Below are 123,494 nucleotides of genomic sequence, written 5' to 3' on the forward strand. Positions count from 1 at the left end.
ATTGGATGACTTCAAAGTTTAAATATACAGGAATGTATAAGGCTACAGGAATGTGTAACATTATCATCATCAGCACTGCAGTGAACCGAAGAGAGTACAAGCCATAATCCACCACGCAGGCCAAGTCTGGGTTAGCAGATGTCACATGTCGCGAACTTTTGATTCTTCGACATGTCGGCTTCCCCACGATTTTTTCCTTCGCCACTTCGAGCAATTTTCAAATTATATATCCATACTAAAAACACTAAAAAATATTATGTTAAATGCATTAATCGCATTTGTTTTCTGTATATTTTCCAGTCTAGGTGAATAACATGAAATGTCCGTATTAAAATCTCAGGTTTGTGATGTATAACAACATGTACTACGTCCCTTTATCATTCCACAGAGCACTGTGTATTCTGCAAACTGCTGTTGAGTAATTGTGTGTGCTTCATACAGCCACAATGGCACTCAGATTTCGTATTGCACACGAAACTTAGATGCACAATAACATTGATTTATCACGGTGGTACTTATTATTGCACACGAAACTTAGATGCAAAATAACATTGATTTATCACGGTGGTACATATTGTTGCACACCAAACTTAGATGCAAAATAACATTGATTCATCACACATTTCGGTCAAACTGATGACTTCCCATATTCGAGATTGATCGGCTCCATGTCCTAAATTCACGCCGTTGTTGTTATCCCCCTGTAATAGGATGAATTTTGATTGAATCGCTCAATCATTACATCCTGCTGTTCGGGAAAATTTGATTTAATTTCATACGTATGGATTATGTGACTCAATCTATTTTTATACTGATATTATTATAAGATATTACGAGCAACATTTGCAGAAGTCAAATAAAAGCCCTGATTTGCGGAACGCATCTTCCAGATAAAGGATCAGGAAAACTTCAATAAAAATGGAAATCGTTTATAATCATATTGCCTCATTGATGTTTAGCAATGTAAATTCCATTAACATGTGATTCAAATTGTAGATTGCTGCATTGATTGCGTTACAAAACGTGTCAGACGTCATCCCTGACAATATTCTTCACGAAACTGCACTAGCAAAGGTGAAGCATCTGCTGGAGAAAAATGTGAATGATGTCAAAATAATCAATCTGGTACTCGGAGTCTTTGAAAAAATACTTCCACGACTGCACAGCCCGAGCGTTAGTAAATACGTTCTACCAACGATGCTGTCAATGAGACTCAACAACCCGGACGTGATCAACAGAGTAGTCAGTAAGTATATTCATAGCATTGCTTTGTACCCCTTTATTATCCTTCTCATTGATATACATTTATATTATTAATTTATCTTTAATTTGTATGTTAGGTTCTTTTTTATTTTATATGTAATTTATCTATTATTAAATGTATTGCGCTGCGAATTTCAGATTTCTTGCACGCTCCGCGACTGTATAAGCACAATTTAATATTGCGAACTTAATATCATAATGTTTTACATCATGTAAATCTTCCAGGGCTATATAAGGCTATACTCACTGAAGAACAATATGGTCTGTCATGCAACGTTATGGCCTGTGAGTTGATACCATCATTGGTGCCGCAAACCGTTAACATCAATTTAAATGTTGATCAATTCAATAACCTCATTGAGGTAAATTAAATTCTTATCTTCTTATCTAGAAACATAAGTTGTTTATCATATAATGGAATTTTTACCTTCCACGAACTCCCTTAGATAATTTTATAAAATTTATTCAAAACAGATACTTTATGATATGCTGGATAGTATTGAGGTATACCAGCGGGATAGATTGAAGGCCGAAGGTGCATCGGCTCCAGGTAGCAACCGCCGCATGATCCGACAGCAGAAATATAATCCGAATGTGCCTGCGCCGCCATTTAATATCCCCAACTTACGCGTGGAACACCGCAAGACATCCAGCGCAGAAGATATGGCACGAAGACATTCGGCTGCTACAGCCTCTCAGCCGCCTAGTGTCACAGGCAGTGTTAACGCAATAAGGACCAGTAAGTGGTTATGGAAAAAAGCTTTTTCTCTTCATACCTTGACTTTAGTCAGACAAACTTTATAATGTACATAAACACTATTTATTTACTACATGGTGATAAATAATAATTTACTAATTATTATATTTAGGACTCGGCCAATGGATATTCGGATCAAATAATTCTACTAACAACGATGGTAACTTCCTGCGAGTAACAAGTATTTTACCAAACCGTCGTTTATCTGATAATACCTTAATGACACCAAAGATACGTATTGCACCATCTTGCGCTTCTTCCCCTGGTGGAACCCCTGGAGGCACAGCAGGTCTTCCAAGTCGTCGACATTCCAGCATTGGACCCCAAGAACGGCGGTTATCCACTGCTAATCTTTCGCCACCAACCGTAAGTCCTAAATGTTAAGACAGCTATGTATTAAGTACACCTACAAAACATAACGCTACTAATCATCTTTAATTAATACAAAACACTTCACATACAAACATCTTACATAATGTTATTAGAAAATACTAATAACATTCATCACTCGAAGTAACGTATAGGTTCATATAATATTCTTCTCAAATTTTAGCATAACCGACAGCCAAGAGGTCGAGGTTCAGGATCGAGTCTATCTGTACCTTCGACTTCGCGAGTTGGCGTAAGTTGTACTATTCCGAACATACCTATGTGGTCCTGAATATTTGAGTGTCGAACGGCTTAAAATTGATGTGGTCTGTCCTTCTGTGGCTCTGATTCCCACTTGGACTGGGTCCTATCATAATCTCATCACCATCAAATATCACTGCACGTTCCTCGTTGACGTCATCACGTGTATCTGTCCCACTCACTTCCATTGATACATGCCATCTCTTCTAATCCTACGTGAAGATCGATATAACTAACAAAATATGTGATGCATGTTAAAGTTAGGACAGGATCGTGATGCATGTTGCTGCACCGCGTTGTTCATCTATGTTACTGGGAGTGTAGTCACTCCGTCACACGCTAACCTCTACCAGCGACAAAATTATCGGTGATCAACATTCAATTTGGCTATAAGTACAATTGGCATTTCAAAAATAAAAGTTAAAAATTATTCCAAATTCAAAATTATTAATCCTGGCACGTTATCGACACACAGCAGGCTCTTATCTGCTCGAAGCTCGTCAACGAGGAGGGATGAAGCGACACCTTGCTGCAAGGTAGACTTCGCAGAATACGTTTTATTGCCTTCGCAAAAGACACAATAATTTATGCCCTTGTATGTTATTGATACATAGCACGGTTCAAACTGTCACAGAACATACAGTACTAACTATTCAACAAACTTAGTTTATTATTATTTTTTTTTAATTTACCTACGTAATTAACTTAGTTTCGTGTGTAGGTCTTATGGTTTTTTTTTTAATAAGCGTAATTAGTCTGCTGCGAATTCTACCTTATAAAATGATGATCAGGTGAAAATTTACTCGAAAACCAATTGGCAAAAAAAATGTATCGCTGTCTCATTTACTGTTGCTATCTGTTCTTCCGCGCAGCTTGCACGGAGCATGATCGTGAGTATCATTCCTCTTTTGGATTATTTATTGGCAAAACGACATTTCCTTACGTTTTCAGCAATTCACGAGATATACTGTTCACTCATAGATTAGTAAAAGAAATAAGTTTATTTTCCCAGATCACAATTATTGATCATGGTAACATATTCGTGAGTAGTAACGTAGTTTAGTTTATTTTCAATTGTAAATATTATGTATGAATGATATATGCTTTATATGCCAATACCTATTACAACATGAGCATGAAATGCATTATCCTTTTCCTGTGACCTAACATTCAAGAATCATTAATTGTTAACATTATGCACATATCATTGAGCTTTAGTTGTCTAATTTATTCTTAACTAGCTTTCCACCCGCGGCATCGCCCGCGCAGTCAAAGAAAAACCCGCATAGTTCCCGTTCCCGTGGGATTTCCAGGATAAAACCTATCCTATGTCCTTTCTCGGGTATCAAAATATCTCTATACTAAATTTCATGCAAATTGGTTCAGTAGTTAAGGCGTGATTGAGTAACAGACAGACAGACAGAGTTACTTTCGTATTTATAATATTAGTATGGATTGTTGTGTTTTTAAAGACAGTACCTATATGAAACATCCAAAAAGTATTTTTCATTTGGTACCCAATACCACAAATAACTTAAACAGTAAAGTAGAATAAGTCCAAGTTTTATAATCCTTGTTTAAATTAAATAAGAATAATGAACATGCTTAGAAAAAAAGAATGAAGATTTCATTAAATTTTAAGCGTGCTCTACGAAATTGTCTTTGCTTAATAGTCGAGTGCTAGCGTGTATACAACCTTAGTTTACAAGAATTTGGCCAATTTTTTGACGCGCTTTTTAATGTTCATTTAAATTTGCAATATAATTATATCTATCTACGGAGAAGTTCGTAGTACCCTTAAAATGCAATAGTTTAAATAAAACTAAATTAAATATTCCTTTTCATTTATGTAATCTCATTAATATCTAATTTAAATTAACGCACAATTCAATTTAGATTATAATAAAGAATTAAGATGATCATATTAAAGCAACATTTGATTGCGATGTCTATATTGTTACCGACGGAGTAAATCTGGAAGACATACATGCACTAAAATAATTTTTATGTTCAGGGTGGATCGATGCCGAATACGTCGTCTAGCGTCCCATTTCTCTCGGCGACGATTGGCTCGCGAAGAACGTCAGCGCAGGGGGCAGGTTCCCAGGGCTCCGGCCTCCTCGCCCACGTGGTAAGAATTTTTCCCCACTCCGCGGGTAACAGCCCCCGTCGCACCCGCAACCGCTGGTACCAACACCCCGGTAGAAGTCCCACCAGAGTAGTCCGCGACACGACCGATCTCATTGTCAGGAAGTGTCCGTCTCTCAATGTATTCTTCTTACGTTACTACTCGTAAATCATCATCGTTTTTCGCGCGTCGAGTCTATTTCTTGCAACTGTCACACGTAGGCTGTTTGTCATCTAACAAACCTATTTATTTTTATCTACTTGCCTCTTTCTCTTTTGTATATTCCTTTTTATATTTTCCAACTTCCATTACAGCCTGTTTCTCCATTGATCTGTTAAATGTTTTCGAAAGCCTATGGTGTAATTCAACATTGCAATCAGAAAGATCAGGCGCTATACGTGTTGCGAAAAGTAGACTGGATGTAAATGCTTGTACAATTTAAAATGCACAAGAATAATTAGTTTTCCTCGAAATTTTCCTGTGCGTTTTAAATTCATTTTTGTGAATCACGCCATCCTGGCGACCTCTATCATAACATTCATTAGTAGTCTCAACTCTCAACTGTCATTTTCGATGTTATTTATCCTTAAATTGTTTGCATTTATCTTCTATTCTATGCAAAATTATTTAATCATTTGAGTTTCATTGACAACGAATTAGATTTCCTTTATTTTAGTTTAAAATGACCAGCTAACCACTTTAATTTTTAATGATTTTGGTCGAATCAGTTGGGTAAAGGAAGAGTTGGATTGGTTTTATTTCTGGAGTAAAATCAATCTATAAAGAACTGCAAACATTATGACAGGAATCTAATAATATTACTTTGGGTATGTAGTATTATTAGAGTAATAATGTGAGGATCTGTGATAGGGTAGTTATGATTATGATGTATACGTTCGTTATCGTTTTGTTTTGTTTTCAATAACTTTAAGAAAGTGGAACTGAGGAGACGAAAGGGCCAATTGTTTTATAGAATGCTGAAAGCTACAACCAAATTAGTCTGGCTTATAAGGGCGGGGTGAAAAGGTCTCTTCATTTGATAGTAGCGTATGTACATGCACGCGCTGAGAAGATTAAAAGGGGTGTAAAAGTAAATTGTGAAATTTAATAAGCGGCCCTTAACATGTTACCGTAATTGGACACTTTCTTTTAGTCATATTTTTTTTAGAAAGTCAATCTTTATGAAACTTAAGTTTTAATTAATACCATATTATTCAAGATCCCGTTGCTGCATGCCATTTCTAAACTTCAATATATTCCGATTTGAGTCAGAACATATTGTATTATCTATGACGAGAACTACCTAGCAATATTATGACTTTTCTTCGCCCCGCCCTAAATTGTTAAAAGCTGGACATAAAACACTGCATTACGATGTGTTATAACTTTCTAAAAGTTATTAATATTGTTATACATTCATATCTTTGCAAATTTTAGGTCTTATTTTCATATATTAACAAGAATTGTCAAAACATAAGAAGGAACTAACGAATAACTGCAGTTGTTAACGATCCTTCAAGATTTACATGTTTTAAAGCGAATATTATTTCATTGTTGTTATAAGTTAGGTCAGTTTTAACAACATCATATGCAGCATCATATTTAAATTGTTTGACGAAGATTTGTTTATTTACCTAACAATGTTTTATTTATTTATTCTATCTAACTTACTTTACATTCCAGCTTTCAAGTAAGTGTGTAGTAGTCGTGCATAATTATATAAAATAGTAGAAGTAGTTAGAAATTAGATACGTGACGTGCGGCCCTCTGTGTTTCGTAATATTATAATGTCAACTGTACAGACGTACGTAGATCTTAAGTATTCATTTCCAAATTAGAGTCCAATAAGTTTAGGAAAAACAAATTAAGTACCTTGTGTTTCTAAATTGATCACATTTCAAAGTACGTTTCCTTTCCAAATTTTTAGACTAAATGCTTGTTTCCCCTTACCGCCTGCAGTTTTTAATAGAAAATTTGTGGTTAATTCCAGCAACAACTATTTACGGGCAGATCGTAAACCGTTGGATAAAAATTAAAGCGAAGATCAATTCATAGGAGCGCGACAACTACGCACCATTCTCAACTTACATTTTTTCTCTGAACCCATCTACTAAACTATTATTATATAACATTACCATATAACAGTCGCATAGATGCATTTTATATACTAACAATGGTAAATTGCGTGCATGGTATTATATATTACTTTATGATATATTTGTATTCATTGTTTCTTTTCATTTAATCATATATTATATACCTAATCATTTCAGACTAAGTTTCAGTTTTCCTCATTCATTTTAAAAATACAAATCAAAACCTGATTTTATTTATTATATTAAATCTTGAGGGAATCGTAGATGGAAATGTATATAAATGAATATATATAAAATTATTAAAAAAAATAAACTCATGTAAGAAACGAAAGGGTAATAAAAATATAACGCTCCAGCGGTATTTTTACTAGAAGAGGTTATAGATAGATGAATATTGTATTGACAGATGTTATTATATTTTATTATATATTTACTACAAAGTCATTAGTTAGAAGAAAAATCTTTATAGTATCCAATTTAATCAACTTCTGAAAGGAGAACTTCAAAAGCGATTTATAAAATGACCACTTTATTTTTGACGTCTTTGGACTTTAAAAAAATGTGTATACTTATTTTTTATTTGAGTTTAGATTGCAAAATAAAATACTGTATTTCATTTAGTTACTATACTTATTTTTATTTGTTGCTGAATTCGTAAATAAATTGAACTACTTCAGGGTCGATTACGTTTCAGGACTCCCATGGTCATGAAACGTAATGGGCCCCGACTTTTTCCTCTTTACTGCATGTTGTGGGTCTTATAAGTCGCATAATATGTAGTGGTGATGAAAATTTTATCGTACTTCATGTGAAAAATGCTCTTCCCTGCGGCTGATCTCTCCTGGTCTTGCCCGGAATATGGACCTTTGAGAGTAGAGAGAGAGAAAGAGATATTATTTCACAAATTATAATTAAAAATAACAAAAAAAAATCATAAAAAGCACAAAAACTACAAAAAATATAAAAATACAGAAAAAATACAAAAAAAAATAAAAAAAGAGCAAAAAAAGACAAAAAAATGCGACTCTTCTTAATCCTCTCACATGGCATGGACACTGGACAGTACTGTAACTGTAACATTGAAAAACTTACTCTGTGACATGTTTATATCGCACCCGCAACATGCAGTAGAATATATAAAATATCACATTTAATACAAAAGTACTTCCCTGCTACCAGAGCAGTCCCACTATAGTACAACAGAAAAGAAAAAAACAGAAAAGAAGTGAGAATACCTACGTACCATCTGGTAAGTAGGTACTCTTGATGACCTACCTTACTACCTTGGTCGGCATGATGTATCAATGCCGGTCACATTATGGCTCCATAATATATTATATTTTATTGGTTTGATGGCAAATAAAATTATGTAAGTTCATTAGTAATTTCTTTTGCAATCTTATATCGGTCTTTTTGTTGAACATTTAAAATGATATAACAATCGGATTGATACATAGGATGTACAATTGTACAGTGTAAATGAAATTTAAGAGAAAAACTAGTATATTTATCTCAATTTTTATATATTGTATAGTGAATCGGCGTGGTCGATTTACTTAACATACGACGAGAGCTTTATATTTCTTATGGTATATATTTGTGTTTATATATGTTTTCTTTTTTTAACTTAACTGTTTATTTTTAAAAGCGCATAATTGACTATGTACTCTAAATGTGCCAAATTGTGACTCGACGCGTACCATGCCATCACCCAGGACAAAAAGTTGGTCCAGCTATTTGACAATTGCCAACTTTGACAATTTTATTGAAACTATAAGAGTCAGGTCACATCCAGAATAGAGTTTTTAAAGGAAGCAGGAACTCAGATGTCTATTAGGTGCAAAGCAAAGGTATTTATTATTTGGAAGAGTTTATATTAAGGATAGGTACCTAATAAGAATGTCCAGAAAGTGAGAATAGGATTTAAGCTCATATTATATCAATGTTTAAAATTTATTGTCATATTATCTTGCGCTATGTGTGCTATGAATGCGGTGTGTTAATATTGTTAGATACATTTCACTTTGGGGATATGATGTGATTGTGAATTCGACCTAGATGCAGATGAGATCATCATGAGATCTTAAACAACTGTGTCTTTCTCTTACTCATACATATTCAAGTGAAAGTTTTGCGATTGTGTCACCTGGTAGCAAAAATTCCAATTCATCTTGCAATCACGCGAATCCCCAAAGGTGTTTTTTTTTTATTATAATTTTTGTACTTTATGCTATTCTGTTTCATGTATTACTGCTAAGGCCTTTGGTTTGCCAAAAAAATGTCTACCTTTCCTTCTAATTACCTCCTATAGTATGACCAATTAGCCTTTCCACTATAGCCTGCATCCAGCAGTTCCCTAAGAAGAGTCTCATACCCGTCACGGGCACAGAACATATATGTTCTGTGCCCGTGACCCATGGTCCATTCAAAATCTGCTTCACCGGCCATTGAGAGTAGCGGTACGCCGTACGGCAATCCTTAAGCTTCTGTTAAGGGCTCCACCAAACAGACCACTCTCAATTCAATATAACTGAATTCAATGCAACTAGTTGCGCTATTATGATTTTATATCTTAAGGAGACTAAAACTGCTGAAATTTTCCCTTTTCTTTGAGCCACAAAGCCACGAACGAGATCCTGGGTTTCAAGGTACGTTTATTCTCGAAACTCTGACCTCAAGCTTTCAGTTAGTTTATACTCATTCTTTTTTTGTGTATAATGATATTTATTTGGACGACCAGTAAAGCATCCTCCCACCTTCTTATAATTATTGCAAATCCGAAATAATTAAATTATTATTATTATTTCGAATAAAGCTTTCGTTTGTTCGCTAATAATTTTGTAACATCAGAAAGTAAATTTATGAGGTTGTAATTGTTTCTTAAATTATAACTAATAGTATTAACACACAGTATATAAATGTATACTCTTATTACTATGTAGTTTGTAAATTCGATGTTGTGAGTATTTCTTGATACATTTTGCCTTTTTTTGGTATATATCATAGCTATATATTATATATATTTATATATCTATAAGATATTATTATCTCCTATTGTGATGAAATATGTTATTATATTTATATAATTATCCCCTTTCTAAGTATATATTATCTTTAATATACTATCTACTCTTGTGCCTATTATTATAAAATATACAATTATAAAACCTTTCCGATAAATTTATCAAAAAAAATGTTATCTATCTCTCTTAAGGTTGTGGCATATCCTCTGAGTAACCTTTTATTATATTATATTTTATAGAACGTACCTATATATTTTGTCCTTTTACATGTTTATCTAGTTTTGAGCTAAATATTCATATTTATTGTTAAATTTATTAGTAAACAATTCCTACATGATGATATTCATTGTTCGTAGAAATGTATACCTACGACGTTCTAATATTTATTATACTTACTGTACATTATTTTATTATAGTACTGATACCTACTCACTAATTTTATTTCATTTATTAATTCATGTTTGAGTTTGTGGTGTTTTAAAAAAAATATATCGTTTAAACATTTTTCGATAAGGCCACACGTTTCTTATTTTTTTCATAAGAACTAAAGGGTATATGGTATCGTGCGTACATTGTTTAAATGTGCATTGTGCATATCATTCATAAGCGCGTCACACACGGTGAAGATACTATAATATTTTATGTTAAGATACTCTAATATAAAACGTTATAGTATCTTAAGGTATCCGGTATCAGCGTTCTGACCATCATTTTTCTTTTTGTCATTGAGTACTAAGACCCCTGAAGAACCGCCATCCTGTTACAAATGACTCGAAATTTTGTGTCAGTGTGTCATTATTTTATCTTGGCCTGGGGGCAAATTTTCGGTACCAGGTGTAAAAGTTATTATCTACGTAAAAAAGTTACTCACTTTTTTGTGAGTGCTGATTTTACGTAAGTTTTGCAAAATGTACTTGAAAATTCTTAATTGTCCCACAGAGAATTAGTAAAGAGGGGCTGCTGGGGGATCTTAGGTACTTTACAAACGAAATTATCGTTTTTCTGAAATTCTGTCAAAAGTTTTGCAGTTTGTGGTTATAACTTATTTTCAGATAATTGCTAATTTAAGTTAATAATATTTAAGGGTCAATGACATCAGACATGTAAAATTGTTTACTAATGAACATGTAGCTATATTATATTCATATCTACATTTTTAACTATCTATTCTATGTGTATATACCCTGCAACAACTCTGTCTCTAAGATTGATAAGACAATACGTTTTGTATACTTTTCAATTTGGACGAACTTTATCTATTACTTTTATATTAAGCAATTTGTATGTACTTTTTTTTTTTTTTTTATTTATTAATATAAAACAAAATTTCACATTTCTTTCAAATACAATTTTGCGATGCGAAACCTTACGAGGTTTGTGGCAACGCTCACAGTCGCTCACAGAAGTAACTAGGTACATAAACCGGTTCCTCAACCGGTTCAACTTCGAAGGTTTATCTGATTTTAATACTTCATCGAAATTGTATACTTATTATATTATTTTGTAAAACACCCTCTTCTTTGTAATTTCTATTTCGATGTATCTTCATTTCTCGACGTTGGTATTTTTATAAATATTATATTATAGGGGCAGTAAAACATCATTTAACTTGAGCGTTACTGCACACGATTTTTAAATATGGTCCTCTTCTGTTATACTCCTGAAAACAGGTAAGAACATGATTTTTGTATGAAAAGGACATTTACCATCTCAGCTAGCCGAAAGACGTGAGGGAGCTCTAACGTAATGAATCGTCAAATGGTGTTTTACGCTCGCGGAATAAATTCCACAGATCCTTTATCTAGCGGGAATATTATAATCAATTTGGTGTCATCAAAATAATTATTGTCATAACAGAAAACTATAGCACGGAGGCCTGTCATTAAAAAATGGGAATTGTCTGGGAAATTCCTGTTTGTGTATTGTCAACGCATACCTCATGAACATGACCTTCGTGAAATAGTTGTCATACAGTAGATTGAAAATCATTTGTGTTCGATGTATTGTAGATTTGATGTTAAATCACTATATTTAACCGATTGAGCACTAAATATTATAAATGTTTAAATCAATAGAATCAGAAAATTTTATGTTGGTTATGACCATAATGTGTAGCTTTTGTAAAAAATACATTGGGAAAAATAATTGTTTTTTTATTTTTCTTTTAGCCCCCCCCCCCCCCCAAAATACTTGGTATAAAAGATTTTATAGTCTTTGTGTAGATATTTCACATTTTTAAATAGAATGAAGATTCTTACTTTAAAATATGATGTATTTGCTTTATAACAACACTAAGAAAATATTATATACCATATTTGCATTAATTAAAAGTTAAAATCACGAGATCACAACAACATTTTTCATTCAGAAAGTTATCAAGACAACAAGTTTGTTTCAGCTAATCTCCGAAACGTCTGGACCGATTTTAAATGAGATTTTCACACCCTTTTGACGTAAAGTGGGACTTAATAAGTAATAGATGCTACTTACTACCAAGAATTGCTTATTATTTTGAAAAGGGTCGATTAACTTATGAATAAAATATATTGACATTATATCTTCGTTTTCATAAAAAATAATTATTTTGTTACAATATCTTCAACCTAATTAGTAATTAACATTTACTAATGACTCGTAGGTATATATTGTATACCTAGTGACTCATTATTTCTTTATCAATTTTGTCCAAAATAAATCCAAAAGGAACATTTATCTCTGCCTTTGTGAATACGACTATGAAACATATAAGTACATATAAAAATATTATACAGCTGAAGATTTCGTTTGATTTTTTTGCTTTCTCTCAGGAACTATGAGGCCGATTTGAAAAATTATGTCACTGTTAAGATAGCTCATTTATCTAGATAGGAGTGGAGCAATGCGGGTAAAACCGGACACAGCTAATCCATACTAATATTATAAATGCGAAAGTAACTCTGTCGGTCTGTCTGTTACTCAATCACGCCTAAACTACTGAACCAATTTTCATGAAATTTGGTATGGAGATATTTTGATACCCGAGACCTTTCTCGGGCATGAGCCTATGTCCTTATATGGGCTACTTTTTATCTCGGGAAAATGACGCAATCCCGAAAATCCCACGGGAACGGGAACAATGCGGGTTTTTCGTTGACTGCGCTGGCGAAGCCGCGGGCGGAAACCTAGTATAATATGTTTCAAGTACCTAAGTATTCAAAAGTATAAATAAATTAAATCCACATCTGGTCAAACTAATGATTACTTAATCCCAGAAAATTGGATTTGCAAAGAACAAACACAAACTTTTGACATGTTAGGTCTTCACTAAATTATAAGGGTAATGTTTTGGTTTCGTTCATGACGCTTGCGTGGGAATTATAATTATTTTTCATTTATAAAATCACTAGCGACCCGAAATTGCGTTGCTTTTATTTCATAAGACACCTATGTATTACGTACTAGCTGCGTTCCTTGCAATTCCCGTCAAAATCGGATAATTCGTTCCAGAGAGAAGTGGGAAAAAACAGTCAGACAGACAAAATTTGTAAGAAATTGTATAATAATTAGGTAGGTACCATATAATAATATTACGTATACTCAATTTTCATTTCATTTTGAATATCCCACAATTATGTTGCCAAATTTGAAACGTGTCCTGCTCATTGATATAAAATTATTAATGAAGTGTATCTACTATTTAACAAAGGTACTGAAAGAAAATTGTAAGATATACAGGGTGTAATCGTTAAGTGTGCACAGGCGATTATTCCGTAACTATTACAGATATCAAAAAACTTTAAACTGATATCGAAAGTATTTAAACTAATGAGTAAAATGGCCATAATAAATTTTTAAAAATAAAACGAGAAATATCTAAAAAATTAACTTGAAACCCTCCCATACATTTAGTATGAGATACGAATATCCCATGTACATGGGTTGATCCAAAAGTAATGATAATCAATATTAAACAAGGTCATTACGGTAATAATAATTATGTAGTTCTCTAGATAGTCTTATAACTAGAAAATATACTTCAGTATTTATTTTCTAAAACTTAAAAAAAAAAACTTTGACTTCATCCACAAAAACCCCTCCACGCGGCCATCACATCGCTGTCGTCTTAATAATGTATTGCTAAGAAAGTGTTTCTTGTGCCGAGGAAAGAGATAAAAGTAAATAGGAGCTAGATCTAAAAAATAGGGTAGGTATTCAAGCATTTGGAAGGCCGATTTTTGAATGGCAGCCATCGCAACTGACGCTTTGTGATCTGGTGCGTTGTCTTGGTGAAACAGCGTTCAGGTCCGCAGTTTGCCATGTCTCTTTTCCTTACTAACCTACCGCAACCTTTTAATTTGGTCTGTTTAGTAAGAGCCCAATAAAGTGGCTACCTTTTTAAAATATTCCACCATAAATTATTCCTTCAGCGTCCCAAAAAACTACCGCTTTAATCTAACCTACTGATTTTCACTTTGAATTTCTTCATCGTCACTTTGGAAGATCGCATCCAGGACATTGATTGTTTTTTGGTTTCAGCATAAACATGGTGAACTCGGGTAACGTCCATGATCACAAAACGTGACAAAAAATTATCCTGATATCATTAAAAATTTAGAAATTTACCCTCTAGGTACATGTCGAATCGTTGTTTCTTCTTTTCGTCGGGAAACATTCTGGCACGCACGGTTCACATTCAAATTAATGTAAATAATTGGAAACGTGGCCTGTTGATATGATTTTTTTGTGATTCTTAATACTTAGTGAATACATGAGCAAGCAAAAAACATTTATTTTATATTTTTATGTGCACAGGAAATACCCAATTATTATTACTTTTGGATCAACCTAGTACATTTAATATGAAAGATTTTAGCTTTTTCTTTCTTTTTTTGGTTTTCTCCTTTAATTACTTCGCAAATTTGAAGGGAAGTTCATTTAGAAACTGAAAATAGAGCTCCTCATTGTATTGCACAATGAGGACATCACTTCGAAAATCTGCTATGAATACAAAATGTATGGGAAATCAAATGTATGGGAGCGTTTAATGTAACATTTTTGGCTATTTCTCGTTTTATTTTTAAAAATTTATTATGGCCATTTTACTCATTAGGTTAAGTACTTTCGATATCAGTTTAAAGTTTTTTGGTATCTGCAATAGTTACGGAATAATCGCTTGTGCACACTTAACGATTACACCCTGTATAGACCATATTAAATAGATACCTGAATCTAAAATATGTTGTATAATCTGTGGTCGTTGGTCGAAATAGAGCACAGAATTGTATGAAATTATGTCAATTCCAACAAATACCAGCAGCCCCATAATAAAAGCGACTAGAAGAAATACAGTGGGGTTTTAGTCGGTGATGGAATTCGACATAACCAACGACTCTTTACAGGGCCGTGGATTAAATCTATGCAAGATTTGAAAACAAAAGAAAGGCCGCATTCGAAACATAATTATTGTAGGTTTAATGTACTGTATGAGGATATGGCCGATTTAACAGTCTAACAGGCTCATTCTACATACTTTTTACTTTTTACTTTAGCGTCACAACTCAAAATCGATAGAAACTGGAGAGGAACATTAGGAGACACAAATATTTTAAGTAGGGAAAATCGTTTCAAAATTCATTTCTCTATTTTTAAGGTCATCAAACGAAGCTTTCTTTCCTTGGGTCTATTTAATTATAGTGGACACTGGACAGTCTCATTGTTATGAAATTAGGTTTTCATGGTCTCCAAATAGTAGGTATTTATAATAATTAATTACTAAAATGGTAGGTATGTACCTAGTGATTGTACCCAGAGATATTCTAGAGAGAGGAGAGAATACCTATCCGTAATATTCATTTTAAATATTTGAACGCAAATCCTGGGGCAGTTAAACAGGTTACTATGTAACGAATGTATTGTCTATGTAACACGTAAAGATAAAGGAAGGTCTAATTAGAAAAGAAATGATAATTACGTAAATTGCTAACTAAATTTCGCCAAACTTTTAAAATACGTACCTAACTAGGTACGATACGAATAAATGCTGATTTAAGCTACTCCGTGTCGCCGTGTCCTGTCTGGGGTTCGATCAAAGATTATTCTATACTTTTTTTGAAAAGTTTTTCATGCCTGAACCTATATAAATTTTAGTACAGTGATAGTAAAAATATGCTTCGCAACATACTTGCATACTTTTTTTTTCTTATATACGATAGGCAGACATTTGAATTTTGACATTTGACATTAATTATCCCACGTGATGGAAAGCGGTGACGCAGTCTAAGGTGGTAAGTCATGTCTACCCATATTGTAGTTCTCTGGAGAGATAGACGCCGGCAGGGAATACCACTCCGTGGCCGTTCGCACTAAGAAGGCGACGCAAAGCGTCGAGCGAGCAGTCGGCATTTCCACCAAGTCGTCATGGTACCTGCAGCTGCGTCTTGCAGTGCGCCTGGACGGAATAATTTAAGGAATAAAATATAAATGCAGAGATTAGTAACTAGTATGATAATGTAATAGTAATATATTGTTTTTACCATATTCGCAGGATAAGCAAAGGGTTGTTGACTGTTGAGTTTCTACTAGAAACCTACTGCGCGTTCAAATTATTAAAATTATTTTCTGGAAACAATATTTATCTGCGCTTCTGAGAAGTGACGTTTATCAGAATTGGCAACCCTACAAGACTTCTCAATAAGCTTTCAGAGAATTCAATCACTTAGACTTTAGTAAATAAAATATGTACTTCTCTCTAATAGTTTAACGTGGGATTTGGTACAGGGGCTCCTCTTAATAAAAGGATCCTAACATTACAGTCCTAATAGTTCAGGATCCATCGCCCATTTTTGCAAGTGATTACTATCAAGCAAATTTTCCGTGAGTAGGTAGGTAGCTTTATTTTGATGAGACGACCAATAATTTCCTGTACGAAACTCTCGATTGCGGTAGCTAACAGAGGTAACAAGGATAAATTTTTTGATTTGATGGTTCTCAAATATTTATTACGCAATTTGTAGGACAATATGTCTGTTGAATTACCTATGTAAATATTAACTAAGTGACAAGAAAATCAGCTAGTTAGTAATCATTTATGATGACCTCGTATCGATACACATTGGAAAGAGGGGACTCTTTGATCAAACAATAGATTTTGTAGGACAAATATTTTTTCGAATAAATTCTAAAAAAATAATAATAAGATCTTGAGATTGAACAAAAAAAATTCAGTTAGTAATAAATATTTGAGAACTATCAAATCAAAAAATTGTATCCTTGTTACCTCTGTTAGCTACCACAATCGAGAGTTTCGTATAGGAAATTATTGGGCGTCTCTTCAAAATAAAGCTACTCACGAGTCACGGAAAATTAGCTTGATAGTAATCACTTGCAAAAATGGGCGATGGATCCTGAACTATAATAAAAATTTAAAGAACTATTTCATTTTTTACGAGTCAGTGGAGCATTCTGTCTAATAATGTTTTGGGTTTTTTTAATATTATAATTCCGATAGTCGGTTCATATCTATACTAATATTATAAAGGTGAAGAGTTTGTTTGTTTGTTTGAACGCGCTAATCTCAGGAACTACTGGTCTGATTTGAAAATCTTTCGGTATTAGGTAGATAGCTCATTTATCTAGGAAAGATAATATATAGGCTATATGTTATCACGCTGACCAACAGGAGCGGAGCAATGCGGGTGAAACCGTGGAGCACTGCTAGTTAGATTATATAATATATTACCTTTTTCTCTGCATTTGTACATAAACGACTTCTTTGTGATTTTGACCTACTTTAAGAGGACAATAATTATTTTAATTCAAACTTAATCAAGGGTCGATGACAACACAAATTAATAAATATATTGTAAGTATTAATAAAACAAAACCATATTAAATTCTCTCGGAAATTAATGCGAAAGGCGATAAGTAGATAGCGGTTAGTTACATTATTTTTACACACACTTTTTCCCTTATAACTTTCCCCCTAACAAATATTTTTTTCATTTCATTTCATAACACTTTTCGATCTTCGAAGGTAATTTATTTTCCTCTCATTTCTGTTATATTCACTTCCATTTCTAATACCTTTTCTACTTTTTTTTGGACTGATCGATAATACCTGCACAGTGCATAGATAGGTAGTAACAGTTAGATAGAAAAGGGTAGAAATATCATTATTTTATTTCAAAATAATATCTTTAATATAATAAGCGCCATCTATACGTTTTTGCTAAATTCATTATAAATATTTGTCACGAACGCCCTAAACTATGGAGGGTAGAGGTTCATATGTGTACATAAAGGTGCGAGTCAAAATGCGTTAAATTAGTGTGGGGTGGCGCCACCGTATCTATAGCAAGCACAGATAGGCGATAGCAAGGAAGATAGCAAGCTACTACCTGTGCTACTACATAATATATAGTTACTAGCGGTTCGCCCCGGCTTCGCCCGTGGTACCTACATGTTTACGTTTTTTTTTCATAAAAACTATCCTATCTCTCAAGTTGGATCGAACTGCACATGGTGTGCGAATTTTATTATAATCGGTAAAGTGGTTTAGGAGTCCATTGAGGACAAACATTGTGACACGAGATTTATATATATTAAGATATATAAGAATTAGGGTCAACTCACACCAAAAGAGCGTCGAAGCGCGGCGAAGTAAGTTAGTTGCTAAAATGACGATTTTGTTGCACAAATCAATCCACTCAAACAATCGTGATGTATCAACTTTGTGTATTGAAATATTAAAAAAAAACAACTTTGCAAAAATTGGTTTTCATGGAGAAAATGAAACAAACACAGTATTTTTATTCTTTATTTTTCACTACTTCACATTTTCAACAAAACACCCAGTCGCACAGGCGCGACAAATCTCTTACATAATATCCTTAAGGTTAAAATTACTAAATAACGTTTAAATTCTCTATATATAAAAAGAAGCCGATACAGAAATATAAAAAAAAATATATAAAGCCAAAAAGACAGCGCCGTACAAAGCATGACAACCTACTCTTGTATTTTTCCATTCCGCAAATTAAATACTACACAATAAATTGCAAGCGAATGGAATGCGAATGAACTTAACTAAATTTTAAACAACCCATTTAAGTATGCAGACACACACCTCTAACATAATTAAAAATACAATTTAAAACAATATGAAACAAGAGACACTTAAAACGGCTCACAAAATTACTAACATAATTTACATAGAGTCGTGTGCCTTAAAAACAATTTAAAACTAGTTAACCTCTTAAGGTTTGTTGCTAATATAAATAAGATTTGTCTTTGAACACACACCATAGCTGTGTGTACGAAGAAACACAAATGTATAAACAAATATAGTGTTATATATAGCAACGTCGAAATAAATGTGGAACACCCAAACTATGCACTATATTATGTGTAGTACCATGTACAGCCTATACACAAAATATCAACACTTAATATTTTTTTAAACCATAGATAGATTCACCATAGATAGTATTTATATTCATATTGATTTTACCATGCATTAAAATCAATACGACTTTATTTCAAGGCCCATATTTTACTATCGTACGTGATTATTTTACAGAAATTATTATTATATGTATATATTAGCGTATTCTATACAACAACCACGAGGATGAGACAGAAAAACGAGGCCTGAAGGTGCATGTTTATAAAACGGTACTCAACGTGGAGTGGTCGTTAGAGGCGTTTAATCAACAAGCAGTCAAAATCGAGTATCGTTTTACATGCAGAGAAACTTGTGTTAAATTTCCCCGTCTAGGAGCTACTTAATTAATAATTAGGATAAATAGGTACCTATGTATTTTTTGTATTTATGTAAAACATCATAAGTACATACAATGTGCAAATCCGGGTTGTACATATACAATGTGCAATTTGTAGAGATATATGCTACCATGCTTGAAAATCACGGTATCAGATACCAAGAATCACACTAATATTAACATGTCCTATCAGCCTATAATTTAGGCAAGTCAATCGCTGTCCCTTAGGCATGAATGACCTGCACTGTAGAAACCTTTTCCTTAAGATTGTCGAAAATCTTATACTAGTCAAAGCCGTGTTAACGTAGAATCCGTGGGGGCATCGTTTATTTTGTAAATGGTCCAATTGAAGATTCCAGTTTCGCCAAACTGTACTTATTTTCTAAACAACAAAATGTGAGATAGAAAGTACTGTTTATATGTAATGCCCGCTTGTCTGTTAAGTTGGTTACGCGGGCCAGTCGCCGAGTATCTAGTGAGAAAGTAAATCTTAAATATGATTAATTTACTCAATAGGCTATTTGACAAGGTTTTGATAACTGTCTCAAATTATTAAGATACGTTTATAGAACACACAAAACACATGTTTCTTAATTTTTTGTAGTTATTCATTGAGAAAATGGAAAATAAAAACATGATATTCAAATATGCCGCCAAAACACAATTTTGAAGAATATGGCGGCTCGCGACCATGGTGACGTCACAGCGGCGTAAACAACAACTTGTTCCTAGTACTTATTGTTCGTATTTGTTTTAATTATAGTATAATTAAGTTAATCTGTTTAAAAACCAGAAAATGAGTACTTATTGGTGTGTAGTTCCTGGATGCAGAAATACAACTATTAAAACCCCTGACAAACTAGGTATTTATATGTGCTCCAAAAGATATAAAAATGCGTAGAAAGTGGTTGCAGTTAGCTCGCAGAAATCCAAGTGATATTAGATATTATATCAATTAAAACAGTTATATTTTTTTGAGAAGACCACTTCGATGCAAGTATGGTGTTGAATACCTAGTAGGCAGTTTATTTTATTTGCAATACATAGTATCGTCTCATTACTTACCTGCTTGAGGTAATATAATGATAATATATATAAATTGATGATGACGTGTTTGTATTGTTATTGAAAATAATCAATACAAGCATGTCAATCCTATAAACTGGATGGCTGAAATGAAAAACAAAGAAACCTAAAAAATGTATACTTCATAATTATTGTGCTATTGTCATTCATGTTTGTAGGTACATTTAACTAAAAAGGTGAATGACGATTGAAATATTAACTTACGTAGCTGTTTTCACATTTTTCAATTATTGAGGAGCGTAAAAATCTGGGTTGTTTTTAAAGAACATGCCAACCATTATAGCGTCCACTTTAGGTAAGTAGATTTCGACTGTCTGCTTTTTCGAAATTAGGTTCCATGACAAACAAAAAAAACACATAAAGAACAAAACTGATTACAGACACCTTGAATCACAAGAAATAAGTTATACAAGAAACAAAACCAAAAGCGAAATTCAGCAATTACGTGAATAAACGTTGGGATCATTTGTTATTTACGCCGCTGTGACGTCATGGCAGATGCAGCCAATCATTGATGTTTTCGGTCACGTGGTAATTTTAAAAAATATGATGTTTTTTCTCGACGATTTATAAATAAATAAGTTATTATTTATATCATTTATTAATTTAAATCGCTTCAAAAACCTTATATATATATGGATTACACAAAAAAGTAATTTATTTTTTATACTGTCAAATAGCCTATTTAAATCGTCGATTTTATAGTAATGTTATTAAACTCTCTCCGTTGATGATTACTTAGTTTGAGCAATGCAAAAATAACTTGTAATATTCCATATTAATATATTTTCATGTCTGGTTTTTTATGTTATTTTAGGGACTATTTTGAACCTTAGAACCTCAAAGTGAAGGATCTCCTTATCGGATCGGAAGGATCGTCTCCGGAGGAGACGCCTTAATATGCACGTTATTTTTCGAGAAAGAAGTTGGGACAGATAATCCCATCACGCTGGTCTAGTGCATTTTGGGTGCGCATAAAGCCTACTAATTCTTCCAGTGAGCGCCACCGTTGGTGCCCTGAAGGCACTCCTCCGCTACCGCTCTAAGTGAACACCATGCGCTGATGTCACTTCACCCACTAGACCTGGACGAGATACCACGCAGTCCTAGTAAGCTATTACACTTGAATAATCAAAGTTTAATGTCTTATTTCCGAGATTCAGCAGCAGAAGTAAAAAAGTCAAGTTCACAATATTCTAAGGTACATTAGCTCACTAGATATCTACGAATAGCCCACCAGCCAAACTTAGCAGGTTTGCGGGCATAAGGTAGATTGCCGACTTTAAAAGGTGAAGAATATAGGGAATAGAGAGAATGAAGGATGACAAGGAAGGAAAACAGTCCTTTCGAGGGTAATAAAGGAAAGGATTGGGGAGGGTAAGGAAAAGGTATTTCGAGTCAAATCCCACATTTTGCCCTTTAAAGTATAAGTAGGGACTGGCAGCACTGGATCATACGACACTTGGACCATAACGGCAAAATAAAAATGTCTAACATGTCATATCCGGGAAGAGTGTTAAAACACAATGTCATATCCAGTTTTTCCTTACAAACTAATAATAGTGATTTTTTGGATTCCTGTCTTACACCGGTTAGACGCTTACAGACCCCCTGAATTATCGGAGTGTTCTGGAAGCGCCGGGCCTTCATCCGATGGGCTGTCCCTGGAAATGAAAAAATATTTGAATTAACTTATTTATACGTGATATGGAGAAAAACCAGTCTTCGAATATTTTCCATGTATACTTTAAACTCAGCATATCCGTATTTTGATTTCAATATTTCAATGACTTCCGCAAAATTCTCATAGCACTTACAAATAAAAAGGTCAGACTGACACCAATTATTAAAATGCAATTACTCCTTTAAAATAGTATTTTAAAAAGTTGTGAGATAAGTTTTATAGATGTTAAAATAGACTTACCCACGCGCCATTTCTTCAACCGCGGGGTAACGCCTAGCGTTATAGTCCAGCGATTGTTCAGCCCTGGAGCGGGCCATGTCTCGGATGGCCACGTGGAATATCGCACGTACTCGTTCGTCCTCGGCGGCGGGCAGTCTAACGACAGCCGTTTCCAAACTCTCTGCGAGTATTGTACGTATGAGACAATGCGATAACTAGCCACTATGGACTTCTAGCCTCAAGGTCGTTTGACAAAGGTACGTTTATTTCTAAATTCTGCCTTACACTAAACATTGTACATATTAAAGTCAAATTTTGTGCGACACAGATTTGTGCTTCGTGAAATTTATTGGACAAAAGTGTACTTTAATATTTGAATATACATTCGCTTAGTTATATGTTATATGAATGTAAATTGTCATTTTTCAGTTTCTTAGAAAAATATAAATGAAACATTACTATGTGGAAACATACTACGATTCGTGATATTATAAATTTCGTAAATAACTTTGTACTTATTTCCTTTATATAATATCACTAAGAGCCGATTTTTCAATCCTTGGTTAAAATTTATCCGTCCAATAAAGTATTACACGAACATATTAAAATGTCACCTGTAAACTGTCAAATACGGACAATTACAATACATTTTTGAAATGGAAGTTTAATACGTTATTCGATGAATAAGTTTTAACCAAGGATTGAAAAATCAGCCCTAAATTTAGTTACAGTTTGTAAGAATTGTAAAATAATCTATTTGTTATGCCTTATCAAAAACAGAAAAGACGAGACCGTCTACACGATTTGCTTAAACACCATACATAAAACATTTTCTAAATAAGTCGTACTAAAGCCAATTTTTTTTCCAAATATTTTTTATCATCTAGAATGGTGAAAAAAAGTTTATATTAAAATGGTTATTGGTAAGAGAAGATGAACAATGAACATATACGTTTTTGAGGAATTGTACGTAACGATTCGTCAAAAACAGACGGACAGGTCTTTAATATATTAATAGGCAAAAATTCTGTATCCTAACCAAGACATAAATCAATTCGTCGGATGCAATTTTAACTTTTTTTATTACAAGCTTTATGAAAATTAATAACAGTACCTTTGTCAAATACTTAAAATCTCAAAGTCTTAATAATAATTAACTTTAGAAACAACTCAATTGTACTACGATTTTTTAATAAAGCTAGAATATCCAATAAAAAAACCGCACAACATATAGTTCAGAAAATATATCATGAATACTGTCACACTGTACCATCGTTGCTTGATCTCTAATGAAATGTATGCAACTTATTAATTATTTATTATATGACTAGCAAACCGGGCGAACTCCGTTTCGCCACCAGAGACACCTTTTCTTTGCTATAAACCTCACGGAGCCCGAGACCTTTCCAACGAATGCAAAACCGTGGAAATCGGTTCGTGCATTCTGGAGTTATAGCATCAGGAAAGAAAACCCGACTTATTTTTATATAATAGATAAAAGATATATATATTTTTTCCAAATAAATGTTAATAAACAAAATCTTCACTTATTACGTGAATCTTCATTTGTGTTTCCCCAGCTTTCTTTAGTTCAATGTAACTTTTGAAGTTAGTATAACTTTTTAAAAATGTGACAGGATTCAATTCATATTTGAAGAACCATAAAAACAAATCTGAACATTCCAAAACAGTGGAATAACATAGACCATAGTTAACGTTAAACATACGAATATTTTTTACCAATAAATATAAAATTACATTACTAAAATACACCATAGTTTGTTAGTTTAAACTGCTCCTAATGAAGCGTTTTAATCTCCTAGAGAATAAATAAGAAAAAAAAAATTCGAAGCTAATAATATGAAAAGCTTTATTTTATAGCATGAAAATGCAAAGCAAGTTGGTTAAGTACTTAGTGATGTTTATAATACTATTAGCTTCCACTAAACTGTAGACTATACTAGATTATAATGAATATAAAGATAATTAATAAAATTCGTATGTTTCCGTTCCAAGCGTTGGATAAATTAAAAAAGGGTGAATTTGAAATCAAACAAAATAAAGAATAAGAAGCATTTAAAGTAACATATGCCCATAGACGAAAATAATGCGCCACCAATATCACTTGTATGTATGAATAAAGATTTTTCCATATCTCTGTACTGGTTTCGAAGTTATGTTAGTCATAATTATATGAATCAGCATAATCAATTTATTTTTTCGATTTCCCGATAACCAATGAAACGAATTGACAAAATTTAGAAAGAAAGAATAGGTTGAGAAGATAATAAATAGAACAGTCACATATACATTCCAATTTTAATTATTTTTTCCCAGTCCCATTTAATTAATAGATTTATAATTTTAGTTCATTATTTAAATGTATATTTTTTTTTTATTTATACATTTTTGCATAAGATGTGAATTGACCAACTTAAAAATTTTATTTTTAGTATTTTTTAAAATAAATGTTTATATTCTCTTCAGTTTTTTGCTTTGCATATACAATATCTAATATAATCTAGATTTTTTTTTTCATAATATTACATGACTAAAATTAAATAATATTACATGAAAAAATTTTTGATATAAAGTTTTCATCACATTTTCTAAAATGATAAATCAATTCTCATACTTATTTTGAAGTAACAAAATTATTAAAACAATAGAACCTTATATCCCCAGGAATATAATATATACATATCGTGATAAAAAAAATTGTTTTTTTTTTTTACAAAATTCAAAAGGCATAGAAAGTCCCTCCTTTTTCTACTTACAATTCAGTAAAAATTACGTTGAATTTTCATGAAACGCGTAGACAAACTTCTCAATTAGTACAGAAATATGGTAGTCACTCACCGGGGTATGTTACTCTAAGCAAGCCAATTCTTGAATCGAGGCGTTTTGTTTTGGAACATTATTCGGGTATCGAACATTTGAAACATTAACAAAATATCATTTTATTTTAGTCGTGTTAGTCGGTAGGTACACAGGGATTAGGGCGCATTTTGTCGTGTTTTGAGGCAAACTGGATTTACTGTGGTCATAATTAAAGCTCATTTTTGTGTGTAAGATCAGCAACGAAAGTCGAGTTGTACTTTAGCCACGGCTAATTTATTTTCCTTGAACAGTTACCAAAGTAACAACCTAAAGTAAAGAAGCCGTTTTATGTAATCGAGAAGTAAAGAAGGAATAAATATATAAAATTTAAAACCTAATTAGCGACGTGTCAATTAAGAAATTACCCTATTTATATAGAATACACAAAATGTTATACTATATTGTTAATTTCTTGTATTCTATGGGTAAATTGAAACATTCTGTACTGCAGCATTCACTTAATTCAGAATATATATTTTTCAAGAATTGAATGAAAGTCAATCATAATAATTAATAATCGTCGATAAAAAGCTTAGATGAATTATTATGTGTGGAAAACTAACAAAAAAAAAACAAAGTACGTTTGAATTGTGATAAATAGAGTTAGTAGAATCCAAAATATAGCGCCGTGATATATGAAAAATGTGAATATTGATAAAAGAGTAAAGCTGATCCCACTTACGACCGAATATAATATGCATCCTTTAGCTTCAATATCGAATATAAAATAGATAGTTATAATAAATGAAACCATTATAATTATTTGAAAATATCTCTCTATATACATTTTAATGCTAGAAAACTTTTCTTTAAATTTAAACGAATGAAAGGTAAGTAATAAAATGCTCGTCTTTTTTTAGATCCATGACATTTTGGCTTTGGTTTATTATAAACTCCGGTCGTAATGGGCGTATTGATGTAATTTTGGTTAATAGTGTATTTGTTCATCGACTTTCCTTGCTATTTATATACAGATGGGAATCTATGATGCAATTCTATAGATATTCATAAAAGTTATTACTAAATACACGGCACAAAAGGAACATATTTAAGAAATAATTACAAAAAAAAAGAAAAAAAGAAAAAGCAAGGCGTATTGTGCAGTTTACTGCATTCCTTGCTAGAGTCCCGAAATATACCCATGCAACTACGATCAATTTAAACGTTTCGAAATTTAACACTATAAATAAATATAATAAAAAATTAAAAATACTATCAAAATATGTAAACTATTATGTAAAGAAGAGAATAATTAAAAATAATATTGTATAATAAGTATATAGATTCCTATATGCATATAGCACAAGCTTTGTTTTACAAAAACATAGATACACCATGGCGACTGTTTTTTTTTCTTTCTGTCTAGAACATTTAGATTTCTTTTTCTATTAGATTCATGTCTATGAACAATATGTTTTGCACACAAACAATAAAGGAATATTTCAATGTTGGAACATTGAGATACTATTACTACGTATAGAGAAGACACCGCCTATATAACTTACGTTCAGCTCAACTGAGGTCAACCGGCCACACTGCACTCAGTCGCTTTAGCGCAATGGTCACGTTCATGTCTTGTTTGTTTTAAATCAAAAAACATAAAACGCATCAAATATGCCCTCGAGTGTGTTACGATATTGCACTTATAATTCAAGTAATGCGGCAAAGTGCAAAGGAATAACTTTTCACCGGTAATTCACTAGATAATCATTTTTAAAACTTGGTTCGAGCAAAATCTTTGGCGGGGCATTTTGGGTCATTTGTGACTAAAAATTTAAGAAATGGCTTACTGTGAATATTATTTGATAAAATATTAATCATGAAAGATGAAAATCAATTACCTATGTATCAATATATTTGTTACATTGATCGGTTTTAATTGATAAGTAATAGGTATAATATAAACAAAGTGTCTCCTCTATAGCCGTGAGTCAATAACATCGCTTAATCTATGGACTCACTAGCCGCCTCGCGACGCCGCGCTTGCAGCACATATTTTGTTCGTGGTGTCTTCTCTATACGTAGTAATAATACTCAATGTGTTGGAAACATGTTAAAGTTGCCAATAGACAAAAATAATTTTATGAGCACTATCTTGGATCACTTTGATTTAAAAAATAGATTTAGTAATAACGGTATCATTTTAAGGAAAATGTTTTAACAAAATAATGTAGGACGCGAACGTCCGGAAATTTTGATGAAATATGAGTTGGTACTTTTCTTATACAAGAAAGTCGCTCTTAGTTGTGATATCTATATTTTTATAAATACATACAGCAAAAATGGCTTTAATTGTTATATATTGCAGAGAGTAATAAAAACAACGCAGTCCCTTTAATAAATTAGTAGATTAAATATAAATTATCTGTTTATACTGAAAATAAATATCGCAAGATATTAGCTATAATGAAGAGCAAGAAAATCTAAAAGTGTAAAGTTAATAGTAAAAGTTAATCAGCGAAACGAATTACACACTTCATTTATGTTTTTGCAAATTTTAAAACTGTTTTTCAAAATGTCAAAACTTCAGAATATCTCATAAAAATTCTAACTTTTTAATCAATCAATACCTATCATTAACAACTTAACAGTTCGATGGATCAAAAAAAAATCACACAACACATTAAACCGTTAAAATTTCGCCAAATCAACCCATGTGAAAACACAGAACAAATTCAAAATGCAATCAATTTTCAATGCAAGCTTGATCCACCGAACCGAGAGACTGGCCGCACGCAAAACGCAACAAACGCGCCGCAATACGCAACGTCCCTACCGCAGTGGCGTCGCGTCGCGATACATACCCTGTATGAAGCCGGTCAGTGTCGTGGGGGGGCGTGATTGGCGTACGCAACGACGCTTCTTAGATGGCATACCGGACATGTACGCGTCGCTGAGCGGCTCGTCGGCGCCGGCGTACGTGTCCGTGTCCTGCTCGCGCATCGTGTTCCGCGCACGCTCCTGCGCCTGCTCGTTGCACTGCACGTGCCGGTCGCGGCGGAACGTCGCCTCCCAATCCTGGCCCCAGTGCTCGATGATGCTATCCGGCGGCACCTTGGGTGTGTACATACATACATGTGGGATGATAAGATAAGATGAATTAATAATTTGTGTTTCTGAACGTGTGTAAGATTAATTTCTGAACGCTCATCATCGTTGAAAGAGCGATAGACTTTTAGTTAATGTGAAGCAGAGAGCGAATAAAGAAAAAAGAGAAAGATCATCTTTCTCATTTTTTTTTTGGGATCGTGGGTGAAGACGGCTGTTTCTCAATTATAAGTTATCTAAAAATTAAGATTTTGGTCTAAAAATAAATCTGAAGAAGTTCAAAAGTGTTTTTCATTAAGCCCCGATCCTACATACATTTATAGTAAAAGAAGAGAGATGTTAACTTCGAACAATGGTACATCGCGCCGTTTGTTACGCACGCACACCATGCCACTCGGTTGGCACTCTGGTAGCAGTCTAGTGCGGGCTGCGCCATTGCTGTCAGCGGTCGGTATTTATTTAAACAATTATATAAAATATATCAATGTGACAAGGAACAACCCTGCGCCTCGCAAGTTTAGGTACCGTGCCTACTTCTCTCTTTTTACTATGGTAGAGAGCTGTAGAATATGGCCGCACTATAAAGAACTAGACTCACAATGGTCCTTTAAGAGGCCGTCATAAAATGTCCGAGCCACGTTGTCCCAAACAAATGCATTGAATATAACACTTTATTTCGCTTGCCATACCAAATCAAATAAATTATGATAGGCTTGTAATATGTAATTTTCTCATCATAAATTTTACGTCAGTATTATACATATAGATTTATTCCAATATAGAAAAACTTCGTAAATCCGTTATATCTTTAATATCTATATGGATTTATAACGGCACTCACGAAATTCTCATCCACCGACGATGCAGAGTCCTCCGATATTGGCTGGTGGTTCAATCTCGGCGTCAGGTACATTCTGAAATGCATGCGTATAAACATGTAAATATAAAGTTCTCGTGACAGTATTAAAAAATTTTTTGAAAGAAAACTTGAGTTGTATTCTATATGTTAAATTAATTAAAGTATGAAAAACATCAATATGTGGCATAGATAATTATATGTTAGGCAACATTAAAGTAAATTAAAAAATATTTATTCAAAAATCAAGCATACAATCTCGCTGAACTTATGACAATAAGGCTGTTAACACAGTAAATAGAGTATACATTATTTGAACCAAGATATACTCGTGGCCTGTATTGTGGGCATCAATACAAAATATAACGCATTTCATTAAACATTTGATCAACATTGTTTACGATGAGCAAAAATGATGTACGTGATATACATGAAGATAACAAGAGCGTGTTATGCAAATGAATGAAGACAAATTTATTATTTTTGAAGTGTAACTTCTCTAAGCGCGTTGAGAGGAAAATTTAAAGGTCGCGTCATGGCAATACTGTCACGTCAAGTGTAAGGCGACGATTTGGTATCTTTGATTCTTGCCAAGAATTTTCACTTCTGACACACACGCTCTTTTTCTGTTTTTGGACAATTCAAAAACATAGTCTATTTATATTTTTTGGTTTTTATGGCATTCAAATGCTTTATAAATATAAATTTATAAAGAATAGAAACGAGTGGCTGAGTTGGTTAGGCATCCGCCCCGGAATGGTGCGAAGGATGCGGGTTCGAGTCCCGCCTCGTGATCGAATTTTTTCTATTCTTTATAAATTTATATTTATAAAGCATTTGAATGCCATAAAAACCAAAAAATATAAATTCAACAAAAGGTCGTGTTCCATCGTTACAATATTGTATTCACTGAAAAGTGCTTCATATTGGTTGAGATGGTTGTTAAATCATCTCAATAGATGGCGCGCGGTGTGTCCCTTAAAGACACATAAAACTGAAAGAATAGATTAAATTCGATTGCTCAGGCGGGTCACGAGTGGCTGAGTTGGTTAGGCATCCGCCCCGGAATGGCGCGAAGGATGCGGGTTCGAGTCCCGCCTCGTGATCGAATTTTTTCTATTCTTTATAAATTTAACATAGTCTATTTAAATAGACAAATATTTGAGTTTGAGTTTGAGTATACTTCCGTATTAAAATTACCTTCGGCTGCTTCCAGAGCTGCCCTCTTCGTCACTAGAGCTGCTGGTCGAAATGCACGGGGCCGAAAAGCGGCCCTTGCGCTCCTTGTGAGCGTCGCCATTGCTCGTCGGAGCCGCGTTTGCACTCGATGATGCGCTGAAATATATAATATACAAATACATGAATAAAACTTTATTAAACTTTTTGTATGCATTTAAGTGTATTGGCAATAAATACGTTAGCTATTTTTCTTTCAATTAATTAACAAGACATTTATTGATAGCAGAAACATAGCTCCGTGCCGGGATGAGTATCGTCTCTTGATTCGTCTTCTTGATTAAGCCTAAAAAATAAACAAATTGGTACTGAGCTGAAAGGTATGTTATCAAACGCGTTGATACAGGAACTCTATTCATCCATTGTGAAGTTTGTTTTTGTATATTTACTAGCGATGGGTGCTATTTTTTTTTTATTGGATAAATAGGACGAGATTTCAATCAAGGTCATCCTAAAGTTGTTTGACGGTGTAAATTTCTATGGGCGAATGAAAAATAAATCAACGGGGTTTCTTTAGTAATATATTATCTAAACTCACTGTCGATGCTGGAAGGAGCCCATGGTGCATCGTGGGACCGTTATCTCGTTATCTGACCCGTTAGCTTCCATGGGGACGTCGTCATCGCCCTGTTCAATAGATTCCTTTTTATAAGATACTTTTAAAATTACGTCATTTTACGTGCTATATTTTATAACAAAACTAACTTACCGCCCGCGGCTTCGCCCGCTTTCTCTAAAACGATTTGAGATATCTCTCAAGTTGGATCGAACTGCACATGGTGTGCGAATTTTATTATAATCGGTTAAGTGGTTTAGGAGTCCATTGAGGACAAACATTGTGACACGAGATTTATATATATTAAGATAAGCAATTAATCAAAACAGTGAAATTTTAACTGATGAAACAAAGCGTGGTAACAATTAATAAAGAATATATACCAATGTTAAGTCCACTTCGCCGTTAACGAAGGAATGCAATCGATCGCTTATCTGTCCGAACAGCCGGTCAACTAGCGGATGGTCCGAGAAGTCAACCCTTTCGGCTAGCTCTATCATAGTACCGCCAGCCGCGGGGCAGGGGAACTCTCCTCTGTTCGTAATCTGTTGTATTCTGCGTCTGTCTATCTGCGCACTAGTCTCCGCATTCGCCTGCTCCTCATTCTCTGCCAATGTCTCCCCAACTGTCTCCGCAATTGACTCCGAATCTGACTCCGCACATGCCGCCGCACACACTTGCGCACTTGCCTCCTCAATCACCTGCATAATAGACGGCGCACATTCCAGCGCACTCATCTGCGGCATCGTCTGCGCACTTTCCTGCGCGCACGTCTGTGATGTTGTCTGCGAACTGCTTTTAGGCCTCATCTGTGCGCTTGATTTATCTTTTGGCTGTGCGACTGTCCTTGCTTGCGCACTGTCCTGTGCACTCGTCTGCGCACTTGTCTGCGCACTCGCTTGTGCACTCGACTGCGCACTAGCCTGCGCCCTCGCCCGTGCTCTCGCCAGCGCTCTAGCCTCTGCGCGAGCGTACCCACGCATCTCTGCCTCATCGCTCGACTCGTCGCTCTGTGTGGTGGCGTCGGGCAACATCCTCACAAACTGCAGGTTGCGTACTGCGCAGTTTCGCACGCGGTTCAGGAAGCCGAATATGTTGTCCATGCATACGCTCATCAGCAAGTCCCTGACGGTTTCGTCCACGTTGGCGACGGCGTCAATCTGAAAAAGTGTTGAAATATAATATATAAGACAACAAAAATAGATTTATTTTTAAATAGCTTAATCTATCGTAACACAAAAGCGAAGATTAGACAGTAGCATATACAAAATAATAGTGTACTTTAATGTATTAAATACATAACAACATGACACTTCAAATCTATTACAAACTAGGTATATAATATCCATCAATACTCACAATAAAGGACCGATATATGACCCTGACCCCCTCGGTGCCTTCGGTGCAGCAGTGGGCCATGTAGCCGCACACCTCCAGGAACATCCTGGGGAAGACCAGGCGGAACCGGTCCATGAACTGCTCCGGGTTGGTGATTTTCACGCAGTTCATGACTTGGCCCATGAAGCGGCCGAGCACGACGCGCATCGTCTCCACTATGTCCACGTTCCGGCGGATCGACGTCATCTCCGGCTGATAAAAAACATTAGAATTATTGTCGAATTGTAATTTTCAGCGTTCTCTTTGTAATTATTATTTAATGTAATGCTCAATCATTGTAAAATGTTTCTCGTTTATAAAGAATTATTGACGCTACATCGTTCCGGGGCAGGGCCGTGTCTGAGCCGGGAAACAGATGAAACAATATCTATCGACCCCGTCCAAACACGGCCGAGCCAAGAACAGACATGAATCACACACAAAAGTATACAATAAGGTTTGATAGAGCCCCGACCGGGGCGGTCACAAAACGGTGTATCATCATCATAAAAAAACCAGTCCTACTAATATTATAAATGCGAAAGTTTGTGAGGATGGATGTTTGTGTGTGTGAACCGATTACAATGAAATTTAGCACACACATAGAGGGTAACTTGGATTAACACGTAGAATAGGTTTCAAGACAGGTTTAAAGCGGAAAGCTATGTCCATAATTAGCAACTCACCACTCGTCGCAGGAACCTCTCGTGCCTGCGGAATATAGCGTCCACGAACACCTCTCCGTCGCCGGTGATGAAGTCGTGGTTGAGCAGTTCACGCGCGTACGCGGCCAGCGGCAGGCGCAGCGGCACAAGGTCTCGGGGCGTGAGGAACCGCCCCGTTGTGAACGAGCTCGACTCGCGCTGTACACGAGATTTATGAACAAGTGATAACTGCGTTAAAAACAACCGACTTCAAACTTGCACTTGCAACATTTACAAATACAGACAAAAATGCTCATAAAATAAAAACTACTGGGCCTATCCGAATAAAATTTTTATGGGACCAATTCGACACCATCCCGCATCGAACAAAAAAGAATCACGTAAATCGGTTCAGAAACCTCGGAGTAATCGGTGGACATACATTTAAAAAAAAACATACCGGCCGAATTGATAACCTCCTCCTTTTTTTGAAGTCGGTTAAAAATGAATGGGACAGTAACGGTAGATCCCGCTGTTAATATACAAAGTATATCATTGGTGTTCTATTTAAACTGAATATTATATCGTATGTTATCACTACATAGTATAATACAAAGTCAGATGCTTAGATCTTTAAAATTGCTCCACAGTTTTTGTTGAGGAAGGTTTGAGTAAGTATATAATTTATAAGACTAGACATAGCGGGCGAAGCCGTGGGCGTAAAGCTAGTTTGATGTAGAATTAAAAATCACACAGTGCAGGCGCTATAAATGTGATATTAAATTGATTTTGCTGTTGAAAAATGAATGGGATAATCACGTTGGACTCCCACGATTAATATGCATATTTCGTTGTCATTTGTTGCACGCTAGTCCGTTAATATAAGCCTCATTTTATTGGGTTGTTGGTAAATAGGATAAGCATACACAAAATAAATTTACTTTATTCGTCGCAACCTGAAGGAAACGTGTATAATCTTTACACAAGTGTCATGTTTTACTAACCAATAACAGCGTCAGAGCAATCAGCAGCCGTGTGGACGGCGACTCGTTCCTTGAATAGTAGTTGTAGAGCATCTCCACGTTGTTCTGTGTACATCAAAATACACGTTATAAAACACGCAAATTATTATATATATAAATATTGCTAAAGCGTAAAACTCGAGAACGGCTCGAACAATTTGGCTAAATATGTCAAGACACAAGAAAGATTCTTGTAGAGAAAAAAAAAACATAAAAAGGGGCAATAAAGTAGAACAACGTGCGCAGGGGCAGCGAGTTCTTAATAAAACGTTATTCAATTCAATTTAATAGTGAAGAAATGATAGATTACCTGAATTTGTCCCATTGTGGATTCGGGCCTGTAGACTAGGCCCGGCTCGTGGCTTCTCGTGTGGCTAATAATAGAAGGACAGAGCAATACATTATTTCAGCCAGCAACAACAGTGGACGTGTTGTGAGCACTTAATAATTCTAAATATTTTTCTTTTAAAAATTTGCAACATACCAAGAAAACAGCGAAAATTAACATAAGGTTGATTTTCGCTGGTACATTTTATTGGTAAAAAAAGAGAAATAAACGCAAGCAGCCAGAGAAGTAATTTTCTATCAGACATCTAATAACATAATATTATATATTTAAATTCATCCAAGTGATTTGCAATAACTTCCTGAACTCATTACTAAACATATAAATCCCAATGGGAATTTCCTTTGTTCACCTCTCCACAAGGAAAATACTTCATGTGACCTAGAAATAGTTAAGACACTTACTAGTAAAGTTATTAGATACTTACTTGCTCAGCCGAGCCGCCTCACGGCCCATGAAGCTTGAGCACTGCAAGAAGCGGTCGTATATGACATTCTCCATGGGCACTGTGTAGTGGCGCGCGTACGAGTTGTGCAGGCGGCGGAACATGTCTGTACGGAAGGGTCTTAATCAGTGAAAAAAGACGTGTGGCGCTCGGGGACTGCCGCGGTAAAGCTATTGCATAGCATGCCTTCAAGCCACACCTCCGAGCCCGTCGGAGTGGGGAGCGTGAGGTTTTTTCGTTACGGAATTTCTCGATTCGGTCCCCGCGCTCAAGGACCGCGATAGAAGCTATGCAATGGCTTAAAATAGCTTAAAAGTTAATGATAATGGTCCACTAGTATAAAATTGGTCTAAAAGAGAATGCTTATTTGATTATTTTTTATTGAATGCTTAAATGATAACGATACTCAATCTTTTACACTGCTATATATAACACTGTGTCATAATCTTAATATTCTATCTTAGCAATACGAATATCCATGAGTTAAGACGTCAAGTTATAATTTCGTGCATGAGAAGCGGGAACCGAACGCGAAGCATCTACAACACAATATTATACAATATACATACTGTGATTGGCTCGACTCGCGAACCGCTGCCTGTGCACACGCCTGTTGGACCGTGGTGGAGCTTGATCTGGCTGATTGACATTATCACTCGCTCCCTGAGCCTGAGGTGTCTGGGCCTGACTTTCACTCTGTGTCGTGGACTGATTTCCGTTTTCAGTCTGATTTTGTGTCTCATTACCAGTCGGATTCTGGTTTTGGTTCGGTTGATCCTCCGCCTGATCATTTGCAGAATTTGCGGAGGCCGATCCGGAGCCTTGTCCCATGGTGGGTAGGTAGACGTGCATGACGTGAGCCTCGGGCGTGATGCCCGCTAGCCCTTGGCGTATTATAGAGCCCATTACGTGTTGTATGACATCAGCTGTCGATTGAGCTCCGTTCACATGGGTGACGAAGACTGCAAATATTTGTTACATTGAGCGCCAAGAAGCCGATTTGGAATTTGAGGAAAGATGGACGTCACTACTATACATCGAAATAGAGGAAAAAGGATCCGACTATCCAATTTTACAAACCCTAATAAGTAAACGTATATTTATTTTGTTCATAATTACTCTCCATAAACATACAGCGTAAGAGTGAGCTCTTTGTGTAAAAACCCAAGTTTTATGTAAAATTATAAATAAAAACCAATACTCAAAAATGTCCAAAATAATCTAAAGGTATATGTACCTAACCTTATAAGATCATTTGTATAATAAGCTTTTCGAGAACTTAGCCAAATCCAAGAAAACATGAAATACTTTCTTTTTTGCTCCGTAAAAATAGTCAGTAATTATATTATCTACAAGAAAAATCAAATATGAATTAGAATAACGATAAATACTTACTGCTATTGCCATCGTCCACATTTTGTTGATTTCCAGTATAATTTGACTGCGGCTCAGTTCCTCCAGTAACATTAGGTCCAGGAGTAGTACCGCCAGAGCCGTCATCCATATTAACAACGACCTCGAAACCTCCTAACTCACCTGCCCCTAAACCGTTAAACTGGAAATCTAAAACAAAATTTCACCGTAATCGAATCAACACTTACTTAAACCTCAAAACCAAGAATTTTATTTCATTTTCATTTTTCATTTAAATTACAATTACTAAACATATTCTAGAAGGAACATGCATTGTGCAGGATAAAATAAATGACACAAGTTAAATATCTTTAAATAACATTCCATTATAGATGTGTGAACAAATAGTGAAAAAAGAAGCTGAAATAATATTGCATATATAATAATCCATATAATACATTTTTACACTTTCATATAATACACCAAACATCAACCTTAAAAAAAGTATAATCATGATTTTCATTTCCAATTATATTCCTTTGAATCCCCTAATAAGATATAAAGCAACACACGATCAAATATGTCTTATCATTTTACAAGATATCGTCTTTCTTAGGCAAATTTAGCCGTGTACATGCCACATGAAAATACACTAACATTATTGGAACATATTCTTACACATACAAAAACGACATTGTTGTAAGCAGTGGTGGCTCAGCGGTTCAAGGCACCAATTATAACCTGAAAGGTCGTTAATTATCTTTGTCGTGCACAACAACTACGACAACAGTAACTACGAGAGTAACTACGACAACAATTATACACCAACTGATATTGTCTCAATTATGATGTGGAAACTCTGCGCGCCAATTTGGTACAAGTTTAAGGTATTAGGACCATGCTCTTGCAAAATAAACGAAATTTCGACAAAGCTCGAAAAAATAAGGCTCAATATTTGCTTCACTGTATGTAAATGCAATGCCCTTACCCGGCAGCTGCAGTCGCCGGCGCAGTGAGGGAGGGATGGTTTTGCGTACTTCACGCTTCTTAGCCCGTTTGCTTCTTGCTCTCTGAATAATTCTAGCATTTGCATCGCGAATTTGCGATAACAACGAATGGGGGCGATTTTGATAATGATTGTGATGATCATTGTTTGATGTACGCTCTTGTAGAGAACAATTGGCTTTATCGGGACGATGTTTGGACTGAACTTGATGGCTCTGACTGGATCTGTCGGTCGGATTAGACTGACCGCTTTGATTTCGATGGCGAGTCTGATTGCCTTGATTGTTCCGATTACCCGGACGACCACGCTGGGACTGATTATTCCCACTACCTTGGTTGCTGTTTTTTGTACGACTGTTCTGTTGGGTCCGATTACTTCGAGAGCTCTGATTGTTTCGACCTGACGTATGGGGCTGATCATTCTGATTACATTGGCTCCATTGCATTGGATCTGCCTTGGGTGTTATACTTCTCAAGAGCTCAGCTCCATTGTCCTTTTTATCGGTTGTCTGACTGGTTTCTTCAGGCAAAGGGACGTCTTCTATCCGTACTTCGTTTGAAGTATTACTATCCATTGGAACATCATGCTGGTCTGTCTGTTCGTTCTGATCTGATTTATTCTTATCATCTGTCTGGTTATTCTGATCTTTGTCCTCACTTGAGTCATTGCTATTGTTAGACTTCCTCCGTTTTAGTATAATTTTAGCTTGAACAGACTGGTCCACTTGTATATGTGCATGTTTCAACACATTATAAAATCTCATGTGTTGGTCTATTTTATCAACCACAACCTGGGCAGTGTCTGTCGTGGCAACATTATCACTTTTGGGTTCTACAAAAAAAAGGTTTTAGATGCCTTGGGTAAGTTAAAACGAAATAGAAGTACGCACATATTAAATTTATTATAGATCACTTTAATAGAACTCAAATAATTATATTTAATAGAATCGGAAAACTGTATATTTAAAAAAAATTAATACTATGTATGTACTATGTAATATGTATGTATGTTTTGGGAAAACTTGCATTTATCTAGACTAACAAAGTTAGTAAAATTTATAAGGAAATTTGGCACAATAATCGCTGTATATTGCCATTCCTTACCCGACATATCTACTGCATCATTGCAGGTTTCATCATTGGGATTAGTTTGAACTACCATTTGCTCTTCTTGCCCGTATGACTGTGTATTTGTGTTTTTATCATCTGTTTTATCTTGTTCGTCTTCACTGTCTGAGATAATGATCACCTCAACATTTTCATCGCAATCATTGGTATTGCTTCGTTGATTCTCGTTTGCAGGACGTAAGTCATTTATCAAGGGACAGACTTCAGGACTCGATAATGTATTATTCTCTGGATCCACGCATAAGGATACACGTTCATCTACAAATTTGCTTGGCCTAACAGCGACGATATCGTCAACAACAATATTATCGTCATCATCATCATCGTCTATATCTGATATAGGGTCTAGAAGAAAAAGTTCTAAATTATATATATAATTTTTCTTTTGTAACTTATAAAATTTTACGGTATAATTTAAAAATTTATCAAGTTCCATATTCAAAATCTTCTTCTGAGTTGCGGCAAGTTGCACAATAATTATTTTTATTGTGTAGTATTGAGGTTTTTCGCGTAAACAATATTTTGCGTTTCACGTCGCATTTCATATATCCCAACCGCAACTCAGATTGCGCTCTTAGCAGATAAAATCAAATGCAATGTAAAAACGAGAACTTTAAGAACTTTAAGAATGTTTAAAATAGGTAAAATCCAGTTACGAGTTGTTACAATCTACTTTATTTTAATGGTTTAAAGAAGACTTGGCTCATTCATTGTTGGCAACCACCAGAAGAACCACGTGTTGGTCGCGAGTAGACAATAAGTCTTAATTTTCTTCAGATACACAACAGGTCAGAGTAGTGTGTTGATAGAGAGTAATTTCTAAAGATAAAGTTTATCCTTTCTTAAATGGTCCTTTACAAAATTACCGTTTGAAAAGACAGAATGGTGAATTGTGACGTAACACGGAGAGTTGCAATTTCTTCAACAACTCAAATCATCGATTGCTAGGCAAACTTTAACTTTGACATCAGTGCAGATCAATGTACTTTGAAAGAAAGAGTTTGGGAATACGGTACAATGGCGGCAGTTTGTTTACCAATCAAATTGATCCACAGAAACTTGGAAGCTTGCGTTTTTTGTAACTATAATTTTGTAAGGCATGGAAAGCGATCGCAGAGTACACGGCGTTACAATAAAGTATCAATATGTACAAGGTATACCTAAAAAGACATTCCATTGCAAATAGATGTTATTCAATATTAATCATGTGTCACTCAAGGAAAATAGGGTATCATATGAAAGGGCATTATATAGCAAATTTACCCCTAATTAGTGGAAATTAGTCCAGCTATTAATTATTTAATGGATTGAAAAACAATCATATGTGATCACAAAAGGGTTCATTTTTTTAACGAATCTCAGTGGAATGCAAACGAAGGATAATAAATTGTCATGCTATAATATGGGTATTTTTTATATATCCTAAAGTTATGGTTTGGTATAATTCAGATATTAATAAGCATGTGCGAAATGGTACTAAGTATGCAATTTAGTTGATAATTGTGAGTTCAATATTATTTTAACACGCTGTTACTGAACATTTGATTTTAAGCATAGCACAAGGTATATGTTATATATTATACATGAGCTGGTGTTGGTAGTTGATACTTCAACTGTTATTTAACCAAAGGAGACTTTTCAATTACGATAGCTCAAAAAATTAAGTAAAATACGAATCATTATCAACACGTTAACGTTATACCAATAGAACTGTCAAAGTATTGGACGAAAGTGACTGGGGTGATTTTTAATTGTATTAGAATATTTAGACTTACCTTCAAACTCAAACTCAAACATTTATTTATTCAATTAGACTACTTTAAGTAGCACTTTCGAATCGTCATTACATAAGTATTTTTAACAATTACTTCAAATTATGATACCCGTAGAAAAGAACCCCTCCCCTATTTTTAATCTAAGCTTTGTATATGCAAGCCCATTATTCTAGTCTCCTTTAGTTAGACTACCATTCTCGTTCAAATGTGAAGCTAATAAAATCTTAAGCTAATGATTCTTACATAATACCTAATATAATTGCAATCACCATCATATCTAAAATGCTTTTATAACAATTTTTCACGATCCTACTAGAGAAAGAAATCAAATTTACTTAAAACGCTTGTAATATAAGTGGGATAAAATTCAACAACACTATCAAAGAGAAACGCGATGTAGTAAGTTAGACAATAATGGTGGCTAAATATTGTATACAGCATATTGTATTTTACAATGCTGACATTTAACTTATATATCCGTGATGATCTTGGTTGTGATGATGCTAAGTGCGGTTAGTACAAGCTTTTTATAAAATCATGTCATTATTGTGGCAAAAAAAATTGCTAAAATCGGCTGTTAAGAGGCGTATTGTTACTAAATATTATATATTCGATAACCAATGATACTATTCGGCTTGTCTGGGTGCTATACAAAATCTTAAGACAAAACTCAATCCTATGTTCTATGTTAAATAACAAGACACAAATGAAATAACAGAATACTTTAAAGGATTATGAGGCACATTCGTAACTAAATCTAGTAGCACAAAATTGCCTCCTTACCCTGTCGCACGTGATTCAGCACGTCGCGGAAATGATCAACCATCATGAGGCCAATTCGACTCCTCTCACTGTCGTCTCCTTCTCCGCTCGCTTGGTTGTCTTGGTTTCCCGGGGCCTGTTGGTTTCCATCGTTGCCCCCGTTACCTTGGTTTCCGTGCTGGTTTGTGCGCGCGTCTAGGTTTTGGTTTTGCGCTAGGTTCTGGCGTTGTTCCATGTTGCCCAGCATCGCTTCGAATGGGATTGGCACGCGCGTTTCGATCTGCACTTGAACCGTGATAGGATCGTGCACCTCGATGTTTACCGTCGGCTGATTCGGGTTACGGCCCCGCTGCTGGTTTGCCGTAGAGTTTGTCGTTTGATTTTGGTTTTTAGCGTCTCTGCTATTTGTGTTTGTCGATGGATTAGGACCTGAAGCCTGGCCCGGAGTGGCCTGGTCTCCACTTGTGTCGTCGTCGAACTCCGATTCCACTTTTATGTCGTGGTCTGCGCTCATGGCGGGGCCGGAACCTGTGGCCTCGTCTAAATTCATGGCTTGTTCGTCTGATTCTGGTCTTGTGTTGCCAGACGCGTCAGCCCGGTTCGCACCTTGACTCATTTGGGCTCTGCTCGCGGCTGTTGAAGTTAGATTCGAGAATCTGTATTCGTTTGAGTTTTGATGTGAGGATCTGCTTTGACCTTGGTTATTTGAAGCTTGGCTCGAGTTTGCGGATGCGTTATGTGTTCTATGACCGTGGTGGTGCGTCCCAGGGCCGCCACGATGGCCGGGGCGATTTGTTGTCACCACGTTTACATGAGCCTGAAAAAGATATGAATGGTCAATAGCCTCGTGAGTTCGTAATGTAAATGATTCTTAATTGGTATGATGTCTTGAAATATCATTTAATCCATACTAATATTATAAATGCGAAAGTAACTCTGTCTGTCTGTCTGTCTGTTACTCAATCACGCCTAAACTACTGAACCAATTTGCATGAAATTTGATATAGAGATATTTTGATACCCGAGAAAGGACATAGGCTACTTTTTATTGCGAAATATTATGTACCACGGGCGAAGCCGGGGCGAACCGCTAGTTTTCTATAAATCTACACTATTATCATTTTCACGTCTCAGAAACGGCGCTATATTTCTGGGGGTGCAGAACTAAAAAAATGTTCGGAAACGTGGGCGATCAATAATTTTAATTTGGATCAGATAAAAAGAAATGCGTCTAATGGAAAATGTGTATAAGCTTAATTGACAGAAGATTTCCATTTATATTTCTACATTATAACACTAGAATAGAACTTTTAATTAAGGTATTTTCTTTATTAATAATGCTTGTTTATTCAATCATCAAAATGATTAACATATAAATTAAAGACCCTCCCAAGTTTATTGTTTATGGCAACACTTTCAAACACTTGAAATATTCACAGAACACAATAGAGTATGTATTTATTAAAAAAAAACAAGAATAATTATTATCGCCACTAAAGGTTCCGTACAAATAAGCTATTTTTTATGAACCTTTTGATTCGCAATATTGTTTGTTATATTTCGTTTCGAGCATTTTGTATGAAAGCTATTTTTTTATTCATATTTTTTGTATTTGTCGTTACAGTGGCGACAGAAAATACATTTTCCCTGAAAATTTTAATCAAAATACCGCGTTTCACGATTGATAAAATTACTATGTGAGTACTTATTACTTATTTATTATATTTGATGTGTTTTTAGTTTATATTTAACAGCATTTGAACATGTTTTATACACAGGAAATCTTATTGAATAATAACGATAATAATTTAATAAAAATAAAATGTTGATAAAAAAATAAAATTTTTATTTTCTTTGGAACTTGGAACACTAACACATTACAAAATCAAGTGCGACAAAGATTTAATTTTAGCGGAATGTGAATTCTGTTAAATTGAACTGAACTATTTTTGTTATTGGATCGCAATTGGTTAACATTTAACTAAAATATCATATTTGAGGCCCAGGAGACATTAACTAAGTGTCGTGTTACGTGTCATTGAGTGTCTGAAAATTGGTTGGGAGATAGGTAGAGAGTTAAGCAAAAAAAATGATTCTTTCATTTGATACTAATATAAGTAATTGAATCAAGATGTTATTACAATATATTTTTTTTTATATTTAAGGGGAAGAAGCCTTCAAAAGAATAGAAATATGAAATGGAGGAGAATATTATTAAACCATTTTCTATTCACCATCGAAAAGTAGAAATTTCAACAAACAGAAAGCTCGCCAAGTTTTTGAAAAAAACTGATTTTTTTTTCACGGGTAAATTTCCATTTAAAATTAGGGTATTTTATAATATAAACAAAAAATAAATATTTCAATTCAAATTAATTCCAGTGTATTTGAGACATAAAAAAAAACAAGTTTTCACTAAATTTCGTGAAAAAATAAAGCGTTTTGTAAATGAAAAAATGGAAAAAAACTTTCGAACGATCTCGATAGAACCGATTTCACCAAGATGGCGGTCGCGGGATGTAAGCCTAATCTTTAAAAAGATGGCACATGCACAACGCCAGCCCCGTCCATTACAAAATGGCGGCCGCGGAACGCTAGCATAGCCTATAGCGAGATTGAGGCTGCGCGATGCCGGCCTTGCTCATTCCAAATGGCGGCCCCGGTATACAAGCTTAGCCCATAACTATATTGAGGTTACGCGAACCCAGTTTGTCCATATCAAAATGACGGTCGCGGCATGCAAGCCTAGCCTTTTACAAAATGGCGCATGCGCGACGCCAGGGTCCATTACAAAATGGCGGCCGCGGTATGCAAACTTAAGCCAGAACAAAATGGCGGCCGCGAAATGCAAGCCCTCGCCATATGAATTTTAAATTGAGCTAATACTAATCCGACATACACGTCAAAAAAAATTGCAATCTTTAATTTAAATTTTCGATAGACTTTATTTTGAATTATTCATCCTACTAATATTAGGAATGCGAAAGATTGTGAGTATTGGCGGAAGTATGTTACTCTTGTACGAAAAAGCTACTGTTCGGATTTAAATGAAACTTTATAGGTTATATTATATAAAAATAACACAAGAGGTATAAATATAGTGATTTTTCCCGCGGGTTCGCCGGCGGATGAAACCGCGCAGAATACCTATTACTTACTTTGAGGGAATCTGAGCTCACTGCGGCGCGAATCGTGTCAGGGAAAGGTTGAACACCTCCACAGGAAAACACCGTCAAATAGTATGCTACTAAAAACTAAGTAACTATGACTTCTATTGTAATTCGCGCGAAGAGTTGGAGACTTCGAGAGCGCCCATCGTTTTCCTCATCTTTGATCTCCTTCAGCAATCCAGTCTGTTTTCATTTACTATTAAAAGCAAAAAAATCCTTACCTTTGCAATGTGCATGGGCGATGTTGATCGCGTTCCACCAGGCAGACCGCAATGTTGTTTGCCGGCTCTAGAATAAAAGTAACAACAATCACTTACATGAAGTGGTGACAATGGTCGATTCTCGACGAGCATCTCAGACGTGAGTCGGGATCCATTGTGGGACAGTAGCAAGTTGAAGTCGCTCAAAAGATGGTGTGCGTGGCTGAGGTTGTGGAACACCGCTCGAACCTTGTCCGCTAGCCGCTGGCGGCGTTGCAGGGTACGCTCGCTCAACGTGATCTGAAAAAAAATGTTAGTTAAAAATATCGCAATTGCATCGTATTTCAAAAAAAGTCAGTTAATTTTTTTTAAGTAAAACAACAAAGAAAATAAAAAAAGTCAGTTAATTTTTTTTAAGTAAAACAACAAAGAAAATAAATTTCCAATGTTATAAATGTTCACAACAATCGCAAAAGCAGTTTCCCCAAGATAATCGCAAAACTGTATAAAAACAAAGAAACTTCTTCAAACAACAAAGAGACTTCGCTTCGATATGGTATCCAAGCAAACAACTCGATCGCTATTAGAAACACCAAGAACAACAAAAAAATATTAAAATCAAATTGTCGCAACGATCTACTAATATTATTACACAAAAGTACGAGGCACAAGAAAGAGTCCGTGTGTACCGGAAAACAAACGAAAACAAATTACCTTCCAATAAATCACCAGAGCAAATGGCGTTGCAACGCTTTACTGCAACAGGTAGCACTAGGACGCAAGCCCGGAGACGAATGGGAGAGCGCTACTGCCTATAGCCTACACACTACGATAGCTGTTTACTGCGCAAGTGTGAGGCGGCTGTGTGCATGTAGTGGTGCGACGTTTATTCGTTTTTGTTTATTTTATTAATATATAATAATGGTTTATCATATAAAAAATACGACCATTCAAATGCATTAAGTTCGAGGGGCGATAAAGTTTTTTAAATTAAAAATTAAAACAATGAAACCACCGAAATTATAACATGCGCTCTTTTAGGGTCGCGTTTTAAAAAAAAATAATTTTAAGACGAATGTTGTAACTCATATAGCATATTTAGTTCTCTCCAAAAACACGAACGTAAACTAACAAAAGCGTCGCATCTCCATGGCAACGAAGCAAGTGAACCATATACTTATAGGTTTAGCTAAGATTTGTACGCGCCTCTGTTCATTCTCAGTGTAAATGCCAAGCCGATAGCACGAGAAATCCCTATCCCTATCCTTAAAAGAAGATCCTCTTCAAAGCCTTTTTAACCTTATTTCTATTGTTTGTTTCAAAGCTGTCGACGTACAAGTAATTATCTAAATAGTTTCGTAATTAGATATCAAACGATTATTTAGTCAAAACCAATTATGGAGACCTCCAAAGTATAAATAAAAATTCCTAAATATCTGTATAATAAATTCAAAACGTAAAATATTTTAAAACATAAAAGTTCTTAAGTGCGTATATAGAGCAAGATGGGTCAGCGAGGCTGGTGCACCGATCGATGTCTCAGTGCACGCAACATTTCATTTTACAGCGCGCAGGTAATCAATAAAATCTGGGGCTCATAATTCCATGTAACAGTGGGATGAGTCGGTTGCCTAGGGCTTGCTGCAAGTCTATAAATAGACCTGTATCATAGCGTCGACTCGAAACTATTGATTGCATCTCTCGGTGCCGACAATTGCAAAGAATAAACATAAAATTTTCCTTTAAAATTATCCTAACGTTATAAAATATGATGACCACTGGGTTTTTACCAATTTAATCATCTAAATATGCCAAAATCATTGCTTTTGATACTAATCTTTATGATTATTAATGCTTTCGGGAAGGTAAAAAATTATATGTTTTGTTCATTGACCCATATATTTACTTTTAGCCTAACTTTTGGCTAAGTGCACGCCACGTAAGCCCTCTTAAGATATCTGTCGTCTCACTGCACCGATTGATATTTTTTGGCAGTTCGTAAATTTTACGTTCTTAATATTCTTTAGCAAAATACTTCCAACTTATTTAATATAATACTTTTTTATGGATTTTTTAAAAAGCGGTTTTATATAACTTCGTATTATTAGAACTACATAGGAAAGAAGGCAGTTTATACTGAATTCAACACAGAAGAATTCTATGTTCCTTCATCCAGACACAATCCTTTTTCAACTTAGTGAATATGATAACAATGTAACACTCCCGTATAAGAAATGATGAAATACAAAAAAAAATATATAGGACACAGACGCAGACGGGACTAACAGCTAATTAGTTATAAGAATTAAACTTTCCTGGCGCCCGAACAGTAACTGTCCTGCTGTTCATTTGTGACACATCATTTTGATCATCTCATTTTTATAAGTGAAGATTAAATTAAATAATTTATTAAATGAATCTAAAATGATAAGAGAATTTTATTAAAATCGGTTAAGTGCGAGTCGGACTCGCGTCACACGGTTCCGTACAAATCAGCAATTTTTGTATGAAATTAAAAGTTAATTTAGAAAATATGTAAATTTTCAGTGATTACCCACATTTTGGAATAATTACGCGAGTTTAGGTGTTATTTGATAAAATATAAGAATCTCAAAACTAATCGGTTCGTATAAAGTCTAGACTCAAGATAATTACTAGTTTGTATAATGACATGTTGACACAACCGCACTAGTACATTGAATAAAACAAAGTCACAAACTGTAATGGCGCCCGGTTGGTAGCCATGTTAGGAATATACAGTACTCCCAAACTGATAATGCGCATAGAAAAATTCGTCACTGTTCGGCAACTGTCATATTCCCCGAGCCTCCAAAGATGATATGTATATAGAGTGATTAAATGTATTTTCTTCATGCATAGTTTATTGGAATTATGAGTTTTATTGTGATTTTATGGTAAGAGAGAAAAGTAACGAAATTTGTTCCGATAATTCAATGTACTAATATAGCGAGGATAAGCCACACGATTCCGAATATATATTTGTTGTATTGATTTACTTGGAAATTTCTATACTTAGAACTATTAAAGTGTCTTACTGAAGCTGGCGTGATGATGGATGTATGTAAGGTTAAAGTAAGACAGGAAGTTTATATTTTAAAACTATTTTCAAACACTGATTTACATTTACATTGTAGAAATCTAATCATTAAAATATCAGTCCAAAGGATTTTCTGAATCAGGGATTATCTCTATTTCTGATATCGTAGAATGATCAAAACTTTAATTATGCTCTTATTAACTTTCACTTTCCCCAATGCTATCTGCAACCTGTGTAAATAATCATTTTATCGGAAAATTCAACTTTGAAACAAAACTAAGAACTAAGAAGGGTATGTAACAGAAGCTCTATATAATTCCATACAGAGATAATACGTGCGATCACCGCCAAAATATAAAGACGACTGACGGATTTTTGAGTTTTTTGACTGACAGGCTACCGTCACCTACCGCCCGAATTGTTTTCGATTGTGTATGACTCTGAATTGACTCCTATTTCTTTCGAACAAGGTGCAAGATGCAAGTGCTTTTTTTAGGGCACTTAAGATTCAATGATTCGGGGTAATTCGGGTGTTTTTGGAAATACGATAATGAGCGAAGATCTGCATGCGCATTATTAATTTTGGAGTACTGTAATTATATTTTAGTAATTCCATGTTGTAAGAGATGGCAGATAAAGAGAAAGAGACGCCATATTGCACCTTCCTTTTAAGTGTTAGAGCGGAAAACCAAGCTGGTTGTTCGATTGAGGGTAAATGAGCACCACCACCCAACATTTGCCTAAGTAGGGATTTTGCAAAAGCCCACTCTAGGGCCTCATTAAATGCGTTGCACTCTTAAGTGACAATTTATTATTATACACATCAATATTTGCAGAATTAGGACCTTTGCAATTGCCCACTCTAGGACCTAAATAAGTAAGTTGGTCACTCCAAAGTGACAATATATACCGCACATCAACATTTGTAGAAATAGGCCCAAAAGTGGGGAAATCTTCCAAGGATACCCACCCTAGTACCTAAGTAAATGAGTGACCACTCTAAAGTGACAATTTACAAGAAAACAAAAAGAAACGACCATGTGCATGGGTACAAAGGAATGGCAACGGTAGGATCCAAAACTGTCATTTCCTGTAAAACACATGTTTATGTACAACAGTTCTCACGTTGGAATCATATCATGTAAAGGACCTAAGTTAATCCGTCGCACACTAAACTGACAATCTACAAAGAAACAATTGTACGTACAATAAAGGAATGAGAACAGCAGAGTAATCAAAACTGGCATTTCCTGTAAAAACACACGTTTATATACAAGAGTACTCACCGTCGGATCGTTCGCCTCTCGCAGGCACATCATGTACCGCTCCCTGTACGGCTCGAACTGCTCCTCAAGGAAGCGTAACTGGTCCGAGAGGTCCGCGAGGTCTTCAGGCCGCGAGTACGCCTCGTTCCTGGCCCTGGTGAGGAGGTTTGTGGTTAAGACTTTATATGAAAAATTGATGAAAATATGGGATAGTTTAAGAAATTATACTTATATGTAAAATTTACGGTGAAAATCAGTCATAATAAATGCTACATCTGGTACCTCGTCTGCTAATTTTAAGAATCATTGATTTTTTATGCGTTTTTTTAAATCACTAAGTGTGACATACGTTTGATTTAATATATTCGAACTAGTTAAATATTATTTTATTATTGAATTAAGAAACATCGTTGTTTTCGACAACGTCGATAAAAATAAGCTCTAATTAGCGCAAAAGGATTAAAAAAATAAATGTAACAAAATTCCCTGTTTATTTTTTATGAAAACAATTCCATCGCGATAAAAATAACCAAGGACTTACAAAACAGATTACTGCCTGGCAACAATTATATTGCTAGGCTATAAGAACCAATTTAATCGATTCGCGATACTCTTGTATACAATTATACAGTACTTGAATTATGAAAGTATTAAAAGCGAAAAGTCAAATGATTTTTATCGTACAAATTGCGATATTTAAGCAATGGACCGTACGAAGACATTTTCATAATAATATGCAATGGGCAGCTCAACTGACACAACAATTGCATATGTTTTAGAAAATCTTATGTGGAAGATCAGTTACCTATTTTTGAACATAACTATATCCTGCCAAATATAAGTTTGTTTTATATTCTTAATGGAATCGATCTACTTAACAAATTATCTAGATATGGCCAAGAATAAAATAGTTTTTTTTTTTTACATATTATAGATGAGATTATTAATCCAAATAAATTTTAATATAACAACGGGTTATCAACTTACCTGTCTAGATAGGGTCCATATGCTTCTTCCTGTAGGAAACGAAATTATAAAATTAAAAAATGAGTAGAAAATATAAAAGAAAGTAAGTAAGTAATTACAAAAGAAACTATTGAAGTGCCTAGTGACAGGTAAAATCGTTCAATAGCAATGGATAAACAACATAATCCGTAAAATCTTCGCGTTGCTAAGCTACTTGTAGATAAGTGGGTGTCCATTAATTAATTCTTCATGGCCCAGTCTTCGATTCGTTATTTATCAAAGAGGCACGAGAAAATTATATCCAAATTATATTGCGTATATTATAGAATCTATAATATAAAAATGAATCGCAAAATGTGTTGGCAAGCGCATAACTCGAGAACGGCTGAACCGATTTCGATAATTCTTTTTTTATTATATTCCTTGAAGTACGAGGATGGTTCTTATGTAGATAAAACGTAAATATGTACCACGGGCGAAGCCAGGGCGGACCGCTGGTCAGTAATAAAATAATGGAACTCCAAAGTTTTACAAAAAAAAAGATATTACTTTTGACAAACTAAATTACAGAAGCAAGTATATCTCATGTGTTATAAAACACCACAGCAAAGTATCATCAAAATCTGTCTAGTGATTTCCGTGTGAAAGAGTATGTAACAAATGAAAAAGAATTAAAAAAAAGGTAACTCACCTCATCTGATTCTTCGCTGTCACTTTCGCTATCAGGTGTATCCTAGGAAATATTTTGTATAATTAAGTAATGTCTTTTCAATTAACAATCAATCAACACTTCTACACTTACATTATAAAGAGGAAATATTTTTATGTTTGTTTGTTTGTATTCAATAAGTTCCAATAGTACCTACTGGATCGATTTTAATGATTTTTTCGAAAACATGTGTAGTGTGTACCCAACTCATGTACCTATGGGATGAAGTCTTCGGCGCGAAAGTAAGATAAATAACGACAACTTAATGATGTTACATAATATATTTTCGTTTTATCATAAATCCCTAACCATGCTAATTCTTCTATAACTACAGCTAGGCATTAGCCTAGTAGCCTGTAGTTATTCTGTTAATTGTAGACTTAATAATTTATCAAAAAAAAATCTGCCGCTATTGCATAGCTATCGGATTATTACGCTTCATATACATGTAGTTTCTAGGCACACTACGAAGGCTAGGTAACTAAAAATCAATACGAGCCCAATGCCGTATCCCAGGCACTGAATATGCGCACTAAATAAACGTTGAGTTAGCTGCAGTCTGTCCAATACCCAGAATATATTTTAATATGAATTCGCCATAGCAACAAACCGATCAATACTGGGATCGTAATGGCGACCTGTTATTTCATTGGTTGATAGAAATATTCGCAAACTCTATCTCTTTTTAACTTGTTTTCAACAACCATGTTGCTTATGCGTCGATCTTTCCTTACACAGCTTTTTTGGCACCAATCCTAGCAAAATAGATGCTATACTCTTTTGAAATTAATTATTTTAATATTTTTTTTTATCTACTACCAAGTAGCTGGTATAATGGCTTTTCGTACCAGAATGAAAAGTTTTGTCTACAAGATAGACACACGACTTTTTGGTTGTTACGCTCATACGCATAAACGGAAAATACGAAATGTCAACGCTCCTAACAAAGATTATTTCCCATTTTACAAAATTCTTCACTATCCTATTTGTCGTCGAGCGATGGCTTAACTTATCTGTATCTCTTTTCAATAAACTGACTGACCAACATAAAATAATATTTTTTCAATTAAATCCTCCTCTACTATTTTTTTTTTTTTTGGTTTAAACCTACTCGTTTAAACCAAAAAAAAATATTTGGAATGCGATTCTTAGAAAAACATTTTTTTATCCGCAATTTTTGACTATAACTCAAAAAATTTAAGAGATAACAATAACTAAAACCTAAAAGGAATCGTGAAATGCTAGCAGATTCTTAGCAATTTCTCTAAAGTGGTCGTTTTCTCAGCCTTTTTACGACTTTCCACACAAAAAGCCCTCAAATAGATCATATCGCACCCTTAAAACATAAATGGCACTAAACGAAAATGTTAATTTTACAGTACGGCCGTTTTAAGATTTTTTAAAAATTGAATTGGTGATATGGAACTAAAAAAATATAAATATAGACTTGTGATCGGATTAAAATAACAGTTTGACTAACGCTGTTTCAGTATCCAGTGGCAAACAATAAAATTATTGATTATTTATTAATGGAGAAGCATTTTAAAAAAATGTTTAGTATTGTGTCGGTTATAGTTTTCTAGTTATTCAAAACTTTTTGCTTAATGACCTCTAAAATGTTATTTTCCCTACATTGTAATAATAACAAAGAGAGAAATAAAACAGTAGAATTACTAAAATAATAAAGAATTATATTTATTTGGCACATGCTCATAGTTTTCGGTCAAAATTACCACACATATTCATAATTAACAAGTCTGTTTGAATCTAGATAAAAGTATTGTCATAAATAACATTAACATTAAAATCTTGTTCTTACTACTTACTAATCAGTACAGTTATTAGAGGTATTTCAATTAATTTGCTAAGGTCAAATTCTTTCCAAGTAGGAACTGTTAAAGTTACGTAAAAATCAGCGTATCAAAGGTTTAATTATCACGGGTCAGTAAAAATCTTGCAGTAACTTCGTTAACCTTCTTCGGTTTTCTATTAGAGTTAATCTTTTTATATATTTTATATCTGGGCTTTATCTCTGTTAAGTTAAAAATAAGTTTTCGTGACTCTTCAGAAATTCTATCTGCGATTTTCAGACGACATGTACTTCCACAAGGTTGCTTAATCATTTTAGCTGGAAAAACGTTTTGAGTTTGAAACATATTTTTGCCTGTATTTATTAGTCTTCTTATCTTCACAATATTTGTAGTATGTAACGATCTTATTCTTTTTCGTTTTCTTGTAATTGCATCAACTGGCTGAGTTGGAGCTTCTTTTGCAGTATCGTTCATCGTTCCTGTGTCATTTGTATTAAAATGTATGATTTCGACGTTATCAGCAGGGTTGGAAGAGGCGACAAGATAACCATCATTCGGAGCAAGACTATTTTTAAGATTCGAATCAGCAGGAAGATGATCACTTATTTGATGATTATTAGAAACTTCAACAATCTGAGTGAAGGAAATGTCATCAATTTTTGCATTTGGTCATTCCTTTTACTTTACATTTTGGGTTCTCTGTTTCGTCATCCGGATTAGAAGGGTCGAAATTATTACGTGTGTCTATAGTACCTACTTTGAGTAATTTGTTGGGTTAGGTTATGGCCTTTGTATAGACAAAGCTGAAGCTGAACTGGATGATGTGCTTGAGGACGAAGATGAGGACGAGCTGGACGACGAAGACGATGACGACGAGTTTGAGTTTGATCTCCTGCATTTTTTATTTGACGGAAAGTTTGTTCTGTCATCGTCTGAGGCGAGAAAAAAGTTACCATCGTCAGTGTTAGTTTGGTTGTGATAAGAGCTTAAAGGATGAACTTCTCATGATGTTCAAATTGGACGCACTCATTGTTGAAAGCGGTTCAACAATATCGGAATTTCTTTTAGAAGCAGGCTTAGTAATTTGAGATCCATCATCGTCATCATTTTCTTTTTTTCTTTGATTGTTCTGAGTTGATAATTCTATTATACTTCTACATCTACTTCTTTTCGGATCCATGATAGTATAATACAAAAAGCCTTAAACAAAATGCCTTTTTTTATTATTAAATTCGAATAAAAACAAAGTCCTAATTAAAGTTAACATAATATAACTGACACTAATGTTATTACGCACAGCGAAAATTTAAAAGCATATTTATTGATTAAATGGCTCTTTAAAGAAAATGCCCGTTATTGAATTTCGTATAAAAACAAAATCCACACTAAACTTATTAAATAACTGGCATTATATTCAAACTGCCACTTATGCATTTACTCACTGTAAATATTCGAAAGCAAATTAATTAAATAAGTGGCACTTTACACAAAGTGCCATTTTTTGACTCACCTCGACAAGGATTTCCACCGGAGACTTGACGCGAAATGGCATAGTGCCGGTTTATCAATTACCGACCGGACAAATTGTGACAAATTCATAAGTGACACTAGCGACATCTAGCAAAAATATGACTAAGTATATAGTCTATGAATATGACGCATTAGAGCTACCGGGATCTTTGCGTTAGGCGCGTTTCGTTTTATGCCTTTTAACTGCATACTTAACTCAAAAATGAATTTTTTTGTATAGTGCCACTTATGTTTTAAGTGTGCGATATAGATAATATCTTATATCAAATAGATAATATCTTCTTTCAACGGTAAAATTCAATATCAATATAATTAATATAACAATTAACAAAATATAATGAATTATTTGTAAGCGACTTCTATTTAACATTTCTTATCAGATTTATAATAGTATCATATAATTCACAGAAAGTAAGCATGTAACCAGAAAGTCCCACAGAAAATAGCAAGCCTAAAGAGAAGGAGATTTCTCTGAAAATAGGGTTCCGAACTTCCGCTTCAGCACTGACGCGTCACCGCTTAACCGAGAGTAGAATTGAATTTTTTTAAAGTGAAACTTCTTCGCGCGTTGAGATTAAAATTTCAAGATCGAATCGTGGCAACACCGCCACGTCATGGGGAAAGGAGGCGATTTTGGTATCTTTGAATCTTGCCTAAGAAGTTCCAATTTTTTTACTTATCGCCTTTCGAATCCAATGATCTATCGCTCATATTTTTCAGAGACTCAAAACGATTTCTGTGCAAGAAACTAGTTTTCGAATTGAGTATCTTTCTGCTGATGAAAGATTTTTATAATTTCTGAAGGCAATTCGTTTCAAGCAAACAAGCAATAAAGTTCATCCTCTTTTTAATATTTGTCTACTAGCTCATAGCTGATTCGCGTAACTTTTCTAATTACAAAAAGGTTATTTCACAATTTTATAACATTTTTCATTAGCAATCTTAATGGTTGTAGCGTGATGATGTATAGTCGTTCGCAAATAGACAGCGTTTTAATTAAAACCTTAGTAGTAAAATTGCTTAAAATAATTTATTTAAACAAAGAAAAATATTTATATTATATCAATAATCTACATTAAACACGTCAACATATGATTTTGGGCCGGTTTCTGAATTCAGTCTTGTCGTTAAGAACATCTCAAACCATTCTGAAATGCTACTTAAATAATTATATTTTTGTACGTGACATCATAAGATCTCTCCAACCTTAATCAAATCAATTCAGAAACTGGCTTTAAGTCGGGGGTTCGAATCCAGGTGAACGTGCAAGCAATTTATCTGCGCATCGGATAACATCACTGCTCGTAACGGTGAAGGAAAACATCACGAGAATCAAAAAGTTCGACGACATGTGACATTTGCCCGCACTTGGCCAGCGTGGTGGTTTACAGCCTGATGGGCCCTTTTGCATGGGCAGCGAGCAGAGGCAATTACGATAGTGTAGAGGGCCTAACTGTCGGCCGTTATTGTATATTATGTTTATTAATAATAATTGATGATCATTTTTTGGGCCAATGCTGTCCGTTAAACCGTATATGAGGCCCGTGTGCCTGCAGTGGGTACAAATATGGGATGATGATGATTGAAAAATATATAGAAACTTACCGGATCTGGCACTTTGCAAGCTTTGATGGAAGTGCGTATAGTCCTGAGCAGCGTCTTGAAGTTCAACAGTCTCGTCATTGTGGGCGAGTGATTTGGTGAGAACTGTTAACAAACCATTCGATAAGTACACTCATGGTCCAATTGCAATATTATAATATATCAATTACATAGCAATCAGCCCGTGGTATTTAAAACTGAACTAATATAACAAAAATACCGCTAGAACCATTCTATCCATTAAAAAAATGCATAAAAATCTAAGCTTATATAGATACTAGCTGCGCTCCGCGGTTTCACCCGCGTGACTCTGCTTTTGTTGGTCATAGCGTGATGATATATAGTCTATAGACTAATCTAAATGCTAAATGCTATCTAACACCGAAAGAGTTTTTTCAAATCGAACCAGTAGTTCCCGAGATGAGCGCGTTCGAACAAACAAACACTCTTCAGCTTTATAATATTAGTATAGATAAGGGCCCGCATGCGGGATGATCCTGAAATGCATGCCACAGAGCAACCGTTTTTATTAGTCGATACGGAACGCTAGTCAGATGCTAGAGATTTCTTTCTTCAGTGTTTCTAATCAAATAATTGATCATGATAGATCTTGTTCATGACCTTGATAGATAATATTTTAACGTACTTCGGAAGTATATAAACACATGAAGACAATTGTTTAAGGACAATCAATAAAAAATATATTTGAAATCCAAAAATTTTATAGTTATAGTGAACGTGATTACGATCGAGGGACCCTGGATTCTACTAAGTACCTATACAACGAAGTCTGACTAAGTCACTAGTTATACCTAAAAACAATCGATCAGCGAAAACGATTTATAATTCATTCCCCACACAAGACTTCACTTTTTTATTACAAACGATTATTTTTATTATTAAAGTCACCTCCTCTTGAAAGTTTGGTACAAAATGATCTATCAAAGGTGGCAAAAAACTCTTATTTCCATGAATAACTCAGGCCCCGGAACCACAGACACAATTAAAAATCTATTGTGTCTGGGACCGATCGGGCCGCTTGGGGCTCAATGGGTTAAATGATAGCTTAACTGTGGAGAACAATAGGCTCATGTAAAATTAAAAATATGTAATATTGACATGATTTAAAAAAAGCGCATAACTATAGAGTTTCTTGCTAGTTTTTCTCCATAGATACTGCTTTCCGAATCGATTCAAAAGTGCTTCTAGAAGAAGTCTCAGTTTGAATAAACAGAAACACTCACCAGATATTCTTGTTGCTGTATCGAGAACGTCGTCTCACTCGGGTCGATGTTGGGCCCGGCGGGTGGGTTCGGTCGCTGCGAGCTGTGAAGACAACCTGGCGCTCTTTCCACCATGTGCACCACCTTCCCCGCCACCTCTATAGCGACAATAATACACCGTTGAGTAACTCGCACTTGAATATTTTAGCGGATCGATAAGAATTGTCGCCGACGAACGTGGATGTAAAGCTTTTTTTATTTTTAATTTATGTACACGTTTTTCAATTTTACTAATTCTCCAAGCGATGGAGGAATCGTGAGGGGTACCGGCATGACTAAGAGGAGTTGCCTCTAAACTTTGTCGATTATGAATTAAATCCTCATAGGGTCAAGAACCCTTATCCTTGCAGTGGGAATAAATATATACCCACGATGTTCTTTCATGCATGCGTAGATGAAAAAAAAATCAAATCAAATTGTGGCCTATATGTTGTCGTTACAATAATACTTACTGTAATCGGCGACTCTTTTTTCATCTTGTAAAACTCTGCCGCAGAATATCAACCGTTGCATGTCAACTTCTACACCCATAAGCTCCCGGATTTTTTGTTTGAGTTCCAGTACTGTGCTCTACAATATAAATATTTGTAAGTTTCCCTTATTGTTGAACGTTTAATTGTATAGTCCATGATAACGTTGCAGCATTAAACAACTTTGGTAGTTTGAATTGGAAACCTTTACTTTTGTCCTGATAAGACATAATGAATAATGACACAAAATACCTATTATATTTTATTGTGAATAATATTTTTCTCATACACATTATTAATTTTTTTTAAACATTAATATAGAATAAGATGAAAACCTCACAATATATTTTCTGAAGCTGAGTCATCATAATATTGTGGGAGCAATTGTAATTGTTTCAACAATTAATTGGCCTGTAGTTATTTACCAAGAAGTATAAATGTCATAAATATTAACATTTAATATTTCTATTCTTACAACATTTGTTATAAGAAAGCCACCTTGGAAAATAAGTTAAATAACTAATGAAATTTTGTAAACCCACAGTGACATTTTTATTGCACAAAACTGATTTTGACTATTTATTAAATCAATATTAAAAATAGAAATGCAATCATATCAAGGACTATTTGTATTATCACATATAGCACTTAATAAAAAATAGTAATAAACAATTATATATCAGCAGCGCAAAATAAAAAATTACTAGGCGTGTTCACATAGAGTGAGCAGACTTACAGGGTATTTACCAAACAACAATAAGCGTATCATCCATTTTACAAATTGGAGCCATAAAACAAGAAAGTCACTTCTTCCACTTTCCTTGGCCTAGCCATGCGTATGAACAACATTGTGTCTCAAGGCTGCTCACTCCGTGAAGAGCCACAATATTGCAACAGCTTATATAAAAACTTATGGGAGCATCCAATTACATTCGCACTGCATTAAATTCTTATAGTTAAACGTAACAACTGCAATGCTTCTTCAAATATTATTCAATATTAAAATATTTTTATTATATATTGGTATCAACTGTGCCACATGGGCACAAGCTAGCTTATGTATTAAACTGATACAAAAGTGACATCACAGTCAAGTACTATCAAAATCTGTTCTGTAGTTTTCCGGTGAAAGGGACACAAACATACATCCATCCATCCATCAAGATAGTCAATATTAGACTAAAACTATTATTTTTAACCTGATTACCTGCACAGCAGATTTTATTTTATACACATATATTATTCTTATAATTAACTAGCTTTCCACCCGCGGCATCGTCCGCGCAGTCAAAGAAAAACCCGCATAGCTCCCGCTCCCATGGGATTTCCGGGATAAAACCTATCCTATGTCCCGGGGTAAAAAGTAGCCTATGTCCTTTCTCGGGTATCAAAATATCTCTATACCAAATTTCATGCAAATTGGTTCAGAAGTTAAGGCGTGATTGAGTAACAGACAGAGAGACAGAGTTACTTTCGCATTTATAATATTATTAAAGTATGGATAGAGAAAGTATCTCATTTGGAAAGTATCTAATTTTATTTTGGTAACAATGTCAAGGAATATGCAATAACCATTTTCAGATCATGCACTAAAAAACAGATAAATCATTAGAAAATATATACGCCAAAGCAGTAGAAAAAACAAAATAAATAAAAAGCAAAGCAATCAATAGCAACTGCACCTTATCCTAGTCACAGCAATTCTGTTTTGCTAGCTCTAAATATTTCTCTCCTTTTTCAATATGTATAATTTATATATTGATTATATATATATAAATGATCACTTGCAATATATCTTAAATGTTATAATTTAGAGCATTCGCAAGGCAGCCAGATGAGCATCTCAGATATGTTTGGAATAAAACAATTACTCCTGACAAAATAAAATTCTCTTTGTAAATGTTACTTATCTATTTAATTTAAATTTTATGTTGTTCAAATGCTTTACTTGTGGCTATGCATGATGCTTTTTACTTTTACATGACACCTTTATTTGACCCTTTCACTGTACTGTACTACATACATTTTAATTTGTATTGTACAATTACTTTAAAAATACTTAATAGGTATCATAGCGACAATCGCATACATTTTCATAAATATGTAATCACATAGGTATCTCAAAAAAATGACACAGGTAATCTGATTTGGTTATTCCTATCATAACCTATAAGTTAAATTTATAAATACTTACATGTTTGTGCACTTCCATTGGATGGTCCCTGGAATCCAGGGTTTTGATGGTAAAGTGCATCATATCCGCCATACTACTTGTGCCAGCGACTTGCGAGTCCGGCGGTACTATAACAAAATGGAGTCACTTTTAAAATGAGTCACATACGGAATCGCGACGTAATTTCACTACGCAATCTGTATACACACTTACACTAATAGATTTTAAATAAAAAATTAACAAAAACTATGTAACTCGACTGTTTTATCACGTTCATCGAAGAAAAAATTACTCATATGCTGAATCGAAACCTCAAAACTCGGGTCGGCGCGGCTGACGGAATGAAATCTCGGTATGGCCATCGCTAGTCACGTTGCCCTTTGAGCCAACCGGTATAATACATTCGTGAATCGATACCCACGCCCCCGCAATATACCGCAAGGATTATGGAGATTGGAGATATCTCATCAGTTTATTCTTATCAGACAAAATGATGAATTATAAAAGAATTAAGTTTGATTATTTGGAGATAAATAACGTTGAACTAGGTTGTATGTAGATAATCTTAAGGAAATTCACTTTGAACATAAACATCTGGTATATGAATTATGAATATCAAATTGTTATAGGTATGAGCCTGTGAATTTTTTTTTTTTTTTTAATATTTTCATATAAATAAGGAGAAAGCATTAAATAATTTATTTTCATTAGTATTTTACCACCCGTTGTAATTTTGAATTTTAAATAATAACACGAGCAAGTTTCGACATAAGGGCAACAAAATGGATAAAGATTTAAAAATTATCATCAAAAATTCTATTGATTTAAAAATTAAGTTTTTTAATTTTTATATATTAATATTAAAAATTGAATCGCTATTTTGTCAATCGATACATGTTTTTATTTGTTACCTATCGCCATTAACACCCTATGGTTAAAGAGACAGCTAGTCAAAGTGACACTTGTCACAGTGAAATTGTAGCCGTCATTGTCAATGTCAATGACTACGACGCTTGTCGCTACCGTTACGTAAAGGGCGGGAAGTTTTGAAGTAAGCGGCATTTATTTTCTGAGTATTATTTATTTTTTGTTTGACCAGTTGCAGTGGAGTTTTGTTTTGTATATTAGTTTATACTAGATTTCCGCCCGCGGCTTCGCCCGCGTTTGCAAAGGAAAACCCGCATAGTTCCCGTTCCCGTGGGATTTCCGGGATAAAAACTATCCTATGTGTTAATCCAAGTTACCCTCTATATGTGTGCTAAATTTCATTGTAATCGGTTCAGTAGTTTTTACGTGAAAGAGTAAGAAACATCCATACATCCATACATCCATACTTACAAACTTTCGCCTTTATAATATATATTAGAATATTAGATATTAGATTAACTGTAATTTTGTTTACTTTCTAAAGTCAGTGTTTATATTAAAGTAAGTTTTTCATAAACTTATATTAAGTTTATAGTATGGTCCATGGTATGGATAAAGCATTCGGACAGATTGTTCCGTTTGTACCTACTATCCTAACTATAACAAATAAATACAAAAAATAGAAGGGAAGCGTTTTAGAAGGGAAGAACTAGATGATGAAAAGAATCCATTTTTACTGAAAATATGGTGGTGTGGTGGTTATGACTTATAATTTATTTTATTTTATTTAATAAGGTCATCAAACACCCGTCATAACAATACTTATCTTAGAATTCTTTGAAAATCTATATCTCGTAATAACTTCGTGGTTAGAATGTGGTATTTTTGTCACATGTAGACCTCAGTTCAAGGCTTCTTTTGGTACTAAACAGAGCTTCTACTAACGCCTGCATATAATATAAAAAAATAAAAACGGAAATCAGTAAAAATTACAATACTTTCGCCTCTATCCATAATATTGAAAATTTCAAAAAGGGATAATTTGCGCCTGTAATCACTACATATATTAGCAACATAATAAATTATCTAGTGTATCTATTTTTTTTATAGGTACGAATTTATTTAGCTCAGACGGCCGCGAAAGTTCCAATATTTTTAATATGTTTTTAAAAATCGAGTTTTTGAAATAAAACTCTGGGTATTCTACTCGTGCATTTAAAAAGAGAAGCTCCTAAGATGTTTCCAATAAAACAAGAATGTCACTTTGTCGGGCCTAAAAACATACAGTGCGTCGCTGTGTCGGGATGGCCATCAACGAGATGGACAGACGACCTGATCAAAGTGGCAGAGAGCCGCTTGAGTCAGGCCGCTGGTGATCGGTCGTTATGAAAATCTTTGGGGGAGGCCTATGTCCCGCAGTGGACGTCCTAAAAGGCTGGAATGATGATGATGATTGACTAATTTTTATACGTAACATATACCTGTGTAACATCCGTAACGTATTGAAATAATATTATACATAAAAAAGAGCGTGTGTGCCGAGCATACGTATCAGAAGTGAAACTTCTTTGGCAAGATTCAAAGATGCCAAAATCATCGCCTTTCTCCATCACGGTATTGCCATGACGCGACGTTAAAATTTTACTCTCAACACTCCTATAGAAGTGTCACTGCAAAAACCTCGATTGGCAAAAAAGCTGAATAATGCAGACTGAAATAGGAGTTGATCTCCAAGCTAAATATCTCATTTTATGCAATGTCTTGTTCTGCATATCCAAGTTCTGGATTAATGCGACCGACAAACCCCGGTAATTATATTTTGAAAACTTTCCACAATGTAGTTTTACCACGAGATTACTTCACAACAGAAAAAACATGAAGAATAGAAATATTTGTTCATCTCTATCGTCCACAATATGATCCAGAGATGTGTGGAGAAACATAGTCTTCCGATAAATCTTCAAGAAATAAACATCTACAATATCGAAGATAGCTTGTAAATAAAATGGACATTATTACGGTGCCAGAATATTATATTGAATTAAAATCACCAAGTATGAAAATTTACAAAAAATGAATTTAATTAATTTTTGACGTGATAACGTGACGTCTTTAAAATCGTTTTAGTCGGGTGACATGTTCAGAAACTTGTGTGATGTGTCACACCAAAACCTCACGAGCGCGATCGCAGGTATAACGAGAGAGAGACGGACCGATCTCCCGTCTCATCTCGAGCGCTGCCACTGCATTATGTTATCACGTAAACATCTCGATCGTAAACCTACCTACTTTACAAACAACCAATTTTTCAATTTAATTTTATTTATTTATTTATTTTTAATTTTTTTTTTTTTATATTTTTTTTGCGTCACTATTTATACTAGATAAACTCAAACTAGCGTTGAACATTCCGATCCTGGGATGGATGGAATTTCTTATTCTTTCTATCACATCTGTAAATTTCTGGAATTGTGAAATAAAAATAATCCGCCAATGTTTCCACCACTTTTTTAGTAATAGCGGACAAGCGTATTATTTGTTCGCCCCATGGTAGCCATCACCAAGTAACCGCCACCAATAAACATCAAGTTGCAGAAGTCTCTATTGAAATGTTTGTGTCTTTGTTTTGGCTAATTTCCGAATAACACTGGTAGTTGTTGTTGTTTTATGAGAAAGAGACTCCAGCAGAATTAAAACGCGCATGGAATCTTGGATAAGCACAATATTTGTCTACTTTAAGGACGCTGTCACAAATCTGCGTTACTCAAATTTAGGTATCTAACGTCGCCACGTGGTTCGCGGGAACATCACGCTCACGTAAAAGACGTAAACATAGCGCATTCCATTTTATAGACCATCTTCATACTTGATATTTTTTTTTTTTATATTTTTATTGAAATTGATTCCAGAAGATTACTGGGAACTTTAAAAATTCATTTTGTTACTATTATTAGTAGGTACGATCCTTATAAGTATTTTAGTGTATTCAACCAACTTAAAAAAGTGTGACTATATTACAACAATTTGAATATGAATTGTATTATTGTATACAATATCGAAGCTTTTTAAGAAATGTATAAAATACTTTTTTAAGAATTATTATCATACATAATATTATGTTACCGGCAATATATTAAACCCGGCATTGTATGCAATTCTTAGTAAATGTATGTTATTTCGAGAAACAGTCGGAATGAAATAAATTAAATTCGTTACCACACATTCACATTACCTATATCTTTAAATCTGAACTTTTCCTAAGTAGCAAACACATTTGCAAATGTGGGTGGTTTTTGGGGTAGCTATTAACCAATATGAGGTCAAAACTAAAATCCAAGATGGCGCCGACGAAAATTTGAAATCTTTTCGTCATGGGTGTCATTTTCAAGGAGTTGGAGTCGCTATTAATCAATATGAGGTCAAATCTAAAATCCAAAATGGCGCCGACGACAATTTGACATCATTTCGTCACGGGTGTCATTTTCATGGTTTTTGGGGTAGCTATTAACCAATATGAGGTCAAAACTAAAATCCAAGATGGCGCCGACAAAAATTTTATATATTTTCTTCATGGGTGTCATTTTTATGGTTATTGGGGTAACTATTAACGAATATGAGGTCAAAACTAAAATCCAAGATGGCGCCGACAAAAATTTTATATATTTTCTTCATGGATGTCGTTTTCATGGTTATTGGGGTATCTATTAACCAATATGAGGTCAAAACTAAAATCCAAGATGGCGCCGACGAAAATTTTACATCTTTTCGACACTGGTGTCATTTTCATGGTTTTTGGGGTAGCTATTAACCAACATGAGGTCAAAACTAAAATCGAAGATGGTGTCGACGAAACTTTACATCTTTTCGGCATGGGTGTCATTTTCAAAGTTTTTGAGACAGCTATTACCAAATCCCCAATGTAACCGTCGATAATTAGGTATATTTTTCTTACTCCTTTAAAGTAAACTTAAATAAAATAACAAAAACGTTAACAACCACAGTTTTGTAGAAAGTCTTAAAAAAAAACAATTTTAAAGAACATTGAAATGCATATTTAGAAATTTAATATAAAACGCAACTCTGTGGCAATAATGTTAATATTCTGACAGATATTATTAACTTTAAATATATTCTTTAAATATATTCGCTAAACTTTATTTAAAAAAAAGTTTATCTAAAACATTTAAACAAAGAGAATAAAATAAAAAGAACGTGTGTGCCGAGAAAACGTGTCAGGAGTGAAACTTCTTGGGCGAGATTCATAGATACCAAAATCGCCGCCTTGCTCCATAACGCGACAGTATTACCATGACGCCATCTTGAAATTCGACGACCATCTTGGATTATAGTTTTGACCTCATATTCGTTAATAGCTACCCCAAAAACCATGAAAATGACACCCATGACGAAAAGATGTAAAATTTTTGTCGGCGCCATCTTGGATTATAGTTTTGACCTCATATTCGTTAATAGCTACCCCAAAAACCATGAAAATGACACCTATGACGAAAAGATGTAAAATTTTCGTCGGCGCCATCTTGGATTATAGTTTTGACCTCATATTCGTTAATAGCTACCCCAAAAACCATGAAAATGACACCTATGACGAAAAGATGTAAAATTTTCGTCGGCGCCATCTTGGATTATAGTTTTGACCTCATATTCGTTAATAGCTACCCCAAAAACCATGAAAATGACACCCATGACGAAAAGATGTAAAATTTTCGTCGGCGCCATCTTGGTTTTCAGTTTTGACCTCATATTGGTTAATAGCTACACCAAAAACCATGAAAATGACACCCATGACGAAAAGATGTAAAATTTTTGTCGGCGCCATCTTGGATTATAGTTTTGACCTCATATTCGTTAATAGCTACCCCAAAAACCATGAAAATGACACCTATGACGAAAAGATGTAAAATTTTCGTCGGCGCCATCTTGGATTTCAGTTTTGACCTCATATTCGGTAATAGCTACCCCAAAAACTATGAAAATGACACCCATCACGAAAAAAAGCCAAATTTTCGTCGACGCCATCTTGAATTGTTTTACCCCACCAATCTATTCAACAACCCATAAAAAAGAGGATCTCAGGCAAGGTAATTTTAAAAACATAATTTTAAATTACAAATAATTGGAATATGAAACTTATACAGAACTTTACTCATATAAAGTATCAAATATTTCAAATCACGAAAAAGACAGTGCACGCACAATAATCTTTTTTATTTCGTTTTTATTTTTGGCACGAGGAGCGATACACCCGTCCTTCCAAGAGCGCTTCTGAGCGCGGTCTGACGAACCGCGAGAACAAAATGTATGAAGAAATCGACAAGTATTTTTAATTTAGCTCATTATTGAAATAAAATTTTGATTTAGATTCATAAAAATTACACCATATATAAAGGACTATATATCCCTCAATAAGATATAGTTAAGAAGATAGATTAGGCTCTTAATTTTCCTAAAATGGTACCGGTTTAGACCCCATTTTTTTGCATTTTATGCGTTTATTGTGATGGAAAAAACGTATTTCAGCGACAATTTTGTATGACGTCGTACAATTTTTATAAGATGAACGTAGAGCTGAATATATTATCTTTAAATTAAGATATTACTATGTTCTCACGTGTAATTGCTTTAAGTTAAAATGGTACCGAAAAACAGCGTGTTTTTGTAAAAATACGTTATAGCGTCCTTAATGATTTTATACAAAATAAAACATCTGTTTTATTCTCACCCTACAAAAGAACTGTACAAGAAAAAATAATGTTATGGAAACCGGTGAACACGTTTAGTTAATGTTTCTAAACCTTAAATAGATTCTTTACTGGGCCAAACCCCGTAAATGTTTAAAATAGACTTTGTTCATTTTTCGAACGCAATAGTTTACATCGCCTAGTGATCGTGGTCGCAGATTGTTATCAAGAAGGTAAATATAAAACAAAATTTAATTTTTAGGAATATTGATAATTGAACCTATTTTATCTATCCACTAGCTTACCTAACTTACTCTTGTCACTATTGTCTATAATTATTACTTATCTGTCCGTTAAAATGGCACAAATTGTATGAAGATTTAGTGGCTGTTTCATAAATTTAATACTAAAAACATATAAAAAGTTAAAAGTCCACGATGAAATCTTTAGACATCACTCTGAATCAGATATACTAGATTTTTTTTTACCTAAATTTACATTATAAAAACATTCTGTGAATCATTAGTTACAAGTAGGTAATTTATAAATACTCAAACTAAGAGTAATACACGTATAAATATTTACTTATAACGATACCGGCGCTATTTTGTGTACGGAAAAATAATCATTAGTTTTATCACCTAAGATTGAATCTGTACTTAGTTAATGACAACAATTTGTTAATGACATATTATTATTACGTCTTTCCTCCGCGCCAAAACAAAATACGGTAACAACGAGAAACAAAATCCAGATTATAGAATTATGGGCCACTTTATTCTATACTGTTATCGTACCTACTAGGTATATACGTATACTTATATAATTATTATTAAATTATAATATAGATATCAAATACAAATCTAAATAATTAAAAAAAATTGGTTATATACCTAGATGCGGACCGCTTGCAAATAGTAAAACTTGTTATTCCAATAAAAATATCGTCATATTTCGGTAAACAATTTAAATTACTGCGCAAAATTAATGCGCCTTTGCCGTTGCTATCGGGCAAAAAATTTAAATAACAACATCTATACCGCAATTACCGCATGACAACAGATCAGATTTTGATACCTCCAAGTATCAAATAAATATTATAAAAAAACAACAACGCCGTAGAACAACCCTCCTTAATATTCAATTAATGCACAAACATACTCACACATAATATACACACCAATAAAAAACTTATTATAATTAGAAAATGTCTTATTTTCCATTACGCAAGCGCATCGTGCTTCGTATTGGTGGCTTCTTATAACAACAAAACAAATATAATTTACACTAGTCAATCTTGAGCCAGCGCGGATATTGGTCGTGTATTTTAAGACTTCCGTGACGCTGCAGGTAATGAACATTGTTATTAACTTGAAAATTAATAGATAAAAAAAAATTTATAGTTTAAGCATCGCGACAAATGTTTTTTTTATTTATTATTATTTATGAATCGTGTAGTTTTATTCTGTTATTTTTGAGTGTATTTTTCAACATTTCTTTGATTTATAACGCGTGAACGTTATCAGAATACCGCCTAGAAATAATATTTATTTTACTGGTGAAAATAACAAAATATATTTTGAATTATTTATATTATTAAAAACAAACTATAAAATATTTATTTTTATCTGTAGATACTTGTTTAAAAAACTAAAATAAAATCAGTGATATTTTCGCTTTTTTTTTAAAAACGTAATTAAAACCTGTTTCATTTGAATCATATTGCGATCTAATTTGATATATTGATTTATGCGCCTGACTATTCAAAAAGAGACACGGTGTTTTTTTCCTTATTGTAATTTATACAATTAATATTCTAAAATAACATTGAATATGGATCATGGATGTAAGCTATGCGAACGCTAAATCAAAACAAAATATGGACCAAGTTGCAAACTAATAAATAATATCTAGCTGAACTTTCAGGCAAGTTTGTGGCTGTGCAGTGATTTAATTAACTTTCAAAGTTTGCACAGAGATAAGCTTGAACATTGAACATAATCATTGAGAAATAATTACATATTGTTATCTAAACACAAAATTTCCAACACGTCGTGTTGGAGCTTCCTATAATCTTTCTTCCAATAATATTGATTGCACTGCTTTACAGCATTTTTTTTTCGTATTCGTTTATTTATTACTGCATTTGATTGTGTTGTTATTCATTTATTTAATTATTTTATAGATTGCCGCAAACATGTCAGACACCACACAAGTGCCGATAGAACGTGAGTATAATAAACTCGTTTATTAGTGAGTTCATACAACATGTGTAAAAGTGAAATTAAGTCATAATTCCGATATCTTAGTATTATCTACGCTTTGCTCTAGCTACAATAAACAATTCTTAGTTACACAGTCATTTAATATTAGCGTACGTACTAGCGTAATGTTTACCATTAAATTGGTGACCAGTTTTCTAAGGAATTTTCTTATAAAATAGGATTTTATAAAATATGTAACCTACCTACTTGCTCTTCATATTTCCGTGATGTTAATGCATAATAACTGCTATAAATAACTTCGTTACACTTAATCGCGAATGATGAGAAATAAATTACATTATCCACCTACCTACCATTAGCGATCTTACGTATGTCCCGACATTTTAGTATATTTGTCTAGAAGTTTTTCTGACTATATGAATATGTGCTTATATCATGATCAACTTGGTGAGTATTCAGTTTACAAAATGAAAGTAAAAATATAATTCGTCACTTTACCCCAGGAGTAGTTAAATAATAAATAAATAAATATTCAACTATAAGTCTATTAAAAAAATATCACAATTCCTATCAGCTAATCTTACTAACTATGGCCCACGGTTAATAGCTCTGAGAAAAAGTGCAAGTAAAAAAATTAAATTCAAAGTTGGTTTCAAATTTGGTTTTATCCTACTAGGCAATATTGCCAAGAGATTCTAATGAAAAGCAGTCGATAAAAAATGCAAAAAAAAAAAACAAGTTATATGCCTCGATAAGACAGGATATCGAATATAATATGAAAATGTAATTGAAAATATTCCATATAGATAAATATCGAATATCAGCTATTAGAATTACCAGGTCAGCCTTGCTATAAATACTGAAGCATGTATGAACCGAAAGCCACAAGAATTTAGTTTCAGCGTGCGGTTGATATGAAAATCCTGCATTAACCAGTATATGTTATTGATTTATTTTATCTACCAATAGGTATTAGGTATATAAAGCCTAAAATTTTGTATGGCAGATATTTACTGGTTTTTCATCTAGAAATTGATTCTAACTAGGAGAACAAATTTAAAAGTGCAGTTCTATTTGTTTTTACTTTTCCTATTCCAATTTTTCTCTAGAGATATTGTGCCATAATAAGTGTCAGTTATTTCATTAAATTCATTGATAACACATTTTGTTATATCTTTGAAGTTAAATGCGCACGATAATCATAATAATAAGATGACTAAAATCAAAATAATTTTGGTTGCGAGAATAATATCTTAGTGTTATTATTTATTACATCATCGTTGTTTATGAAAGTATTTTTATATCATTGTATTGCAATAATATGTTACATAATACCGTAATTATTTATTAAAACCGTTTTATACACGAGCCATTGAAGAACTTTACTAGTCACTAACGTAACTTGATTTTTACTGATATTTTAAAAGCTATTAAAACTACAAGTTTTCGTACAATTGAACAAATGAGCGTAGCAAGTTCAGGAAGGACATGTTATTCTGTTACAGATAATCCCAAAATACTGTCCGGACCAGTTCTAACGAACTCTCCGAATGCCTTTCTCTCCAAGACTCTCCTGAACCGATACCATGACCTGCCCATTCCGCACGAGAAAATAATAGCCACCTACATTTGGATTGATGGCACAGGAGAACACTTAAGATGCAAGGATCGAACACTCAACTTCATACCTAGACATCCGAAAGGTACGTTTTAACTTCTGCGGTACAGGGTAGAATAAGATTATGACGATTCCAAACTTCTAGAAAAAGTCCAATTGAGAAAAAACCTTTCTACGTGCCATTTGCAGGATATCTCGACCTTTTTAGTAGGACAAAATAAAAGTATTTTCATAAACTGTCTTGGACGTTGATCCATTACATTATGAGTGTTTCTTCGAATAGCTTATATTCCATGATAAGGGATCATTAAGGCTAACGTCACGTAAAATGTATTAAGCATTAAACAAAGAGGGGTGCGGCTTCTTGCTAATTAAAGTGAACGGTTTCCATTCAAGTCGATTTGTTGGCAATATACAAATTGCTTTACTTCAACGGGTGTTTATGACTTTATTTTTTGGAGTTCTAAATGATACCATATTTCTTGGACTGTATTTTTTAATGTAATCATTTAAACGGTGTGTTTGTATTTTTTGTAAAGGATAGGTAAGGATTACTTCTATGTATTCACAAATTAAATATAGGTGCCTATATAATAAAATAGTTTTTCATTACCTATGGTTATATTTGATTGTTACAAAATTTCGTTGTATGCTTAGCTCGCAAAGATTATAGTACGTACATTTCGGAGCGTGCAATGAACATGCATTATCTAGAAATAACATTGTTTGCAAGGGTTTTCTATACATTGCCATGATATCGCCGATAAGGCGAAGCTGGCGTTTGGCAATAATGTCGTAGTTTAATTATCGAGCGATAGAATCTATTTTTGAACACATGTGGGTGAGATTTACGAAAATAACGTCATGTTACGAGCTAATGATGTGAAGCCCTTACGAATAGGTACACGTTGGTAAATATCACTAACGACATGTTTTGTTCAATAATTGGAGTGGATGACAAGGACTGGTGCTCTAATGGGGCAGAGGGATCTTTTTGTATTGACTCAAGCCAAGCGAGGGCCATAAAAACTATACAAGTCTTGGAGTAGGACACTTGGAAGATGTATAATTTTTTTTGTACATTCCACAAAATTAAAAATAATATTATCATAAAAATGGATTACGTCTGTTTGTTTTATGGTTACGATTTATATACTACATGATCTGATCGATTTAAGAAAAAAAAACGAGATACATGTTATTTTTACACCGAGTCACCTCGGGCGATTCTAGACTTATAGAGCCAGATAAAAACGAACTACACTCTTATTGATAAATCTTTTTTTTTTCTACTACGCTAGCCTTGATATTTATCCATGCAAACCCTAATTTTAACATCAACCAGATTTATTGTGTTCGTTATAGATCGTAAGGGAAGGGGACCGACCCTTGTACCTAAGGTATGGTCGAAAATGATTTGGGAATCATATTATGAAAATTGTTTTTAGTTTGATTAAATTAATAATTATGAACACGTTCATTGTTTTGTTTGAGGTAGTTAAAACTGCTACGTTCTAAAATAAATTCAAATCATATAAAAATGTTTTATAGTACGAGCTAAACATTTTAGTATGAACCTTTAATTTCCTGACTATACTAAACATATACAATAGGATGCATCGATAACAATAAATTCCCAAGACGCAGCAAAAGCATTATCGTTGATACACAATATAATTTGTTTCCAGATTGATTCTAAGCACGTAAAATTTACCTCTGCTGCTTTTATAACGAGTTTATCAATTATTCAAAGTATAATATAATTTTAATTTTAACGAATTTGTACATTTAGTTAGCGTCTTCATTTAAATCCCACTACCTATGCCTCAACAGAGTGTAAAAACCTATAATAATTAATACTTCCAGAACTACCAGTATGGAACTTCGACGGTAGCTCTACGGGTCAAGCTGACAGGAAGAACGCGGACACCAATCTCATTCCACAGGCCATCTACAAGGATCCCTTCAGACGTGGCAACCATATTCTTGTGATGTGCGACACCTACAAATACAATATGGAACCAGCAGGTAATGAACCTGGCTAATTATATACAAATGTACGGGTACCTAGAATTCCAGACGAATCTATTCCAATAACTTCACATTCAACCTCAGCTAATGAGAAGACGACGACGATCGATCGAGCTCAAAAATAGAATCAGCAGACTAAAGCCAACGTAAATATTAACTATTAAACCAATCATAGACGAATTTAACCCATTGAGCCCCAAGCGGCCCGATCGGTCCACGACACAATAGATTTTCTATTGTGTCTGTGATTCCGAGGCCTGAGTTATACCTAATATTAATCAATAGCGAAGTCCTTTTCATTCCAAACTTTACTTTCACATTGGAATACTTAATTTTTATCGCTTATAAACCCAAATAGAATTAATTAAAACTGTAACATCAAGCAAACCAAACAATTTAAGTTTAAATTAAATCTTTTCCAAGACACAAACCACCGCGTGAAATGCCAAGAAGCGTACGACAAGTGCAAGGACGAGGAGCCGTGGTTCGGTGTGGAGCAGGAGTACATCTTGCTGGACGCTGACCTGCGGCCGTTCGGCTGGCCGCCCGGCGGCTGCCCGCCCCCGCAGGGACCCTACTACTGCGGCGTCGGCGCTAACAAGGTCTTCGCCAGGGACCTTATACAGGCGCATTATTTGTAAGTAATCGATAATACAAATAAAAACATATTCCATCAAGGACGACGACTCAAATTTAATTTACTAAGTGAAAGTTCTTCGATCGAACAATAGGCGAGTGCGCAGGAATAAAAGGATGACTATTTAAATCACACCGAATGTTATGACACTATTACTTTCAGTTCTTCTAGCAGTGAAGGGAAATATGATGAGAGTTGCCCCAATACAAAATTATTCTAAATTCGAAATATTTTAACATAGTCTTTGTTATAAATACACAAATATTAAATTTCTACCTTCAAATAATTCGTAATCTTTTTCCAACAGATGTTGCCTATACGCCGGAGTTCCGATATCGGGAACGAACGCAGAAGCGATGCCCTCTCAGTGGGAGTTCCAAGTGGGTCCCTCGGTGGGAGTCTCAGCTGCTGACGACCTCTGGATCGCGCGTTTCATCCTCCACCGTTTAGCCGAAGAGTTCGGAGTCATTGTATCCTTTGATCCGAAACCAGTGCAGGACTGGAACGGCTCGGGCGCACACATGAACTTCTCTACCAAAACCATGCGAGCTGATAATGGTATTGTGTAAGTATTTTCAGTTATTTGTACATTAAGACTCAAATCTATGTTGTGAATTATTATTTATATATATAGAGTACCTATTAGAGAGCATGTTCCAATAACAAATAGAGAAAAACAATATTTTTATGTCAGGGAAGTGCCCGACTACGATTTCGTCTGGTCGTAAGCGAAGATGTGGTAAGATGGAGAGCGTTTAGTTTCTATGCATTACAGGCTATTTCTAGGCAGACTTGCGTCCAAGTAGACCACATCGCCGATTTTCATCAGATGAGATTGTGGTGAAACGTCTGCCTATTGATTATAAAAAAAATCGCAACTGCATCAAAGCATACCAACCACAATACCAACCATTCTTCGGAATCACTGTTTTCAATACAGTGCAAAGACATTCGTATTGATTTAAAGTATTAAAATTTTAATATTACAGATTCAAATTTAGCTCTTTTAAGTACCGAATAAGAAATTAATTAGGTAACACAAATCCTATGACTTATTTACATTACGTTTCCAGTGAGATCGAGAAGGCGATCGACAAGCTGTCGAAGGTGCACATGAAGCACATCAAGGTGTACGACCCGCGCGGCGGCAAGGACAACGAGCGCCGCCTCACCGGCCTGCACGAGACTGCCAGTATTAACGACTTCAGCGCTGGTACGTATATTTTTTACCCATAACTATTTGTGAACGCGACCATCGCACTAACTGACGACTGAGTGCAGAGAGGCCATTTGACCTATGTTGAGCGGAACACAAGTGATGTAGGCGATGTCGTCTCCATACGTAGTAATAGTATCTCAATGCATATCAGCCCAAAAAATAATATAGTTGTATTGCTATACCTGCATAAGGTTGCCAATATGTATGTGAAAATGTATTGGTATGCCATAAATAATTTGAATTTGAATATATTTAATTAAATATTAAATATATTCAAATATATTAAATCTCAATGCCAGGACACGGACCTCCTATGAGGGTTCAGGCCATAATCCACCACGCGTACTAAATGCGGGTCAGCAGATGTCATATATCACATTTTGATTCTTCAACATATTGGTTTCCTGACCATGTTTTCCCCCAACCTTTTTGAGTAAAGATGTGTGCATAATGCATATAAATTAAAAAATCAATGTGTTGCTTGCACGCTCAACCATTATCGCACCTACTAATTTTTAGTTTAACTGTCCTATCCTGAAGGCAATACATATAATCGATTGCAAAATCAGCCTGTCTAAATCAAAATAAACTCGTCAACTTTAAACCCAAAATCTTCCACTTCCAGGCGTAGCAAACCGCAGCTGCAGTATAAGAATACCGCGTAACGTGGCCACTGAGAAGAAAGGCTACTTGGAGGACCGCCGCCCGGCTTCCAACTGCGACCCTTACGCTGTCGTCAACGCGCTGCTCAGGACTTGCGTTTTGGACGAGTGAAGAGTTAAATACTCGAGAAGAAAAGCATTTTTTATAATAATATATGTATATTATATCACGTGTTGAACGAGTCAAAAGTCCAATACTAACGAAATAAAAGCCATATGTTAAGTACGAAAGAAGCAAAGGCTTTTTATAAAATACTAATATGTATATTAATTATTCACCAGTCCTTACTGAGTAGAAATTTTGTTTTTTAAAGCTTTCCTTATTGAATATATATTTTCGGTCGAGAAATAATTAATTTTTAAGTAAGTACCTATATGATTTATGGCAAGCGTATATTGTATGTATCCACAATATGATTAAATGCCATCTGTTTTGTAATACAGATGAAATTGCGCTAAATAATTAAATATTCATTAATATTATTGTCCAGTTAACAAACTTTTATATTGGTCTAAGATCCGAACATAAGGCGAAATTCAACGGCGTGATAATAGAATGAGACCAATTTTATAATTAATTTAGTCTATTAAAAATGTATTAAAAATGGGTTGACTGGGAAAATCCTGGACAGGGCATTTTTAATGAATTAAAAAAAACATTTGTTTTCATTTTTTATTAATTGCAGTTTCGAGATAATAAAACAATTTTGTAATAAAACAGTGCTGACATATTTTTTTTTTCATCATCCTATCAAGTGAAAGTAACTGGTACCGACATACCTGTTTATACCTGCCAACCTAGCCGTTTGTCCCGGTAAATATTAGAAAACAACTATGACTGCACATTCTGTAGTTTTCATACTTTAAGTCTATTATATTTTTTTTTTATTATCTTGATACTGCAATTAATTAAAAAAATGTTTTTTTTTTAGATAAACGTATCTACAGCTTACGTCAATCTCATACATTCGTAGTCTATTCTATTGAACGCTACGCTAACAGAAAGCCACTTGTCTAGGGGGGCTGATGCGCACTAATAAACGCAACCACTGCGGCCAGCCAGACAGCCCGAACTATAACCGAAAAAGCAAGAGGAACAGCATATCAAAGAACCAACTATACTAAAATTCTCTCTTGTTAACGTTGATACCTCCTATACGATATTATGCTTATTGTATATTTAAGCTGTGCACACGCTTGTTTTGTAATGTCAATGTAACAAATGCTACGATTTAGATACTTTAACTTTTTACCTTTAAAAAAGCTAATTTCGTATACACAAGTAGGTGTTGTAATGTGATAACTGTAAACATTTATCTTGTGAGTCTTTAATTATGTATAATGATATACATTAAAAATGCATAGAGAAAGGCATATTCAGCCCGGTAGCTGAATATGAGCCTTGAGCCATTATCCGGTAGCTAAAATCGGCAAACAAAACAATATTAAGAAAATCTATTTTAATTAGTATGTATTAAGTATAATAATATAACAATGTAATAAAAATAAATTCTTACAACAAGTACACGTTATTTCAATTTTAATTTTAGTAAAGTAATCTTTAGTTTACCAAAATATCGTCGCATTTTGTCGATGCATCCATATTATTTTATGCCATGATTCTTCGATAAATAATTAATAATTAAAATACATACATGAACTCAATTTTTATTACTCAGAGAAAGAAGAAATTCTTCTAATCCCTACTAATCGTATAGGAGGTATCAACGTTGACAAGAGAGAATTTTCAAAGATATTCAAAGATATAAGATAGTTATGTAGTATGTATCTTGTTTTGTTATAGAAATCCTATGCACTGATAAATACATTTAATAATAGCTTGTTATTTGGCATTATACATATTATTATACTTCTTATCAGTAATCACATGCTTAACATTCGCAACGTTGTATGAAAGAAATGACCCTGTACGTTTTGAAAAATCACATAAAAAACTATTTTGCATTTCAACAAAACATACAGTATGTGTTAGAAATAATATAGCCGCAGTCAAAATGTAAGAATGGAAAACTAAAAATATATTGCTATGTTTTTAAATATATCCTGTATATTATTTATTTTGCTCTGCTACCATATTATAAAAACAATAGTTAAATACATTCTGAGTACATGCCTGAAGCCACGTACTCTGCTTCCATTAATATGTGGTGTGTCGGTCAGTCAATTAGTATAACAACAATAGGGGCCCCTTGGGGAGGAAAAACTATAATTACGGGAATAATAGGTAATAAAATATTAATACAAAAGATACAATTTACGATGAATATACGTCACCACGTTACAGCTAGGCACACGACGTCGCCATTCACTTCACACTTAAAAAACTCGCGGTCAGCGCGATTACTATCAATATCTCGAATTCCCAACTATATTAAAAACAATTAAAAACACCGTGGGCCGATTATACGCTCCCGATGCGCTCGACAGATAACTATCTTCCGTGGAGGCCGATTTGACTTGTCACGCGCGGCGCGGTCGGCAGACTCCAAACTACTAACAATAACCGAATGCGAATGCCGCTCCCTCACCAAGTGAGGTATTCTCCTCACCAATTGAATACATCGCGTCTTTCGCTATCTTATTTACCTATTAATTGCTTCTATCTATTCCGAACATTCCCCCGTCCCAGTCAGGCAAAACCTGACTGAGTCAAAAACCAGAGGATAAGGATAGAACCTACATAACGGGTAGCCGCGATAAGCCCGCAACAGCTCTTTTAAGGACAGAATTTCCTACCAGGACCTCTGCAACTCGCGGAATACCGTCCGCGCCTAGGAATAGCCGCAAAATTCGACCACGTCTCCAAGACAGTTGGGGCATATTCATCTCTTTAACTGGGACGAGGTCACCGACCTTTGGTGGATCCGTTTTATCTGTCCAGCGAACACGCTACTGCAACAAATGAAGATATTCTAAATTAAACCGTTTCCAAAAACTCTGAGAAAGTTGTTGCAGCAGTTCAAAACGTGAGAGCCGATTAACCGGAGTATCCTCAAATGGATATTCAGGGAGCGCATTAAGTGGACCCCCAATCAAAAAATGTCCTGGAGTCAAAACCTCCAGGTCATTTGGGTCCGATAAAATAGGACATAGTGGCCTGGAATTAAGTACAACCTTAATCTTACAAAATACCGAAGGTGAGAACCGTTTCACCTAACTCTTTTATCTAACGAACGAAACCGCGTTAATAAACAATCTATATTAATATATAATCTAATTCTGTGCAAGCTCCTTTATAACCGAAAGGACCTTCAAACGCGGAAGAGGCTCAATAAGCTTAATAGAAGCTTGAGGGCAGCAATTCTCTGGTTGGAACAGCCAACCAGGGCCCCACCACAACGAATGATTCAATAAAACTGGAGCCTCACAACCGCGAGATGCACAATCAGCGGGATTAATATCCCCTGGCACATGTCTCCACTCTAAAACAGCAACCGATTGCTGAATTTGCGAAACCCGATTCGTAACAAAAACTTCTAAAGCATGGACTGATGCTTGCAACCACGCAAGAACAATCTGACTATCAGTCCAAGCGAAAATTCCTCTAATATTAATCCTTGAACTCGAAATGTAAATACATCTGAAATAGGTTGATACTGAACCCCTAAAACAGCGATGGCGTCCGGATTATCCGTATTCTGAAAAATATAAGGATCCTGTTAGTGATTTTCAGGTAAACCTGCAAGAACAGCTTGCGAATTCGATAACCATTTCCTCAATTCATAACCACCCGCCTTGAGAATATCAATAAGCTCATCGCGCAGTATCAATGCTTCCTTTTCATTAGCAGCATCGGTGCAGATATCATCAACAAATACATCACTAGTTAAAACATTAGCGGCTCTAGGAAAACGCAAATGCTAAATGCTAAATAATGCCAAATGGTTCGGCGAGAAAAAAAATTGCAGATTTTCGGCGGTATGGCGACCATTTGGAATCGTCCGAAAAGTATGGCATGGCGATTTTCGTAAATGGCTACACGACGATGGTTACCTGTGCAAAAGTTAGCCTGGTACAAATGGTTGAATTGTTTTTTTTTTAAATCAACACAATCGCGTCGGTATGGCGGGCTGTAAGTCACACCGGAAAAGTATGGCATGACACTACCGCCTACTTCTTTTTTATGGGCTATCGGTAAATTCTAAAATTTTTGTGTTACAAATCGTTTGATTTTCGCTATTTTTCTGATGAGTTCGACTAACGCCCACGCGACTAAGCCGCCGGTACCAGCGTTCACACCATCATTTTTATTTTTGTCATTGCGTACTACGACCCCTGTAGAACCGCCATCCTGTTACAAATGACTGGAAATTTTGTGTCAATATCTCCCGGTCTATATTCTTAAGGCTGCAGTCTAGCAAAATTGCGTTTTCAACAAGTTATTTGACAATTTTTTCCCGGCTATTGAAATGATAAACTGAATTTTTTTTTCTTGTTTATCAATTAGTGTTATACATATACGCAATGCGCGTGAATTTTTTCACATTTATAAAGTTACTTTATGTTACCTTAATCAGGCCTTCAAGATAAGTCTCTTTCCCCCAAAGACATTTCGAGCTAAGTTTGTGCACTCACTACGTTGCAACCGATTACAATTTATACAATTTGATCAGCGCATTATTATCCTTATATAGTCGTAATTAAAATCTGCTGAATACAATTGCCGAAAAACTTATGATTTTCCTAATTAGAACGTTATAAATTCATTAAATTTCCCATTTTTTGCCTTACAAAAAACTGTTGATAAATACTGCTAAAAGTTATTTCTTCCATTAATTTATTCGAGTTGGTTGAAGACCAATGAGTATTAATCCTTTAAAAAAATTTTTTTTTTAATTTTGATAATTCTTTAAATATAAAAAAAAAATATTTAAAATAAGTAGGAAAAATCCTAGCGAATTTCTTTAGTCGCGCTCCTTGGGCCGGAGCGTTCTGACGTGTGCTCTACGCTCGATTTTCCTTCATACCGAAGTGAAAGTTGTTCTACTTCATTAAATTTAATATTTTTTTTAATTGATTATTTTTATATTCGTTTTGTGCAAATATTCGTATTTTTAAACATTTGATTTCGATATGGAAAATAAACGAAAAAAATATGCGTTTAACTACTAGAAAAAAAATTATCTTTGAACATAAAGTTAATGAAACCAAAGGTGATTGGCAACAATTTCGTTATTTTATGGGGTGTCAGTAAAGGGATGTATATTTCTTTAAAACTAAAGTAAGCTTATAAATCTTATACACTGGTCATCAAAAAAATCGACCCACCTACACTATGTTAGCTATTTATCGATTATTTCACAAATAAGTCGTCTTATATTGTTGTATTTTGTTGTAAGGGTCTGATAATATGTTAATCATTATGTTTGTCATAAATTTTACTGCACTTAAAGATTCTTAACAAATTTTTATACAGAAATACTGTACAGTGTTGATTTGCCGGTTTACGGCGGGACAAATGATGCCCGTGTTCCCAGTTCAAAAATGGCTTTTTTCGGGATCTCTTGTTCATAACGTTAAGTTTAATAATTGATGCTGTAGTTTAGATAAATTTTGTCTCAAAATAATGTATACTACTGTAGCTGAGGGGGCCCAAACTGTGGCTCTACTAAAACTGGGGTTATGTCAACTTGCCGTGGCTAAAAAGTAAAATTTGAGCTGTTTTGCAGTTCGGTGAGTTTACCAAAGGTTTTTAGAGATTGGGCAGTATCGATGAAAATATTGATCTGCAAGAAATAGGGTGGCAACTCAAAGGGACGACCCCTAGATAATGTAATCAACAAAATCGACATCTGTCTGGTGTAGATCTCTAGTGACGCCTGCGTGAAGATAAGGAGATGGGTATAAATAACAGAACTGTGAAGACTTTGGGAGTAGAATCCATGACCACACAAGCCAGAAACAGGGCTACAATCAGCCACAGCTCATCGACAAACCAGACTTCAATTGACTCGAAATCACGTAAACTGGACTATAGGCCAATGGGAGTCAGTACTTTTGAGTGACAAGATGCGAATGACTTTATATGGTGCTGATAGACGTCTTTATGTCATGCGATGACCAGATGAACGATTTGTTCAGTGCTAGATAAGGGAAACGGTCGATTATGATGGAGGCTCTGTAAAGTTCTACAGTGGCAATTCTTTGAAAAGACGCACGGAGCTTGACGATAAAAAGATGCTCATTAAATGCTGTTCAATACATCACCGAGGTTTTGGACTATCATATGGTGTAATATGCCGGCTGTATTTGCAAAAACTTTGAGTCTATGCATGATAATGCTCGGAAACACGTAGAGCGAATCGTGATCCAGTATTTAGAAGAGGTCCGCATTAGAGTTACACTCTGGTTAGCAAAAAGCCTCGATTTAAAACCTACAGAGCACATGTGGGACAATTAAAAAATAAAGCTTAGAGCTCGTAATTCCGCCCCTACAACAATAGGAGACCTGAAAACTGCCATGAGGGAAGAATGATAACGAATTCCTCAAGAGACCATCAAAATCTTGATTGTTTCTTTAAAATGGTGAACGCAGGCTATCATTCCAGAAAGAAGAGAAAGTACTGAGTATAAATTCGAAGGAAACATGATCATAGGTTTCATGAATAAAAATAAACTGCATTTGAAATTAAATAAAGGAAATGCTGAAAATTGAGGATTTTGATCTTTATTCGAAATTGACAATTTTTTTATGATGTTAATGAATTTATGTGTTTATATTCGTGTAAATATGCAAGTTTAATTAATCAGTTCAGTTCACAAACAAATTTTTTCTTTAGTTTGTGAGAAAACCGCAATTTTCCGTAAAAATGCAGGTGGGTCGATTTTTTTGATGACCAGTGTATAGGTCTACCAGAATCTGATGGCATATTTATATTTAAGAAATAAAAGATTTTCATATGGCAATTTTATTTGACAACTATCAAAATGGTTGTCAAATTATTTGTCTTCTTTGCAATTCTTGAATAATTTTTAGGATTTTGTCTAAAAAATCTTCGAAGATGTCGAAAAAGCCGCTGCGATCACAAGCAAGAGGTGTTGTTTATAATGTGTATAGAAAAACATTCGATGAAGAAGGGTCAAACACATCACAATTTTCAATTTTGAATATTTTATTGGTAAATTGGACTTACCCGTTTTGATACTTAAAATTAAAAATATTATAAGTAGGTAACTAACTATAATATTGTTTTTTGATTACAATATAATTTTATGAAAACTTATTACAGGAGTTTCCAATACGGCTATGCGTCAAGTCCAAGCTGTCCAAGTCAATTTTATAATTATTTGAGTATCTGTTAATACTTACGAAAATAAACATAGTTTTATTTTATTTTATTGTTATTTTATTTTATAAAAAAAAATATTAGCATTATCTAGTTTTGATCTGCATTATCATTACATCCATATTTTTACATGGCTTAATGATAATGAATATACAAATATAGGTATGTGTAAATAATAATATGTATTACATAGATAAAAGTAATATGTATATTATACATGTAAGTAGTGCCTACAAAATATTAAGTGGATATCTCATTATTTGGTACAGTATTGTTCACTTATGTAATGTGACTAATGATGTTGAGGACAAAATAAAAAATAAGCAGTATCAAGATAGGTCAGTCCATTTTCCCTAGGGTTGCACACTCAAAATTTTGATTTCCCCAATTGCCATCAGATTCTGGTTTACCTATAGTATAATTTTTTTTTTGTTTGAGAAATACGAAACATAATATAAACTTGTATTGAGAACTTGAACTTGGGACATACGGGGAAAATGATTTGTTTACTCCAAAATTCCAAATATGTCGAGGTGTTTCAATTTTTTCTTCTAGTCACTTTGAACGTAGCGGCATGTTGTTTGTTTATTTATTTTGTAACTTAAATACAGGATGTTGGTTTTATATTCTGATCTTACAGACGCGCTGACAATTTAGTCTACCATTTCTAGTTTAGTCCACCAACTCTAAGTACCTACCAATATTAAAACGAATGGATTATCATCACATCATCAAAACTCAGATGTAATGGAAGATCACAATAACATAGAAAATTCAATGGTTGTTGAGAACTAAACAAACATAAGTAACAGAGACGCGAAGAATAAAAAAGAGGACGAAAACGATAATTCGTTGATGCTTTCCCTTTTCGACGTATTGTTAGGGTACATCACCAATTTGCAAAAAACAAAACTGATGGTTCCCAATTGCTGATTAAAAATGAAAAACAAATAATCGACAACAGTGGTGAAAATTTGCTGATCACAATGAAACATCCTTCAGTGGTAGCAGATTTACTCATTTAAAATGTAAAGGAGAGGAGGACAGGAAAACATTATGAATGTGGATGGTGGATTGTATACAGGGTGTAATCGATAATTATATGCAGGCGATTATGACGTTATTATTGCAGGTATCAAAGAACTTAAAACTGATATCGAAATTACTTTACCTAATGAGCAAAATGACAATAATAACTTTTTAAAAGTATAACGAGAAATATGTATCTAAAAAATTTACTTTATACATTCCCATATCAAGAAGGGAAAATGGGACTAGTAAGTAGAAGTTAAATGTCTAATTCCGGCAAAAGACATGAATGCGGAAGATGCGGTTAAAAATAAAAAAATTAATATTTGAAATACAATGCAAAAAAATAACACTTTTGTCATAGATAAGAATCATGACTATTTTTTCCAAATTCAGGGACAACTCAACGTTGCAGAACGAGAAGTCTGCTTATTTGCTGTTTGGACTGGAGTGAATCATGATCGTCTAATATTAATTTAGTGAGAAACGTCTTCCCAGTTCAAAATGGAGAAATAAACCATCCACGCGAAGACCGACATCCGCGCGGACGGAGTCGCGGGCGGAAGCTAGTCAAAAATATGATGACGTAAGAGTACTGAAAAATAGTACTCACTTCGGAGCGCTGTGAAACCTTAGCTATTTACTTAATGAAAAAATGTTGTATGTAAAAGTTGTTCCTCGAAAAACAATCTACAAAAATGGTCTGATATGCTTTCGTCGTAAAATGATAAAAAAAGTTTTACTGAAAAATATAAATATCTCTAATTTCTGAACATTTTCGCTTAAAACTTTTTTATTTGTAGTTCTATGACAATAAGTCACTGGACCAAAGTTGTAGAGAATATAATTTGCAACAAATAATGTTAACAATTTTTTTTATCAGATAATTAGTTTAAGAGATATGTCATAAAAACCATATCAACCGCTATTTTCAAGATGGTGGCCGTGGGACAAGGGTGGCGACCCCACAAACTTGGTTTTAGCTTCTCACTGATCCCCCCTACACATCAAAAAAATAAAATTGCGTCCTCTAAAAAACGCAACCCCAAATGTAACTTTTCAATGGACTAGTTTATTTCTCCATTTTGAGTAACTCTGACAATGACATCTTATAAATATCTATTGGACCCAAATACGGCTAGGCCTATAATAATATGCAACGTGTGTTCGCGGTTCTACAGAACAACGTCTATGGATAAAACTGAATAATTAAGATTAATTTTTTTCTACGTATTTTTACAGGATAAAAAGTATCCTATTTTACGCCCAGGATAATAAGGTATAATTATACCAAGTTTCATCGAAATCAAACCGTTAGTTTTCACGTGATGCCTGAACATACAGACAGACAGACAGACAGACAGACAGACAAAAAAATTTTTAAACACATATTTGGGTTTGGTATCGATCCAGTAACACCCCCTGGTATTTATTTTTTCAATATTTTTAATGTACAGAATTGACTCTTCTACAGATTTATTATATGTACTAGCTGGTGCGTTGTGCGCGGGCTGCAAGCAGCCCGCGAGCCCCTTTTGCCCCTGGGTTGAAGCAATAGGGCAGTCATTTGAAAATATATTCGAATTTTCTGTCCATTTGTTACATCTGCTAACAGCGATTCTACAGTCAGTCGTTAATGCTTATAAATTCCCCATTCAAGTATTTTCCACTCCGGGAGGCTGTCCACCTTCGAGGGAGCGTAGTGCGCGGGCTACAAAGCAGCCCGCGAAGCATCCCAGGGCAGAAATCTTCAGTCATTTGAAAATGCATTCGAATTTCCTATCCATTTGTTACATCTCCTAACAGCGATTCTACAGTCAGTCGGTAATGCAAGTATAAATTCCCCATTAAAATATTTTCTATTCCGGGGGGCTGTCCACCTTCGAGGTTGCGTGGTGCGCGAGCTGCAAGCAGCTCGCGTCTCATCCCAGGGCAGAAATCTTCAGTCATTTGAAAATGCATTCGAATTTCCTTTCCATTTGTAACATCTGCTAACAGCGATTCTACAGTCAGTCGAAACTGCTTATAAATTACTTATTCAAATGTTGTTAAATTTTTTAAACGTCTTATCGATAGCGGGCAGTGACTTTTCATAATAAACTGTTCAAGAGTTAACCTAACACGCTCGTCGCTTCGCTCCTTGCTACCTATTTGAATATTTAGGCCGGCCGCTGCCGCGACTCGCTTGCTTCGCTCGCTTGGCTCGTGCGTTAGTTCAAAAGTTAATAAATATTTTCTACTCCGGGAGGCTGTCAACCCTCGAAGTTGCGCGGTGCGCGGGCAGCAAGCAGCCCGCAGTGCCGTCTTTTGCCGATGCTATTCAATTACCCATCCTACTATGGAAATTTCCATACAAAATTTTCGAAAAAAAAAATTTCGCTTTTTAGCAAAAATTTTTATGTGCCTGGAAGCGGACCAAGTTTTTAAACATTTTTTACCTTGGTGACGCCAACCTAAGTGCCACCAGTTCAGAGAGCCGTTGAATTTCGTGATATATGGATAATGGAAACCGGGGGTCGGAGAGAAATTCTGAGTATGCAGTTTTGTAAATCTGACCATTCAGAGCACAGAAGTCAATTTTGAGACCGATCGTGACGGAACCGGCGCCACCATCTTGCTTTGAAAAATTGGCCATTTTTTGAAAAAAAATTGCGTCCAATTTGAAATTTCTCGATTGCCTTGGTAGCACCCCATCTTCCTGATCATTTTTTAGTTCTACACCCCCCACCTATCTTGCGCCGTTTCAGAGAGCCGTCGAATTTTGCGTTGTATGAAACTCGGAAACCAGCGATGGAAACTCGATTATGAGTATGCCAACTCAATGTGAGGCTCGATTAAAGCCCCTGCGCCAAGTTTCAGCGTGATCGGCCCAGCGATGGCCGTTTTAGAATTTGTATGGCGGCGGCCATTTTTTCCGCCATTTTGATTTTTTTTCACTATCTGTGGTAATTGCTCGAGGTCTACTACAAGTTTAGTTCGAGCACCCCAGATGTAGCTGCTACCGTTTGCGCGGGCCGTTGACCGTCTCCGCGGGCTGTGAGAAAGTTTAGGATTTCGGATTTTTCTGGATATCCTGGGAGCTTGGCGAGTACAAACGTGGTAAGAGTGTATTTCTCCATTGCACCACCTCGTCTAAATTTACGTTTTTATGTTTGCGCCAAAAATGGAAAAATTCCAAAATCGAGCGTCCCACTATGGCTCCCTGGTAGCGTCCTAGGGTGGTGATCATTTTTAGTTCCGGGACCCCCAACCCAACTCGCACCGTTTCCGCAGGCCGTTGGAGTTTACGTTGTATGAAAGTTGGAAACTGGGGCCCGGAGCCACTCGAACGGGGCACCGATCGATTCGCCGGCTCGAATAGAACACGTGTGCCAAATTTGAGACGTAAGGATTCATAAACGGCGATTTTGGCAAAGTACGGCGGCCATCTTGTTTTCGCGAAAATCCCCATTTTTCCACCTCCCCTGGTAATCGCCACCAGTTCTGAGCATTTTTTGTTCAGACACCCCCCCTCCAGGTACCACCGTTTTTGCGCACCTCCAGGGGTCCACTTGGTTTTCGAAGATGATCGAGATCGCTATATTTTTCCGGTTGTCACTGGGAGCACCTCTACACGATCACGTCAAAATCCCCCCAACTTTTCCCGTAGTTTCCGAGAAAACCGATGTCAGTCAGTGAGTCAGTCAGTGGTAGTGTAGCTTTATATATATATGAATGAATGAATGAATAGATATAGACTAGGTTAAGTATGTCCTTTCTCGGGTATCAAAATATCTCTATACCAAATTTCATGCAAATTGGTTCAGTAGTTAAGGCGTGATTGAGTAACAGACAGACAGACAGACAGAGTTACTTTCGCATTTATAATATTACTAGCTTACCGCCCGCGGCTTCGCCCGCTTTCTCTAAAACGATTTGAGATTTAAACTATCCTATCTCTCAAGTTGGATCGAACTGCACATGGTGTGCGAATTTTATTATAATCGGTTAAGTGGTTTAGGAGTCCATTGAGGACAAACATTGTGACACGAGATTTTTATATATTAGAAAAGATTAGTATGGATGAAATAGTTTTTTTTTTTTCATAATTATTAAAAATGGTATTGATATTGTTAAAATATTAAAAGCTCCTTTATTTCAAAATTTGTAACTGGTGGACAGAATTATTAGGTTATGAAGGTTGTTGATTAGTGAAAAAAGTCTTATTTGAGCAAAATCCTGTTTAATTTAAAAAAAAACACTATACCTCCTTCAAATTTGATAATTTGTATTGTTCTGATGAACAAAGCAAATTGAAATGACACACATGGGTCGGCACCAGCTAATGCCGGGTCCAGACTGGTGAAACGTAACATGAAATGTAACATGCAATGAAAGAATTCACCGTCCACATTGCTGCAATGTATCATGAAAAGGTAACACACTTTGTAACAATTTCTCATAGTTTGGACGTCTTGCGCGCGCGAATTGTGCATTACACGCGCATGCTACGAGCAATACAAGCCGCGCGCGGAGCGATCCGTGATTTGTCGGTTTTTCGACGAACACAAAGGGGCAAGGAACATGAATACGGGAGGTTCGTAGTGAATGCGCGTTAGAGCGCGCTATGCGTCCACGCTTGCAGCGAACATGCAATGAAGGGCAGAATGTTACACTGCATGTTACGTTTCACCAGTCTGGACCTGGCATTAAATAAAAAATAAAAAAAGTTCAATTGAGAACCTTCTCCTTTTTGGAAGTCGGTTGAATAGAGAGGTTTCAATTAAATACTCATAAGCGAGAGTATTTAAAGACTCAATGTATGTGAACATCTTGGCAATAAGATCTTGAGAGAAAAATCTTATTGCCAATCCCTGATCAGGAGCCAGATAGATGTCTTTGGTCATCAATAAGCGGGTGCAATGGGTGAAACTGGGTTCAAAAACATGACAATGCATTTTAGAAACCCTTTGGTTCAAGTGCTGATATTGTAATGGTAAATATTTTTTGCAATTGAAAGGATTGAATATGATTTTATTGTTATTGAATTATTTTAAAGAATTTTTAAAGAAATTTAAGTATTTGTAGTATGAGACATGATCCCATAAATCACTGTTAGTTGTCTCTGAGGAAAGAAACCCAGAAAAATTACAGTTAAATTGAGAACCTCCTCCTTCGGTGAAGGTGTTACTTAAAATTATGGGTTGTTTAAAATCCTAATCCTGATAATGTATGGTAGCCATGTGATGTCTAAATAGGAATAACTTTGGTACTTATTGTTTACTGAAAAATGTATTAAAATTTAGTAACACAGGAAACTAAGATACATTATTAGACCATACATCTGCCTCACCAAACCATCGAATATTGTCCTCGCCCAAATCCTATAATATATAATCCTTACAAAAAAAAACATGTTTAATAGCTGAAATTATTGATACAACAAAAGTTCAACTTGTTGATTGTAAACAGTTACAAGGATATTAGATAATGCGATAGAATTGGTACTTACATTGTAATGGTGACCGGAGTGATTTCTTCTGTCTTTTTCTTTGCGGTGGGGACATCCGGGAGTCATTGTCAGATGAGGATGTTGAATGACTACTACTAGATCCATTATTTATAATGCGAGTTCTCTTGGATGTATCAATTCCGGAACCAGATGGCCCAGGATCACCCGGCTTGTCTCTGGCCTGTTCGTCTCTATTATCCATGATGAGAAAACTATGTCCCAGGGCAGATTAACATTTCAAGCGGAGTTGCGAGTTAATCGGGCGACCAGCAACAAGTGTTGAAGACTATTTGACTCAAAATGAAATTGTTTAGGACTTTGAGCGCGCACTATGCACCTGGTGTGTTCTAGACAGCACTGGAGCAGTTACTGCACCCACAGGGTTTACCAAACGCAAGTCGAAAGAGCGGGGGCGGAACATGCGCGGGGAGGGACTTTTAACCAACCTCGCCAGAAAATAGTCCAAGAATCTGTAGTGCACTTCACGTTTTATAGTTAGTTATCGATTTGATATAATATCATAGTCCATATTATGAGTCTTTGATACCGTACCAGACAAGAAAGTCAACTCACTACCGTTCATATAAATCACCCAATAAAATGAAAAATTATCACTAAAATTAAATAGTATTGATTTTAACGCGACTTGAAATCGTTAAAACGTACTTATAAACGTACTTCACAATGTACACAATTAAAAAAAAAACATTGTTCAGGAATCTAACTAAATGTTCATTTAATTTCCTAGCTTTTTTCAAATAAAAACACTGGAAAATTTGTGCTATGTTTTACCGGCAAAAATCTCAGAGGCTGTGTCCACACTTCACAATCACAGGCTGTGTCGCATTGACAAGCGCCAGCATATTACTTGCTCTGTGGCGCCCACAGATCTACTACAACTTGTACTAGATCTGTGGTGGCGCCAGCGGCCAGCCGCCATTTGAAATTTGACAGTAGACTGAAGACACACACAGAGCAAACCAAGAAGCTTAAACATATTATCATAATATGCCGGCCACATGCCGGCACTACACATAGGCCAACGCGTTGGCAAGCGCGTTGGCACCAATGAATAAGGAATCACATGCACTTGTCTATGTGTAGAACGGGCGTTTTGCGCGTTGGTGGTAGGTATTTGAACGTTGGCCAGCGCGCTTGCGAGCTTGCCGCGCGGTGTCGGCATCATCAAAGGACACTTGTCGCAAGCTTGGCGCACAATCCACACATTGGCCGCGCGGCGCGCTATCAGTTTGACTGTAGCAGCGATCAGGAGTGCACGTTTTTTTCTTGCGGCGAATTAATACCTAACTTGACAAAATGGCGAACAATATGAGTAACGAGGAAACATTTAAAGTCAAACTCAAACTCAAACATTTATTTATTCAATTAGACTACTTTAAGTAGCACTTTCGAATCGTCATTACATAAATATTTTTAACATTTACCACCGATTCGGAAAGCAGTATCTATGGAGAAGAACCGGCAAGAAACTCCATAGTTGCTCTTTTAAAATCATGTCAATGTTGTTACATCCATTTTGAATCCGTCCGCACATTGGCTCGAACCAAACCATACTGAACGACCTTCCAATGTGTGGATTACTCACAAGCGTGTTTGCAAGCGCACCGCCAGCGCGTTGGCGAATGCGCTGGCCTATGTGTAGAGGCGACAATACACTAGAGATTTCGGTATGAAAATTAACGTGTAATGCCGGCACTACACATAGGCCAACGCGTTGGCAAGCGCGTTGGCACATGCACTTGTCTATGTGTAGAACGGGCGTTTTGCGCGTTGGTGGTAGGTATTTGAACGTTGGCCAGCGCGCGGTGTCGGAACATCAAAGGACGCTTGTCGCAAGCTTGACGCACCATCCACACATTGGCCGCGCGATCAGTTTGACTGTAGCAGCGATTATGAGTGCACGTTTTTTTCTTGCGGCGAATTAACACCTAACTTGACAAAATGGCGAACAATATGAGTAACGAGGAAACATTTAAATTTATTGAGCTCTATCAGAGTGAAAACTGCCTGTGGAAGCCAAAAAATAAGTACCATAAAAATAAAAATATTGTATGTATTAAAAGTGCCAAATAAATAAGGTTCTTGGACATGCCGTTTTCCTCACAATGTTTTACTTCACAAAGAGCATCCTACTTTAATATTATTTTAATATTATAAATGTGAAAGTGTGTTTATTACATAGAAATCTAATCATTAAAATCTCAGTTCAAAAGTATTTACAGAGTACCTACTGTAATGATGAATATATATCATTCCACAATAAAAATTACAAAAAAAAATTGGTTGTTTGTAAAGTAGGTTTACGATCGAGATGTTAACGTGATATCATAATGCAGTGGCAGCGCTTGAGATGAGACGGGAGATCGGTCCGTCTCTCTCTAGTTATACCTGCAATCGCGCTCGTGAGGTTTTGGTGTGACACAATTTTCTGAACATGTCACCCGACTAAAACGATTTTAAAGACGTTATCACGCCAAAAAAAATCAAAATCAAGGATTATCTTTATTTCTGACATTGTAGATACATCGGAACTTTCATTATGCTCTTCTTCATTTTCATTTTCCCTACTGCTATCACCTGTGTAAATAATCATTTCATCGATTAATTCAATTCAATTAAAAACATAACCAAGAAGGGTATGAATAGCAGCTCTATATAATTCCACACAGAGAGAACACGTGCAGTCACCACCAATATTTAAAGACGACTGACGAATTTTTGAATTTTTTGACTGACAAGCTACCGTCTTGACTTCTATTTCTTTTGAACAAGGTGTAAAATGCAAGTGCTTTGTTTAGGGCTCTTATGATTCAATGATTCGGGTGATTTTGGAAATACGACAATTAGCGAAGATCTGCATGCGCATTATTAATTTTGGAGTAAGTACTGTAATATAATAAATCAAAGTCTGCAATTTCAATACTTTATTTGTATAACTAGTGGTCCGCCCGGCGTCGCTCGTAGTGCACATAATATTCTAGCTGCACTGGATCACGTCCAACTGTGAAAGAAATTTATAAATCGATCTAGTTGCTGAAACATTATGTGCGTTCAAACAAACTCTTCAGCTTTATTGGTATAGAATACATTACTTATACATTACTATTGATGTGATTTAATATTATCAATGGACAGGAAAACAGTTTCAGTAGTAGATATATACATATATATGTACTAGCTTTCCGCCCGCGGCTTCGCCCGCTTTGTGCTTTAAACTATCCTATCTCTCAAGTTGGATCGAACTGCACATGGTGTGCGAATTTTATTATAATCGGTTAAGTGGTTTAGGAGTCCATTGAGGACAAACATTGTGACACGAGATTTATATATATTAAGAAGAAGATAACTCCTAAATAAATAATCATCGTCGACACATTTCATTTTCAGGTGTAAATAATGGGTGAAAATGACAGGAAAAGAGGATGAGGATCTTGCTTATTTACCCATTGAAAAACTACATCAGTTGAAATTTGTGAGTGGAAAGCATTCCAACTGGACTGATGGGTATATTTTATAATGAATAAATAAATAAATGGTTCTTTGTACGCGTTTCTTTTATTTCACATTTAATTAAACGACAATAACAAATTTCTTTAACCAAAGTGCAAGTAAATTTGTTGAAATAATTGTATATTGAAACACAACTTGTGGATGCTGATAAATTATCTTTATTTTTATAATACTTTATTACAAACTACATTGTGCGCACACGACATTACACCACGAACCACGGAGACAGGAGAAAGTAGAAAGGGGGCAAAGACAATTGCAGTTGACAGTCATACCAGATATTATCGATATCGAGGGTAGGCAGTACAGCCTGCACAGCATTATGCACTTATGTTGGTAGCTCTGTCAGACACTAGAAGTTGTTATGTTGGCTATTCTAACCTAGCCTTGTTTTGACGTTTCTGAAGTTTATTTTTATCTCTACGGGTAGTCCCGTCTCTTCAGGGCGTATTCAGAAAGAAAGCTTGAAACTTATAAGCGCTTATAAGCGCTTATCGGCGCTTGTCAGCGCTGGTAACCCGCGCAGGAAAATATATGAACATGCGCCGATAAGCGCTGATCGGCGCCGACAAGTTCCGACAAGCTTCAACAAGCGCTTGTCAGCGCCATATAAAATTTGTTATGGTCTGTTTCAACCTGCTTCCTTTGTGTAGAACGAACCAGCGCAGCGTTGACAAGCGCCGATAAGCGCTTATAAGTTTCAAGCTTTATTTCTGAATACGCCCTTACGTAGTATTTGTATCGTAGACAGAGAAACTAATAGACAAAGGTACTCTGTAACCGCGACTGAGACAAAGATAGTTTGTCAATGTATAACTTGTATAATAGACGTACGAACTTGGTCCGCCAGCACCACCGCACTCGTGCGGTGCGATCGACACGCGGGACACGCCACACCACCGGACCGCACCAATCGGTCCAGTGCTTTCCGTGCTACTGGACAGAGAGGACGTCGCACTATAATATGTTTGAAGGCCCGAAAAAGTGACATTCTTGTTTTAGTGGAAATACCTAAGGAGCTTCTCTTTTTAAATGCACGAGTAGAATACCCAGAGTTTTGTTTCAAAAACACGATTTAAAAAAAAAAAAAAACATTTAAAATATTGGAATTTTCGCGGCCGACTGAGCTAAATAAATTCGTATAAAAAAAAAAGTTGCTCATATAATTATTATGTAGTGATTACAGGCGCAAATTATCCCTTTATGAAATTTTCGATATTGTTGATACAGGCGAAAGTATTGTAATTTTTACTGATTTTCGTTTTTATTTTTTTATATTATATGCAGGCGTTAGTAGAAGCTCTGTTTAGTACCAAAAGAAGCCTTGAACTGAGGTCTACATGTGACAAAAATACCACATTCTAACCACAAAGTTATTACGAGATATAAATTTTCAAAGAATTCAAGGATGTCACTATTTTTACCGTTATAGTCGGTAATTCGGCAATTTTCTTCTCACTGTCGCTTAAACATGAAATAACACGACAACGCACCATTCTATTTACTTCGATGTCTATATTAGGATAATTTCACTGTCTTTTCAATGTACTCGTATCTGTTACAGTCAAAACCCTGAACCAGTCAATAACGTTATTGACCGGTAAAATCAGTTAATAAGGATATTGACTAAGGGCATCGGTTAATATCCTTATTAACTGATTTTATCTGATTAAACCAGTTAATAACGTTATTGACTAAGGGCATCGGTCAATATCCTTATTAACTGATTTTATCTGATTAAACCAGTTAATAACGTTATTGACTAAGGGCATCGGTCAATATCCTTATTAACTGATTTTAAGTCGAGACATCTTGTCAATATAGGTTTTAACCGACGTGCCCAGTCAAAACTCATAAAAAGTTAAGGACGTTAGTGAAATTATACTAGAAAATCATTTAAAAAGGTTCATAAAACTTTTTAAACTTTTTTATATTTAAGAGTTTTATGTTTTATTAATTAATTCGGGGCATTGTTTGTAAACTGCAACCGCGCGAGAATACGTGTCCCAAAATATTTTTGAAGATGGCAATTGTGTTTTAATAACAACTAGGTTTCCGCCCGCAGCTACGCCCGCGCAGTCAAAGAAAAACCGCATAGTTCCCGTTCCCGTGGGATTTCCGGGATTGCGTTAGTTTCTAATTTGACGGAGTGACCTGCAGGTGTACTTCGAAGACTGCTACTGGATCTAATAGACGAGTAGAGCTAGGAATGCCGAGTTTGGACTCGTTTTGTTAGTTATGTCGAGACCTTACCTCCGGACTTGATGGAATGATCTGCAGGGGTACTTCGAAGACTGCTACTGGAACTATTATACGAGTGGAGCTATGTGTGCCGAGTTTGGGCTCGTTTTGTTAGTTACGTTGAGACCTTACCTCCGGAATTGATGGAATGACCTGCAGGTGTACTTCGAAGACTGCTACTGGAACTATTATACGAGTAGAGCTAGGTGTGCCGAGTTTGGGCTCGTTTTGTTAGTTATGTTGAGACCTTACCTCCGGACTTGACAGAGTGACCTGCAGGTGTACTTCGAAGACTGCTACTGGAACTAATAGACGAGTAGAGCTAGGTGTGCCGAGTTTGGGATCGTTTTGTTAGTTACGTTGAGACCTTACCTCCGGACTTGATGGAGTGACCTGCAGGTGTACTTCGAAGACTGCTACTGGAACTAATAGACGAGTAGAGCAAGGTGTGCCGAGTTTGGGCTCGTTTTGTTAGTAACGTTGAGATCTTACCTCCGGACTTGACGGAGTGACCTGCAGGTTTACTTCGAAGACTGCTACTGGAACTAAGAGACGAGTAGAGCTATGTGTGCCGAGTTTGGGCTCGTTTTGTTAGTTACGTTGAGACCTTACCTCCGGAATTGATGGAATGACCTGCAGGTGTACTTCGAAGATTGCTACTGGAACTATTATACGAGTAGAGCTAGGTGTGCCGAGTTTGGGTTCGTTTTGTTAGTTACGTTGAGACCTTACCTCCGGACTTGATGGAGTGACCTGCAGGTGTACTTCGAAGACTGCTACTGGAACTATTATACAAGTAGAGCTAGTACGTTTTATTAGTACCTGCTGGTCACTCCATCAAGTCCGGAGGTAAGGTCTCAACATAACTAACAAAACGATCCCAAACTTGGCACACATAGCTCTACTCGTCTATTAGTTCCAGTAGCAGTCTCCGAAGTACACCTGCAAGTCACTCCATCAAGTCCGGAGGTAAGGTCTCGACATAACTAACAAAACGAGCCCAAACTCGGCACACCTAGCTCTACTCGTCTATTAGTTCCAGTAGCAGTCTTCGAAGTACACCTGCAGGTCACTCCATCAAGTCCGGAGGTAAGGTCTCAACATAACTAACAAAACGAGCCCAAACTCGGCACACCTAGCTCTACTCGTATAATGGTTCCAGTAGCAGTCTTCGAAGTACACCTGCAGGTCACTCCATCAAGTCCGGAGGTAAGGTCTCGACATAACTAACAAAACGAGTCCAAACTCGGCATTCCTAGCTCTACTCGTCTATTAGATCCAGTAGCAGTCTTCGAAGTACACCTGCAGGTCACTCCGTCAAATCAGAAACTAACGCAATCCCGGAAATCCCACGGAAACGGGAACTATGCGGTTTTTCTTTGACTGCGGGGGCGAAGCTGCGGGCGGAAACCTAGTTGTTATTAAAACACAATTGCCATCTTCAAAAATATTTTGGGGCACGTATTCTCGCGCGGTTACAGTTTACAAACAATACCCCGAATTAATTAATAAAACATAAAACTCTTAAATATAAAAAAGTTTAAAAAGTTTTATGAACCTTTTTAAATGATTTTCTAGTATAATTTCACTAACGTCCTTAACTTTTTATGAGTTTTGACTGGGCACGTCGGTTAAAACCTATATTGACTAGATGTCTCGACTTAAAATCAGTTAATAAGGATATTGACCGATGCCTTTAGTCAATAACATTATTAACTGGTTTAATCAGATAAAATCAGTTAATAAGGATATTAACCGATGCCCTTAGTCAATATCCTTATTAACTGATTTTACCGGTCAATAACGTTATTGACTGGTTCAGGGTTTTGACTGTAACATATCGATTTTTAACTAAATACTTAATATCCAAAATTCGAACACCAAGCACGATGAAGGCACGAACTGTCAAAGTTTGTTTCGCAACTCAAATTGCTGACCTTGAAAAAACAGGTTACGCAATAAGGGACAAAAAATAGAGTATTTGTGTCTTTGTCTTATGCATTTGTAATGGTATTTTCGCTCTCTTTCTTGCGTAAGTGAGAAAGGTATCGTCATTGGGTCTATTAGTTTCTCTGTCTATCGTATTCTCTTTGGGCACAAGCACGCTGACGCTCTGTGACAAGCACTCTACTATATTACTTGCTCTGTGTCCGCTAGGAGTACTAGTGTTCTATGGTGATTTATATCGGGTATTGACTCCTGTGATTGACTCTGCCCACCTCTGCCTAGATAGACGTCTGCTCCGTTGGAATTTATTTAAATTAATATAAATAATTCTTGGGTCAATAGTCAATCTCTTTAGATATTCTTGATTCTCTGATTATTTTAATGAAACGTTACAAATGCGATTCATTTTAAATTCATATCGATTTTTTATTTAGACTATAATGTCTCGTTTATTTTTTATTTACGTTGTTTTGTTACCGGCCCTTTTGGTAAGCGGAAGTAAACAGTTTCGCTTAGGCCGGGGAAAGGGTGGTAATTTGGGGCTCCCAGTAAAAGATGTAGGCCATCCCCTACCACGAGCTCGGTGGTTTCAACAGAAACTCGATCATGCTTCCCCTACTGATTTGAGAACATGGAAACAAGTAAGTGTATTTTCAACTAAGTTTAATTGTTTGCTCCTATATTTATCATTTTAAATTAAATTATGTATGTTGTGATCTACAATAAAAATGTATTTTCAGAGGTACTATGTGAATGATTCCTTCTACGATGCAAATAACCCGGGCCCCGTTTTCCTCATGGTGGGCGGGGAGGGGCCCGCGGACGCGAAGTGGATGGTCAAGGGATCGTGGGTCGAATACGCAGAGAAGTTTAAAGCTGTATGTATCATGCTGGAACATCGCTATTATGGAGAGAGTCGCCCTACTAAGTATATATATTATTTTATATATGCCTCTTATTACTTTGCCTATAATTATAATTTCTCATATAAATCTTTTTTTCAGGGATATCAGCACAAAAAACTTGCAATATCTCTCTTCGTCTCAAGCTCTCGCAGACATAGCCAACTTCATCAATGCAATGAACGCCAAGTATGGTTTTGATACAACTAAAGTGAAATGGGTGGCTTTTGGTGGCTCATACCCAGGGTCGCTAGTTGCCTGGCTGAGGATAAAATATCCTCATCTAGTACATGCTGCTATTTCTTCAAGTGGACCTTTGTTGGCAAAATTGAACTTCATGGGTAAGATCACTCTATATAAAAGTTTAATAAATTATTTTTTATATATTAATTTTTTCATGAAATATTAATATCTATCTTATTTTCAGAGTATTATGAAGTGGTAGCCGACGCTATTACGGAAAAGACCGCAAGCTCTGAATGTGTGAACAGAATAAAAGATGCACATGAACAAATTATTACGTTGATGACAACAAATCCGGAACATCTTGATCAAGAATTTAGGTATTGTAACAAGCAATAACGAATTGAAATTGTGTCATGCAGTTGTTTTAATAGATGTTATTATCATAACAGTAATGAGAGCATAACTAATATTAAATATATTTATCAATGACCTTTACACTCTACTCTACATACAACTTTTACTATACTGATAAACTTTCTTTGTCTGTATACTATTTTTAACAAATTTTCTATAAATATTTTTTATTTTTTAGAACATGCAAACCGCTAAAGGAAGCCTCAGAGGACGACAAAAAGAACTTTTTCAACAGCATCGCTGATGATTTCGCCGAACTTGTTCAATACAATGAAGACAACCGTATCAGCCAAGATAAGAAAATGAAGAATTTCACTATCAATACGGTATAATGTCATTTTATTGTTACTCTTTTTACAATGCTTTACAAATATTATATATATGTACTAACCAAATAACTTGTTACAGATTTGTGATATGTTGGTCGAGGAACAAAATGAATCAAACATATACATTCAAGTGGGTAAATTCAACTCAATTATTCTGGACATGTCCAACCAAACTTGCTTAGACTACAGCTACGATAACATGATTCAAGAGCTTAGGAACATGTCTTATTCTGCGACTGAAGGAGGTGGGTTTGGGAAATGCGACATTTTAATAAAAAAAAATAATTAAAAAGAGGTTTAAAATGCGATTTTTAAAATGCAATTGCGATGGTATTATTGCGAACTTTATTTTCCCCTCTCCCGTGTGATTTATGTATTTTTTTTAATTTGGTTAGAATTTGAAGGTATTTTCCTTTGTCCCAGGACGCCAGTGGATGTACCAGACTTGCACCGAGTTCGGCTTTTACCAGACATCGACTGCAGAGGTGGAACTGTTCGGCGATGAATTCCCGCTGGAATTCTTTATAAAGCAGTGTGAAGATATCTTCGGTGACAAGTAAGTTATTCTTCGTAATTATCTCTATGTACTTTTCTTCCAGGTATACTTATTGCATTTGTATTTTTAACTGTATGTACTTTGTAACATTTTATGTATGACAATTGTCTATTATTTCTAATGGGTTTCTTCAAAAAATCGTAATTTTTATGAATTAACTTTTTTTGTGATCTAAAAAAGTTGCAATTGTGCAAAGCGATTAGCGAAATTGTATTGAAATTAAAAAAGTTACTGGTCTCGAAATAACACGCGAACGCTATTTAAATAATTGTTATCATTAAAATGTATGTACATATATTATGTTACGCCAAAGAATTTCTTTACAACGCATAATTAATAGGTATGATTATTAAAAGAATTTGCAATATCATAAATTACCGATAACATTAAAGTACGTTCTTTTCATAGCGGGAGCCATAGAAATATTCCAATTAATTTTATAAAATGTTGAAAAGAGAGATTTCTTATAACTTGAAAGCAATCTTCAATATCAATATTCCTTATAAATATTGACAAAGAAAAGCAACCCCCGTCGAGACGTCGAGGAATATAATTATTTGTGGGTAGTTATACCTACGCGACTTATCAATTTCCTTAGGGCGTTTGTGCACTACAAGGAATTTTACCGTCCGGCATTCCGATTTTTTACGGTCCGGTGTGGCATGAAAAAACCGATGAAGTGGCTTGTGCACCTGTCCGTTTTTACTCGGATCAGTGCGGTACAAGGAAGTTTGGCGGTATAATGCTATCATAAATGATTGTTTACAAGAAACGAGTAAAATATATATAAAATGAAATACTTCGTTATAATAAAAAGTAAAGTTCCGTAAGAGATTTTAAATACACGTTTCACTTATTTTTTTAAAATCGGTGACGAGGAGCTAAAGATATTCCCACTTGAACTTTAACTTACTAACACTTACTTAAATAATAATTATAGGTCAATGTATACAAAAATAATAATACCGACATTTCAAATCACATTGCCAGCTAAAAGAAAGTAAAACAAGAGCTTGCTTTCAATTGGAATATGCAGTAAAAAGAGTAAAATCCAAGCAAGTGGGCATTCGAAAACAATGACTCGTAGACACAAAAAACCATCCGAAATAGGGAAAAGTGAAATGTTGGACAGTAAAATTACGTATAGTGCACAAGCTAGTATTTAGATAAGATTTAGATTAATGGCGTGCCATACCGAACCGTAAAAAATCGGAATGCCGGACAGTAAAATTCCTTGTAGTGCCCTTAGAGATGTTCGAATTATAACATACTTCTATGAGACAAACTTCACAATCAAAATTGTTATGGTTAACATGTGGGTTAACATGACTAAAACTCTTTATTTTAGAAAGGGTAATCATTTACGTTCTGTTTAAAAGCGAGCAAAATAATTGAAGAGTGCAAATTTAGTGCGAATTTTCATTTGGCCAGTCTGCCATAATAAAAATATTTGAGATAAACAAAAAAATAAAATCCGCTTAAAAAAAGTACAGGCGAATTGAGAAACTCCTCCTTTTTTCAAGTCGGTAAAAGCATATCAGGTAGTATGTACCACGTCAAATATTATCATACACCTACCAGTTACCCAACTTTAGTTTACTAATGAAATTTTTGTATCAATAAAAGTTTTATACAATTATGTATTCATATCTAAAAAGTTTCTAAAGAAACTAATAGGCATTTTCTATACTAAAAAAATATTGTTGCCCCAAATGCAGAAATAATCGCCTGTTTCGCAAAATAATAAGTCTTTGCTGTCCAAAAATTTAATCTCGAAATGTTGAATAAAATATTGCTTAATTAGTATTTATGAGTCGTTTAATTGCAATCTATAATTCAAAATAATCGTAAACCATGTTATACAAATCACAAAGATTCGAAAACATGCAGGATGGCAAAATCGCATTCGAACACGCTGGAAAATTTCCATACGAAAGTTCTTGATATTTGCATCTCGATAGCAGGTCATCAATAAGTTAGTCTGCGCCGGTCAGAACGTGATGTCTGGAAAACTGATCAATCATGAATTGGTCCTATGCGCAATGGGTATCCTGCATTACCTACCGCTCCGAGATGTGCCTGTGTGCAATAAATCAATACATTCATAACACAACACTCATGCATTCCTGTTGCATCTCGTATATATTCGAATGTTCTAGGCCATCGGTACTTGCGCGGTAGTTCGGACATGCGCAGTGCTGACTTCGGCCATTTTGATATTGCTATGGAAACGCAAGGACCTCGAGATAGAATCGATTTACGTTCGAGAAGATATCGAGTCTTTGTCTAATGTTTGTTCGATGAAAATTATTAAGAAATCAACGAAATTCTTTTAAATGTACGCAGTTACTATGTATTTACCAAGAACTTTGATCTGTAACGCAATTGTTTACTTTATAATTAAATTTAAAAATACTAACAAAACATTTAATGCTTATTTAAGAAAATAGCTTATTAGGGAGAGCTTGAACAGCATACTATGCTAATCAAATACTGTTTTCATAATTGGTCACTTAATTTTTTTTACGAAATTTTTATTAGGAGTCACTGAATAGGGATTTTTTTTTGGATTTACTTTATCTTAACTATCATAGTATCCATATTCCATAGTAAAAATAACGTTTTCTAATTAAGTAATGAACTGCTAGTTTACAATTAAACTTCATCGTTCGGCTATCCCTGCGACTTATTTAACACAAAGTATGTCGATTTTCGTCTTTGTTTTATGTAAAGCATTTGACTATGTAGAACATTTTACTCTCTTGTGTAATATTCTACATAGTCAAATGCCGTCACTACAAGATTAAATGTTCAGTATCATCACACCAATATTTTAAATTAAGGTTCTACTTACTGGATTTAATAATTTGAAAATGCAGGATTTATTAATAACTAGCTTCCGCCCGCGACTCCGTCCGCGCGGAAAAATTAAGATTTTTTTTTTCTACGTATTTTTCCGGGATAAAAAGTATCCTATTTTATGCCCAGGATAATAAGGTATAATTATACCAAGTTTCATCGAAATCAAACCGTTAGTTTTCACGTGATGCCTGAACATACAGACAGACAGACAGACAGACAGACAAAAATTTTTTTAATCACATATTTGGGCTTGGTATCGATCCAGTAACACCCCTGCTATTTATTTTTTCAATATTTTCAATGTACAGAATTGACCCTTCTACAGATTTATTATATGTATAGATTTCATAGAGAGTCTTGGTGTTCTACAGAGATGCGCTTTGGTTCCATTTTTATATTTTATTTATGTGAATTGCATAGCCTTAAAAGAAAGCATTTGTTTTGCTTAAAAAACTCATGATTAAATCATTTATTTCAGATTCGATGAAAAGTTCATTGCAAACAGTGTAGCTTGGACGAACAATGAGTACGGCGGTCTTGGTATAACTGCGTCCAGGGTCATGTATGTTCATGGTTCCATCGATCCGTGGCACGCTCTCGGAATCACAAGTACTCAGCATATCGACGCTCCCGCTATCTACGTGAAAGGTGAAAACTCGCATTTGTTTCTAGTTTTAATAAAAATTGTTTTTGATAAAGTTTTGGCTTCTTTTTAAAGGGTCATCTTCTAAATGGATAAAGAAGAGGATTAAAATGTTTTAACTCTATTATACCATAATTTGTATATTTGTTTACTTGTTTGTAAAGCAATAAACTGTGTACTTCAGGAACTGCCCACTGCGCTGACATGTACCCACCCCGCGATGAGGACCTGCCCGAGCTGGTGCGCGCGCGCATCGCCATCCAGAACCAGCTGGCCGACTGGCTCCAGCTGCCCTGACCTTTGTACCCCGAGGACACACACACGGACGGCCTGCTAGGTATTATATTTATGATTGTTTTATGTCAATGGGCTACTGAGCTATTGAGTCGCGTGATTGCGTATCTCCGCCGCAACTCATGGATATCTATAGAGGAAGGGCCTCTGTAAATGCGTTGCCTGCCTTTAAAACATAAAGGATATCGAAGACACTAAATTGAACGCTATACAAATTATTTTATACCGAAAACGTGTGTTCTGCAATTAATGAATCAGATTTTCTAGGTTTCCTGGACAGATTCAGGCACAGGGGCAAGCTCTCTCAGATAATTGCCATCTGCTTCATACCGCACTCGATGTTGATTCTCTCCTTCGCTATGGCCGACGTTTTCAGTGATCGCTTCATGCGGGATTACTGACGCCAGCTTCACCATCGGAGGATCATGTAATGGATAATTATTAATCCATTCGACACTTTCTATTCGTAAAGTGGCGGCACACAGTGCTATGGACAATGACGCTTTTTAAACGTTCCTCTCGCTTCAGCTTTTTGGATATATTTTAAGTGTTTTCTCACAGTGGTTTATTTACAAGATAAGAATATTGTAATCCTAGTATTTAAGATTTGTCTTAGTTGATCATCACATGCTCAATTTAAGTACTCACTTATAGATCTCGATTTTTGTTGGGAAGGCTATTGCTAGATTTGCCAAAGTTGTGGTTTATATCGGGATGGAGATTTACGTTTGAAATATGGGTATAAGGGTAATTTTGTTGGTGACGAGCAAAGCTCGGCTGGCTAGCTAGTAAGGAAGAATTTATATTTTGTTTTAAGGTTTACTTAGTTTAAGCGCGCACTGAGTGTACGACATACAGGAATCTTATTTGTTTAATCTTTATTTGCACTAATTACTATTGTAATACTATAGTATAGGATGTGTACTTGGCGTCTTTGTAAGCCATGACACGTAAATACGTCATACATATTATTAGTCTTTAGCATAGGAACACAAGTATTTAACCGATGCGATGTAGTTATGTATTCCCAAGGGCCAAATCGGGAAGTTTTCAAACCTTTTCCTTCTCTTTCTGAAAGAAGTGAATAATTACCGAATTATTCACCATTTAAATACTTGTGTTATAATTTATCCTATATCTCACTGATACTATCTTCGACTTGGTGATATTTAGAGATGTCGAGCCAAGTTTCTATTTTGTATGCGGTCCTGTAATCAGGGGCCGCTTTTTATACGCCTTTCGTATGTGATTGGCCTATTTTATGCTATATTGTAACTAGTCGTAAGACTTTCAATAAATATATTGGTGTGAATGAATGCTGTTTTATTTTAAGCCCCATGAGACCAATTTCTCCCTATCGACAGAATAACTTAAAGTAGGTAATTATTGGAAAACCTTAAAACTTAATTCACTATAGTTTAAAATTAGAGACATAATTTTGCCAACTTTTAAAATAAAGACTACACTATACACACATAAAACATCAAGTCTTTTTTGATATAGAACTTTTTTATAAAATATATAATGATAAATTACTGTCCATAATCCAACAGTAAGGGGTAAAAAAAGTGATGAGTTTTTTCAATTTGCCTTTAACCAAAGACAGTTAACTGTAAATTTTTCGATCGTAAAGCACTCTCTGATGCTTCGCATCGTCGTGCAATTCTCCAAGATTATGACGTGTGTGTGTGATTTATTATTTAAGACTGATTATACAAAATTATTGAAACGTCGCAGTCTGGTGATACCAAGTTAATCTCAGGACAGTTGGTGCCCTGCCGACTTACACATATCCACTTCTAGTAATGTGGTCAAATTATTAAGCCCATTCTAAATTATAAGTTATGATATCAGCATAAATCAAGGCAAAATATAAACTGAACAGAGTCCGTGAAGAGTTGAATTATATTCATAAAACATGATAAACAAACAGAAACTTATTAAGCATTCAAAATGGCTGTTTTACGCTAAATATATCGAATAATTTCAACCTTATAAAGGGTTGAACCTTGGTGGAACATTGTCAGAAATTGTCTATTTGCCATTTGGTTAAATCTGCATTCCCTACTGGTTACTACTACAGTTAATATAATCCTATACTTGCTACTACCAAGCTACTACTATAGTTGTTTCATGTGACGTGTGTACGGATATAAGTCATGTTGGTAACCCCTAGGGACTAATAATTAAATAACTGAGGGACAAATAAAACAAAAAATGTAATTCATAGTGAGGTTTTAATACATTCGTTGTAAAGTATAGTAGGAACGTAACATCACAATATAAAATCTGGAATAAGTACACAACCACAAAGTAAACATTAAAACATAATAAAAGAACATGTTTATAAGAGACTGTATACATGATACTATAAAACCATAGTTACATTATGCATATTATCTATGTTTGAAAAATATTTTCACTTACATAGTTGAAATTAAGTTATAATATAAAAAAATAAGACCTGATCCGACAGTGTATCGATAAGTCATCTGCGTCACTACTACATTCAATTTCCGATATAAAAATGCATCAAATGCGCAATTTTTGTCAAAATACACCTTCATTCCGTACCACCAATTTTTCCCAGTCTTACCATTTTATATATGTTGTGCAAAAATAAGTAACAATTTGATGAATATTTCACTCATTACCTACTTAAGACCTTAATACTAAATTCATTGTTTTAAGGACACGTTCTTCAATCCGAGGAAATAAGTTTTTTTTTTAAGTTACTGTTGTCATAAAAACGTTTGAAATTTATGCATAAATGGATCTTAATTCGGCCAAATTTATCAGATAGGACATACATAATTTGGATTTTCAAAAATACCTTAGGGAAGCAGATATAAAACGTTAAAAACACGAGGAAAATATCGACCTATCTGTTTTCAAAAAGCGTCCTTAAAACAATGACACTATTAAATTAATGGAATTTTTAATCATTATCTATTCCATACTTAATTATATTTCATTACGTTTTATAATGTTTCAGCACACGGTGAATTGCCGTACTATGCGATTCAAATAGGAATAGGATCGATACATCGCCATTTTGTGACGTAATATGTGTAAATAACGAATCAAATTTAAACACGCTTGTATTTAAATTTGATATAAAAGTCCGACAAAATAAAATATTGATTGAAATAAAAAAATATATATATTTCCAAGTACCTAATACATATTTTTCAAATGACTTTTATACGTAGTTTACGCATAAAGGTCATCGACGTTCCTATTCTCAGTTGGATCGCATAGTACAATACTTATACTATAATAATATATTATTACTATAAACTTAACTATAAAATCTAAATAACTGCCAATTTGGATAACTTAGCTTTAACTTTAACTTAGCTAAAACAAAGAAGCGGCTAAATTTCACAAAATAAGCTTCTATTTTATTGTAGTTAACAATAACATTAACAAGATAACTTGCAACAGAATACACCAGCGATAGTTTAACGAAATAATACAAATAATTATGTAATTCGATGATTTCATACAAATATGTATTAAAAATATATTGTAAGTTCGATTTTGACATAAAAATACATAAATTCTCGATAAAAATATGTAATAATGTTTTGCTTATCCTTAATCTATGTAAAATCTTAATTTCTTTTATTTTGAGCTATTCGAGTTACTTTCGATTGGATTTAATGAAAATTAACTTACGTAAAAACTTAACAGAAAATATTCTTTAAACATCAAATTCATAGAAGGTAAATATTTGAACTATTTATTCGAGCATTTTCATACAATTTTCGACGAAATAATATGGATTAAAAAATAATAATAAAATATACGATAATATCAGAATTTATATGATAGTAGCCCAGAATTCATATCTTACACTAAATTGTATAGTAATTAGTTACAATAATTGAATCATGCCAGATTACATTGACGTCTACTCGTGTGTGCGTTAGTGTGCCGTTTTTAAGGATCAAAATATGTTGTGTTGGTAACTTAACACTATTGTTCTTTAATATCACTTATGTTAACTTTAGTATTAACACACCCCGGACACTCCATACAAAATTATCGTTTTGACAGTCACACTGTACCGACTGCAAATGTGTGTGTTAACGCTTTATGGTTGGCACATTTGTGACTAGCGTAAAAAAAAATTCGCGTTTTTCTGATGAAATACATCCGTAAACAGCACAATATCTAACCATTTTCTACGAAAAACGATAATCACAAATCCAAAATAATAAAATTACTTTAAGTCAATTTGATTAATGTTGTCAATCTTCGTTGCGTATTGTCCTTTCAGAAAAATGCAGACCATTTTATGTCTGATCGTGCGGGGTGAGGTAAGTGTTTAATTTTGGCGGGAGGCGGAGAGTGTCCGTTCTGTAGCGTTTAGCTACTATTATGTATTCTGTGGTATTAATCTAATTTTATTAATATTAGTCTAATTAAAAATAATTTAATGAGCAATTGTTTATCAAAACTAGTTAGTGGTACTTATAATTTTCAAAATTGGCATTTGCTAGATACCACTTTTTATACTGTTGTAAATAAATATTAAGGAAAAATGCACCTAAAAAAAGCACACAAAAACGCAAAACTAAAATATTTTTTTTTTCTGATGGCACTAACCTCTTTTGCGGCCTTGAAAAAAATTAAGCGCCAGTCTATTTTATAAAGTTTCCTTTGTAACACAGTGAAATAATAATATTTTAAATACACAAATAAAATATGATTTCCAATATGAATATCTCTAACAAACAGTCCATAATATATATTTCCTCACGTACTCTCCGACATGCGCCTTTCATCTTGTTCCAATTGACTTTCAATTCGGCGTCCTTTTAGCAATATGTCCATTGTCCTGAAAATTAAATTTAAACATTTATTAGACAATACAATTTTATTATTTCACCTAAATATTGCATAATAAATGGAAGTTTAAGGAAATTTTCAATTGGAAACCCACATTGGTGTCTTATTGTAAACTAACTTTCCACTCGCGCCTTCACCCGCGCAGTTAAAGAAAAACTCGCATAGTTCCCGTTCCCATGGGATTTCCGGGATAAAATCTATCCTATGTCCCGGGGTAAAAAGTAGCCTATGTCCTTTCTCGGGTATCAAAATATCTCTATACCAAATTTCATGCAAATTGGTTCAGTATTTAAGGCGTGATTGAGTAACAGACAGACAGACAGAGTTACTTTTATAATATTAGTATGGATTATAAATGTAGTATCCTCAAAACGGTCAAAGTACCCTTAAATACAAAATCATTGCAATAAATGCTATGCACTAATATAAACAATAGCTTTTTAGAAGAATTTGACACCTTTTTTATCGCAGTTATAGCCGTGTACGCGGTCCGTGCGCTGTTTGGCTCAAATATGTGATTTTTCAAACCAGATTGTCCATCAACCACTTATCTTAAAAACATATGAATTACTAATAATTTTAGGAAATTTTATTGTCTATATAGTTAGTTAAGAGTTTTTTTCAATTGATACAGTATTTGTGAATACCATCAAGATAACTGAGCCGATGATTGCTTGATTTCACTTTTAGTGTTAATTTCGAAGCTAAAAATATCTGAAATTGCTGACAGATCTAACACATATTTTTTTTTTAACTAACTGCAAAAATCCTTATTAAAATAGTTAGTTAAAAGATTTTTTATTTTGGACTCCTAACTTACGAAATTAAAATCCGAACAATGTGAATTTTTTTTAGAAATTATAGTCGACAAAATGATTATTTTCACCAAGATATTTGACTTAGTTGAATATAATTTATACATATTGCAATAAAAGAATGTCTTACTTATAAGATAAAATTTAAAAAATCAACTAAGGTACCTCTATTATTTTTCTACAATTTGTTTTAAAGTACTATAAAACACTGCGCGCGACCCGATTAAAATCAGTCGGCAGCGAGCCTTTCCAGAGAGAGGACATGTTGCTCGGCGCTCTCCTGTGGACCTATGCTGTTCATAGTAAAAGGATAGCGCAAGCCGCGATCTATCGTAATAGATCGCGGAGATTTTGACTTGTGTTAAATTGAATAAGCGCTCTTATGTTCAAAGTCTATCCTATTGCCAATTGTTTGGCGAATTGTGTGGACTATTTTATTAATTAAATCATGTGACCTTGTATTACCACAATTCTGACAAATAAATAATTTGAATTTGAATTTTGAATTTGAATATAAGGAAACTCTGCCTAATACACGCGCGGGCAGAGTTTCGTTTCGGACAAAATTTTTGTTACCTCACTATAAAATACTCACAAAGCCAATACAAAAACCACCGCCTGCGTGCACACGGTCAGGTAGAATATCGAGTTGATGTGCTGCGAGTCGAGCGTCGCCTTGTAAAGCTGCGAGTACACTATCGACGCAAACATTCCCACCGCGTTCTCCATTACTGATAGAAACGCGAATGCGACACCTGGTGACAAAAGATGATTGATTTTTGAAGCGCAACATCTTAAGGCGCGTTAAGAGTAAAATTTCAAGGTCGCGTCAAGCCAATACCGTCAGGTTATGGAGCAAGGCGACGATTTTGGTATCTTTGAATCTTGTCAAAGAAGTTCCAGTTCCGATACGTGTGCTCGCAAGCGCTCTTTTACTTCAAAACAAGCGGTATCGAAACCGAACAATATATACATTTTTGAAAATCATATGCGTTTTCATTTTATACTCATAATGTGACAACATCAGGTCTCTTAAAACCTGTAACGAACTACACGTGTACATTGTTTATTCCTGATTTAGAAAAACTAAATGAAAACTGAAACGAATGAGTGTTATCAACAGCAGGAGCAGTAATATGAAGGTTGCCTGGCAGAGATGGCTTTGGAGCCATAAGGCCGCCATTAGGTTTTGTTTTACTTTTATTTTATAAGATTATTGTATATACAATAAAGAGTAAATATAATATTTCCTCTTTAATTAGTCCAATATACTGACCTCTCTCGCTCGGGGTCAGCACTTTACTGGCCATAGAGCGCACGAGCGACACAACGCAAGGCCCAAGCGCAGCCGCACTAGCGCCGACGTACATCAGCTGCCCGCTCGTTGCCTGCGCGTATATCAAGTGCCCGCCCATGTGCGCTAGAGCACCCAGCATCACTATTATCTGAAATTTTAATCATCATCGTCATCATCAGCCCATATTATACGTTCCCACTGCTGGGACACGGGCCTCCTATGAGGGTGCAGGCATCCACCACGCTGGCCAAGTGCGTGTTGGCGGATGACACATGTCGTCGAACTTATTTTTTTTTTAATTCTTCGACATGTCGGTTTCCTCACGATGTTTTCCTTCAACGTTCGAGCAGTGGTGATGTTACAACATGCGCAGATAAATTGAAAAATCAATTTATTTCCTGCGCGCTCGCCTGGTCTCGAACCACGGACTTGTCGATTCGAAGTCCGTGGTCTCACCACTGAGCCAGCACTGCTCTTGAGCCACCACTGCTCTAAAATTTCAATTTTAATATTTATTTGTTAAAAGAACGTAAAATACGAATTATCCAATGTGGGTTGTATTTGTAGTATGTATGTTCTTATTCAGTATTTTAACGCTTGTATCACATTTTATTTTATACTAGTGCCCTGCGGTTTCACCCGCATTGCTCCGCTCATGTTGGTCTTAACTCTTAGCCTGATACATATATAGCCTATATAGCCTTCCACGATAAATGGGCTATCTAACACCGAAATAATTTTTCAAATCAGACCAGTAAATCCTGAGATTAGAGCGTACAAACAAACAAACAAACTCTAATATTCGAATTATCCAATGTTGGTTGTAGATTTATAAGATCCTGCGGTAAATTTTCATTAAAGTTTATTAATATGTATTTTTTTTTATAACTATTGAAAATTATTATTTTGTAACATTTTTAATTTTTCAATAGTTATAAAAAATCATAATTAACAAATTAATAAACTTTAATAATAAAATTGTTTTTCTTAACAATACAAAGGTCTGTTTTTTTTAAATTAAGCTGTCTGGTTAACTTTGCATAAGTTAGATGTTTTTTATATAGATAAAAATATATAAAATACATACGGTATCCCTCCATTCCAGTACTTTTGTCATAAGCGGTATACCGAAGAGAGTAAAGATCACGTAGCAAGTGTTTAAATACGTTTTGAAGTTGCTGTAGTTTGTGGAGTCCCACTTGAATACTTTTGAAGTGTACAGATATAACACGGCCTTTTCATCTGAGGAAAAATGTAATTTAATGTTTATAGTAGGGTATTAATGTTGATAAGGAAAATAAGTACTACATATTTTAATATGAACCTTTAAATGTACACTTGGTAATACCCGGAGTATTATACTTGAATAATAAATACTTATATTCATGACTAGCTTACGGCCCGTGAATTCATCCGCTTTGTCTAAAATCTAATAAATTATACTAAAACCTTCCTCTTGAATCACTCTATCTATTAAAAAAACCGCATCAAAATCCGTTGCGTAGTTTTAAAGATTTAACATACAAAGGGACAGAGATAGCGACTTTGTTTTATACTTTGTAGTGATTATATTTTTAACAACATTATTGAAGTAAAACTTCTCTAGTCAAGTCGAGGGTAATATTTCAAGGTAGAATCATGGCAATATCGTCACGTCATGGAGTACGGCATCGATTTTGATATCTTTTTAATCTTGCCAAAGAATTTTAACTTTTGATACGTGCGCTCGGTACACACGCTTTGTTTTACACTATAATCTTAATATATATAAATCTCGTGTCACAATGTTTGTCCTCAATGGACTCCTAAACCACTAAACCGATTATAATAAAACTCGCACACCATGTGCAGTTCGATCCAACTTGAGAAATAGGATAGTTTAAATCTCAAATCGTTTTAGAGAAAGCGGCGGTAAGCTAGTTTAAGATAAAAAATGATACCCACCACGTTGAAACGTATAAAACGCCATAGAAATGAGTAGAAACCATAAGAACATCCTCTTATTATTGGGCCTGTGTTTCGTCAGCGTAACAAACGTTTGTTTTATATTATTTAAATCAAAGAAATCCTTCAAAGGGTTCCTAATTCCGGCATCTCTTAGTGACACTTGTTCGCTTCGAGTCTGCCATTTTAGGAAGAATATACAGTGCAGTGTTGCTAGCGCCATGAGACAGGAGTTTATAGCGAACATGGCTGTGAAGGAGCGGTTTACCAGCTTCGTGTATATTAGGTTACCTGGAAATAGATCAATTATATTAGTAAACAATTTGTGGAATGAAAGTAGAAGTTATGCTAGTTTGTGCGTTTTGTGATTTGTCGGAATATTTTATTATAAATAGAAGCTATTTTGTTATAAACAAAAAATAAATATTCTCTTTAAAAGTAGTATCTAAGACTCAGGGCTAGAATTTGTCATTTACTTTAACATAGATAGTTAATTAAGTATGATAATTTATAATTCACTTCCTTTTGTCTTTTTATTTCATTCATTTTTACACGCTTTATATTAGCTTCACCTGTATGTTTGTTTGTAACCGACTTCTTTGGCCGCGATTTTGACCCACTTTAAACGGCCAGATTTCGTTCAAACTTTGTAGACTTATTGAGGACCGATGACAATACACTAATTTGATAAAATTTTCTATTTTTTAGTTCGGTTTTCTATAAAAAGCGTGTTTTTTAGTTTTTTTTAAACTATTATTATTATGTGGTAGTTAGGAATAACATTTTTAAATGCAGTTTTACATACATCGCTAAAATAAAAAAAAAAATGTATGTCTCAGATAACCTCAATACAATGATAAATGCGGTATAGAAGTATTTTACCATAAGTAATTAATTTTATCCGATAACAAAGTTCAAGCGATGTACTTATGAGATTTATTATATGATAGTATTTGTTTGTACTGATAATAGTGGAGCTATGGATCCTAGTATTGAGAATAGAATAGAATAAGAATTTATTGGCAGTAAAAATCAAACACATAAACAAAAAAATACACAAGAAAAATAACAGTTTACTACGATAAGGCTTTGGACTCAGCATATGGTGGAAACAATGACTAAAAGGCCAGTGCTTTCACCGCTGTTTTTCAGCCATAGCCTGTTGTAGCCACAAATGTCACACGAATATAGACCTAGATCTATGTCTAATCACATTTAGACATAGATCTAGGTTTTTTCGAATTAATTTCAATGGAGAAATATTTTGAGATGAACCTAGACTTAATGTCTGTATTTTGCATATAAATGTGTGAACAACTAGCGACAAATAGGAAATTTCTATCGCGGCATTACTGCGTCTCACGTCTTATTTACACAGTAAATGACGTCGCGTGTATATAACTAAGTAACTAACTAAATACCAACAATCCATACTAATATTATAAATGCGAAAGTAATTCTGTCTGTCTGTTACTCAATCACGCCTTAACTACTGAACCAATTTGCATGAAATTTGGTATGGAGATATGTATTTTGATACCCGAGAAAGGACATAGGCTACCTTTTATTGCGAAATATGTACCACGGGCGAAGCCGGGGCGGACCACTAGTACATAACTAAACTATTTTTTAATAAACGATAACACGTTAAGAAATATATCAGTAGGTATTTATTCACGTCATTGCCAGTATTTATACAAACAGACTATCGAAATTAAAAGCCAATTTTCGCGGTAAAACCATTCCCCCTTTTAAGCGCAGTCGGTTACTCACCTAGTGCTATCCCCGTAGGCATAGTGCTCAAGTACACAGCGTCCAACACGCCGACGCGCAGGGTTCGATTCTTGACCGAGGACACGTCGGCCAAGTACGCGAAGCAGCCCGCGAATATGGCCAAGTCCGAGCCGGTCAGTGCAGAAGGGAAAGCCGCGAAGTATATTATGTATTCTACGGGCCAAGCTGGAAGAAACAATGGGTATATTACATAAAGGAATAATGAAATAATAAGTAATTTAATGAGATAAGTTATCAAGCATTTTGAATTTCGCTTAGCTATAAGTATAAATTTTATTAGTTATTTATAATTTGTTATATTAAATATGTATTGAAATATAAATATTTCGCATTATTAAGTATGGATATGAGTATGCGGTTTGTGTTATACAAATTATAATTTGTATCTTATGCAGTAAATATTTCGTAGAAGCGACTTGCAGTGGTCTTTGCCCATTGTTGGAACGCAACAGGCTATTGCAATACAATTCTAATTTAATTCTTTTTCACAGAGAGTAAGTATTAAAATTAGTAAACTTAAAATAATTTGTAGCTATTTTCTATTTCTTCATAGGTACACATGATATTGCATTGGCTTGAAATTATTTTTCTCCATCGCAACATAATAATTATAATTCGATTAAAATTCGCATTGGTGCATAAAATCATGATTGCATAAGAATTAAAATGAGTAAGCTATTCTTTTTACCTCTTGAATTTTTATAATATCGAAGACAATTATTTCATAACAATATGAGTTGCCAAAACATACGCGATTAGCAAATTATTGTAGCTATATATCATCTAAATTTAATCTAGTTATTAGTAATGTAGGATGTATTATGATTTCGAATATAATAATAATCTAATATTGCGTATAAAAGATCTAATTGTTTAAAAAAATATCAAGATTGGTAAATTCTTGGTAAATTATATCCTTCTTTTGTATTAATCATTATTTTTCAAAGAGTATAGAAACCTATAAATGCACATTGCAAAAGAAGGGTCCAAAAAGAGCTCTTAATCTTAATCGTTACAACAATAATTTAAACAATATACGTATATAATAAAAATTTAAATACAAGGAAAATTAATTTATAACAAAAATTCGCAGTGAAATATCGCAAGCATTATATTATATTCATGGCTTATTTGCAAGGCATTATCTTATCGAAGTCTAGACAGGTAGAAAGACAAGCAACCGTCACTATCAAATCTATACTAATCTATACTATAACAAGCATTACCGCCCGCGTCTTCGCCCGCTTTCTCTAACGATTTGAGATTTAAGCTATCCTATCTGTCAAGTTGGATCGAACTGCACATGGTGTGCGAATTTTATTATAATCGGTTAAGTGGTTTAGGAGTCCATTGAGGACAAACATTGTGACACGAGATTTATATAGGTATATGTATATTGTGATGATAATATAAAGCTGAAGAGTTTGTTTGAACGCGCTAATCTCGGGTCTGGTAAATAACTACTGGTCCGATTTCAAAAATTCTTTCGGGGTTAGATAGCATACTTATCGAGGAAGGCTATAGGCTATATTATATCATCACGCTACGACCAACAGGAGTGGAGCCACGGGGGTGAAACCGGGCGAAGCAGCTAGTGTAATATATTAATGGGAGTTAAAACTTAATTTTATTTTAATATTATTATTTATTACTAGCGCGAACGGTCCACACATCCATAGGTGGATTTTCTTTTGATCAGTCAGTCAGGATCAGTTCAGTTGTTCCCGAAATTAGCACGTTCAGACAAACAAACTGTTCACTATATAAAGCACTATATTATTAGTATAGATTGAAAAACTTTTAAATAAATTACAATCGCTATTGCAAAATCATTTTAAAAATAATGTGTAGGTAATGCACCTTTTAAAAATTGTGCATAATGTTACATACCTATATTGCAGTCGCACACACAAATACATTTATCATTATTACGTAAAAAATTTTAAAGAAACAAACAAAACTATGAGATAATAAATACAATTTCACCGGTTATTGATCTACGATATTTTATTTCTTATTATATTCGCATTTGCATACTGTAAATTTATCTCCAAAGAATTGTGTACTACATATTTATTTATATGTATTATAACGATTGTATAATAACATCTTTTCAGGTAGGTATCAAACCAATCTAATTCTATTAAAAGTCGAAAGCTGAAGCCTCTAAAAAACTCGAAAAAATAATTAATTGGATATATATTTCTTAGAAGTAATTTTCAATTAATTATTTTTCGAGATCGTTCACTGGCAGAGGCTTAAAAAGTATATGAAATAACGTTTATTAAAACAGCCCATAGCCTAATACTTTTATATTATGTTACTGCCTACTAGCTTTCCGCCCGCGGCTTCGCCCGCGATTTCAAAGAAAAACCCACATAGTTCCCGTTCCCGTGGGATTTCCGGAATAAAACCTATCCTATGCGTTAATCCAAGTTACCTTCTATATGTGTGATAATTTCATTGTTATCGGTTCAGTAGTATTTGCATGAAAAAGTAACAAACACACACATACACATCCTCACAAACTTTCGCATTTATAATATTAGTAGGATAGGTTTAAATTAATCATATGAAGTAAGATATAGAATATTATCTTTTTCTTAATCACATATAATATCTTTGCAAATAAATTAACAGATCAAGGCAGATATCTCATATACGGATAGCATGTTTACTAACACTTCTCAATAGAATATAATCATTATCTTTGTAGGTATTTAGTTATTACTAGCTTTCGCCCGCGACTCCGTCCGCGCGGATGTCGGTCTTCGCGTGGATGGTTTATTTCTCCATTTTGAGTAACTCTGACATCTTATAAATATATTTTGGACCCAAATACGGCTAGGCCTATAATAATACGCAACGTGTGTTCGCGGTTCTACAGAACAACGTCTATGGATAAAACTGAAAAATTAAGTTTAATTTTTTTCTACGTATTTTTCCAGGATAAAAAGTATCCTATTTTACGCCCAGGATAATAAGGTATAATTATACCAAGTTTCATCGAAATCCAACCGTTAGTTTTCACGTGATGCCTTCACATACAGACAGACAGACAGACAAAAATTTTTTTAATCACATATTTGGGTTTGGTATCGATCCAGTAACACCCCCTGGTATTTATTTTTTCAATATTTTCAATGTACAGAATTGACCCTTCTACAGATTTATTATATGTATAGATTTATGTAAGATTACAGTTGTACTTAATGTTTAGTTTCACCTATCTTTATTATATTAGTTCTAATAATAAACGTATGTAGTTAATTAATACTTACATTGTAATGAATATTTCTTCATCTTAACGATATTATAAAGATAGAGATGCTCATGATATAATATAGCTTTCGTAATAGACTATTCGAGAAGCAAGGGCCTTGTTGCGAAGTTTTACAAATTAAATAAACTATCATGGATATTGCCCTAACTCCTAAGAAGTTCTAATAAATAAATATTTCTAGTCAGTCTACTCAAAACATTGAAGAGGCGAAAGATTGGTTTATATACAGAATGTTTTTATGTATACAAATTTATTTATTTATTATACTTCATTGTACAAATATGGGACAAAGCAGAAAAAAAGAAAAATATCACAAAAAGGCATCATTTGTACACAAGGCGGCTTTATTGCTGAACAGCAATATCTACCGGGCAACCTGGTAGGAAAGGAAAATGTATGAAGAAATATAAGATGTGTTTGATCAAACATTGATCAATAGGTGATAACAAGCACAGCTTAACACACACAAACAGAATACTTACAATTAGTTGTAATAAACGTGATCATAACAGAGAAGTACAGTTTCCCGATAAGGCCGGCCAGTATGATGATCTTCCTGCCTCGCTTGTCACTGTACGAGCCAAGGAAGAAAGCTAGGAGGAGAGGAACTATGTGGCCCGCTACCCCGTTCCATTGGTGGAACACTGAAGCTGTTACCTGGAATAGGAAGACATTTGTATGACGATGGGGTCTCTTATTATCACTACATAGTATAAAACAAAGTCGCTTTCTCTGTCCCTATATCCCATTAGTATGCTTAAATCTTTAAAACTATGCAACGGATTTTGATGCGGTTTTTTAATAGATAGAGTGATTCAAGAGGAAGGTTTTAGTATATAATTTATTAGGTTTTAGACAAAGCGGGCGAAGCCGCGGGCGGTAAGCTAGTACGTAATATAGTATCGTTTAATTATTATAATCGTCATTATAAAATAAAGACAAAAGAAAATTGAATTACTTACTAAGACTTACTATTAAATTGAATATTAAAATAGCAATAAATAGAAGTTTATGCTCGAAATTTTTGCATTGGTATGCGATTTTGATTGTTTCTACACAATAGTTTTTTATTTTTATTCAGAGTGGTTTAGAATATAAATCTAGACCCACATTATAATACAAAGGGTATTAGGGTATAGGTAAAGACTTCAAATTGATTCCTTCCTCTTTATTCTATAGTTTCAGTTACTAGAAATTTTGTAAACAACCATAAAAGAGCCAAATCAATCGATTATCACGGGAGAATAAGCACAAACCTTGACCTCTGAAGATTATAAAACCGCCAAATAGGTACCTAAATGGTCAAAAGTCCATATTTTAGTACCTACTTGTGATGGTTGGCATATACATATAAATTATAATAGGTTTCCGCCCACGCAATCAAAGAAAAACCCGCTTAGTTCCCGTTCCCACGAGATTTCCGGGATTTCGCCATTTTCCCGGAGTAAAAAGTAGCTTATGTCCTTTCTCGGGTATCAAAATTTCATGAAGATTGGTTTAGTAGTTTAGGCGTGATTGAGTTGTTACCTACTCACAGGTCACACTCACAGGTCTGTTGACAGACAGACAGAGTTACTTTCGCATTTATAATAATATTAAATAATTAGTATGGATTTTGCATGTAAATGTTAACCATATCCATTATGTTATAAAGTTACGTTAAATGTTGGAAAGTATTTTGTATAATGTGTGACAAACGAAATTTAAAATTATTATTAGTTGTTGTTTAAAAATTATTATTATTATATCTTACTAGCAAACCGGGAGAACTCCATTTCGCCACCAGAGACACCTTTTCTTTGCTATAAACCTCACGGAGCCCGAGACCTTTCCAACGAATGCAAAACCGTGGAAATCGGTTGGTGCGTTCTGGAGTTATAGCGTCAGGAAGGTAATCCTGACTTATTTTAATATAGTAGATGACAAATTCTCAGGTATAATATTAATGTCGCGGAAGAATTCCAACCAATACCCGCGGCCCCATCATTAAAGCGGCTCAACGGAACACAGTGGGGTTTTAGTCGGTAAGAATCCGACATAACCCACGGCTCCTTCCCCGGGGGCCGTGGGTATCTTTGGAAGATTTACCCACTCAAAAAAAAAGATATAATATTTATTCATCTAAAATCTACATTAATATATTGACGAGTTTTCAACTTCAGTTCACAATTTTTCCGTAATTTTTGTAATATATATACATAATAATAATATTTTAATTTTCTTAAGAATTTTGTTATGTTTGGTTTATTGGTTATCGATATCTAAAGACACTTTCGAGTGGTTTTCTGATAAAATTGTCATATAAAGACGACAAGTGAATGCGGAAAAGATGAAATGGCTAATAGACGAGATTATGTAGCTAGGAAATTGCTTATCTGATTGAAGAAGAAATATTTAAGCATCTATAGTAAGCGTAAATATTAAAATATTTATCGTTTAAATTGTGATACAAAATGATTGTGTGAAAACTGAAAATATATTGCACAATATATTTAATTACATACATGAAAAATAAAATACATGAAAATTCTTAAAAAAAACCCAACCGCCTTCATATTGTCAGGAGTAAACTAAATTTAAATGGGACCACATGATGATCATCGATGATGGTTTTAATAATATGTATGTACCTATTCAGCCCGGGTACAAGAAAAGGCTATATGAGTATATGATCAAAACATCCAAATCAAAACTAAACAACATAGAGATAATATGTACTCTAAACAATCATTTGTCGTTTTTAGGCACATCAAGGTAAAACTTACCAGTTAACAATTCTCAGAAAGGTTATAGCTAATTGACTCTAATTCTTACACTGACTTTGAAATGTCCTTTATTTGAGTGGGAATGTTGAGAACCTTATAATAAAAAGATTGAGCATTCAGATTTTATAAAATCTTTTGAATATAACTAATATTGCAAAATATTGTAGTTATTGTCATGTTTTATAGGAACAACTTTTCTCTAAAATCAAAAATAGCCGAGATATTCGCCCTCAAAGTTAGGTTAGGTTTAGGTTAGGTTAGGTTTGTTAAAAAAAAAACTACACAGAAATAGGAGCCCCGCGAAGCGGGGCTCCGTCGACGATGATCGAACGATCGAAGATAATAATATGAACATAATATTATTACAATTTTACGGTATGACTGTTACCCGATTGTATCAATAAGAGCTATAATAAAAAAAAATAACAACGTGTTTTATTACAGAAAGCATTTACTTTACACATTTCCTAATACGATATAGGAATTGTATACAATTCCTAGGAAGATTATACATTTCCTAGGATATGCATGCATTAAATAGTTTTTTAAACAATATTTTATACATTTCCTAAATGGTATCGGAATTGTATACAATTCCTTGATTTCATACATTTCCGGTAACATATAATATATATATATATTAGAATATTAGATATTAGATATATTAGATTTACAAGAGTAGAGATAAGATGGTATGTATAAATAAATAAAAATGCACTACATATTGTAATAAATTGGTATAAGTATAATCTATGTATGTAAAAAAAAAAAATTAATATCTGTTAAATGTATTGTAATTTGTAACATTAAAAATAATAACAGGTAATTAGATGCTATGGTATGTGAAAAACTACACTAATAGATATGATTTCATAACTGTGCATTACAAGTAACTATATGTTATATGTTAATATCCAATTCACCATACCACAGCAGTAAATAATCAGCTGATTTAACTTCAAGAAATTTATTCTTGTATATATAATTATATTCTAATTTTCAATTGTATATTGTGTATCTCTATCTCTAAGATGTGATTAGATGAGATCATAAAGTTAATCATTTAGTACCTGAATGCCCGATCTTTAGCTCTCTACATTTTAAACATTCCCTAAAAATTAATCCTACTTGATTGATGAAACCCCTTGCATACTAAGTTTCTCCTCAACCCTCAACTCCTGTTGGTCTTAGCATGATGTTATATAGCCTTCCTTTATATAACATCATGCTAAGACCAACAAGAGTTGGAGTTTTATGGATTTTTCAAATCGGATCAGTAGTTCCTGAGATTAGCATGTTCAAACAAACTCTTCAGCTTTATAATATAGTATAGATAGCTCATTTAAAGGAAGAAGATAGCCAGATACATAACATCTATCCTATTTAAAGTTTTAAACACAAATATAACTTACCTGCACTTGCTTGTTGATGTCATCATATTCACTTATATTGTAGCAGATGTCCTCACTGTAGCCATGGTTTACAGTACATGCTCGAAACAAATAGAATGTCTGTTCTATGACATTGGTTATCATGAACGCCATCATGTAGAAGAACATGACAGGCTCCACTGTGATGTATGTGTACCATGGCTTCCTTGCTTCCACCTAAAAGGTTTGTTCAAGGAGGTTTTATATGTGTCCGTTTAAAAGATGTATGTTAAAATGGAAATTCTTTAGGTGGGTTGAGAGTAAAATTTCAAGATCGCATTATTTCAATACCGTCACTTCATTGAGTAAGGCGACAATTTTAGTATGACACATGTGCTCTTTACACATACTTTTTTTCTACTGATACTATATAATATATACTATTATAGAAACATTAGAATCTAATAAGGGCTAGACAGATGTTTATGCAAATTTATATGGATAATCATATATATAAATTTTCATAAAAATCAAATAAATGATTATCAAATCAACCAGTGTCTATTTTTGATACTCCTCAATTATTATTATTAATGTAGAACAATGTTTGCCAGATTAGTTAGTCTATTTATAACAATTCTAGTTCATATTGTTTTATAGTTTTCATAAGATAAGATAAAGAAGTGCAGTATGTGTACTAAGGTGAATTTAATGTGTGTTTATTGCATATTTGATTGTATGCTTCTTATTCTATGTTATTGTGTGTCTATGTGTGTTAAACACATTACACACTAACAATTGGTAATGAAATTAATTATTCCGTGATGAACTTAATTATATCCACATATTATATTATCCATCCTTAGTGAAAGATATCCATTAGGCACATTAAATATAATAAATTAATTCAAATAAAGTAATAAATATTTGAAAAAATTTTATCCATCCTTAGTGAAAGATATCCATTAGGCACATTAAATATAATAAATTAATTCAAATAAAGTAATAAATATTTGAAAAAATTTAGGACTAATTAAAAAACATCATGAAATCGATAATAACGTAGATCTCATGTAACCTACAATTGTATTATGCAATAGTACACAAAATAACAATTTTATGTTTATTTTAAAATCGGCTGGTTGATCTCAATATAGGGTTATCTTACATAATACTATTTAAAGTTGTATTTACCATATATGAAGATTCATCCGAATGTTTTACATCCATGTTTGTGTTTCAAATAAATAAATTAAATAAAACAAAACAAAAACATAACACAAAATAATTACAACATTTTGTTCCACTCGTTACTTCATAACAACAAAAATAAATAAAGTAATATGTTTTTATTATCAAGCCGACCCTACCACGCGCATTGCCGCCACAATTCACACTTCACAATCACATTTTCGTTCGCGACTCGCGTTCGCACTTCGCATTTCGCTTCGCAATCAAATCGATACGCTGACAAGTGTGACAACTGACAGGACTTTTTTGATGTTGACAGACTATTAAAAACACATGTCGACAGATAAAAATATTAAATACTCTATCAACTCTACTCATGCTTTTAACTAAACAACTAAATAACAACTGATAACTAAACAACTTAATAACAATGCAACTAATACGTCACAAGTGAATTTTTGAGAAACGTGAACAATAAAATACCCAAAAAGCATAGATAATAATATTATTATGTACATTGTACAATGATTTGTTCTTGTGCCAAGAAGCTTATATCTTTGGCTGCTTATAGTTTACCAAGAAGCTTATATCTAATACACTGGAGATTGCACTATGACCATTGACTTGTCACAAGAAAATATAACCTTGAATGACGTCACTGTTGTTTTTTGTCTCTTTCTGTGGGTGACCACACTGGTTTGTATATTCAGGATTTTTCGAAATAGAAAAAACTAAAAATCATGGTCTATAAATAATAACGACATATATTTTTAACAGTATTAATTATATTATAATATTACTGGCCAAACTTTATAGGTACATACAATTTTAATTGGTATGTAATATAGAATGATAGTTTTAAAATAACTCTTGGCCTCAAGCCTGGATATGAACCGATATATAGCATTAACATCCTTTGTAATTAGAGGAAAGTTGTGTTTTGCATCAGACGCTGTTTACCAAATTGTAAGCTACTCAGATCTTCTTTTTAAACGCGTTGCTTCGACGGGTCAATTTCAAGCCAAAATCATCAAAGAAAAACTGTTTATAATAAACGCCTGGGTTCTGGGTCGTAATCCTCAGTAATTTTACCCTTGATGGGCACATATTATATTTCTTTTTATTTTACTTTTTGGAAAGCTGAAATACCTAAAACAAAAAATATGAGGTAAGTTAAAAAAGTATAAATTTCAATGTAAAAACGAACAATCTTATAACTACATGTGAGTGCAATACCGATGTCGAGTGTTGTTTCATTACTAGTAAAAATCTTGAAAATGGTGTTCTAAATTTCATCATAATATTGTTATTACAATATAATATTATCTTCACTATCCATAAAAACTCGTCATCATGGTTACCTTACTTGTTAATTTTGTTTATTGAAAACTTGTTGAAAAATGATAAAGTATTAGGAAAATAACAAATTTAACATGACTGCTTTCTAAAATGATGCAAAATTTTACAATTTTTGCCATTGAAATGATTCTAAACAGGTAAATGCAGGAGTATTGAGGAATATTGTAAATAACGTAAATATACACTTGCCTGTGAAATTCTATGCCAGAATTTGGTGTCCAAACACTTCTGCAATTTTTCACAATGCAATACATTATTTATATTCGGAAAATATTTATTAAATACGCAACAATATTAACTTAAATATTCGAAGCGACGCAATTTTTTTGACACTTATGCCATATTGTCAAAGTGAGAGTTGCTACAATTTTATTATGGTAACTACCCATAATCAGGGAGTATCGCTTTTTAATAATTGGTCCAGATACTTATTTTATTTAGCATAAATAATAATTGTCTCATCCAACAATGCTTCTGAATGACGTTGTTGGCAATTTATCAACAAACTCATGTACAAAAACTAACCTTTTGCACAGAATATTACGGCATACATAGCCTTGGGAAAACTTCGTATTAACAGTGGCAATACCAAGTTAGGTGTGAAAGTGATAAAACACAACAATTTCCTTGTTACACGTCAAATGTTCATACCGAAATCTCCAGTGTATTAGATATAAGCTTCTTGTAGTTTACCAATAGTTTACCTATGATCACTATACTATGATAAATAATAATCTTTTTAATCTTTTTTTTCCTCTTCTCGGATAGCGAAATAATCTGTCAGCAACAACTCAGCAATCAGCAACATAATTATT

At 34.5% G+C, this 123,494-nt stretch overlaps 4 protein-coding genes and 1 long non-coding RNA gene across 8 annotated transcripts; 2 read left to right on the forward strand and 3 right to left on the reverse strand.

Moving 5' to 3' along the window:
• Positions 1 to 18,677: 18,677 nt before the first annotated feature.
• Positions 18,678 to 88,887, reverse strand: LOC123705000. 3 transcript variants are annotated; one of them, XM_045653537.1, is made up of 24 exons: positions 88,100 to 88,887; positions 59,336 to 59,442; positions 57,124 to 57,241; positions 56,633 to 56,769; positions 55,392 to 55,493; positions 50,428 to 50,469; positions 49,758 to 49,786; positions 48,792 to 48,924; positions 44,565 to 44,747; positions 41,099 to 41,894; positions 36,450 to 36,617; positions 35,624 to 36,016; positions 35,037 to 35,160; positions 34,574 to 34,637; positions 34,246 to 34,329; positions 33,284 to 33,460; positions 32,580 to 32,810; positions 31,604 to 32,380; positions 31,203 to 31,291; positions 30,629 to 30,763; positions 29,414 to 29,486; positions 28,329 to 28,578; positions 22,666 to 22,825; positions 18,678 to 22,405 (listed from the first exon to the last, which is right to left on the reverse strand). In XM_045653537.1, the coding sequence occupies exons 1-24, from the start codon at positions 88,299 to 88,301 to the stop codon at positions 22,342 to 22,344; spliced, it is 4,638 nt and encodes a 1,545-aa protein (XP_045509493.1). In that variant the 5' UTR covers positions 88,302 to 88,887; the 3' UTR covers positions 18,678 to 22,341. The 3 variants fall into 3 exon arrangements, with proteins under 3 accessions (XP_045509493.1, XP_045509492.1, XP_045509494.1); XM_045653536.1 differs by having other exon boundaries at positions 34,574 to 34,652; XM_045653538.1 differs by lacking the exon at positions 88,100 to 88,887 and adding an exon at positions 59,528 to 59,661 and having other exon boundaries at positions 34,574 to 34,652.
• On the reverse strand, positions 52,116 to 53,881 carry LOC123705002. The gene is made up of 2 exons (XR_006753241.1): positions 53,767 to 53,881; positions 52,116 to 53,456 (listed from the first exon to the last, which is right to left on the reverse strand). It is a non-coding gene; the product is annotated as an uncharacterized LOC123705002 (long non-coding RNA).
• Positions 67,116 to 74,506, forward strand: LOC123705001 (glutamine synthetase 2 cytoplasmic-like). Its single transcript, XM_045653539.1, has 8 exons — positions 67,116 to 67,230; positions 68,066 to 68,108; positions 69,611 to 69,808; positions 71,590 to 71,751; positions 72,178 to 72,391; positions 72,699 to 72,956; positions 73,465 to 73,604; positions 74,236 to 74,506. Exons 2-8 carry the CDS (start codon positions 68,078 to 68,080, stop codon positions 74,382 to 74,384), a joined length of 1,152 nt encoding a protein of 383 aa, XP_045509495.1. The 5' UTR covers positions 67,116 to 67,230; positions 68,066 to 68,077; the 3' UTR covers positions 74,385 to 74,506.
• A 7,167-nt stretch (positions 88,888 to 96,054) lies between the features above and the next one.
• Positions 96,055 to 103,316, forward strand: LOC123705003 (putative serine protease K12H4.7). Of its 2 annotated transcripts, none has more exons than XM_045653542.1 (10): positions 96,055 to 96,459; positions 96,559 to 96,746; positions 96,823 to 97,061; positions 97,148 to 97,283; positions 97,499 to 97,646; positions 97,729 to 97,894; positions 98,073 to 98,205; positions 101,546 to 101,715; positions 101,895 to 102,047; positions 102,272 to 103,316. In XM_045653542.1, the coding sequence occupies exons 1-9, from the start codon at positions 96,259 to 96,261 to the stop codon at positions 102,005 to 102,007; spliced, it is 1,494 nt and encodes a 497-aa protein (XP_045509498.1). In that variant the 5' UTR covers positions 96,055 to 96,258; the 3' UTR covers positions 102,008 to 102,047; positions 102,272 to 103,316. The 2 variants fall into 2 exon arrangements, with proteins under 2 accessions (XP_045509498.1, XP_045509497.1); XM_045653541.1 differs by having other exon boundaries at positions 96,056 to 96,459; positions 102,263 to 103,316.
• Positions 103,317 to 106,409: 3,093 nt separating this feature from the next.
• LOC123705004 (proton-coupled folate transporter) lies at positions 106,410 to 121,583 on the reverse strand. The gene is made up of 9 exons (XM_045653543.1): positions 121,324 to 121,583; positions 120,172 to 120,366; positions 116,477 to 116,651; positions 112,691 to 112,876; positions 110,918 to 111,208; positions 110,061 to 110,215; positions 108,953 to 109,121; positions 108,272 to 108,431; positions 106,410 to 106,850 (listed from the first exon to the last, which is right to left on the reverse strand). The coding sequence occupies exons 1-9, from the start codon at positions 121,357 to 121,359 to the stop codon at positions 106,769 to 106,771; spliced, it is 1,449 nt and encodes a 482-aa protein (XP_045509499.1). The 5' UTR covers positions 121,360 to 121,583; the 3' UTR covers positions 106,410 to 106,768.
• Positions 121,584 to 123,494: the final 1,911 nt, after the last annotated feature.

The sequence above is a fragment of the Colias croceus genome, chromosome Z (assembly GCF_905220415.1).
Source record: "Colias croceus chromosome Z, ilColCroc2.1".
NCBI lineage: Eukaryota > Metazoa > Arthropoda > Insecta > Lepidoptera > Pieridae > Colias > Colias croceus.

What these genes read in the sequence shown, in the direction of transcription:
- LOC123705000 (XM_045653536.1), bottom strand. Translation starts at nt 88,301, where the DNA reads ATGGATAATAGAGACGAACAGGCCAGAGACAAGCCGGGTGATCCTGGG. An exon ending in CAATGGAAGTGCACAAACAT is followed by an intron (nt 57,242 to 59,335) that starts GTAAGTATTTAT and finishes TTTATATTGTAG; the next exon opens with AGCACAGTACTGGAACTCAA. An exon ending in TGTGGACGATGGCAATAGCA is followed by an intron (nt 36,017 to 36,449) that starts GTAAGTATTTAT and finishes AAATATTTGCAG; the next exon opens with TCTTCGTCACCCATGTGAAC.
- LOC123705004 (XM_045653543.1), bottom strand. Translation starts at nt 121,359, where the DNA reads ATGGATGTAAAACATTCGGATGAATCTTCATATATG. An exon ending in ACATCAACAAGCAAGTGCAG is followed by an intron (nt 116,652 to 120,171) that starts GTAAGTTATATT and finishes TTCCTATTCCAG; the next exon opens with GTAACAGCTTCAGTGTTCCA. An exon ending in CACGTTTATTACAACTAATT is followed by an intron (nt 112,877 to 116,476) that starts GTAAGTATTCTG and finishes TGTTTCTTCCAG; the next exon opens with CTTGGCCCGTAGAATACATA.
- LOC123705001 (XM_045653539.1), top strand. Translation starts at nt 68,078, where the DNA reads ATGTCAGACACCACACAAGTGCCGATAGAAC. An exon ending in CATACCTAGACATCCGAAAG is followed by an intron (nt 69,809 to 71,589) that starts GTACGTTTTAAC and finishes TAATACTTCCAG; the next exon opens with AACTACCAGTATGGAACTTC. An exon ending in CGAGCTGATAATGGTATTGT is followed by an intron (nt 72,957 to 73,464) that starts GTAAGTATTTTC and finishes TTACGTTTCCAG; the next exon opens with TGAGATCGAGAAGGCGATCG.
- LOC123705003 (XM_045653542.1), top strand. Translation starts at nt 96,259, where the DNA reads ATGTCTCGTTTATTTTTTATTTACGTTGTTTTGTTACCGGCCCTTTTG. An exon ending in AGAATTTCACTATCAATACG is followed by an intron (nt 97,647 to 97,728) that starts GTATAATGTCAT and finishes AACTTGTTACAG; the next exon opens with ATTTGTGATATGTTGGTCGA. An exon ending in TCCCGCTATCTACGTGAAAG is followed by an intron (nt 101,716 to 101,894) that starts GTGAAAACTCGC and finishes TGTGTACTTCAG; the next exon opens with GAACTGCCCACTGCGCTGAC.